This window comes from Schistocerca nitens, chromosome 5 (genome assembly GCF_023898315.1).
Source record: "Schistocerca nitens isolate TAMUIC-IGC-003100 chromosome 5, iqSchNite1.1, whole genome shotgun sequence".
NCBI lineage: Eukaryota > Metazoa > Arthropoda > Insecta > Orthoptera > Acrididae > Schistocerca > Schistocerca nitens.
The window spans coordinates 175,476,325-175,620,503 of NC_064618.1; positions in this window are offsets into that span (position 1 = coordinate 175,476,325).

Genomic DNA, 144,179 nt, shown 5'->3' on the forward strand with positions numbered 1-144,179 from the left:
CCGGGTTCCCGGGTTCGATTCCCGGCGGGGTCAGGGATTTTCTCTGCCTCGTGATGGCTGGGTGTTGTGTGCTGTCCTTAGGTTGGTTAGGTTTAAGTAGTTCTAAGTTCTAGGGGACTGATGACCATAGATGTTAAGTCCCATAGTGCTCAGAGCCATTTGAACCCTCTACAGCAGTGGTATGTAACTAGAATTTATATTATATGAGATATACTCAAAGGACGGAAATTAAGTAACTTAATTTTCCAGTAGTCTTAGGAACAGGGTGTACGAAAGATCGCTAGATTTACGCGTTCGACGTGATTGTACTGGTCGACTCAGATAGTCTCTGAACACGGGCGTATGCGAACGATAACAACCGTGACTGGAACGTCATTCTCCTGTGTCTGCATCCCGACATAAAACGCGCTTCATGTACATGTCTTATTTCTGTCTCGTATAACGGCTCTTCTTCTTGATGATTTGGTTTTATTTGTACTTGGCCTCGGCTAAAACTCGGCGACAGTCGGTAGAGTGTTGAGATCGTTCTCAAGCTACGAAGACGACTTTACACAAAATAACAGTGCTGAACCGAAATACCGACGTGCGTGAGATATTTACTTCACCAAGAATCGTAATTAATCGTTCGTAATCGATGTTTAACTGATTAATGATGAAATATTAATGATAAAACCAATACAGTCACATCCACAACAAATTCCCTACAAGCTGGTCCTAATTTCAAGTATCTAAGAAATCGTAACAGTGGGCTTGTTATTTGGGTCAAAAATTCTCCACAAGCGCCGAGCGCTACAGTCAAATATTAATGCTGCGCGTAATTATTACTCGGGAGTTCCATGTCAATCATTTGATAGAATTTTAAATCACAAATGCACGACTTGGCACGAGAGGGTGTTTTATTGCACAATATCAGTCACTTCCTAACCGAGCCTTGAGAAGAAAACTTTCCCAGGTGTTGGGGGGATTTAAATTATATGCTTCGGACCCATCACTGAAGTTCCATAAACCACTGGCTATTATGAATGAAAATTGTCTATCAGTGTTCGTTGCCTAAATCACTATCTAAGTAATGTTTAGTTCATCTATCTAGTTAAGAGTTCACTTTATTCTAGTAGGTAAAAGTCCTCCGTTTGAATTCTAATGCCTTGATATTTGAAGTCAGAAGATCGTATTACTGCGTCATAACAGATCGCAATTATTCAATCTCAAAAAAAAATCTAAGCGCACCAACATGTACGAGCATTCAAATATATGGCCTGCTTCGGCCAACTCTCGTAACCTAGTGACAATGCATTGAATTATACTTAGCCATTACTCACGATTCCCAAAGAGTACTCATACGGAGTATTGTTAGGGATCGTTGGTTCTACTTTGCGAATGTTAATTTATGCTAATTTTGCGATTTTTTATGATTTTGATTTTAATTTTACTGAAATTTAATCCTTGTTTCGTAGAAAACTAAATTGTCAAGACTTAGATTCCTGATTTACTTACTTGTTATTGTGCTAATAATAGTGATAAAAACTTCGTTCGCTTATTCACTTTTCTGGGAATTTGGGACTTGGGGGGGAGGGGGGGAATCTTTGGCGTATTGGGAGCTAATTTTTGATTTTTATTTATTGTCCGTGGAAGAGGCATTACACTCGGACTGGCAGGCACCAACGAAAGTCTTACTGTACTGCCCTGACGTCTCCCGCATCATCCGTTCGCCTCTGCTGGAAGAAAAAACGGCTGTTAGGAGTCGAGGCAACTGTGGCCTGCCCAGGAGAGGTGAAGACCGTCCAGCAGGTGGCGGCCGCAATATGAGGGCGACGTGCGCCGAATGGCTGGCAGCGCCGCGCCCCCTGACGGACACGTCGCAGCAGACCTGCACACCAATGCCCTCGGCTCAGGTCACACGCCGGTGCCCGGCACATCGCGAGGCGTCCTCTCTCTCTCTCTCTCCCCCTCTCCCTCTCCCTCTCTCCCTCTCTCTCTCTCTCTCTCTCCCTCCCTCCCTCCCTCCCACCCTCTCTGCCTGCCAGCGTATGTATCCACCCCCGTAACAAGTGATTAGCGTCCCGACGACGCAGGCCTTCTTTCACTGCGTGAAGTACTTCTGACACCATAATAATTTTCCCCTCTTCCCTGGCTCCTTGGTTCAAATGGCTCTGAGCACTATGGGACTTAACATCTGAAGTCATCACTCCCCTAGGACTTAGAACTACTTAAACCTAACTAACCTAAGGTATTACACACATCCATGCCCGAGGCAGGATTCGAACTTGAGACCGTAGCAGCCGCGTGGTTCCGGACTGAAGCGCGTAGAACCGCTCGGCCACCACAGCCAGCCGTGGCTCCTTCACGAATAATTAGTGGGAGGGGCAACTGTCGACAAGCCTCCAACGTGCTAATTTCTCAAATTTCCTCGTGGTGGTCATTTTACTTGGCGGATGTGCTGGGAAGTACCCTTGTCAGGGTACAGTGTGTTCTGACATGAAATCTTTTCGATTTTCAATGGGAGCCAATAAATACGGAAACGATTTTTCTTCCAACTGACGCGGCTTGAAAACAGAGAAGATTTTATTCACACATAGCGGCGCGAAATTTCACGAGGATATATATATCATACCATAATTGCATTCAACGTAATGTGTTTCTTGTTTTTCATTTCCTCCTCCGGATTTTGTGACGTAATTGGAACGAGTTAGAATGGATATACTGAAATACTATAAAAACAAAGTATTGTAAATAGATAAGAATTTATAAACGTGTAAGATTATAATTTTCATCTTTAAAATTTAACTGAGTGGGCACGGATTGCCGAAAGATGCAACTACTAGACGAGGGAGGTACGACATATAAGATTTCTGTGTTGAAACAGTGTAACATGCGTCTTATGAAATATTATGAAATTTGCTTTACCTCTCGTGTTGGCCTGAGACAGCGTAACGATACAGTGAAATCACAGACGCAGAATATGAGTCCTTGAAAATACTGAAATGACTCAGTGGTCACTAAAGAGTATTATAAAATTATTTACGGCCATTGTAAAGCCTCAATCATTTGTAGTTTTTCGAGTACAGTCGACTTAGGAAAAAGGTATCCGTACGGTTTACTGCAAAAATGTGGTTAAGTGTTTGAATAAGGAATCATGTACGCATCCGTGTTACATTCCTTTGAGTTCAGAAAACGTGAACAATTGAATGAATTCACTGTCATTGATGAAATTTCACAATAACTTGAAAAAATTAATCTGAGACGGCAGTGCCGACCGGTGTCGCCGAGCGGTTCTAGGCTCTTCGGTCCGGAACCGCGCTGCTGCTACGGTCGTAGGTACGAATCCTGCCTCGGGCATGGGTGTGTGTGATGTCCTTAGGTTGGTTAGGTTTAAGTAGTACTAAGTCTAGGGGACTGATGACCCCAGATGTTAAGTCCCATAGTGCTTAGAGCCATTTGAACCATTTTTTTGAGATGGCACTTACATGAGACGAGGCTCATATTATTTACCACGATCGGAGAATATGCTGCCTTATCCATGAATTTCAAAGATTTGTCTTTACTATGATCATTTTCTAATAAATTGAATTCCTAATTAGCCATGTGACATCCAGTAGGAAAAGCGAAAGTAACATTACATCTTCCGCAAGGAAGAATAGAACATCCGATTAAAACACCTTAGGCATTGTTATTGACGTCCAGCAAACAGCATCAGCTTGTAACATGCCCTTTTATTTATCCGCTCGTTCGGGATCTGAATAGCAGCCCAAAATTAGATAATTGATTAATGTGACCGTGTACCTAATGGGCTGGCAATCGGATTGGACTGCTCAGGGGATGTTACATTCCGTATTGTCCTTCGTCAATATTTTAATAAGTGCTGTTTAGTGGTAAGAAGGACACAACACAGTTTCACAAACAAGATCTGTATTCTTAGCAAAAGCACAGAATAAGGAGACAGCCACTGCCTTCGTCAATACACTGTAAATGACGGCTAATCTCAGCACAGGTTTCTCTAGTTATTCTTAATCGTCACACGCAACATCCAATCACTGTAATCCAAGTAATGCCGGCGCGGTAGACGCGGAAGTTCAATATCGGCACTTAATATCACTGAAATCACTCTATAATTAAACTTTCTCACCTTCCCGTATAATACTAACACAAAGGGGTTAAACCGCGGCGATGGCCACTCCCTTTGTCGATAATTTACATTAATTCAATTGCTGGCTTCTGCACAGCTCTGCCCGCCTCGCGGGAACCTACCACACTCTGACTTCAGCACATCTCAACTCTAACTGCTCTCCGCCCAGTTCTTCCCGCCTCGCGGGAATCTACCCAAGCAGGACTCGGCACTCCGGTGAACCCCCTCTAGCTCTCGCGACCTGCACACACTACTCGATAGTTGCCCTGTCGACCTGTGTGAGCGCAAACTTAGTAGTAAGGGCCTGCGGACCCCTTACATCCCCGCCCTCAAAAAAACTTCTTTTGAACCGCAGGTGAAAAAGAATCGGCAAGGGATTTAAAACATGGCTACATTTAAACAGTACATACAATACAAATCATTAATGAAATTACAATTTGTCAAAATAGTCCTGGAATCCGGTAGTGGGCTGCCTCCACAAAAATTTCTACAAAAGGTTATTACATCATATAAATGGCATTGTCCAATATTACAATTTTTCATTTCAACCAGCAGTAGTCCTATCTAATCCAACATCTAATGGAACCACACAACATATATATTCAAAAATTCATTACCTAAACACAGGACATATGAATTATTACTACAACATAGTTATTACAAGTTTTATATTCATCCTTAGCTAATTTTTGACATGAAATATGCAACTCTAATTGTAATACCTTACAAAACACAATGTAAATAAACCCTTCCCTCTTCCAAATGTCCATTTTACAGCTAAATGTCCTAACCATGTCTTAGCAGGTTTATTCGGGTCCTTATAGCCCTCACTCTTGACCGGACATCATTTGGAATGTCATTTGGTTTTTCGGTTCCTCCGCCTCTTCCTCGGAAATCAGACGAATGATTAATATGAATCCTTGGGTCATTACTCCCTTCTCTGTTTCGATCATTAGCTTGCTTGTATTTCTGTGATCTAATAGACTCCAATTGGTCCAGTATCTTCATTAAGGCCTCTCTACCTTTAATTAGGCTCCTGGATACGGTTCCTTGCCTTTTCTGATTCAATCTTCTTTTTATCGCAGATACCATTACGTTATCATTCAGGGGTTGTTCCAAAGTTTCGTTCAATTTCCACAAATGTTCAGCAAACTCTCTCAACGTTCCTCTCCATGTACTAAGTGACTTGCGATGGAGTAGGTCCTCAATTGCTGCACATTGATGGCTTTTGGACCAGTATTTCTTCAAGAATTCCTCTTCAAACTGGTCATAACTCGTAGTCCCTTCCTTCTTCCTGACTCCCCAAGTGAAGGCCTCACCTTCCATTCGATCTATTGCAAATTGAATCTTGTCTGAGTCCTTAAGATGTGCTGGGAAAACTCCTTTTAGCCATTTCATAAATATCATTGGGTGCAATCCTCCTTTCGGTCTAAATTTCTGCCCTGTATTACTTTGGATGTACCGATTATCACTGCTCATCAATGTAACGACCTTACCTCCCCCAACGGCTAAGGTGGCATTGCTAATTCGTCTATCAATTTCTTCTGTCTTGCTTTCCAATTGCTGCACTCCCTGGTGTAACTGCTTGACCTCCATTTCAACCCTCTTGTTATCCTCTTCTCGTTGCACGGCTATAGCATTTCTCAGATTGACAGCTAGTTGGTTTTGCCTATCTCCTATCCCCTTAACCGCCTCGTTGCATTTTTTCTGCATCTGCGTCACCTCGGCGATTCGATGATTGCAATTTGTTTCCAATTCGTTGATTCTTTCTCCCAATTCGGCTTTCGTTTCTTCAATATCGTTTTCTATCTCTTTTGTTAACTTTCCTTCCACCTTTTCCACGTCTCCCTGGAATTGGTCTATGCTCTTCTGTAGCTTCTTTTCTCTCTCGTCGACGTCCATCTTCAGTCGTTCTTGCAACTCCTGCATTTCCTTCTTCAAATTATATTCCATCTTCATTTGTGATGTTTTGATCTCTTGTAAATCTTCCTTTAGTGCTTCTCTCGTTTCTTGTGAACTCTTCTCTAACGATGCTTTAGTTTCTCGTGAATTCTTCTCTAATGATTCTCGTAAATCTTCCCTTAGTGATTTTCTGAGACTTTTCTCTAATGATTCTCAGGATATTTCTTCCCTTTCTCTAGCTTCTTGTGAACTCCTCTCTAATGATGCGTTAGTTTCTTGCGAACCCTTCTTTATCAAGTCTACCAACATCGACCACATATCGGCATCCTCTGAAACTGACCTAGCTCTCATCGCTTGTCCCGGTGTCTCAGGGTAACTAGTTGAATGTGCTGACGGGCTTCCTAATGACAGTCCACAATCACTGAATCCCGAATCATCTCTATCTTTCTGTCCTATTCCTTTTCTTTCAACTACTGCCTCACAGACCTGCTTATCTTCAGAAGACATTTTTGGTTTATATTTAATGCTGAGGCAAGTATTACAAAATAACCTCCAATAACCCAAAACACTCCTAATTACCATGAACTAATCAAACAGTACCTGCAATCCTTTCAGTTAATTCCCAAAATGATACAACATGCCTGAGTACTGAACATAACAGCTCCCAAAAACCAGAATTTCCAATAACAATTTCCACATACACAGTTTATGTAAAAATGTTTCACAACAAGATAATCACAACACTCAAAAATCTATAAATGCAAAATTACCCAAAACAATTACCATTTATACAGTGCAGTGTGCATAAGTAAGCATGCTAGACTTCCGAGTATGTTTCGCAACTTTTTTGAAATTACTGCAATTGAGCACTTTTCCTAATGTAAATATCAGTTAAAAATTGTTTATTTATCGCGAATACTGCACACTGCAATTTATTGTTATGATAACCCGTCGTCTTCACTCACCAACCGACATTACCGCGAGTCGCGATGTTTTGACGTTTGAGATGGGCGTGGCTGTGCCGCCGCTGGAGGTCGCGTGAAGTTGAAGATCAGCTGCAAGGCGACGTAGTTCCCCGTCGGCCGCTCCATGGCGCTGCAGGCGGCCGTAGTTCGTAGTTCGGCCGCTAGATGCCGGAACTGCGCTCGTTGTCTCGAAGTTGCGTCGCTCCGTGGCGCTGTAGGCGGGCGTAGTCTGTAGTTCGGCCACTAGATGCCGGAACTGCGCTCGGTATCTCGAAGTCGCGTCGCTCGCCGTGGTGTCGTGTGAGATCACCTCACGGATCGAAGCTCTTTGGTGCAACTGCTACGTGTCTCTGCGTGACGTCACTCACTAATTGCGTCGCCACAATACATTATCGTCAGCATACCAGTTTATGGGTCCACACGAAACCGTCCCATTTTCACTGTTCAAAAGGCAATTTCGGTCGACATATTACCACAAAACACCTTTCTGACGACTTGTATGACGAAATTTTGGCTCGTCTCACTATTTTACTGTTCACACGTGTCTTTCTTTAGCATCCACTTTTTCCAGTTTTTCGCGCGGATTTTCGCATTTGCACTTTACAACACAGTTTATTGACGCTATTTGGCTATTTAATATGGCAAGAAAAACAGTTTTGTCACAATCGTAAGATATTATTACTTCGCATTATTCAAAAATGCACTGTTCCTTGTCGCGATTTTAACGTTCATGCACTGTCCCGATTCCACATTGAAAAATTAGTACGACTCGTCCGAAAATTGCATTTGTCCTGTCACGGTCGCCAAGGGTGTAACATGCCCTTTTATTTATCCGCTCGTTCGGGATCTGAATAGCAGCCCAAAATTAGATAATTGATTAATGTGACCGTGTACCTAATGGGCTGGCAATCGGATTGGACTGCTCAGGGGATGTTACATTCCGTATTGTCCTTCGTCAATATTTTAATAAGTGCTGTTTAGTGGTAAGAAGGACACAACACAGTTTCACAAACAAGATCTGTATTCTTAGCAAAAGCACAGAATAAGGAGACAGCCACTGCCTTCGTCAATACACTGTAAATGACGGCTAATCTCAGCACAGGTTTCTCTAGTTATTCTTAATCGTCACACGCAACATCCAATCACTGTAATCCAAGTAATGCCGGCGCGGTAGACGCGGAAGTTCAATATCGGCACTTAATATCACTGAAATCACTCTATAATTAAACTTTCTCACCTTCCCGTATAATACTAACACAAAGGGGTTAAACCGCGGCGATGGCCACTCCCTTTGTCGATAATTTACATTAATTCAATTGCTGGCTTCTGCACAGCTCTGCCCGCCTCGCGGGAACCTACCACACTCTGACTTCAGCACATCTCAACTCTAACTGCTCTCCGCCCAGTTCTTCCCGCCTCGCGGGAATCTACCCAAGCAGGACTCGGCACTCCGGTGAACCCCCTCTAGCTCTCGCGACCTGCACACACTACTCGATAGTTGCCCTGTCGACCTGTGTGAGCGCAAACTTAGTAGTAAGGGCCTGCGGACCCCTTACAAGCTGAACCAGAGAGAATTAACCTTGGAAGTGGATTTTTCTATTGCACACAGAACAACGATGGACGCAAAGAATTTTTATAAAGGAGAGATGTTTCTTTGTTTTAGAAAAAAATATGTTCTTCAGGAATGGAAGCAGACTTTAAACATTTACGTTTATAGTAAGTCATAAATGTTAAATGATGAATATTAATTTTTCTTTTAATAGCCGTCAATCCACTGTACGCAACATGAGGTGGCTAGTCGCTATACAACCTCATGGCGGTAGGAGCAATGTTTCTGATCATTAGTACTCAGTATAGTTTTTAACATTACGTACCACAGCCGGACCATTTATTTCAAGACTTTAGCACAACATGGAAAACTGAAGATTATTTATGAAGGAAATCCGTCGGAATAGTACAGCTGAAGTGGAATATTACACCTGAAGTGGATTTCATTAACCATTAAAATTATTTCCATTGAGCTGTGGTCCTCAACGTGATCGATATTATGAAAATGAAGCAGCTCAGGAAAAGAATCAACTTTTTTCACCACCGGAGAGCCAGAGAGAATTAGTCTTTGTAGCGGATTTTTTGATTTTACGTTTGATGGCGATGGACTCAAGGAATATTTATAAAGTAGACATATTGGTGGGTTATGGGCATAGCAAGTGAACTTTAAAAACCAGCATTCCTGGTCCGTAATAAATATTTAATGATATGTATCAATATTTCTTTTAATACAAGTCCCTTTAGTCCTTAATGTATCAACTAAATAAAATTTTACAAATTTTTTCAGTACGTTCAGTACATTGAAAAAATTGTCGTACCAATGCATTTTACGTCCAATTAATACCCGTTAGCACGGATTAAGAGCAGCCATATTGAATCCGACGACTTCTTGATGGACTATCCAGAAAGTATGGCCACACTGCTCACTTGAGATCGGAAGCCGCGCGGACTTAGCCGAGCGATCTAGGGCGCTGCAGTCACGGACTTTGCGGCTGGTCCCGGCGGAGGTTCCAGTCCTTCCACGGTCATGGGTGAGTGTGTTTGTCCTTAGGATAATTTAGGTTAAGTAGTGTGTATGCTTAGGGACTGATGACCTTAGCAGTTAAGTCCCATAAGATTTCACATACACTGTGATCGGAAACTGCGTCTAACGCAGCCGTCCTTTCTTACATCACACAGTCCGCATTTCGTGGTCGTGCGGTAGCGTTCTCGCTTCCCACGCCCGGGTTCCCGGGTTCGATTCCCGGCGGGGTCAGGGATTTTCTCTGCCTCGTGATGACTGGGTGTTGTGTGCTGTCCTTAGGTTAGTTAGGTTTAAGTAGTTCTAAGTTCTAGGGGACTGATGACCATAGATGTTGAGTCCCATAGTGCTCAGAGCCATTTGAATAATTTTTTTCTTACATCACATCCGTGAATAGCGACAGTTTTGATTTGGTGTTTTTGTCGAACTGTGAGAGGCCAGTGTTAAGAGGAACACACGATTCTGACACATTTCTCCGTAGCTGTTATGGACCAGCGCAGGTTGTAACAGATAAAACTGTAACGAATTTATCACGCTTTCGGCGGAAGTCTATGAATATGCTGTTACAATTCGGACAGTGATCCTCTCCGTTATTGACAACGCTTCTGTCGTAGCGTCCGTCACTGAACAAAGCATCATCGTCCTACACTTACTAAGGGAGCATTTGGCGAGACGTGAATCTGTTCTTTAGATCTTCCTTATCCCGTTAATCCAACCGGCCAAGAATCCCAGACTGACTAACAGCTTTCAACTATCAGCCGAATGAGTGTTTTACGTGTCGCTTCTTTCGTGGATGTATTACATTTCCTTAAAATTCTCCCATACAATCTCGTTCTGCTGTCTGCTATTCCTACAGTTACTTTTATCAGGTCATTCCACTTGAAGTGTATGGTTAACATTAGATATTTCACGGTGGGTAAAGTTTTCAGTGACATTTCACGAACAGCATAATCGAACTGATCTATTAGTTTAGGCACAACGCCTTACATTGATTTGTGTTCAGGGTCAACAGGCAGTCCCTGTACGAGTCATCGGTCATCTGCAGTTCTCCGTGTATCTACTGCCATATTTCACACATACGTCTCTTTGAAAGTATCTGCAGATAGTTTCATCTCTAGATTACTGCATCAAGACATACCTTTTATCATCGTCATGACAACCTTTAAGAACCAATATCTGCCTTAATATCCTTTATTCATACTTTCTAAAACACAGTGTTGGGGTGGATAAATTATTAGTCCGTCCGCTAAAATGCTATTCTAGACGGTATATTTGTAATTACTTAACTCAGTTGACATTGCGTGTATATTGCGTGATGGCTGTGTCTGTTCTCCGTATCTCTTACCTTTTGATTATCTGAAAGTCTTCGGCTAAAAGATAATTTGACTGAAAAACGAGTGAGATATTTCTGAAATTATTATTCAGTTAATATGAGGAATATGAAATACTATAGTAAATTAAAAAAATAATGAAGGAATTATACTGCTGCTGAACAACGATCAACTGTCCTATTTATTACTGTTTTACAGAATCAGTGTCTTCATCAGCAGCACTGTATGAGACTTCAGTTGTGGACATGTATTCTTCCACACCGAATACATTCAGATACTAAGGCAACTTCAGGAGCAAGATGGAGATTTTGCCGTGTTAGTGAGCTTTTAGTGTAAATGATTTTCTTTTTCCTTCCCCTTACCTGTCAATGAAAGGCCATCTCACTGACAAATAAAATGCAAACTGTGAATTGCGGATCGTTTGCGTCCCATTTTGTAATCTCTTGGCAGTAATTAGACGAGTAGGTAGGTGGAAAAGCCCTAGGCAACTTCAATCCAATCGGAAGACAGTTGAGTAACCAACCCCGTCTCCCCGCTACTTCACAAAAATATTGAATGTGGAGAAAGATGACTGGCAAATGGAAACGAAGTTGATATCACACTAAAACGTGATGGGATTATCGAAGGTACAGATTAATGCACGTGCAGGTGCATCCAAAGTCATTTTTCCATCACTCATTGCCCTGTAGGTGCAGAACTTACATTCGCTAATACGTCTTTCACCAAATGGAATTATGTGGCTTGCCGAGACAAATGTAAATTTATACCCAGCTGAACGATCCCGAGCTTCAAAGTAGCTGTACCACACTAAACTTGAGGAATAGAAGGAGGAGAAGTTGAAAAAAGAAAAGGAAATGGTCGCTGAAGTCAGAGGCACAAAGACTTAAAACGCTCGTTTGTGTGATCCGGATCAGTATACGGCGATCGTAATTAACGCGTATATAGACCGACCACCATTGAGAAACCGGCAGGAGAGCCCGCCTGTCAGCGGCTCCCGCTGCTGGGCCCCAGTCTGACAGCAGCGATTACCCGGTTATGCACGTGTTGTTGAGCAGCGGGGAAACAATTACACTGTAGCCCGGCGCGCGGCCGCCTTAAAGCCGCACCGCCCCCGCACACGGGCCTCCGCCCCCGCCCTCGCTCTCTCCACCCCCGCCGCCCCCGGACGGCCCCCGCGCCGTATTGATTGCGGCGCTACTGGCCGCCCGGCCCGGGCAGTTTATTCTTCCACTTAACTCGGACGTGCCCTGCGTCCGGCTATTAGTCGCCGCTCTTCTTCAGACTCACCCTTAGGAGAACACCCCCCGCCTCTAGCCCCCACCCTCACCGCCCCCCCCCCCCCAAACCCAACGGCTGCTCCAGAACCGTGCTCTGCCTCAAGGAGCAAGTAAACGCCACTGTTTCGAAGTCCGGAGGAGCACCTACTCACCAGCGTCAAATATTTAAAGTTTCCGTGAAAGGGAGTCTCAACGTTTGGCAATGTAGAATAAACATGAAGTCTCAGACCCACACATAAAGTCTCAGGCATATTTTCCCTTTCTTAATTAGTGGACCGATATCCCTAAGTGCTCGGAATCTCACAAGAAAAAGCCAGCTACTGAGGTATTGCACCAGAAAAAAAAAATCTCGAAAGAAATAAAGAATGCATGATGATCAAACACGAGACATAAGTTATTAGTTAAAGAAACTTGGGTAAGAAAAGCTTTAATGTAATGGGCAGTCAAATGAGAACGAGACATATATAAATTCTGCGCGGAGTAGCCGCGGGGCTGAGGCGCCTTGTCACAGTTCTCGCGGCTCCCCTGTCGGAAGTTCAAGCCCTTCCTCGGGCATGTGTGTGTGTGTTGTCCTTAGAGTAAGTCAGTTTAAGTTAGATTAAGTAGTGCTTAAGCTTGGGGACCGATGACCTCAGCAGTTTGGTTCCCATAAAACCTAACCACAAATTTCCAGTATACAGATAAAAAAAGGAAGGAAAGCTTTTATTATTTCAAAAGTAATCGCCATAACTGTTAATATATTTATCGCACAGTGAGACAAGGCAGTTAGTGCCTTCATGTAAAAATGTTTGAGGTTGCCTGTGGAACCGTGATTGTACCTAGGCACGTACATCTTCGCCGAAGCAAATCCACATTGACGAATGTCTTTCATCAGTGCTCCAAAAGTATGCGAATCGCTTGGAGGACTGTTTGGAGAATCCGTTAAGACTTTCCAGCGAAACGTCTACAACATGCTCGAAACAACCTTGATAACATTTGGGTGGATATTATGTTGCAATAAAATCCGTCAACCCGCTACTTATCGTCTTTCTGAAACACGGCGTCACATTTAAGGTTCAAAAAAGGTTCAAGTGGCTCTGAGCACTATGCGACTTAACTTCTGAGGTCATCAGTCGCCTAGAACTTAGAACTAATTAAACCTAACTAACCTAAGAACATCACACACTTCCATGCCCGAGGTAGGATTCGAACCTGCGACCAGAGCGGTCGCTCGGCTCCAGACTGTAGCGCCTAGAACCGCACGGCCACTCCGGCCGGCCACATTTAAGGCAAAGAGGTACGTGACACTTTGCGAAAACTGAAGCGTACAATCAAGTCCAGAGGCCCAGGAATGTTGAGGGACCACATCATTCTGTTGCAGAATACCCGTCCATTGAAGACGAAGTTGAATTTGCTGAGTAATTTAGCTGGGAGTGTCTTACACATCCTCCATAACGTCTCGATCTCCCTCCATGCAGCCGGCCGCTGTGACCGAGCGGTTTTAGGCGCTTCAGTCCGGAACCGCGCTGCTGCTACGGTCGCAGGTTTGAATCCTACCTGTGCGATGTCCTTAGGTTAGTTAGGTTTAAGTAAATCTAAGTCTAGGGGACTGATGACCTCAGATGTTAAGTCCAATAGTGCTTAGAGACATTTGAAGGATTTGATCTCTCCATACATCACTGTGTTGAGGCAAAATGCCCGTCCACATGTTTCCCGGGGTCGTCACTAGAGCGATGAGGAAGTAAATCTGGGCAGTGCTTACGCATCCTCCATTCAGTCCCGACCTGCACCCGTGCGATTTCCATTCTTCTGGAACCCTGAAGAAAGATATTCGAGGCCGTCGAATTGCTTTGGACGAAAATGTGCACGTCTTGGTACAATATTGTTTCTGTAACCATGACCCTACTGTCTCACATTGGAGTAAAAGTATGTGACAATTACTTTTGAGATAATAAAAGGTTTACTTACTATCTTTGCATGTAGCTCGTTTACGTTTGACTGTCCGTTATACACTTTCTTATACCTACGTTATCTCCTGTACACAATATTTGTCACGCAACAAGATTTGGCTGCAAATATTCCGAATTAAAATTTCCAGCAGCGTGAGCACTCAAATAAAATGTGTGATGATTACATGCAACTTTTCATTCGATATGCGTAATCCCACCATAAAATCGTAAGATTGCTGAACGCAGCATACTTTAGTAACCATTTAGCATGCAACTTAATATCGTTTCTCCAATAGAAATGACGATTTTGAAGTCACCATCTTACGAGTCTGTGTTATCACGCCTCGTAAGAAAGCTTTTGTGGGATCACGACAATTCCATAAAAGATTGGTGTTTCCAAGCTATGCACGAAGCGTGCATCATGTAAGGCAGAAGGGGTGCAGAAGTTTCTTGAAGCAGCCGGTGATTCCAAAGCTTTCTGTTCGTGGCTAGTTGGTACCTGTGACTTGCTTGTAGAGCAAATTGTTCCCGTACTTCTCGACGAAACCACCTATTATTTGTGTATTTACGTAAACTCTAGCCATTCGATTGGAATGAGTATTATCGGCAACCGAATGACTAATTTCTCCATCGAAACTGGGCCCTTAACCACCGGCGTTTGAGTATGATCTGTGTAATTATGTTTATGACTTACCCAGTTACGAGTACCGTAGGCAGTTATTCTGAAAAAGATGTCAGTAGGAAAGAGGAAATAAAATCATCTAGCTATCTCGAAATTACCATGAGATAGAAAATAAATTTTCCATATATTCTAATATTCGTCTTGTAACTAATAAATGTTACTCAATGTCTACGTTGGTGTGTAAGGTTAATTTTGTTGGTTCGATATTATGTTACAATTTCTGATGGTTAATTCCACTTTTTCTTCTTTATCGGAATATTCTTGCATTGTTGAACACGCATTGTGTTCGTCCATAATATCACCCACTTCCTTGATATTTGCATACAAACTGTGACTCTAATGAAAAGCTTTAGATTTCATTGCTTCCTTGTAGGACAGGGGGCAGTCAAGAATTCGTCACGTGATCCGTGTCTTGGCTCATTCCGGATGTTCTAATTTTTGTTCCTGTATTTCTCTTTCCTTCATAAATTAAAGAATAGAGGATTTAAATAGTGAAAAAACAATCCAGGCGTGCTCCTTGACTTAACTAACGTTCTTTGTAATATGCAAGTTCACCATACTCCTCGTTCATTTCCATCGATAACTGTTTCAGCTGACAATGGAATATTGTCTGCGACCTAAAAATCATACCATTCTTCACATGCTCCAATCCAGCAAATTCAGTCGAAACTGCTTCTTAATATACAGAACAAGAAATCCTGTGTGTCGATCATTGTAATTTTTTCTCTGTCGTTGCCAATTAAATACTTCTTTCTGCTTGATACCGAGCGAGGTGGCGCAGTGGTTGGCACACTGGACTCGCGTTAGGGAGCACGACTGTTCAAACCCGCATCCGGCCATCCTGATTTAGGTTCTCCGTGATTTCCCTAAATCGCTTCGGGCAGATTCCGGGATGGTTTCTTTGAAAGAGCACTGCCAGCTTCCTTCCCTATCCTTTCCTAACCCTAGGGGACCGATGACCTCGCTGTTTGGTCCCCTCCCCGAAACCAACCAACCAACCAACGAACCAATCATGGCTTAGTAATGTTCCACGGCAACTTTCCAGTACCTGTCGATTACACTACTGCGGAATAGAGATTAAAAGTATCTCATTCATCTCTTCCGTCAGTCTCATTCATTTGTAAAAGCTTGCGGCGATACATCACTAGGTTTCCTCTTTTTGTGCAAACAGTCACTAGACCTATGAACGTCCTTCATTCCACACAGCTAAGGGTAAACAATGCTGACAGCACGATTCTGCCGGAGACACATGTGCCGGCTGAAAACTGCTACATCGCAGTAGTAAATGAAATGTGTACCGGGTACAAGCCAAGAAGCGTAGCCAAGAAAGGCCGAACCTCGGTCGACACGCGGCCCGCGTATCCGACTCGTAGGTGCCTTAGCAAATGGTTCAAATGGCTCTGAGCACTATGGGACTCAACATCTATGGTCATCAGTCCCCTAGAACTTAGAACTACTTAAACCTAACTAACCTAAGGACATCACACAACACCCAGTCATCACGAGGCAGAGAAAATCCCCGACCTCGCCGGGAATCGAACCCGGGAACCCGGGCGCGGGAAGCGAGAACGCTACCGCACGACCACGAGCTGCGGACGTGCCTCAGCATGCCGTGGTCGGAGCTGCTACAGTAGGTAGAAATTTGAAAATCTCAGGGACGAGCGTTGGTTTCGTACTGTATAAAAGTTGCATAAGAAGCTATTAATCTTCTCTTCCTGTACTGTACAGAAGCCAGCACTGTGTTGCAGTAACTTCATGTCACCTGATATTTTACTAACAAAGCCAAAAAGTCCCGCCGCACAGAGCGTGGAAGACGATCACCTCTACTGAAGAGATATGGTTCGTGTTTATCTACTACGCCAGACAGCTTATACAATTAACCTATCACAAAAGCGGAGTACAATTGCGGTTCGTTACAGAATTCTTTTATGGAGAAATGTGAAATCAAACAAGTATCTATTGATTTCATTGTAATCGGACAACAAACTGAAGAGAGTGCTACTTGCGTATCATGTGAACACATATCACGTGAGCCCGTTTGTTTGTACGTATTCTGGTAGCAGGACAGCGGTACAGAGGAGTAGCGCAGTGGTTAGCACACTAGACTCCCATTTGGGAGGACAACGGTTCAAACCCCGCGTCAGGTCATTCTGAATAAGATTTTATGTGATTTCCCTCAATCGCTTAAGGCAAATGCCGGAATCGCTACTTAGAAACGGCACGGCCGCTTTCCTTGTCCATCCTTCCCTAAGCGAAACTTGTGCTCCGTCTTAAATGACCTCGTTGTTGACGGGATGTTTAACACTGGCCGGCCGGTGTGGCCACGCGGTTAAAGGCGCTTCAGTCTGGAACCGCGCGACCGCTACGGTCGCAGGTTCGAATCCTGCCTCGGGCATGGATGTGTGTGATGTCCTTAGGTTAGTTAGGTTTAAGTAGTTCTAAGTTCTAGGGGACTGATGACCTAAGATGTTAAGTCCCATAGTGCTCAGAGCCATTTTTAACACTGATCTCCTCCTCAAATGTTTCAGAGGGCTCTGAGCACTATGGGTCTTTACATCTGAGGTCATCAGTCCCCTAGAACATCACACACATCCATGCCCGAGGCAGGATTCGAACCTGCGACCGTAGCAGTCGCGCGGCTCCGGACTGAAGCACCTAGAACCGCTCGGCCACAACGGCCGGCGATCTCCTGCTCTTCCTCCTCCACCTCCTCCTCTAACAGGACAGCAGTGAGGTTTCATTAGCAATTTTAAAAACATGAAATCATAGATATCGATAAAAACCTAAACATTACCACTTAGTCAACAAGGGACATTACTGGACACACTAGACGAGCTAGAAATTCATATACCAAACAGGAAGGTATGGGATAAATGAGTGATTCATCACCGACACGTACTTCGACACATACGATATAGGTAAGTAAAGTCGTGTGGCATGACTGCATGAGAGTTACCGAATAGCGTTGATCGGCAGCTTTCTTTAGCTTCTTTTAATTGGACGCCCCTTCCGTGTCATTATCGTCCTTCATCTACACCAGAAATCCTACTACGGTTTAACGCGCAATCCAGACCACGCTTCGTTCCAGGAATATCCTTAAATCAATGAGCGTGTAGGCTATCGTGACGACAGACAGAAGTATTCCAAGGCCTAAGCGGGACTCGATCCTGCGACTTTACGGTCTGCAGGCATATACTTTACCACTACCCCACCAGTGCCGGTAACATATGCGGTGACTTCCTCCTGTAGAAATCTGCCCAACAACAAACTCACGCCTACGGTTCCGATGCGTCCATCCTGCTGTTGAAACCTGCTCCAGTCGACTACGATCCAAACAAAACGATAGGACAAGACGAAGCATTCTATAGTCGACATTAGCGAAGTCGACGTCAAAATTTTTCGAACGTTTACGATATTTATATCGTAAAAAGAAATAAAAATCTTATCTATAACAACAAAGTAATTATATTGAGGTTGAAACGTATAAGCTCGCATCTTAATGTAAACAGTTTAAAACAAGTAATCTATTTTTATTGTCTTTTTAACGAACACGAAATGTAGGTAGTGGATGTGTTCATATTTTATATTTGGTTTACGATTCTGAATACATAAAATGCAGCAAAACATTATGTTAGTGACGATACGTGATCTTCCTGTCTTCTTTGCAGAAACTGGGTGAGATAATCTTAGCATCGCTTTCTTTCATAGCACTGAAAGTATTTTGCATTTGGCTTCTTAAATGATACTGAGTTTTTTATTTTTGATCTTAGATACGGAAATGGGCGTTTCAGACTATTGAAACAAGTAATCCGAAAGCACAATTTTGAATGTGAAAAAAAAGTTCGACTATTTCTGTGGTGTCACCGCCAGACACCACACTTCCTAGGTGGTAGCTTAAATCGGCCGCGGTCCATTAGTACATGTCGGACCCGCGTGTCGCCACTGTGTGATCGCAGACCGAGCGCCACCACACGGCAGGTCTCGAGAGACGTACGAGAACTCGCCCCAGTTGTACGACGACGTTGCTAGCGACTATACTGACGAAGCCTTTGCTCTCATTTGCCGAGAGACAGTTACAATAGCCTTCAGCTAAGTTAATGGCTACGACTTAGCAAGGCGCCAATTGTATCAGTGCATGTATCTTACGAGTCTCATTTGTACAGTCAAGAGAGATGTACCAAAGGAAGCATTAAAAGTTAAGTATATTCCAAAGCTACGTATTTTCTTTATAGCAGTCATAACTTATCCTGTTCCAGACTTGACGCCAGTCGGCGTGTGTGTACGCGTGCCTTTCGGCTTCCTTCTCAGTGTGGCGTAGCGAGCTTGTTACGCCACAACAATTTCACTATCTGAAAATAATGTCCTGGTTTCTAGATTATAATATATAATAATTCATGACACTTTTGATATTTAATTGTTAACCGTCAAGTTTAATTGCTGACAGTAGTTACAAAGCATGAAGCATTGCGATGCGCAGACTAAGGGTTACGGCGTTGTACAGATCATCATAACAAAACTAACAAAACTTTAGTTTGATTATCGGCGTGGCATAAAACTATCAAGGAAAGTTAGAATTCAGTAACTTGTCAACATTAGTGTCATTAGTGAAGGAAGATTAGTGCAGATCAATAAGAGCAGAAAATGGTTCAAATGGCTCAGAGCACTATGGTACTTAGCTTCTGAGGTCATCAGTCTCCTAGAACTTAGAAGTACTTAAACCTAACTAACTTAAGGACATCACACACATCTATGCCCGAGGCAAGTTTCGAACCTGCGACCGTAGCGGTCGCGCGGTTCCAGACTGTAGCGCCTAGAATCGCTCGGCCACCCCGGCCGGCAGGGGAAGGAAACCAAAGCTTTTAAGCCTCTTTCGAATAACGTCCTCCTCGTTCTTTAGAGGTACCTCAGGGAAACTACTGAAAACGACGGTAGATGAAACATTACACCATTTCTCTGAATAGCGTAAGTAGTGTGTAGAGCTCTGAGACATTTGAAATGAAAAACTGGAAAGGAAGATGAAGAGAAATGGCAATCATGAACCAATATCTGACGTAAATGCGTGGCATTTAATATACGGAGTTGTTTGACATTCTTCTGCTACTAAGAAATTCCCTGTAATTATGCCAGAGAGCTTAAGTATGAGTAAGTGACTTTCGCGTCGGCCTCACTTGGCCCTCTTTCCATTTGTCTGATCGCAGAACACGCGTACCGCAATTTTCTGAGACATTGCCAAAATAAATCCTCTCTCCCTGACAGAAACGGCCAATTTTAAAGTGAAATTTGAGACGCAGTAATGCTTGGATATAAAATGAAAGAGCAGAAGTGAATAACCTAATCCCTAGACATTAAAGACACTGCCGTGACGTTTCCAAGGGAACTTAATTTCTTTTTACACTGCGAGAGGGAAAGACCTGCTTCTAAAGTGGGGTCGGCCAACTTCTTTATACATTTTAAAAGTTGCGTCGCCGTGAATACGAATGTCGAGCTCAAAGACGGGGTTATTATCTCTTCCTCCCCTCATAATTAGATCAAGTGCGCCCGTGACGCTTGCTAACGCTGGCATGAGGGAGGCAGTCGGGAAGCTGTACCTGTTGTCTTGGTGCTGCTACTCGCCTGTTCTTTTGCTCGCCATTCAGCCGTACATCCACACAGCATCTCCTTTAGCGTTACTAGTCGATCAAAAGCGCTACGTATTCGTTTCGCTTCCTGAAAGTAACATGAGATGTTGTAACACAATTTAATAAAATTTATTGACCTTACCAGTTCTCTGTACTTAGTAATAGCGGTCTGTCAGTGAAAGAAGCAAGCGAGCGAAAGTAATTTTCAAAATGGCTTTAATGTGCGTAACTCGCACTATGAGTGTTTCCGAAGCTTTTAAAACAACTAAAGTTCTCTGTTTAGTTTGCATTTTATTTTTTGTTCTAAGCAACCTATTCCGGTTCACCTGGACCATGCTCCGATCTGATTGTACTCGTTATAACAGTAAGCTGTCTACCTTAGGACCAGTAATTTTGTCATTTTTCTCTCTTGACGTAGATATTGTTGACAAGTTACGCAAGATATACTTGTAATCGGTAATTTCAAATCTTCGGGTCTGTTAATTTTTCCGCAAATAATTACAAACAAATCTATTTAACTTAACCCTAATGTCTGCTTCTTATTCATATAAAATTTTACGTCCGAAATACTTAAAATATTTTACCCGTTCAAAGTTTTTCCGATGACTACTATTTTATTTCTCATCGGTTGTTTTCCATAAGATGTCACTGACTTATCTTTACTAGAAGATATTTTCGCATTATATTATGTACATATTTTATTTAGTTCATAAATTCCTATTTGTAAATAATCTTCTCTAGATAATATTACTACAAGATCATCACCATATAAGAGTCTTTATTGCTTTACCAATTTGCTGAATTGTATTCCAGGGTTTATCTAAGGGTTATATCAGCGAACTGCGTTGTCAATGTATATTACACACACACACACACACACACACACACATATATATATATATATATATATATATATATATATATATATATATATATATATATACGAGGGTCAGTCAAAAAGTAATGCCTCCTATTTTTTTTTCTACGTTTAATTGTCAGGAAATTTAAATGCAATTACATAGGTTGAAAACCACAACATTGAGGATCATTTTGTCATTTTTCAATGTAATCTCCGCCCATCTCTACAGTTTTGGTCCATCTTTGAACAAGGGCATGTATCCCAGCATGGTAAAAATCACAGCTCTGCTTCCTAAGCCATTGACGCACGGATGTTTTGACGGCCTCCTCATCTTCAAAATGAATCCCACGATGAGCTTCTTTTAGTGGCCCGAACAGATGGAAGTCTGATGGTGCCAGGTCAGGGCTGTATGGGGGATGAGGCAAAACTTCCCATCCAATTTTGACAATCTCGTCAGAGGTGTGACGACTGGTGTGTGGTCTTGCATTGTCATGCAAAAGAAGAACATCTGCCATTGATTTTGTTGGGCGAACTCGCTGAAGACGTGCTTTAAGTTTTCTGAGGGTTGTGACGTATTGAACAGAATTTATTGTGCATCCCTGCTCCAAAAAATCAACCAGAATCACACCCTCTGTATCCCAGAAAACTGTTGCCATAACTTTCCCTGCCGATCGCACAGTTTTGAATTTTTTCTTCCTCGGCGAGCTTGTGTGACGCCACTCCATTGACTGCCTCTTTGATTCGGGTTCAAAAAAATGCACCCATGTTTCGTCCCCGGTCACAATTTTTTTCAGAAACTCATCTCCCTCCAAACGGAAGCGCTGCAAGTGTTGGGAGGCTATTGTTTTCCTTGCCTCTTTATTCTGATCGGTTAACATTCTTGGAACCCACCGTGCACAAACTTTTGAGTACCCCAATTGTTTAATAATCGTGATCACACTGCCTTTACTAAGAGAAATAATGCGACACACTTCATCTGCAGTCACCCGAAGGTCACCACGAATGATGTCATCAACTTGCTGAATGTTGTGTGGAGTCACTGCACTCACCGGCCTGCCGCTCCGCTTTTCGTCAGTCAACGGTGTTTGCCCTTCAGCTTCCTTACAACGACGAACCCATCGTCTAACAGTGCTGACATCCACTGTCACAACACCATACACCTTCTTCAGTCTTTCATGAATGCGTATGGGCGTTTCACCTTCTGCATTCAAGAATTCAATCACACAACGCTGTCTCAAACGAACATCGATGTCGGCCATCTTACAAACTTCTGCTGTGCTGCCACCTGTTGACACAGAAAGTTACTACTGCAGTGGATTGCAGAAGAAGGTTTGAGGAATGGCGCCAAATTCAATTTTTTCACTTAACTTAATTTCTTTAAGTAGAAAAAAAATGGGAGGCATTACTTTTTGACCGACCCTCGTATATATATATATATATATATATATATATATATATATATATATATATATATATATATATATATATACTACTGGCCATTAAAATTGCTACACCACGAAAATGACGTGAACAGACGCTCTTTTCAGAGCATTCACACAAGTCTGGCGCTGGTGGCGACACCTACAACGTGCTGACATGAGGAAAGTTTCTTACCGATTTCTCATACACAAACAGCAGTTGACCGGCGTTGCCTGGTGAAATATTGTTGTGATGCCTCATGTAAGGAGAAGAAATGCGTACTGTCACGTTTCTGACTTGGATAAAGGTCGGATTGTAAAACATCGCGATTGCGGTTTATCGTATCGCGACATTGCTGCTCGCGTTGGTCGACATCCAATGACTGTTAGCAGAATATGGAATCGTCCGCATCTCGTGGTCGTGCGGTAGCGTTTTCGCTTACCACGCCCGGGTTCCCGGGTTCGATTCCCGGCGAGGTCAGGGATTTTCTCTGCCTCGTGATGACTGGGTGTTGTGTGATGTCCTTAGGTTAGTTAGGTTTAAGTAGTTCTAAGTTCTAGGGGACTGATGACCATAGATGTGAAGTCCCATAGTGCTCAGAGCCATTTTTTAAGAATATGGAATCGGTGGGTTCAGGAGGGTAATACGGAACGGCCTCGTATCACTAGCAGTCGAGATGACAGGCATCTTATCCGCATGGCTCTAGCGGATCGTGCAGCCACGTCTCTATCCCTGAGTCAACAGATGGGGACGTTTGCAAGAGAACAACCATCTGCACGAACAGTTCGACGACGTTTGCAGCAGCATGGACTATCAGCTCGGAGACCATGGCTCCGGTTACCCTTGACGCTGCATCACAGACAGGAGCGCCTGCGATGGTGCACTCAGCGACGAACCTGGTGCACAAATGGTCAAACGACATTTTCTCGGATGAGTCCAGGTTCTGTTTACAGCAGCATTATGGTCCCATGTGTTTCGTGACATCGCGATGCACGCACATTGGAAGCGTGTATTCGTCATCGCCATACTGGCGTATCACCAGGCGTGATGGTATGGGGTGCCATTGGTTACACGTCTCGGTCACGTCTTGTTCGCATTGACAGCACTTTGAACAATGGACGTTACATTTCAGATGTGTTACGACCCGTGGCTCTACCCTTCATTCGATCCCTGCGAAACCCTACATTTCAGCAGGATAATGCACGACCGCATGTTGCAGGTCCTGTACGGGCCTTTTGGACGTCATCGGCACTTTAAATGGTTTCGGAGACGAATGTTTTGTTGAAGGAAGCTGCAGACAAATGGCTCTGTGCACTATGCGACTTAACTTCTGAGGTCATCAGTCGCCTAGAACTTAGAACTAATTAAACCTAACTAACCTAAGGACATGACACACATCCATTCCCGAGGCAGGATTCGAACCTGCGACCGTAGCGGTCGCTCGGTTCCAGACAGTTGCGCCTAGAACCGCCCGGCCACTCCGGCCGGCTGCAGACACTCAACTGGTGAACATAAACAGTTTTTTATTACTCCATTGAACTTGAACAGTTATTCAGGTGAGACCTAGACTCTGGCAGGGTTTGGCACTGGTTCGTATTATTTTCATTGGTAATAGTAGACGAAACAGACCCATCGGTGTGACTGAGGCCCACACACGCTGCTGGGGAAGTGGTGCATTCCTAGCGTTGCTGGCCAGTTAGGTACCGAGTCCGTAGAGGTGGCCAGGACACTAGACACTGCCCTGCTGTGGCACATGGCCGCCAGTGGCGTCTTATAACTTTGCAGCCGATCGCGAAACCCAACGGTAAACTGTATTACGTATTTACACCTTTGCACGTAAATGCATGCAGTAATCCACAATGAATACGCGTAGATTTTAATATCCACAAATGTAGCCAGGTCAGTCACTGCTAAATGTGCTTGGAAGTATCGCTGGGTTAATTAAAATGTCGCCGGCTGCGGTGGCCGAGCGGTTCTAGGCGGTTCAGTCCGGAACCGAGCGACTGCTACGATCGCAGGTTCGAATTCTGCCTCGGGCATGGATGTATGTGTGTGTGTGTGTGTGTGTGTGATGTCCTTAGGTTAGTAAGGTTTAAGTAATTCTAAGTTCTAGGGACTGATGACCTCAGATGCTAAGTCCCATAGGGCTTAGAGACATTTTAATTAAAATGTCAAATCAATAACAAATCTTTTCTTTGGTTTTATGTACGGTGGTCCCTATTATACCTTTTCACATCGTATCATTTTAAACAGTCGGGAGAGCAAACGTCCACTCTCAAACTTCGATTCGATGACTGGAGATCAGCGGTGGCTGCCTGGAGGACTCTAGTGGTGCTGGGCGGTAACCTGTCGTACCTTAGACAAGGAGACCGCAGCAGATACGTGGGCGAACAGTCCCGTGGAGGAGACAGCATAGTGCTCCAGCCACGGTCTGGGCATTTAGGCAGTGGCCTTTGATTCGGAACCCACCTGCGGCACTGATGGCTGTGACGTGGTTCCCGTGTGGCTCCAGGGCTTTAATTGAAACCAGGCTGGGTACAGCAGTACTGCTCAACTTGTCGACCTCCACTGTGGGCTGGACAAGGGATTGAAACGCAGCGGCCGGCGCTGACTAATGGAAGGGGCGCCACTTCTGTATCCGTGGAAACAGGGTCGGTGACCGAGGCCTGTCTGTTGCCACGTGACAGTTGGTCGACAACAGACGGTTGCTTGACGTCGCAGCCGAATGATGCACGGAAATCTGACGACGCGGAAGCAAGTACACGGGGCGAAGTGCTTCTATAAGTCGGACACACAGTGACAGCTGACACTGTAGACATTGTACAAACACTGGCTGTGATTTATGCCGTTACAAATTCTTTACAACTACATGACATACCGCAGCGGTGGAGAGGAAGTTGAGAAGAACAATTTGATGTAGGAGATTTCTGTTCAAAAATGGCTCTGAGCACTATGGGACTTAACATCTGAGGTCATTAGTCCCCTAGAACTTAGAACTACTTAAACCTAACTAACCTAAGGACAACACACACATCCATGCCCGAGGCAGGATTTGAACCTGCGACCGTAGCAGTCGCGCGGTTCCGGACTGAAGCGCCTGAAACCGCTCGGCCACCGTGGCCAGCTGGTATCTGTTCTATTAAGGGATAAAACAGCATGAAACTGGCCTGCAAAAGCTACCTGGGCTACCGTGCACACATATTGTGCGACATTTTCAGTATCCTGCCAGTCTCTTACCCCTCTGACGTAGTAGTACTTCTCATTGACATTATTAATTTAAAGTCTTCCCATGAGGGCAACGAGAGAAAAAAGACGTTATTAACATTACGTGAAAACCATTACATTACGGTTAGATCTAAAGCTAATTCTTTCGAATATAGTTGATTCATAGTAAGAAGGCCAGACAAACAATACGATTTCATTGTTAATTTTATTTTGTTATAATTCACAAACATTTTGAAGTAAAATGAACCCAAATACCTATTTTAAATTTTGTTCATGGAAGAACAAACGGTTTTTCATACTCAAGGACGATTTTCTCAAAATCTCGCACTCCGCGCATGCCCTATGGTTTAGGTGACTTTGTAGAACAGTCTTAGGATGTTCCCCGGAATGACAGACCAGAAGAGTCCTATATGAATTTGTCTGGCGACTGTAACAAGTCCACTGTGGTAAATTTTAAACAGTTATCGTTTACACTCTGGATGGATTCGATCTTTGGTACTTTACCTTCGGATATTTGGCATCTATTCATTAATAAACATGGGGATTGGGAGGAATCAGCGATATAATTTTACCGCAACTTTGCCAAAGAACTTGCATGCTACTATAATATTAGTAATTTTCGCCTCACAAACAATAATATACGCTCAATAGTAAACGCCTGATGGCCTAAAGTTATCGAACAATTGTAAAGCAAAAGAAATGAACCATCGCATAACACCGACAGAATCTATTGTTCTTTATCTTTGCCGTTCTTGCGCAGTGCCTGTAAATCTCTATGTACATGTATCGATTAATGATATAAAATGAATTCTATTGTTTCAAAACAAATGGGGCATTGGGTGCCTCACCTTTTGCTGTTTGTATTCCGTGAAAGGCGGACGCGGACTTGCTGCGTTCCTCATCGGTATTTTATATTTTATGTGAAAATACTCAGTAAATATGCTAATTGTTATTTTTCCAATCAGAAAACATGTAGTTTCTTGTAATTGATTGCGAACAGACTGCATCAAGTGGACATTTTGACAGTTATGTATAAAGTATTTAACCACAATGGTCATCTAAAGATAAGTGTGCTTATTTTAGTAAATTAACCTTGATGATTTCCATCTCCTCGTTTACTTAATTGATAATTATTTTTGATAGTTCATCACCAGAAATTACGATGACGCTGATGGGCCGAACGCAGCATGAGGCAGAAGGAACATTATCGTTTTCCTTTTATTTCTGAATCAAATTTTTTTTTATTGCGCAGTGCTGCATTTCTTTTAAAGTCTATAAATCTTCTGGTCCCTTAGTGTTGTCCGGGGTATGACTACATCGCGACTATAAAAATGCACAGAAATGATAATGTTTCTTTCGAACGATCTCAAATAAATCAATATGCTGCTCTTATTCAGGTATTTAATGCTCAACGTATGTCATTATAATAGTGTAATCAATCCCTGATTCTTTTGCCAAGTGGCCCACCAAAATATTCACTTTTTCGGCATTTTTCAAAAAAAATATAAAATAACAAGTCTTTTATTTTCGCCCCGCAAGAGCAACGCTACACTACATAGTTGGTACCTTGCCAGTAAAAAAGTGTCTGCTACAGTATGGACCCTCACATTCCATTCTAATTTATCATCTAGCGTCTGCAGAAGCAGATAAGAGAGCTGAAAGAAAATCTGTAAAATTGATACACTGAGAGTGAGTGTTCCCATTTGCCAAAGATATTGGACGGTGCGGCGTAGGTGGCCAGCTTCCTGCAGGCCGACTGGTGTGGCGGGGGCTCGTTACTGGCGGTGATTAGCGCGCACCCGCCTCCTCGCCTGTGCCCAGACTCGCCGGCCAACCCGGCATGAATATTAATGCGGGCCCGTGTGAGACACATCGCGCCTCCCAGGCCCTGTTTACAGGAGCCTGTTGATTTACATCGCCTCCCCCACACAATGGCTTCCCCTGCCTGCAGACTTTGCCCGCATCATTGTCTGGGGCATTAAGACGTTGTATGTGTTGCTCCTGCCCGAAATTCTACCAGCATCAAAAATGCTTAACATATCCCTTATTATACTAGCCCTTCCTCTTGTCAGTGTTTTCCATTTGATCTTTTCTTCGCCGATGCTGCTGAGATACGAAAATGGCCGCTCCATTGTCGACCTGGAAAGCACTGGAGCAGCCAACTGTATTGCACTATCTTTAAAAATGAGGCTCTAAAATCTGTGGAAATGTATAGCACGATAAAAGCGCAGTATGGTAATTCGTGTTTGATACTGCAACATGTGTACGATCGCTGCAGAATGTTTAAAAGTGGGTTAACTTCAATGCCAGACAGGATGTATAGGGACCATCAGATGGTCCAAATGGCTCTGAGCACTAAGGGACTCAACTTCTAAGGTCAACAGTCCCCTAGAACTTAGAACTACTTAAACCTAACTAACCGAAAGACATCATACACATCCATACCCGAGGCAGGATTCGAACCTGCAACCGTAGCGTTCGCGCGCTTCCACACTGTTGCGCCTAGAACCGCACGGCCAACCCGGCCGGCGAACGGACGAAAAAAACCATTTCTGTAATGAAAGACTCTGGGAAGGGGAACAGGTGTATTTCTGTAAACTAGATAATCTCTATTTTGGTTGTTAGTGTTGATTCAGCACTCCGTATTTTCCATGGTGTGACCGAATAAATACGGAAGTGGCTGTCACGTCAGTTGACTGCTGTCGCGTCGGTGTGTGCGACGAAGTTCCGGGTTGTTTCCAAGTCAAAGAAGAACAAACCTAGATGCAAACTAAAAGATGGAGCAGGACACGACGTCACAGATTTTCGCCTAAGAATTTAAAATTCCACATTCAATCTTTTAGGATGGAAAATGGGTAATTTTGGAGCAGATCAGACTCAAATCTGCAACGAAATCACTTTCGCCTTATAATCAGCACTACTTTCTACACATATTTCTTAGCAACACGGAAAAGCCCGTTCCAGTACTACCCGTCCAACCATAGAACACTCATCTCACTCATCTGAGCACGCTTCGAGTGGTATTCATATCTTCAGACGCCTCAAAAAAGTGCTTGGAAGAATCAACAAATAGGTGAAAACCGCAGTGTACGAGTGGCTACGTTAACAACCGAAATAATTCTCGCGAGGTTTCCAGGCACTTCCTAACCAGTGGAATTAGTGGGTTACACTTCATGGTGACCTTCCGACCTAAAGTGTTTGGACACCCATACGTAATGCGGAATTGACACTACATATCACTAGGGGTCGACCCGGCAGTAATAAAAGATACGGTGTCAGTAGAGAAGCAGAATATTTCGGTCACGAGAGCTCGGTGACTTTGAAATGAGATTAGTGACTGGTTGTCAGCTGAGCAATAAATCCATCGTGGACATTTTGAGACGCCCTGCTAAACCCGCAGGACAGGACAGGTAGTTTAAGTTGTGGAAAGGGGCCAAAATAAGCAGCTGTCAGTTACTCTCAAACATGCAAACTTTTGAAACTTCCTGGAAGATTAAAACTGTGTGCCCGACCGAGACTCGAACTCGGGACCTTTGCCTTTCGCGGGCAAGTGCTCTACCAACTGAGCTACCGAAGCACGACTCACGCCCGGTACTCACAGCTTTACTTCTGCCAATACCTCGTCTCCTACCTTCCAAACTTTACAGAAGCTCTCCTGCGAACCTTGCAGAACTAGCACTCCTGAAAGAAAGGATAATGCGGAGACATGGCTTAGCCACAGTCTGGGGGATGTTTCCAGGATGAGATTTTCACTCTGCAGCGGAGTGTGCGCTGATATGAAACTTCCTGGCAGATTAAAACTGTGTGCCCGACCGAGACTCGAACTCGGGAACTTTGCCTTTCGCGGGCAAGTGCTCTACCAACTGAGCTACCGAAGCACGACTCACGCCCGGTACTCACAGCTTTACTTCTGCCAGTATCTCGTCTCCTACCTTCCAAACTTACCGAAGGTCTCCTGCGAACCTTGCAGAACTAGCACTAGCACTAGCGCTAGTTGGTAGAGCACTTGCCCGCGAAAGGCAAAGGTCCCGAGTTCGAGTCTCGGTCGGGCACACAGTTTTAATCTGCCAGGAAGTTTCATATCAGCGCACACTTCGCTGCAGAGTGAAAATCTCATTCTGGAAACATCCCCCAGGCTGTGGCTAAGCCATGTCTCCGCAATATCCTTTCTTTCAGGAGTGCTAGTTCTGCAAGGTTCGCAGGAGAGCTTCTGTAAAGTTTGGAAGGTAGGAGACGAGGTACTGGCAGAAGTAAAGCTGTGAGTACCGGGCGTGAGTCGTGCTTCGGTAGCTCAGTTAATAGGGTCTGTTAACATCAATAGCATTGGGACGCCGGTAAAAATCTAGATGCTCAGTGACATGATAAAGGCTGCGGATTTAGACATCGCACTATTACAAGAAGTTCGGGTACTTCCCCCCTCGGACTTTTACGGTTACGACGTTTACTGTTCCCCGTGTGACGAGAGAGGCGTTGGCACAGCTATATTATTAAAGGAAGGGATACGTGCAGACGAAGTAGAGTATTTGCCTTCTGCCCGTGGTACGGCTGTGACCATAGGAGGAATACGTTTGATCAACATATACGCACCGTCAGGCTCGGATAAGAGAAGGGCCCGAGCAGATTTTTACGCCCATGAGGTTGCACCGTTGTTCCAGGGACGATACGAAGGTTGCATACTCGGCGGAGATTTTAATTGTGTGCTTGACAGAAAGGACCAACAACCTAACTATACTACTAGCCTAGAACTTAGGGAGCTGGTCAACGGGATGGAATTAGTCGATACATGGGACCTGAAGTATCGCAACCAACCAGGATATACATTTTTTACTAGCCACTCCGCGGGCCGTTTGGACCGAATCTACGTTTCAAGGGCGTTAGCAGTGTCGACGGTGGACGCAGAAATATGGCCGACAGCGTTTACGGACCACGAGGCATATATTTGTACGGTTAACCTTGATAGACAGCAGGTATGGAGACGGATGGGTAATTGGAAGATGAACGTCTCCCACCTGCGAGATGCAGAATGCCGACGCATGGTGGAGGAGGCGTGGCATGGCTGTCTCCGTCGCCGAAATTCTTTCGGTTCTATCCTGCAGTGGTGGATCGAGTGCGCGAAGCCAGCTTTACGGAGGACGTTAATAGGTTACGGGAAGGAGGTTTCTCAATGGCAGCGCACGACCACTGAGTTTTACTTTACGGCTCTCCGGGAACTGTTAGCTCAACCGCCTACACCAGAACGCCAGACGGCCGTCCACCGAGTTAAGACGAAGCTGGTACACCTTGCGAAGCAGAGGATGGCAGGTACGATGATACGCGCGAGGTCGCAGGATTTCCTGCCCAACGAGGTTCCCTCGATGCATTACGTGATAAAGGAAAGACGAAGAAGACGCAGGAATTTAATACATGAGATCGATCTCGGCGATGGCCGTCGTTTTACAACACAAAGGGGCATAGCACAGGCGTTCACGGATCATTTTAGCAGATTCTATGCGAGCAACGGGGAGGGTCCGAGGGAGCTGGGGAACGTCCTGGAAGAGATCCCAGACGCGACGAGTGTGAACGGGGAAGCAGACGGGTTATCTGAAATTACGTGTGAAGAGCTGGAGGAAGCGATTACACGAGGTGCTTGCAACAAGTCCCCAGGTCCAGATGGATTCCCGTTGGAATTTTACCGTGCCTTCGTGACCATTATGACACCGATGTGGCTATGTATGTTTAATGAGCTTCTGCGGCAAGAAGTACCGGTTCACATTCAATTCGCGGAAGGGCTCATGATACCGATACCGAAGCCCCGTGGTGGCAAACGGCCTTGTGATTATCGCCCCTTGACCCTCCTTAATAGTGACTACAAGATCTTCATGCGCATCCTGGGAAGTCGTAAAAAAAGTCGCTGGAGAATCGAATACATGCCGATCAGACTTGTCTTGGCGGCATCAGTAATATCCACACAGCCTTGGGAGACTATCGTGACGTCGTCGCCCTCGCGGCTGCATGCCGCCTCCGGGGGGCGATGGTTGCTGTAGATTTCGATCATGCTTTTGATCGCGTGGATCATGTGTACCTCGCGGCGGTGATGAACAGGAGGGGTGTCTCGCCATTACTGACCAATGCTGTGATGCGGCTGTTGCACGGCGCCAGATCAGCGATGGTGGTCAACGGAGGGAGAACTGAGTATTTTAAGATCTTAAGATCAGTGAGACAGGGTTGCCCCTCGTCGATCCTCCTTTATGCGATCGCCTTAGAACCGTGCCTCGCAGGCCTTCGCCGCCGTCTTACCGGGATCTCCCTACGGCATTTATCGTTCAAATGCAGAGCATACGCGGATGATATTGTGTTCCTCGTGCGGAATGAGAGGGAGACTCAAACAGCACTGGATTGGCTACAGACGTATGGGATGGCAGCTGGAAGTGTGGTCAACTACCGAAAATCACAATTCATGCATGTGGGGCGTGGACTAGAACCGGGAACGGAAGGGCCCTTACCTGCGGTGGAAACCCTCCGCTGTTTGGGTATCACCTTTCATAAAGAGACAGCGGGAACGGCTGCGGACAACTACCGAAGACTGTTACTCAGAGTCCGCACGGCAGTACGACTAAACGCCCTACGGTCGATGGATATGCTGCAGCGAGTGTTACTCGTCAACCTTTATCTTGCGCCCATGATGTGCCACCTGACACACCTTCTCCCCTTGACGCGTACGATGGCTATGAGGATTCAGGCGGCTTTTGGGTACTATGTGTGCCTGGGACAACTCTTTAAGGTACAGTACAACACGCTTACCCTCCCAGCGCGAGAGGGGGGCGTTGGTTTAGTGAACGTGCACGAGAAGGCGCGTGCCATGTTTATTAATACTATGCTCAAACGGTGGCGCAACAGGAACCACTCGCTTACGGGGACGATCATCGAAGAACTCGTACCAACATCGCATCTTCCTCCAGTCAGTGTCGGCCATATATCGCCCTCTTTAACGTATGTGCGCACGTTCATCGTGGAACACAGTTACGTTGGAGAGCGTTTACCGACGACCCGACAGTCGACATCGAAGGACGTGTACCATCTGCTTCTTCGACAGATCGCTCGGAATAGGGTGGAACGCAAACATCCAGCTGTTAATTGGCACGTGGTGTGGCGCACGGTCCACCACTCCCACCTACCTACATCAGTCAGATCAACATGGTACATTGTCGTCAACCGAAAATACCCTACAAACGATAGAAAGTACGCAATACATTTGGCGGATTCGCCCTTGTGTCAGCAATGCGGCGTGCTGGATACGGACGACCATCGGCTGGTCTGCGGCGAGGCATTGGCTGTCTGGACTCTCGCAAGAAAGATAATAGCGTTCATGCGGCGCACTATCTATACAGCAGTCTCTTCTGACATAATATTTTTTCCAGAGGAAACGTATTTTCCGCGTCATAAGACGATCGCGGTGGCGTGGATCACAGGTATGACGGTCCATTACTTCTATAGAGACTCACGTACGAACTTACTCCAGGTCCTGGATTACTGGCAATACTTGCAAGATGGACACACAACACTATTACGGCTACAAAAGTACAAGGATTGGTATGCCAATTTCCTAGTAACGGTTTTTGCGGACCCGCCATATACCTGGGGTGTGCCGGGTGCGCAAAGATGAGCGGCGGTGCTGTCGTTGTGAAACCGACCAAGTTAAAGTGATCGACTAAGAACACTATGCGAGTATGCGACCTACGAAAAACTCACGCTTGAACAGTTATCAAATGGATGTATTTCAAATTTTGTTTTCATATCCAACATACTTTTCTTTAGGGTGCCGGAGGTGGCCCCATTTCGATTTTGTTGTTATTTCATGCTGCATGGTAGGACGGCAGCGAGGATCCTTCCAGAACAGTTATCATGTGGCAGGACGTACTCTGTTTATTTTGTGAATAATAAAGGTTTCTGTTTCTCCTACCTTCCTTCATATAAAATAAATAAATAAAACCCCTAAAAAAACCGATCAGATCGTCTACCTAGTAAGCAGGAGACGCAGGTTAAAAAAAAAAAAAAAAAAAAAAGTTGGTAGAGCACTTGCCCGTGAAAGGCAAAGGTCCCGAGTTCGAGTCTCGGTCGGGCACACAGTTTTAATCTGCCAGGAAGTTTCATATCAGCGCACACTCCGCTGCAGAGTGAAAATCTCATTCTGGATACAAACTTTTATTTCATCAAACATTACAAGAGCAAGTAAAAATAAAAAAAAAAACCACATCTTTAGTTTTAGAACTTAATGAGCGGCTGAGTGCCTCGTACAATCTACATCTACATCTACATCCATAATCCGCAAGCCACCTGACGGTGTGTGGCGGAGGGTACCCTGAGTACCTCTATCGGTTCTCCCTTCTATTCCAGTCTCGTATTGTTCGTGGAAAGAAGGATTGTCGGTAAGCTTCTGTGTGGGCTCTAATCTCTCTGATTTTATCCTCATGGTCTCTTCGCGAGATATACGTAGGAGGGAACAATATACTGCCTGAGTCTTCGGTGAAGGTATGTTCTCGAAACTTCAACAAAAGCCCGTACCGAGCTACTGAGCGTCTCTCCTGCAGAGTCTTCCACAGGAGTTTATCTATCATCTCCGTAACGCTTTCGCGATTACTAAGTGATCCTGTAACGAAGCGCGCTGCTCTCCGTTGGATCTTCTCTATCTCTTCTATCAACCCTATCTGGTACGGACCCCACACTGCTGAGCAGTATTCAAGCAGTGGGCGAACAAGCGTACTGTAACCTACTTCCTTTGTTTTCGGATTGCATTTCCTTAGGATTCTTCCAATGAATCTCAGTCTGGCATCTGCTTTACCGACGATCAACTTTATGTGATCATTCCATTTTAAATCACTCCTAATGAGTACTCCCAGATAATTTATGGAATTAAGTGCTTCCAGTTGCTGACCTCCTATTTTGTAGCTAAATGATAAAGGATCTATCTTTCTATGTATTCGCAGCACATTACACTTTTCTACATTGAGATTGAATTGCCATTCCCTGCACCATGCGTCAATTGGCTGCAGATCCTCCTGCATTTCAGTACAATTTTCCATTGTTAGAACCTCTCGATACACCACAGCATCATCTGCAAAAAGCCTCAGTGAACTTCCGATGTCATCCACAAGGTCATTTATATATATTGTGAATAGTAACGGTCCTATGACACTCCCCTGCGGCACACCTGAAATCACTCTTACTTCGGAAGACTTCTCTCCATTGAGAATGACATGCTGCGTTCTGTTATCTAGGAACTCTTCAATCCAATCACACAATTGGCCTGATAGACGATATGCTCTTACTTTGTTCATTAAACGACTGTGGGGAACTGTATCGAACGCCTTGCGGAAGTCAAGAAACACGGCATCTACCTGTGAACCCGTGTCTATGGCCTCTGAGTCTCGTGGACGAATAGGGCGAGCTGGGTTTCACACGACCGTCTTTTTCGAAACCCATGCTGATTCCTACAGAGTAGATTTCTAGTCTCCAGAAAAGTCATTATACGCGAACATAATACGTGTTCCAAGATTCTACAACTGATCGATGTTAGAGATATAGGTCTACATGCCTTAAGGTAAAGACCACCTTAATTTAAAATTGGCTGAAAGCCAATAACTTAAATCTCAAACAAAGTCAAAAATTTAAAAGCCAAAGCCTTACCTTAAAGCAGTTCTTTAATTAGGCTGAAGGCCCAAATAATCCGACACTTTAAGAGCAAACAACTTAAATTCAAAATCGGCTGAAGGCCTGACACTTAAGATTCAATAAAATAAATTAAAAAAAAACAAAGGCTTTATGTAAAAAAGTTCTTAAATTAGGCTGAAGGCCCAAACCATCTAACACCTTAAGAGCAAAACAACATAAATTCAAAATCGGCTGAAGGCTCAAAACTTAAGACTCAATAATATTAATTTTCAAAATGCCGAAGGCTTTACGTAAAACAGTTCTTAAATTAGGCTGAAGGCACAAACCATATGACGCCTTAAGGGCAAAACAAACTCAATCTAAAAATCGGCGAGAAGCCATACAATTACAAACAACACCAACAAACGAGAGAAGGCCCAAGGGCGCTCAGAAGTTCCGAGGGTCGGCTTAGAATCCAAACACTAACGCTCGCTTAGATGCGACAGGCAGTCGGCCCAACCACTGTCGATTCAACGACAACCAAAGCGACAGACATTAAACGGACCCACCATCAAGGTAACCTCCATTTCACGCGACCAGCACGCAACAGGGAGTTCAATGGAAAGACGTAGAAGGTATTGACGCCCACAACCAATTATACATTGAGCTGTCAAACTACACACTGTGCTGGACAGCGACAACACAATGAGGAAAATACACTGCCTGGCCAGGGCCAGGGCAAGGAACCGGAATGTTAACGGCCAAAATGCAGATGATTCCCCTGGTACACTTCAATTCAAATAACCAAGTACAGTTAAACTCCACCGGAGGGTGGCTAAAGTTTGCCAACTTGAAAACACACGTTGTTGCTCACGGGAATATCCCAACAGACAACAACGAACTCCAAGCAACACAGTGTGAACAGTCGTGACTTGCTGGTAGATTAAGTCAAAACTCAACTTCCATGTCCAGGATTGGCGAGCCACGAACCTCGTAGCAATGGGAACAGCACCACACACTCCGACACCGCATAGAGACCGCCAGCGGGCCCGCCCAAACCGCGCGCCGCGGAGATTTCCTCGCTGCTCCACGCTAACCGAACCACTGCCCAGGCCCGGAAATGCTTGAAGGACCAAGTATACGTCGGCCGAAGAGATGACCAACAGAAGAGCAACCAATGGTCGTCCCGCTCCAATCGCCTCCGTCAGACAGTTCATGTGTGTCGCCAGCGGTCGGAGAGCACTGGCTGTCGGCGCCTCATCGGCGCTCCGTCCCCCTGACTTCACCGTTGCTGCATCCCGACTGCACTGCTGGTCGTTCCCGAACTGACTGCCACACACACGACGACCTGGAAATACTATCGTCCCCTCCAGAGATAGTACGACAGTGCACTTATCGAGACGCGCTGCTGCTGCCGCTCACGGGCAATTAAGGCAGGAAGTTAGTGACGCCAGTAAACGAGGTAGTAGTACCGTAGTGGATGACAAACAATAAATGGGATAAATGCGAGCCATGCATGGCTCACATTTCAACCCTTATAGAGCCGCCCAGATTGACTGTGATAATGAAGTGTAAAAGTGAAGAAACAATACCAGTTAGTGGAGGACCAAGCAGACCTCATATACTTATGGACACGGATCATCGAGCTTTGCGAAGGTTGCTAGTAAACAATTACTTGAAATCAGCGAAAGGAATCACTTGATAGTGGCAGAGAGTTGTCAGCAGTAAGGTAGCACAATGGGGTACCATGGTGGCGAAATAGGGCACCACTGTCGAACAACTCCTCATAAGCGACACATTTTTGTAGTCAATGCTAAGCGACGGTTGAGATGGTGAAGATATGGGTATCGCTCGATGGTGGATCACTGGGAACAAGTTATTCGGAGGGATGAATCATGCTGTGCCCTGCGACAGTCTGATGGATCACCTGCCATAATTTAGCGTGGCAAAAGTGTGGAGTAGATGGTGCTACGGAGTGGGGGTGTTCTCGTGGTTAGGGTGTGGTTCCCAAACGAAGCATAAGACAACGCTACATACCGAAGGCTGTTAACACGTTTTACAACATTGTCTAATGATTTGTGGCCAATACCTTCCTGAAATGGACTGGCCAGCCCAAAACGACTTCACGCATTACCCTAGCCTCAATCATCATTACCATATTTGAGTATTGTTCTTGAAGATGAAAATTCCGCCACTCCTCCACAGTCATTCAGACATCTCAGTGAAAGTATCCCCATCAGAATTCAAACCGTCATAAGGGCTAAGAGTGGACACACCCCACACACATCCCTATTCGACTGATCAGATATTGTGCACCTGTAATAATAATAAAAATACACTCCTGGAAATGGAAAAAAGAACACATTGACACCGGTGTGTCAGACCCACCATACTTGCTCCGGACACTGCGAGAGGGCTGTACAAGCAATGATCACACGCACGGCACAGCGGACACACCAGGAACCGCGGTGTTGGCCGTCGAATGGCGCTAGCTGCGCAGCATTTGTGCACCGCCGCCGTCAGTGTCAGCCAGTTTGCCGTGGCATACGGAGCTCCATCGCAGTCTTTAACACTGGTAGCATGCCGCGACAGCGTGGACGTGAACCGTATGTGCAGTTGACGGACTTTGAGCGAGGGCGTATAGTGGGCATGCGGGAGGCCGGGTGGATGTACCGCCGAATTGCTCAACACGTGGGGCGTGAGGTCTCCACAGTACATCGATGTTGTCGCCAGTGGTCGGCGGAAGATGCACGTGCCCGTCGACCTGGGACCGGACCGCAGCGACGCACGGATGAACGCCAAGACCGTAGGATCCTACGCAGTGCCGTAGGGGACCGCACCGCCACTTCCCAGCAACTTAGGGACACTGTTGCTCCTGGGGTATCGGCGAGGACCATTCGCAACCGTCTCCATGAAGCTGGGCTACGGTCCCGCACACCGTTAGGCCGTCTTCCGCTCACGCCCCAACATCGTGCAGCCCGCCTCCAGTGGTGTCGCGACAGGCGTGAATGGAGGGACGAATGGAAACGTGTCGTCTTCAGCGATGAGAGTCGCTTCTGCCTTGGTGCCAATGATGGTCGTATGCGTGTTTGGCGCCGTGCAGGTGAGCGCCACAATCAGGACTGCATACGACCGAGGCACACAGGGCCAACACCCGGCATCATGGTGTGGGGAGCGATCTCCTACACTGGCCGTACACCACTGGTGATCGTCGAGGGGACACTGAATAGTGCACGGTACATCCAAACCGTCATCGAACCCATAGTTCTACCATTCCTAGACCGGCAAGGGAACGTGCTGTTCCAACAGGACAATGCACGTCCGCATGTATCCCGTGCCACCCAACGTGCTCTAGAAGGTGTAAGTCAACTACCCTGGCCAGCAAGATCTCCGGATCTGTCCCCCATTGAGCATGTTTGGGACTGGATGAAGCGTCGTCTCACGCGGTCTGCACGTCCAGCACGAACGCTGGTCCAACTGAGGCGCCAGGTGGAAATGGCATGGCAAGCCGTTCCACAGGACTACATCCAGCATCTCTACGATCGTCTGCATGGGAGAATAGCAGCCTGCATTGCTGCGAAAGGTGGATATACGCTGTACTAGTGCCGACATTGTGCATGCTCTGTTGCCTGTGTCTATGTGCCTGTGGTTCTGTCAGTGTGATCATGTGATGTATCTGACCCCAGGAATGTGTCAATAAAGTTTCCCCTTCCTGGGACAATGAATTCACGGTGTTCTTATTTCAATTTCCAGGAGTGTAAGTAATGAAGATTTACATTTGAATAACTCTCGTGTCAACAGTTGTAAAGCAGAAATCGTGTCACTAATTTTGTACACAGCACATTACAGTCCTAGTTCAGTCATCACTTTCGCAGCAGTGGACGAAATGACAGCTCGTGTCCGCGTGCCTTTGTGTCGCGCGAGGAGACGTCGGTGTGGCAACGCGTAACGGCGGGACGCCTGAACGCCCCAGCCGCGCCACACGCCGCCGGAATAAGAGCTGCGATAAATAAGCGCGGATTCTCAGGAACGACCCGCGGGACGGCTTCTAAATGGCACCCCACGTCGGCGGCGGCGTGATTTAGCGCAGGTAATTAGCGCGCAGTGTTTGTCATCTGTTTGTGAAAACTTGGGGGCTGCGCTGCGAATGCCAGGCACGCGACGGCGGGGGCGGCGCGTCGATGCCTGCCTCCAGGTGCCTCCGCCCCCACGCGCACAAACTGCCTCCCAACACGGAAAAAGAGCCATGCCATTCTGTGCTGTTCGTCCCAGGCTCGTCCCTTGTAAAAGTTAACGCTGCACAGAGTTGATGGTGTACCGAACGCATTAACTTATATTCATTAACTTATCTTTGTACAAGGTGTACAACTTTGCTTCCGCCGTTTGCCGATCGGTGGCGACAACGGTAAGCACCGGTCGAAGGAAGCAGATTTCAGACGTCAAGCAGTTAGCTTGGACCCTGGTCAATATAACCTTATTCAAACATTAGCCGATTTGTGTCTGCATCACAAAGTTGTTCTTGATTGAAAATGTCAGTTTACGAGCCTAATTCTCGTTACTTGCGGGAGGTGTTACTGGTTTCTTTCAGTGGTGGAAGAGAGAATGTTTTCGAAGATGGAGAATTGGAGACATTGCTGAATGAAAACTCTCGTCAAACTCAAGAATAATTGGCACGATTAGTGGGAGTGACGCAGCAGGCCATTTCAAAACGTCTCAAGGCTATGGCCATGAGTCAGAAAGAAGGAACTTGGGTCCCGTGTGAGCTGAAACCAAGAGATGTTGAACGGCGTTTGTGTGTTTGTGAATAGTTGCTTCAGAGGCAAAAACGGAAGGAATCCTGCATCGCATTACGACCGGGAATGAAAAATGGGTTCATTACAACAACAATAAACGCAAAAACCATAGGGATATCTCGGCCATGCTTCCACGTCGACGATCAAACCGAAATTCACGGCTCCAAGATCATGCTCTTCATTTGTTGGGACCAGCTCGGCGTCGTGTACTATGAGGTGTTAAAACCAAGTGAAACAATCACAGGTGCTCGTTATCGAACGCAATTAATGCGTTTGAGCAGAGCATTAAAAGACAAACGGCCGCAATACAGCGACAGGGAAAAAATAAAGTGATTTAGCAGAACGACAACGCTCGACCCCCCCCCCCCCCCCCCGGTTGCAAAAGAGGCCAAAACGTACTTGGAAACGTTAAAATGGGAAGCCTTATCCCACCCGCCATATTCTCCAGACATTGCTCCCTCTATCACCTGTTTAGATCAATGACGCATGGTCTGGCTGACCAACACTTCAGATCTCATGAAGAAATCACAAATGGGATCGATTCGTGGATCGCTTCAAAAGATTAACAAAGTTTTCGACGCGGGATTCGTACACTGCCCGAAATATGGGACAAAGTAGTGGTCAGCGATGGAAAATACTTTCAATGATACATATATAACCAATTTGTTTCGTTAAAGACTCAAATGTTGGGGAAAAAACGACAAAATCAAAGTTGTACACCTTGTAAATTCAAGACCATACTAAAAATTTGCACGTGGCTTTGGTTTCAGGTCCCTGGTTACAGTTTATGACAACATGTGAGCGACAATGAAGTGACTTAATTTTCTTATATAGCTGGGTCAGAGACACTGTAAAAAGATTTTAATGGGGTTGCAAAATATATTTTGCATAGAAATAATAGTTATGAAAAAATTTCGACGCATACCGCCGTTTCAAAGTTTTGAAGTTAACTAATCAGACCGTTGCCCACGCAAATTAAACCGGCCCGCTAAAGACGATGTCGCCAAACTTGTATTCGTTCGGTTCCCTAAAACCGAACGAGAGAGTGACATAAATATTAGACATGGGACGGTAGGAAGGATCAAACCTGGTCCAAAGACGGAGCAGTCACGTTCGCTATCATCCAAGCTATGATAAATAAAACTAAAATGAAGCTCTCGTCCGAACAAGTCTCTGAACGCCCTACAGTACCAACCGATTGCCATGTCGTCCTCAGCCTGTAGTTGTCACTGGGTTCGGATATGGAGGGACATGTGGTCCAGCAAACTGCACTCCTGGCCACTGTCATTATACGAGACCGGAACCGCTTCTTTCCGGTCAAGCAGGTCCTCAGTTTGCCTCACAACACTTGGAGGACAACAGACACTAATTTGGCGTGCCGCTTGATTCAGTGCTAATTAATTCGAAAACAACGGCGCGTATCGAATTTTTTTCTTAACAATTGTTTCTCAGCGCAAACTACCCTGCAGCACCCTGTCAAGTCTTTCAGACGGATTCTGACAACCTGTATTTACGAAGGCAAAATTCTTTTCAAATTTCGAACGGTCGCGAAATTAAAACCACATTGAAAATCATCTGGCGGTTTGCGCAGATGTTACGCACATTTTCTCTCGAGTGCCCGACTATCGCATTACGTAGCACTTTTCAGTTCTGTTCGCACACTGAACAGCTAAAGATGCCTAGAAAATAGTGTATCCCACAAAGTACAAAGTCCTGCTGAGGGATTTCATCTGATTCCGTGCAGCTCACATAAAATAACTGTCATGTGTTTCCGTTTTCGTAAAATATCTCAGTCGCATACTGCAGGTGCAACAAAGATGGAGGAGGGAGGAGATGAGTGTTTAACGTCCCGTCGACAACGAATGCATTAAAGACATAGTACAAGCTCGGATTGGCCAGGTATAGCGAAGAAAAATCGGCCATGTCCTTTCAAAGTAATCATCCTGCATTTGCCTGAGGCAATTTAGGGAAATCACAACAAACCTAAATCAGGATGACTGGACACGGTTTCGACCTGTCATCCTCCTGAATGCAAGTACAGTGTGCTACACACTGCGCCACCTCGCTCGGCAGGTCCAACAAAGACGCTCTTGGAACGTTTTCAGTGGGAAATGTTTAGGCGCCAATCATACAGTCTGAACTTGGCTCCCTCTGACTTTAATTTCTTAGGTCGCTAGAACATTTTGGCACAGAAAACGAGCTGAAGACCACGTGGGGAATTTGTGGATATCGTAGGTAGCTGCCATTTATGTGGAGGGTTTTGGGAATTTGGTGCAACGTTACAACAAATGTCTAAGTCGGAGTGACTATACAGAGCTGGAAGGTGTGGCTAAATGTTGCAAATAAAATATTCATTATTTTCACTGTGGTTTCCATATCGCGACCGATCACAGACTGAAAAAAGAAATGGCCCTCATGGAATAGTTGAAACGGTACTGCATTTTGCTTCGTTTCTTTGCTTAGTGTATGTTGTTCTGCACCATGTTTTCTAAATATGCATGTGTGTGTCAATCGAGAACACACCATTCGCGAATATCTTTGGAGTAACAAACGTCAACACTACGGAGATACGGTCAGACACGTGTTCGTTGGCGAAAGATCGATTCTCCTCATGAACCTTCATTGATGAAGTGACGCAGATATCGGTGGAGTCGCATGCTACTTAAATTGCCGAGACAGCGTGGTGCTTTTTCGTGAAGTGAACGCATTGCTATTTTAAATTTCCGAATTAATGTAATTCTACTTCCGATGTTTTTTTTGTCATACGGTAAGATCATTTTATTGACGAATCGCGTAAACCGGTACCCTGTGTTTCCCGAATAGGCTTGCACTTCGTATCCATATAGACGAGGATAACCACTCTTTCTGTTGTCATCCGTTCATGTATAATGCGCGTATCTACATAGTCGCTCAGCCAGGAGCAAATCGTCACATGTTTTCGTATCTTTATGTCGACTGTTAAAAAATGTGTATTAGATTGTTATCTTTCTTTTGTTTAACTGAGGCCTGTGTGTACGAAACAAGGGCTCAACTGTTTCCTTACCCTTCGCACTGTTTTATGAATAATGTTTTCTGTTACCTATTAATGTTCCTCATTGCTAGTGATGTTCGTACAATCTCTTGGCGGATTTTATACAAAGCTAATTTTTTAGCCCACCTTCATGTCAGAATAAATTTTAAAATAATACGAAGTATAATGAAAGTAAAATAGATATCGTCCACGTGAGATTAATGTTCCGAAGATTTAAATCTACTTTCCTCAGTACATTCTTCATTTTTGTAAGCCTGTAATGAACTGCGCTAAACATGTGATACTACTTTTAACTAAACTTTCTACCCCAGTGTCTCGTACTGGGCTATCTATGCATCACTATTATAAGCGCTTAATTTTCAGTCCTATTAGTTTAGTCTTGCAGTGGATCCAGTGGCTAAATGTGCTGTATCTCCTTAATTCAGAACCAAGCAGCCTCTTTTCACAAGCTGAACAACATTTATATAGCTTTCAGTCTATGGCAAATCTTTTCTTTTCTTTTCAATATACAAGGTCTATTCCTTTATTAAGTTCCGATCTGTCGCGACATGGAAACCAGAGTGAAAATACGATAAGCTCTGCTCAGAAGCGTTGAGCAGAGTCTCTGACCGAGGTTCTTTTCACGTCGCTCTTTCCAGTTCTGAGCGCGCAGTGAGCACCGAGATTCGTAGAAAACAATGTCTCCCACCAAGTCTGAGTAGCTGCCGAGAGATTTGACATCATTGGCTGGTTCAAATGGCTCTGAGCACTATGGGACTCAACTGCTGTGGTTATCAGTCCCCTAGAACTTAGAACTACTTAAACCTAACTAACCTAAGGACATCACACACATCCATGCCCTTGGCAGGATTCGAACCTGCGACCGTAGCAGTCGCACGGTTCCGGACTGCGCGCCTAGAACCGCGAGACCACCGCGGCCGGCTTTGACATCATTCCACGCACCCCACATAATATAACTGTCAATGTACTTTCTTCTTCATGACGAATTCTCGGCCGGGCGCTGCATCAGTGAAGACATTCCTGCAGCCTTTTCGATGGGAAGTGTTTATCACCTGCCATAGAGCCTGGACTTAGCTTTCTTTGAGATTCATCTCTGCTCACATGAACCGATAGCTACGAAGGCTAAATTTTGGCTCGGAAAACGAGCTGCAGACCAGTGTAAAGAATTGGTGGAAAGCACAGGTGGCTGCCTTCTATGACGAAAGTATTGGAATGTTAGTACAACGCTACGACAAAGGTCTAAGTGGGAGCGGCGACTGTGTAGAGAAGTGGCTGTAAGGTGCATCTATCTAGTGCACCGAGAGAAATGGCGCAGTTAACACACTGGCATTTGTGGAAACGACTTTTCAAACCCACGTCCTGCCACTCAGATTTAGGTTTTCTATAATTTTCGGAAATAGCTTCAAGAAAATGCTGGGATGGTTCTTTTGAAAGGACTCTGCCGACGTCCTTCCCCTTCCTCCCCTAGTCGGATGGAACAGCTGACCTCGCTTTTTAGTCCCCTCCCCCAAATCAACCTACAACCAACATGTCTGTTGCAAATAAAACAATGTTGATCTTCACTGTGGTTTCTGTTTCGTTAGTGATAAGACCTTAATAAATGAATGGCCCTGGTCCATTCCCAAAGGGATTACGTGTGTTACTGATTGCGCTCACATTTGCATTACGTGAATGGGTCCTGCAATGAGGAATTCAGTTATATTGAAAACCTCAGATGCAAGTTGTACATTCGAAAGGACATATGGCATTCGTTTCGCTTAACCTGCCAGGACATTTAAGATAGTTAATCAATTACCTGTCAATTAAAGAAAAACAAATTAAAGCAACATGTAGTAGATCAGGCTAAAGGTATACTCGTAAAATAATTTCTTCTAATCCTAAGATTCCTAACACCGTACAGATACCCCTGAAAATTTGTGCTTGTGTATTTCTAATACTTGTGCGACCTATAGTGAAAATCGTGAGGAACCTGCAATACATACCTGACGAATGGATAAATCATCTCCTATTGTCTGTTCCGTGTGCAAGGATTGTCATAGCTACGAAAAATTCATAAGGAATAATTTTGAGTCCCATGTGCATGGTGTGATGAATCTGTATGAGGCTGGGAGAAATTATGTTATACCTTTTAGTCCGATCTGAAGACTTATTATACAAGAAAATTTTATTTCTATTGAAACAATTATTTTCTGCATTTTAGTCTTGTTTTTAGAGGTATCTCAATGGATTTTAAATATTTTAATTAATTCATATTTTTATTTAAGTAATTATTTAGTTATATACTTGAATTTTGCCCATGGCTTAGTCCAAGAACACCTATTTCATGTATACTGCCCACATCTCCTCCTCCTCCTATCTGTCCATCTCCTCGAACCCTGTCCTCCTGCTGTGCCATGTTCATTCGCTTGCATACTGCCTGTAATGCGTTCTGATATTACCCCTGATATTACCCACACAACATGCCAGTCCTGCAGGACAGCCTAGACGAACAGACCGACAAGAAAGCGAGATGATTTTGCTTTGTCATCCAGCTCATCAGGAAGAAAGGAAACTGTGAAATTTCTACTGAACAGACAGATAGACATGGAAGCGACCTGCAAGTCGCCTGTACATTTGTGGTTATCTCAGATATGTCATGTGCTGCTGTTAATGAACTTCTGTTTAATCCCCCTGAACTACTGATAATTAAAATTGCAATACGAAGGTGGATAGTAAATACAGATATTTTAATAACTTTCCTTTTTATTTGTATGGAGTATATTACGAAGGATACATTAATTTTGTAGCTAATGTGGTGGTAAGCAAGGTGCTACATTCAGAATACAGGACTATGACCTCAGGCAGCAGCAAGGGGTCTACCTGGGCATGGATGATGCAGGTAGCTCTTTTCATGTTCCTTATATCGCAGATTTCGTCATTCATAAGAGCTAGCAAGTGGTTGCGTACCAGATTCTCAGCTCTCTATGAGAGGATTTTACAGTGGATAAGAGGTGAGGGGAACGTACTGGCCTGAGCTACAAACGAACACCATCCATGTCGAGGGACGACAGCATGGACAACGTACTGCACATTCTGCTATTATTTTGTTAGAAGTTAGAGTAAGGGAGACCTCGAACATTGTACGTTTTGAGAGACCTTAAAGTGTCAGAAATGTAATGCTTCCTGTCCAGATTACCGGCTGAGGTGCAGAGGTGAGGTTGTATACCCAGTGCCAACCCAGAACACCTCAGCAGGTGATGCTGGACGAAGAACAGCGCCTCTGCTGAAAAGACGACATGATGCTGCTCGTCTCACCAGTGTTGTGGTTGGACGCACCAGCGCCTATGCGCTTGTCTCTACATCTACATCTACATGATTACTCTGCAATTCACATTTAAGTGCTTGGCAGAGGGTTCATCGAACCACAATCATACTATCTCTCTACCATTCCACTCCCGAAGAGCGCGCAGGAAAACGAACACCTAAACCTTTCTGTTCGAGCTTTGATTTCTCTTATTTTATTTTGATGATCATTCCTACCTATGTAGGTTGGGCTCAACAAAATATTTTCACATTCGGAAGAGAAAGTTGGTGACTGAAATTTCGTAAATAGATCTCTCCGCTATGAGAAACGTCTTTGCTTTAATGACTTCCATCCCAACTCGCGTATCATATCTGCCACACTCTCTCCCCTATTACGTGATAATACAAAACGAACTGCCCTTTTTTGCACCCTTTCGATGTCCTCCGTCAATCCCAACTGGTAAGGATCCCACACCGCGCAGCAACATTCTAACAGAGGACGAACGAGTGTAGTGTTAGCTGTCTCTTTAGTGGACTTGTTGCATCTTCTAAGTGTCCTGCCAATGAAACGTTACCTTTGGCTTGCCTTCCCCACAATATTATCTATGTGGTCTTTCCAACAGAAGTTGTTCGTAATTTTAACACCCAGGCACTTAGTTGAATTGGTAGCCTTGAGAATTGTACTATTTATCGAGTAATCGAATTCCAACGGATTTCATTTGGAACTCATGTGCATCACCTCACACTTTTCGTTATTTAGCGTCAACTGCCACCTGCCACACCATACAGCAACCTGTTCCAAATCGCTTTGCAACTGATACTGGTCTTCGGATAACCTTACTAGACGGTAAATTACAGCATCATCTGCGAACAACCTAAGAGAACTGCCCAGATTGTCACCCAGGTCATTTATATAGATCAGGAACAGCTGAGGTCCCAGGACGCTTCCCAGGGGAACACCTGATATCACTTCAGTTTTACTCGATGATTTGACATGTATTACTACCAACTGCGACCTTCCTGACAGGAAATCACGAATCCAGTCGCATAACTGAGACGATACCCCATAGGCCCGCAGCTTGATTAGAAGTCGCACTCCCGATGCGTCAAGGGAAACCACAAGAATACTAGCCACTGACAACAATTCGTGGCGCTGCAGGCGTCGTTGCACACTGTTAGTGTGAATATTTGGAATATGTGATCCCTGATACGTGTAGATACGATTCTGACAGGTGACACGTACATAAGCGTCCTGTCTGATCACCTGCATTCATTCATGTCTATTGTGCTTTCCGACGGTCTTGCGCAGTTCCAGCAGGACAATGCGACAACGCACACGTCCAGAATTGCTACAGAGTGGCTCCAGAAACGCTCTTCTGAATTTAAACACATCCGTGTGCCACCAAACCCCCCAGACAGGAACGTTATTGAGGATTTGTTTCGTAAATAAAACTTGCCTTTCCCTGCTGCTAGTTACTTTATTTATCCCATACGCGTTTCGCCTTTTCCTTTTCTAAGGCATCATCAGTGGATTCTATAACGATACAGTTTTGTTGGTTATAGATTATGAAACAGTTCACTTCGCGATTTTTTGTAAAAAAAGTAAATATTTTCGATTTGCTGATCTGTGTTTCCTCACATCTGGTTTGGAGGTCGCACTACCACTTTCACCACTGCCATATAATCACATCGTTGTGTTCTCGCCTTCCACACACTGCTCAACATGTTTCTCACTCTTTTTTGTGGTGGACTATTGTTATTTTGTCACTCGATACAACTATTTCGTCGTACACTGCCTTTCACAGCGTAAATATTGCAACTCCATTACGTGTTTCATCGTCTTTGGTTTGTTTACCTATTTGTTGCAAACCTAACGAAGTATATGTTCGATACTAAGTTCTATTTATGATGTTTATACCGTGTGTGTGTGTGTATGAGAGAGAGAGGGGGAGATAGAGCATATTCTGCAAGGTTCGCAGGAGAGCTTCTGTAAAGTTTGGAAGGTGGGAGACGAGATACTGGCAGAAGTAAAGCTGTGAGGACCGGGCGTGAGTCGTGCTTCGGTGGCTCAGATGGTAGAGCGTTTGCCCGCGAAAGGCAAAGGTCCCGAGTTCGAGTCTCGGTCGGGCACACAGTTTTAATCTGCCAGGAAGTTTCATATCTGCGCACACTCCGCTGCAGAGTGAAAATCTCATTCTGGAAACATCCCCCAGGCTGTGGCTAAGCCATGTCTCCGCAGTATCCTTTCTTTCAGGAGTGCTAGTTCTGCAAGGTTCGCAGGAGAGCTTCTGTAAAGTTTGGAAGGTGGGAGACGAGATACTGGCAGAAGTAAAGCTGTGAGGACCGGGCGTGAGTCGTGCTTCGGTGGCTCAGATGGTAGAGCACTTGCCCGCGAAAGGCAAAGGTCCCGAGTTCGAGTCTCGGTCGGGCACACAGTTTTAATCTGCCAGGAAGTTTCAAACTTGTTATTATTGAGCATATCTGGGATGCTTTGCAACGTGCTGTTCAGAAGAGATCTCCACCCCGTCGTACTTTTACGGCTTTATGGACAGTCCAGCAGGATTCATGGTGTCACTTCCCTCCAGTACTACTTCAGACATTAGTCGAATCCATGTCACGTTGAGTTGCGGCACTTTTGTGTGCTCGCGGTGGTCCTACACGCTATTAATCAGATGTAACAGTTTCTTTGGCTCGTCAGTGTATGACGTATTATATCCACGCTGTCTTTGGTCAAGTATAACATGAGTGAACAGCATGGCTATCGTGAAGAGAAATATTTCATTGTTAGTAGAACTTTTATAGGGGCGGCAGCTATTACGGTGCAGCATTGAGAGAGTGTTGCCCACCGAAAGGCCTAAGGGGAGGTCATCAAATGGTTTAAAGATAAAGAATTTGAAAACACAGGCGACCTTGGTGTGGCACGTGAAAGAGTAAGGCGTTCTCTCTCGATGTAAATTATTGATGAGGTTGCTGTTGCTGTGACTGACAATGGAGGACAATACCCGGATAGTAATTGTGCTGGTGTGGAGCCACTAGAATTTTCCACCCCATGGCCAACAGTGTTGAAATATCCAGACGGTGCAGCAAATGAAACTTCATGATCCACAGCAACGTTCTGAATTTGCTCGTCGCGGTCTGGAACCGATCGAAGTTGATTACACGTGGCCGCATATATTCAGTGGCGTGATGAGGCGTATTATACGCTATACGGTGCAGTGAACGTACACAACTGCCGAATGTGGGGTACTGTTAAGGCACGTGTTTTGCATGAAGATCCATTACACTCACTGTATGTGGCTGTGTAGTGCGGATTCAAAAGCACATTTATTCCCGTCCGCTCTTCTTTGGAGAGGATCCACGTAGGGTCCTTGTCAGGCCTACAGTAAAGTCGCATGTTGTTTGGACTCTGCTACTCACTCCAACTGCCATCTAGTGGCAGCTTCAAACTGGACAGGTCACACTGCCCAGTATAGTCTGCTCCCTGTCGGAAGAATTTGCAACCTACGTGCGGAAGTGGATCTCCCAGGTCCTTTGTTCGCGCAGGTAGGATTAGCCGTTGTAACGGCCGAGCAGGTAGCTGCGAGACCACGTATCGGACGGGCGTGTATGTCTTCCAGCTAAGCCAGGAGCCGCAGATGGCGCGCTGCCTGTGCAAGTTGTAACGTTTAATGTAATAAACACTTATACCAGACAACTTGTTCCATCTAGATACTGTGAGTGGAAACAAGGGGAGGACAATAAGTCCTCTCGCACTATACATTCACACTCCAATGTGCCATCGCGGGAAGCGCGCACACATGTTATCAGGACTTTCTTGTACAGCATCTGATTTCTGCTATCGAAGAGCGCAACTGTGTGCAAACAACTCTTTTCACGCAAGATGGGGCCACACCTAACGTTGCTTGCCTAGTGAAATATCTACTGAATGCAATCTTCCACGAACGTGTTATCTTCAGAGGTTTTTCAGTTGCATGGCGTACAAATAGCCGATTTGAATCCATGTAATAATTGGCACTGGAAATATCTCAAAGAATGCGTTTACAGGGGACACGTACTTTGCCTACCTAATCTGCAGGTCATCGTCCAGGAACACGTTGCTCAGATTCCACTAGAACTGTTGCGAGCAACAGTTGATTACGTCGTTTTACGGATCTCGTCGACGTCTCCAGTGGTGAAACTGAAAAAATTGTGTTAAGTTGTGGTTGATAGTAAAATCTACCCTATGCCTCTCTCATTTATCATTTTCTGACCAAGCCCCGACCCTAGTCTATTACATACGGGAACATTTCTACACGTGTTTCTTGGATTCACAGGGCTAAATTTGCACATGGTGGCCAAAATTGGAACTAGCTTTTTGCAGCGTAAATCGGTTCCGCATTAATTCCTTAAAGTATCTACTCAATTTCGCTGCCATTCGATTTTTACCATCCACACTGAACCTCTGTTAGTAGGTGCACTATACTTATGACCACCCGTTACGTATGTTACATAGGAATAGAGACGTGTTTACACGCTCACGTTGAACCTCTACATATATCAAGCGTGGGAACACTACTAAACAGGCTTAAAAAATATATTACACATTTCATCGGTGAAACTGCATCTGAAAATGGTCACATGCCGATACTGGCTTATCTGTAGCAAAACATTTGTCAGGCTGCGGCGTACATTTGAAATGCTTTTAGCAACCAGAAATTACGTAGAGTCTGTGGGCACGCACTTGTAAGAAGTAATGAATGATAATGTTCTTTTGTATTTTTGTTGCAGCTGGGTGTTCAGTGGGGCGTAGACAAGAGCACAGCATGAGAGAACACAATGAGGTACTGGAATAGGAGCTGTTGCCGTGTTCACGTCTCTCTCTCTCTCTCTCTCTCTCTCTCTCTCTCTCTCTCTCTCTCTCACACACACACACACACACACACACACACGCAAGCACGCACGCACGCACGCACAGTCTTCTTTCTCTCTCTATCGAGCCGCCACGAAAACCAGTTGGCTTTGCAGCGCAGCACTGCTTTGACATAGAATAAAAACGCCGAAAGCCAGTATTCGTGTCTTTTCTAATCTCTGAATCAGGAAAGCAAGAAAACTGAGAGTCACTGAAATGGGGAGGAAAAGCTTCAAAGTGTTGTAGGACACAAGCGCGAAAAGAATTTTATAGTGAATCCTGGCAAAGGAACCCTGCGTGTTGTTTTCATGCTTAATCGGTCATCAAACCACATCCGGGCAGAATTGGCTGCCTGCTCGTGCTGTTTGTCACAAAATCGAATATTAAAGCCTCTAATCGCCGTGTTTACGCATCGGAGTGGCGAGTTTGCACGCAACGGCCGTTATTCTATAGATTTTATTTGCCATTCACTTAACCTTTCAGCGGTTTGCCTCCTAATGGAATTTCAAAAACTCGTTATCGTTACAAAAGGCGCCCGACGATAGGGTGGTTGGAGGGGTGCGTCTCTGGTGAGTAGGGGAGGGGGGAGAGTATTGGTGGCGGGGAGGGATGAGGAACGCGCTAAGTGGTGGGTCATTAGCAGCCGGCGTGCTCTCGTACCCAACTTACCTCGGGAGATGTCTTCTCGTACAGTCGCAAGTAGCAAACGTCGCCAACAACTCGCTGCCTGTCAGGGCAGTAAACACACGACGCCGCCCCGTGAAAACTGCGTCATGAAAGAAGCGTTTCCGTAATCGAGAACGAAAAAAAATATGTAGAAGACTGTAGTAAGATGATTAAGAATTCAACAAGTCTCTTGTGATGGCTATTTTCGCAACAGCTGTATAGAAATTACAGTGCTTCATAGGAAAACGCCTTTTGTATGTTGCACATTAAGTTTTTTTTATTTATCTGGTACATTCACACACTTTTCGTCTGGGTGTACTGAAAAATCACACCATTTTTTTCGTTTGCACATACAGGTTATAGTTTGCACTTATAGGTTATAGACTGAGCACAGTTCGTTTAGATTTTTACAGTAAAACGGAAAATTACCTACAGATCAGCGTCTAAGCCAAACAGCTTTCCCTCTGGTGTCAAACTGGTTGAAAGTTTGCACTTTTTGTCACTGTTTTCAACGTACACCAATTATTTGTCACTTCTGTGTGTATAGTGTCATTTTTTTCTGTACGTGTTGCCAACTTTCTCAGGTTTTACTTTCAACTGTTTTTTCTGTGACTATGTGTACTGATGTAAGATTTCATTTTTATTTCATTTTTTTTTTCATACTTCATTATTGGGAGAGAAACCGGATTTCGTAGTCAGCTACTGGTATTATTCTGTATCATATAATCAATCAGTGTGAACAATGAACAATTTTTAAAACTCACTTGATCATTTAGTACTATCTTCCTTTCAGCTTTTGTTTCGTATTTGTGGTAATTTTATTGTAAGGTTAGGAGGTGTCTTTCACTATTTATTCTATTTCCACGGTTTTCTGTCTTGCAATAGATTTAGGATTGTTTTCTCTTAGATGTTCTGCATAAGTTGAGTAGCTGGTCCCATATTTCCATGCGCTGATATGTAATTTGTACTAGTTTCGAACGTTCTAGTGGTTTGTCCTACATCTCTTCCATCACATGTGTCGCCTGCAGTAGGTATATTTTCCTGCTTTGTGGTAGATGTCTGTGTCATTTGGAATTTTTTTGGAATGTACTCTTTGTTTGAACTGTCTGTTTTGAATGCTATGTTTACGCCTTGTCTTTTGAAAAATGTTTGCTACTTTATGCGTGAGCCGGTGTTTGAAGGCAATTGTGTACCATCTTATTTCTTGTTTTCATGAATTCATTGTGACATTGTTGTTGTGTTGTGTGTGCATTGTAGTGTGGTGTTTTGTTGTGCTGTTGTTTTCGGCTGAGCCTGTGTCATGTTTATTGACTGCATTTGTTGTTTAATTTTTTTAACTTCGTGACTAGATTACTATTGTACCCATTGTTTGTTGCTATTTGTGTAACGTTGTCTAATTCTTTCTGGCATTTTTGTGTGCTGAGTGGTACTGTCTTGAGACCATGGAGCATGTATCTGAATGCTCATTGCTACTGTGAGTATGGATGATTTGAAGTCTGATGTATGATTGTTGTTGGTTTATGGTAAATTTCGAATTTATGCTAACTGTTTTCTTTTTTGGTGGTTATATCTAAGAAGTCCGGTTGTTATGATCTTTTTCCATAGTGAATCTCACCTTTTTGTGTATATACAGACATAAACACAATACAACTGGTGCCGAACTAGGATTCGAACCGGGGTCTCCTGCTTACTAGGTAGATGCTGTGACCAATAAGCCATTCGAACACGGTAGTCATTGCGACCGCACGGACTGCCCTGGCACATCTCCCGTGAGACCCAAATTCTCAACTTATCCAGACAATACGGATGTAGACCCTCTTGCCCATTAACCTCATTACTTCGAGGCATTTCTCCGTTTCCCGTAAGAGTTCTAGTCTGGTGTGCATCTACACCGAAGAGACCATGTTTACGAATAGATGATACTGCAATACAAAGACTGGCACAACGGTTCCTGTATGTAGATGACCTGAAGATGACATCTTGTATTGCCCAAATCCGCGCAAATCAAATTTCTGTACTAAATGTATTACATTTTTCCAATTCGGAGATTGGTCTCCCGTTGACAATGTCAGGCAACCACAAAATAAATTATTCGATAACAACTGCCTGATGACACAATTTTTGAACCATGCAGATTAATTTTTAGCAAATTCAGTTATAAATGGTATCCTGGTGATTATGTTACTCCGCCGTGCTTAGTGTGAGATGGTGCGTTGAGTTGTCCACTAGCACAATTATAGTTAATGGTAGATATAGAGCAACATCAGTTCTTTTGGACAAGGTATTACGTAGACAGAATAAAACGAAAGTTACCGTGTGGTTACGACTTAGCCCCTCATCCACTCAAACGCTAGGATGCTAGAGTGCTTCTCAACATCACCACGAATCATCTCGAATACGTACAATTACAACACTTTTATCTCTTTATTCTCATATCCTCGTAAAAACTTGTCTGACTTTTCTCACGATTGAGGAAAACGTTTACGGCATTCGCCACATTCTTATTCAGACAGATATTCTATAACTCATTCACCTGCATGCGGCATCTTTTTAACAGCAACAGGCCCAATGCAGGACTCGTCTCTAAGCACAAAGAGCGTCGTACCACACATCCTGCCCGAAACTGCTGAAGGACGTAGGATGCAGTGGGATCAAGATGTCGGGTTACATTACCAGGGGACCTCTGACGATGGCATCTGACGACCGATGCTGGTGCCACTGTACTTCAGCCGAAGACTGTCTTCTGATGCAGTGAAATTTCGGCTTGTAAGTTTCCTACACGGTCCACAACTCGATACACGCCTACAGTCTTTGGGGAAAAGTTAGTCGATTCCAGCAGTAGCCGAGTGGAGTATGAATATCTTCCCAAAACTATGTTTTATAGGATACAAACTGCCTATTGGCTTCTGTCTCGGGTTCTTCGGCCGACGTTCATCTAATGATTTTTCTGACGTTTCGCCAGCACGAGTGGCTGGCATTGTCAAAGCTTCACCCTCCATTGCCGGTGGTGAAGCTTTGACAATGCCAGCCACTCGTGCTGGCGAAACGTCAGAAAAATCATTAGATGAACGTCGGCCGAAGAACCCGAGACAGAAGCCAATAGGCAGTTTGTCAACAAGTGGCCACGAAAGCCTCAACAATTTTTATAGGATAGTTCAAACGCATTCTCAAATCTATAAATCTGAATCCGAATGTTTTGGGAAACAGTGGTGTCCCTAGACATCGTCCGCGGAAAGTTCAAAGGCCCCATGACTGGGCCAGTGGCGGCGCCAGCCCTGTATCACTAGAGCGCTGGCAGTGGGCCGAAGGGACACCAGCGCCCTCTGGACCTAAGGAGGGAGACGATGCGCCATACGGTGCATGGGCTCAGCGTACCTGTGTTGCTATCGACGCAGTAGGTTCACTGACGTTCCTGTACTCCTTATTGGTGCTATGGCTATTTTATTCAGCAAGCTGTATACATTTCGTGAACCACTGTGGAGTTGTATGATTATAATTGGAGCATGTTCTCAGTATGTCGACGAGAGTGATACGTAAAAAATTTTGAAATTTGTGGTAAGTTCATATGGGACCAAACTACTGAGGTCATTAGTGCCTAGGCTTACACGCTATTTAATCTAAGTTAAAATAACTTACGTTAAGGGCAACTCACACACTCATGCCCGTTGGGGGATTCGAACCTCCGACGGGGGGAGCCGCGCGAACCGTGGCAATGCGCCCTTAGACAGCGCGACTACTTCAACGTGGCACAGTAGATGGGTAGATAATTTAACTAATGAGGAGGTACTGAGTAGAACCGTGGAGAAGAGAAATTTTTGGCGTAACTTGAACCACAAGTAAGTATCGGTTGATACGACACATTCTGAGACGTCAAGGATACATCAGTTCAGAGCTGGAAGGAACTGTGGGGGCTAGATGTGTGGGGGGAAAACAAATAGACGAGTACAATAAAGTTTCAAATGTTTGTGAGTTGCAGTAGATATTCGGAGATGAAGAGGCTTGCACGGGATAGGGTAGTTAGGAGAGCTACATCACATCAGTCTTCAGACTGAAGGCCACAACAACACCAAAAACAACAACCCTTAACCTTGCAAGTCCTAAACTTTCAGTAAATCAATACACAATATTTTTTTCTTTCTTGATACCTGTTTGAAACTGAAGTATGTCGATTTAGTGTTTTTCGTTCAGAAGCGTAAACCTTAAACGCCACAGGCCTTTCCAAATAACAAAATTTCTACAGTTAGGAGCTCTCGCTGATGTTAGTGTGCTGTCTGTTCAGTCGTATGTTGTATGGTGACGATCTGGAAGCCGAAAACCAGGTCACAATGAAATATACATAAAATTAGTATTATTCTATAAAGTTAGAACTGTGTATTTCAGTCTTTAATATGTCTATGTTTCGTTGTGCACCAACGGAATATTCCGTGTGTGTGTGTATGTGTATGTGTGTGTGTGTGTGTGTGTGTGTGTGTGTGTGTGTGTGTGTACTTGGGATTACACAGAACCTACAATTACACTGAATCAAAAGTCAGAATTTGTGCAGCCAGCAAGACCCTTCCTGCGTGAAAGCGAAATTTAAGCAAATTTGAATTAATCATGAACCAGGTACACACTTGAGATTGAGAGCTGAATTTAATGTATGCAACGTATATACTAACGCCTTCATTATTTAGGCCCTAGCAGTGAATATGAAGATGGAATAATCACTGAAATAGACTGAATGTGACGATAAACTCAAAATTCAGGTACATTCTATGGACTATTACAAGAGACAATTGAACTGATGAAGAACTGAAAAGTAGTTGTGTGTATCAGTAATTTAAAACGATGTGTTTTCCAAAGAGAATTGCGAACTGCAACTCTACGGTGATAAGGTTACTAAATTAGGTAGAGTTGCCTAACAATCTGGCATCCGCCTCTATGAACTTACTTGCAACCTGACTATGACAAGCACAGTGAATGTTTGTCTGCAACAATAATTTAAGAAGCCCAGAGATTTGAAGAAGCACTGACGAATATAAGACAATGAAACCTGTCTTTTTTTTTTTTTTGGGTCATCAGACTTCTGGCTGGTTTGATGCGCCCTGCCACGAATTCATCTCCTGTGCCAACCTCTTCATTTCAGAGTAGCACTTGCAACCTATGTCCTAAGTTATTTGTTGGACGTATTCTACTCTCTGTCTTCCTCTATAGTTTTTGCCCTCTAGTACCGTGGAAGTCATTCCCTGATGTCTTAAGTCCTATCATCCTGTCCCTATAGACAGGGAAACCTACCTCGAATGTAAACTACAACGGTCTCACTTGTCACAGTATGCCAGAGCCGTAAGTGACAGTTACCATAACCTTCACTGTTATGTGAACTGAATGGAGACACCACGGATCGCTGGTCTGAAGTTCAGCTGAGGACTCCGACACGGAACCTCAGACGGTTGCGGCACTTGCCACCATCTCCTGTCCGGGACTTGTGTGCATGTGACATTTTTTAAGACTCTGAAAAGCAATGTTTTCTTCCTGCTAACAAAATATTTCGACGAATCAAAATTACTAGAGCCTACAAATGGCATAACTGATCCTTTGACATAATATCGTGACAGGAAGTACCGAAAACTCAACGAAGCTATGAACTGAATTTCCTCCCATATTCTCTGAAAAAAATCCCACTTATGTTACATCCTGTGGTCATCAGTTCTGACACACCAATTGGTGTTCACTGAGCCATAAGCTACATTTGCATTAATGTCCAAGACGCTAGTCGCCAACTTTTCTAATACCTTTGAACTTTAAGAAGTCCAGACCTATTTTTTCATGTTTCAGGGAAGCCAGTAGAATCTAATCTGCTCAAGTATTTCTTTCAAGAAGCTTCTAGTGCCTACCACATGCTCACAGTGTTCCATCTTGTCATGAAGGCTTTTTATCTCAGCTGCCTCAAAACCGTTTCTATAAATCACACAATGGTCTCTCTCTGCCTGCCCACAGTTCGGCAAGATGACTTTCAACTTCCAACATGGTGAGGATGCTATACTTGCGCTTTTTCTGCCTATGTCTCTGTCGAGGCTGTCGTGCCAAGGCTTCACACTGTCACTGCCGTCTCACATTCATAACACCCTAACTTGCAAACCAGGTACCATATTAAATTACGGTAGGTTAAAAGGAGGAAGTTTCATCTGCTCGTACAATCACTCTCATATCATGGTGCCTGATAGTTTCAGCTCTTCTCCAATTGCATAATTAAAGGTGAATAAGTGAAAAGAGGCGAGCCTTTCTTGTATCACATTAGACTGCATGTAAAATTTCGTAGAACCTCAATTTTAGCTAAATCACAAATTGTATTCTTATCTAAATTACGTTTATTCCAATACGCAAAGTTATGTACCCATGTAGTGCGTGAGTGGTGCAAAATATAAGCAGAGAACTACTACACCTCTTTGACCTTTCACTTTAAAAAATGGGAAAAGGAAAACCGGTAGCGCAGCACTCCATGTTCCGCCCACTGCGTAGTAACGAATTTCGGTACGAGCAAAATACATCATGTTTTAGTGTTATTGCGATGAAGCTTCGTTATCCTGTTAGGGAAAACTGAGAGCCAGGCCGCGCTCGGTACTGGGTAGAACGCTCCATGCGGGGTGCAATTAAACGTGTCATTTATGGCCGCCGGGCTCCTCACAGTTAAATCTTGCGTGCGCCCTCCCGCCCGCCTTCTAAACGAAAGCGCGGCCCCATAAAGCGGCCAGGTATCAGTGTCCGAGCGATTTACAAGGCGCGTCGTAAACGGCGACAGCAGGGAAGCGCTGCGCCACTGCCTCTGGCCACGCTCAGCCGCCAGCCCTGGCCGCTAGCCCTACAGAGCATTACAGCCACACAGAAGTCTCGCGTGGACGAATATCATTAACCCGTCCACTTCTGAACCCAGTCTACTGTAACAGGCACATTTCTTTGGAGTGTTTACAGAAAATATTTTCTTGTTTAGATGTTTTGTTTCGACCAGTTGTGGACCACGTAACTACTACTGTCACTATTGATCTTTTGTGGACGTGGAACAGCGGCAGGTCAAACATTTAGCGAAGAAATTCGCCAAACAGACGTGTAGATAAAGAAGTTAGTTTCTTTTATTTTCGCTACCAGTTTCGGCAATTGAATGTGCCATCTACAGGCCCCCGATTGCAGCTTGACTGCAACTCCAACCACAAATCAAGTCTTCGAAGGAAGCTCTTGAGAATTCATGACGTCCAGGAACAGATGACCCCACTGTGCTAATATGGATACTTTTTGGGAGGTTGTAATGGTACTTGAATTACGTAACCATTACGGCACCTCAACTCAACCTCTCGATACCAGCAATATTCTATTGTGTTTCTGTAGAGTAGTTGACATATTTCTGAGACAACATTCAGATTTGATTTCATTAATGTAGAGGTACTTTGATACAATGATATGTTTATGTTGCAATGATATTATTCTTATGTGTATTCTTTCTTTTGTCACTATGATCTTTGACGTACTTGTAACTCTTTATTTTTGGGCGCGTAAGCGATTAAGAGTTAGAGTGTCGGACCTTGGAAAAGTCAAGTTTTGGACGTCATGTTGGAAAGACGCATATTGCAGTCAGCTTATAAAATGTGAACTTTAACAGTGAGGAAGATATTTTCAAGTATGTTTTGTATTGTGAAGTGATGTTTTGTGCGTTATGCGGTATTGCAACAAAAGCAATAAAAAGGAAGTGTAACTTAAATTCGGAGTGCTGATTATGTTTTACATCACCATTGTGCTAACTTTCAAAGGTTTAATCTTCAAGAATGGTTTGTGAAACACATCTATAAAACTTATGAATATCGCAGAATAAAACCTCTTTGCATCCGAACTTGGAATCACCACCACCTAGATTTTCGACGATTGAGCCATGATTTTACAACGAGACCAGCGAGGGAAACACGAAAAGATGAGAGCCTAGTTTATTCATTATTACATGAAATGAATTTATTAACTGTGATCTAATGGCACCTGCCACATAATAACTCTGTTGTTGCCCGAAAATGCAGTATTTAGCACCGTGAGCAACACCACAATCATTATTAAATTTTGACCTTTGTTGTAGTAGGGTTGTTAGAAGGTGCACATGGGGCCCGAACTGCCGAAACTGGCAACGAAAATAAAATAAAACAACTTCTTAATTTGCATGGCTGTTTGGCGAATTTCTTTGTTAAATAACTCCAACTGGGTCTTCCCTTTACTTTTATTTTGGACAAAGTATTCACTCGTTTGTGAAAGCCTAAGGCGTAAATTTGTGAGCGGACGGGAAGAGAGGGTCCGAACAACACCCCCCCCCCCCTCCTCTCCTTAGAGACATGAAGTTTTACTATTTTTTTTACAATAAACATTATTTGCGAGAGACTGCTGCCACCTTTACTACAGTCACTGAACACATTGAAAGGGTCCTGTAGCCACCTTTCATTGCCAACTCTCGTAGTGGTCAAGTCGGCAAAGAGGTTTCCGCTACTTGGGAGAAATCCACCTGCGTTAGGTTGGTGGCGGAAATGGCATCCTGGGGTTTTCCGGTCCACGCGGAGCGTGGAAGAGGCTGGAGAAGCGGGAGGCAGTCTGCCGCCGGTACGGGAAGCGTACACAGCTGTGCTCCAGTCGAAGAAGGGTGAGTTGGACTGACCGCGTGGCGCGTTGTCGCATAGAGAGGGGAGCTTTTAGCTTTTGGTCTCGAATCTCGTCTTATAAAGATTTATTTGCTGGGTTGCAGCAGGGAATGCAAGGCTTTTGTAAACTTTCAGTTTGATTTCCAATGCAGTCTTGACTTTGATCCGTGAGAGGAACGCAGCACAAAGGAGTTGCATATGTTGAATTGCCCTCGGTTCAGTGTGAATGTTTATGTGCCTACAATTGTGTGTGTATGCTTCTAATCTTTTCCGGATCTTGGTAATTTTTGTGTATTTGTGAATTTTCTTTGTCTCATGTGATTAAAATTTGGCCACAGTCCATAGAAATTGTCTCCGCGGACCGAGTGGGCCCGCGAGTCTGTTATGAAACGTGTCGTATTTCACAAGCAATTGTACATAGTTAGCATGCAACAGCAGGCTATAGATGCACTACATCAATGTTTTAAGGAATAAATAATTTTGCCTTCAATCTTATCTTGTGTACCGATGTTACGTCGCCGTTACCTTCGCCATTTACCTTGTAGTTTTCCTTGTTGGCCCACCGATAGCGTTTCCATGTGCACAGGTGTAGTGATTAGTGTCCTTTTTTTATCTGAAGCAAATGCTCTGGAAGAGATTGTGTTTTCACGAATCTTGCTGCAGGCTGCACTTACGCATGGTGTTCACGTCCTATTTACTTTACTCAATATTTGATTCACGGGAAGAATGCCTGGATCATATTAATAACTTCATCCCATTCTTTATCAATGACTTTACAATGAATGTTCTTTTGTGAGTTTTTATTATTAATAAATTAAGTAATTTTCCGACTCAGTGCTACCTCTTTTTGTCGTGTGGCTAGAGTTGGTGGCGACCCTATCTTTTATATTGATTTCAGTGTCAAGTAGCATTTTCTTATTCAAAGTGCGCGTGGCTCTTTTAGCTATCAGGATACATTCAAAGGGCGCTTCATGCTTCTTGCACATAGCGTCCTTTTATTCACGCCACTTACAACATCTGCTTCCACACAAAAACAAACCTGATGAAACCAACACTTAATCAACCATAAAAGCAGGGAGGAACAAAAGTGAAATGCTAGGCATAAGATCAAGACACTTTAATCTAAAGAAAATACAAATAAAAGCTGACATACGACGCCCAAGAACTAACCTATTTTTGCTATTCAGCTAAAAGTAGCCAGAAACAGATTGTTTAAGCAACTCAGAAAAAAGTCTACCCGATAATGAAGAATGAAAAGCATTTGATGAGATGAGAAAAATTAATCAATTAAACATAACAATAACTTCAATATGTTCCAAAAGTGAAACGTATTTCAGCCAAGCAGATTAGGCCTTGCAGCACCCCTTAGTTAGGACAATAGTAAACAGGGAAATTTTGAAGCCCCAACTACTAGCAGAGCCAGAAAGCAAGAGACGGCACAACCAATATTTTGACTCAGCATGGTACGACGTTAGTCTTTTGGGCTATTGTTCAAGAACAGACACCATAGGTAGCATCCACTTGTGTTTCGACAGCAAGAGCATCCTTGGGGTGAACACATCGGGCACTGTCCGCCTATCCGGAACACGAACCATGTGTCTGCGTGTTGACAATAAATTGCTGCTAGTCTCTAAATGACGCTCAGGTCCTACCAAATGGCCCGAAGTCTACCCGTGTGGCCGAGCGGTTCTAGGCGCTTCAGTATGGAACCGCGCGACCGCTACGGTCGCAGGTTCGAATCCTGCCTCGGGCATGGATGTATGTGATGTCCTTAGTGTAGTTAGCTTTAAGTAGTTCTAAGATCTAGGGGACTGATGACCTCAGATGTTAAATCCCATAGTGCTCAGAACCAAATGAACCATTTAGCAAAGCGGCCCGACTGCTGGCAACGCAAACTTGCAGCTCTACCCATACCGCTCACAAACGTGTCTGATGTGACTGTTGCTCCCTCGTTGTCCTTCCTCGCTACCTTTTCACCGAATTATTCGCTAAGCATCCGGTCCCTCCCCAAGATAATAGCATCCGTTCTACCCTCCATGCCTACGGGCAGCTGTCAACTACAACTATTGCCAGCATCCAACGAACCGTCACTTACCCCCAAAAGCTTCCGCTCCGATAACCGCTTATTAGCCTACTACAGGAGCCAGCCACTCCAGGACATAAACAACTATAGTCAGTGTGCCGCTCCAGCCCCCCCCCCTCCTCACCCCCCCCCCCACCCCCCGGCGGTTTCATCAAGTTGTGGCCGCTTCACTGTTACACCCCAGACTCCATTAGGCTATCAGTCACAGCCACAAGTCACTTGCCAATGGTGCTGCACTCGGCTACTTTGACGTTTCGTGTGATCTCTGGTGCTATGGAAAAACATCATCAACCCTAGCAGCGCCGAGCTGGTTGCGACTTAACTGGAGAATCGTACAAACATACCGTCCTTTCGCCAATCCGCTGACTCCCATATCGTGACCTAGTAATAGGTATCCCCAGGGTAGAGAAACAACCGAAAGACTTGGAAACTAACAAGTTGTCAGGTCTGGATGGAATCCCAATTTGGTTTTGCAAAGAGTACTGTACGGTATTGGCGCCTTTACTTAACTTGCATTTATCACGAATCTCATGCCCAGCGTAAAGACCCACGCAACTGGGAAAAACAGCAGGTGACTCTTGTGTATAAGAAGGATGAACGGACGGACCCAAAAAATTCCAGACCAATATCTTTAACATCGGTTTCCTGCAGAATTCTCAGATCGAATTTAATAGATTTCCTTGAGACAGGAAAGCTTCTGAAAACAAACCAGAACCATTTTAGGAATCGTCGCTCATGCGAAACACAGACTTGCCTTTTCTCACATGGTATACTGTGGACTACGGATGAAGAGTAACATTCGAATCCATATTTCTGGATTTTCGAAAAACATTCGGCACCGTGTCCCAATGCAGACAGTAAAGGTACAAGCATACAGATTTGGTTACTAGACATATGAGTAGCGAGAAGACCTCTGAAGTAATAGAATCAAATACACTGTCCTCGCCAGAGAGTGTTCCTCATAGACAACGGTATCGTCAAGAGGGAAGTGTGACAGGACCGCTATTATTCTCTATATGCATAAATGAGCTGAGGGACAGCGTGAGCAGCAATCTAAAGCTGTTTACTGATGTTTCTGCGAAGAACGGGAAGATGTCGTTGTTGAGTGACTGTAGGAGGACAAAGGATGACTTAGACAAAATTTCTAGTGGGCGTGATGAATGACAGCCAGCTCTAAACGTTGAAAAATATAAGTTGATGCAGATGAATAGAAAAAATAATTCCGAAATGTTCGAATACATAATCAGTAGTGTGTTGCTTGACAAAGTCACATCGATTAATATCTAAATATAACGTTGCGAAGAGACATGAAATGGAGCTAGCACGTAAGTATTACGTTAGACAAGTCGAATGGAATACTTCAACATATCTGGAAAATTTTAGGAAAGTGTGGTTAATCTGTAAAGAGACTCATTCTTGGATACTGATCTGGTGTTTGGAATCCGTACCAGGTAGGATAGAAGGGAAACTTTGAAGGGATTCAGAGGCCAGCTGCTGATCTTGTTACCGGCTGGTTCGAGCAACACTCCAATATTCCAGAGATGGTTTAGGAGCTGAGTCGGAATCTCTAGAGTCAAGGTGACGTTCTTTCCGAGAAAGATTGCTGAGAAAATTCAGAGAACAGTCATTTGAAGCTGGCAGTATAACGATGTTATGTCGCAAACGTACATTTCGCGTATTATGATGATGATGTTTGGTTTGTGGGGTGCTCTACTGCGCGATTATCAGCGCCCGTAAAAATTCCGAACCTTCGCTCAGTCTAATCTCGCCACTTTCATGATGATGAGGACAACAAAAACACCCAGTCATCTCTTTTTTTCCCCACTTTTTTCCATATTTTTTTGTTTTTTTCTCTATCCACTTTTTTATCCATCCTTTTTTCCCAGCAATCCAATTTTTATTAACCACTTTTATTTTCTTTTTATTTTTTTAATTTAATTTTTTTTTTGTATTTTTAGGATGGTCAGGGCGTGGTACACGCCGCACTAGCAGTGGGGCCTGTTCACGGCACTGTCAGTGCGTCGAGGCCCAAGCCCCTCCCACCCCTTTTTCATGTTCCCTGTTGGGTCATAGCACTAAGTGTGCAGAAATCTTAACACAATATTTCCATTTTCCGATGTAAGAAAGACAAAGAAACCTCTTCTCTAAGTAGAAACTGAATTTAAAAAAAAAAAAAAAGTTTTCCGGAAGCAAGTTAATAGTAAATAATAATAAGAAACCAAGTGACTTTTCATTTTCTTCTGTTCGTTCTCGTTCAAGGTGTTGTAGTGGTTCCACATATTTAACCAACACCCATTCTTTCAAAAATGATCTTCAGCATGTTGCCGTAGTGCTTCTTGTGGTTGCGATACGTGCTGATTTTTGCATATTCACACTTCATGTAAACGCGGAATTTTATCTCGTTGTCCGACCCAAGTGTGTGGATGACATAACTAACATATTTTCCCAGTAACCAGCTAATGGCGTTGGTTTTTAATTTCGGAAAGTATGTCATGTCTGGTCTCAGGAGGAGCGATGGCGTTATATATTCCGTAGAGGATCTGGTGAGAAAAGCGATTTGTTGCCTGATCCAATTCCAGTTATGCACATTGCCACCACAGGTGAATCTGTGGCTGAGTGTATCCACCAGATTGCATTTTCCACAAAGGTGTGTCTGGTTTAAACCGATCCCATATAGTCTCTCGTTAGTGCTGATGACATTATTAACTGTTTTGTACCATGCGGAAATAGCGTCTGTAGATAGCCCGGCATAGTTGATGTTCCGCCATACAGCTTTCCAGTCACAATTTGGGAATTTCGTTTCAATTTTGTTTCTACCCTCATTTAACTTCCTTTCAAGTATGATGTCGCGCGCTGTGATACGTGTGTTGCTTCTGATTTCGTCACTAATATAACTTGCTTCGAGGAAAAAGTTCCTCACATACTGCAGACGGGCATTAATCCTTCCCACATCAATCGGTGCTTGCAGGCTATGGGGTGTCGCAGCCTCAAAGAGCTTTTCGGTTATACATTGTGTAAGTTCTCTGAGTATATGGAAAGTCCGTTTGAGGAACAGAGCAGACGCTTTATTGCGAATATCCACCAAACCGAGGCCCCCGTTTCTGACATCCAGTATAACGGTAGTCGCACCAACCCTGAATATGTCTCCTCTCCATAAATAATTGGTAACAGTGGACATGATCCCTTTCGCTACTAGTTTAGGCATTGGAAATACCTGCGCAGTGAAATACGCTTTAGACAATACACAGGAGTTGATGAATCTGACTTTTTGCACCAGGTCCATAGTTCGATGTATGTTCTCCATTACAGCACCATGAACTTTCCTCCTAGTTTCCGTCCAGTTAAAAGCAGCCATCCTCATCGGACATGCCATTAAGGTTATTCCCAAAGTTTTATGTTTGTTGTCTTGTTTTGCCCATGCCAGTCGAAGGTGATCTAGGCCCCGTAGATTCAATATTTGACTTTTGTTTTCATTTGCTGTCGCTCCCGACGCTAGACAATACCTTTGGATTTCTCTTTCCAGTGTAACTGTATCCTCCTTATTTCTTATTACAACGCCCACGTCATCAGCATAGGCTCGTATGACAGTTTTCTCTCCACTCAATGTTATGCCTGTTAATCTTGCGTGGACAGTGCGGAGGAAGGGCTCTAAAGATACAGAAAATAAAAACATAGATAAGGGACTGCCCTGTGGAACCCCTCGCCTTATCTGTATGGGTTTAGATGTTTGGCCATTGATTGCTATTTTCGCATTTATACCTGTTGCAATATTCCTTAGCATGTTCACAATCTGGGGGTGGAAAGCCATTCTTGACAGCGTCGCAAAGAGGTATCTATGACTAACGCGGTCAAAAGCTTTGTTGAAATCTATAAAGATTAACGCACATTTTATACTTGTCACTGAGGTAATTGCAATGACGTCTCTGTATGCAGATAGACTTTCGAATATCGTTCTGGTCGGAGAACAAGACTGATGATGACTCAATATTTTGTTGGAAAAGGCAGAGTGTCTTTTGTTGATAATACGCGAAATTATTTTGTAATCAGAATTTAGTAGCGAAAGAGGCCGAAAATTGTTTAAGTTGGTTTTGCCTTTACTCTTAGGAATCAGTACTATTTTACTTTCCTTAAACTCTGCAGGGACCGGTTTTCCGTTCAGGACCTCATTTGCCATGGAAGTGATCTTGTCCCCAATTATAGGCCAGTAGCGGGCATAAAACTCCACAGGGAGGCCATCAAGTCCCGGAGATTTTTTGAGAGGTGAGTTACGCACTGCCTCATGCACTTCATCTTTAGTAATAGGTGACAGGATGTCAGCGTTGTCTGTTCCCGACAATTGTGGATCTAAAATAGTGAGAAAGTCCTCGTAAGCTGCATCTTCCACTGTGGTAGGGGCATATAAGGTTTCATAGTACCTGTGGACTTCGTCCAGTATTTGTTTCTGGCATGTGAGCCTCGTACCAGTATGCGTCTGGACTTCATCAATTAAAGTTAGACGTTTGTTTTTAGCATGCCGCACCAAGTAATACAGAGAAGCTGTTTCATCTGCTACGACTGATGTGGCTTTCGATTTAATTTTGAGTCCCTCCATCTGTTGCCGTTTAATGCTTAATAACTTGGCTTTTATTTTTTTGATATCATTCAGACGAATTACGTCATCATGGGCCTGTTGATATAAGTCTCTTAAAACTTTATAGTAAAACTCCATTGTATTCCTCAACTCCCTGTGCCTCGCTGCACTATACTGCATGACAACTTTCCGCAGCCTTGGTTTAGCCCTCCTAGTCCACCAGTCAATGACTGTTGGGTGCTTGTCTACTGTGCGGAGGCACATAGTCCACGCTACTCTTATTTCCTGTTCTAGTTCTTCGTCAGTTAAAACAGAGATATTTAAATTCCATTGGCCTCTGAATCGACGGGTTGGCTGTACACTTAAATTAAAGCAAGTTAAAAGTGTACAGTGATCGCTAAAATACACGGGAATAGTTTCAACGTTTAATAAATAATTTTGCAAATTTGGTGACACGTAAATTCTATCTAGTCTGCTGCGGGAGTGGCTGGTTATATACGTGAACCCGACTGACGTCGGGTGCTGAAGTTCCCACACATCCTTAAGGTGTAGATCACTTACTACCTTTTTTAACTGTGGCGAGTAGTTGAAGTTGGGTTGTTGATCTTTCTGGTTTAAAACACAGTTAAAATCTCCACCTAGTATAAGAGAACACGGATTTTTCCTCAATAAATAAATCAGTTCATCTTGAAAAAGATTCGCACGATCCAATTTGTGGGAATTTCCTGATGGGGCGTAAAGGTTAAGCACTGTCACATCGAATATTTTTATGCCTATGGCTCTTCCTGATTCTAGTCGTTCGATTTCAGTCACCGGAATGCCTTCCCTTATAAGAATGGTTGTACCGATATTGGCTTCCGTAGAAACATTTACAATTTCAAAAAAGCCTGGGATCCGAAATTCCGTTATCGCAACTTCTTGTAGCAACGCGATATCTGTCCCGGACTGGTACAAGAATTCTTTTAGTGCTGCCATTTTCAAGGGTGACTGTATTTTATTAATGTTAATAGTAGTAATGCTATAAGCTTGCATCACAGACATACCATAAGAAGCTATTTGGGATGAGGATCGGTATGATTATAGCTGCAACGTGCTTCCCTACAAGGCACGATCTTTACAAGCTGTGTGCCCATTACATGTACTAACTTCCTAGAAAAATTTGCACTGCTTTTAAACAAAGTGCTTGAGAAGAAAAGTATCCTGAAATCCCGACAATGCATTGCTATAAGTCACTGTGGCCATTATCTTTCTCCTCGTCAGTGTTGGCCCTGATTACTTCATATTTAATATTCTTTTTCTTGATGTCTTTTTTCTCTGGTGTGGCTTTCGCTTGATGACGCGTGACAGCAAGACCCGGTGTCGGTCGCTGCCGCCGGCGGTGGCTGAATGGGGCAACGGCCGTGGCTTGCGAGTCGTCAATATTTGGTTCCGGCGTGGTGTCTGTTGTGCTGTCTTGCTGGCGAGGCGGTGATGCTTGTTTATTTCCTCCTTCGGCGCGGCGTTGCGCTTCGGAGTCAGCAGGTTGTTTACTTGTTACTTCCTCGTACTGTTCGCACTGTATGGGCTGTGCACTTGATGCGGTTATTTCAGTCGTGACCTCAGGCTCAGGGTCACATTTCCGTGAAAGGTCAGTACCAGCTGCGTCACTATTTGTTCGTGGCGGTATAAGTCCTTGTGCGGAAGTGGGAGCCACATCGACCTGCAGTCCATCTCCTTTTTCCACTTCCAACAGATCTTCAGGACTGGGCTTCGGTCTCCTGGCAAAGGGTGTTCCACAGGAAGAGTCCTCATCAACATTTTTTTCAGTGTCCTCTAGAGGACGCTTTTTAGTGGGAATCTCGCTGTCACGGGACGGAATTTCAGCAGTTAATGCAGGTTTTAAAGACGGAAAGTCATTAACATTAAGTGCAACATTTTCAGAGGTAGTAACAGGATCCACGACAGCCGCCGGCTCTGTTGTATTACTGGCTGGCAACAAATCGTTGAGTGTTAATTTCCGGCGTTGCGTAAGGTTATTTGTGAGCACAAAAACACGGCGAGGGCAGTCCTGACGGAGGTGACCAGACTCGTTACATACATGACATGTAGGGGTTTGCCCTGAGTACATAACATGCGCCTTGTGCCCGTCAACAAAGATGTGGGAGGGAATGTTTGCCTTCACTTCCATCTCCACGGAGCGAATGCCGTTAAAGCACTGCAGCTTGAAATGCTAAGCCCACCTTTCGTTGACTATTTGCCTGACAACCCCATATTTTGAAAGGACATCTTTAATTTTCGAGTTGTCTACTTATATGGGAATATTCAAAACCCTAACATTCCTAATTACAGACTCGGAATTCCGGAGTTTTACAGTACTTTTAGTACCATCACGGTGTATAAATTCCATTTCATAACCAAATTTTGCCAGAAAGCGGTCTACACTCACGGAATCGTTGAACTTTACATAAATGCAGTATTCATCAGAGTCTAGCTGCATGGTATGAACAGATTCAGAATGAAGGCCAATTACCTCGGTAATCCAGTCGTGTATTTCAAGTGCAGAGGGCTGTACTCGACGGGTGTACTTGTCGAAGGTGAAAATCACGGTGTTTTTTCTCACGGAGTTTGCCATGGTGTTCTGCAGCGAAGAAATCTCGGACAACGCCGAAATCCCAACAGCACTACGTACAAAGATGACACGACGAAGACAAAATGCTCAATTGATAACGCTTAATTCACGTGCAAAACGTCAATAAACGAGCACGAAACTCGAAAACACTGGCGTAAACACTGAACGTTCACGGAGCAAACTTGAGGAGCGTGCGACCGCTGCGACAGCTAAGGCCAGACTGTCTCGAGGCAGGTGAAAACCCCTGACCCCGCCGGGAATCGAACCCGGGACCCCGTGCTCGGGAAGCGAGAACGTGACCGCGAGACCAGGAGCTGCGGACATTTCGCGAAAGGACCAGACCACAAAGATAAAATAAGAGAAACAGGATGTTGTGTACATAGTTCCGCGTAGTCAGCGCGTACACAACTTTCCCAATAGAGCGCGTCCCGCTAAGCACAACAGCGCAGGCGCAGCGCTCGTCCTTCTCCGCACTACGAGATGGCGCTGTCATAGAGACGGACGAAATTCTGTTTCCGCCGATCCGCGCATTAATATGTAACGCAGCCAATGAAATTGCTGCTAACGTAGAACCTTTTCTCCTCGCGGATCACACTCGTGCAGTGATACCTGAACGCGCGAGGTATTATAGCGGGTGTACAGACCTCCAATTAGTCAGTCTGCACCAGTCTGTACCAGTCTACATTAGTCTGTACCAGTCTATAGTCAAGTTTCAGTCTGCGCCTAATAAGATTACCATATTCCTGTACATAGCCATGAATATTTATGAATAGACACTTTGTCAAGTATTAGAGATATGTGAGAATAAGATTAACGTACCAAGACCAAAGGAACTTCACAACGTCAGTTGTAAATAGCAGCCAGAAATCAATTTACGTAATGTCTATATTTTTTTTTATTTTAATAAATGTGTGTGAAAATTAATCAAGTTCTGCTTAAAGTTGGTCACCGTCAATCTGCTACTCTAAGCGTGCAAGTGGCATTTCTATTGTCTGACGTAACGGCAGAAGATAAACACGCCACGATAAGACCACGAGACATATTGCTGACACTCGCCTACTTCATTAGAGCGACAAGTCAACTAATCTGATGGTGTATGTACCCAAGGTCTTACAGTACGCACGCTACACAGGACTTGTGTGGAAGCATATAGACAGTCATTTTTCAATCACTATAAGCGAGCGGAACGGGAAAAGGAAATGAGTATTAGTAGTACAAGATAGCCTCCACCACACAGCACGGGACAGCTCTGCAGATTATGTATGGCGACGTAGATTTAGAACCGTACTGTACTCTGAGTCACGGGATATAGCGAAATGATTTCGAGCTTTCCTCTCTGGGAGTTTATGGGTAGCACTCGTGATGCGACGACATGTAGCATGAAGTTCTGATCATTTTTGTTGAAATTGCGCAATATTATTTTTTTTATGAAGGATTGCAAAATTTTTGAGAAACTTTTGGTGGTTCGTGGGTTGAAATCGACGGATAATTCGATTATTTTAGTGAGAACTGAGACATTTTACGAAGAGTATAAATTCCGCGTGTCGTGCTGTGCAGTGTTAAGCTTGAACTTCCAGAGTCCTAAAGCTGAATGATCTGTGCACTACTTGCTCTTTAAAGACTGTTTATTAACAGAGAAGCATTGCGATTCTTTGAATAACAGAGCGTGACTTTATATCTTAAGCTGGTTACGAGAGAGAGAGAGAGAGAGAGAGAGAGAGAGAGAGAGAGAGGTGTGGGGGAGGGAAAGGGAGGGAGGGAGGGAGGGAGGGAGGGAGGGAGGGAGGGAGGGAGAGAGGGGGAGGGAAAGGGAGGGAGGGAGGGAGGGAGGGAGGGAGGAAGGGAGGGAGGGAGAGAGAGGGAGAGTGCCGTAATTCTGAAAGTATTGGAGCAAACCATGATTATTTTCGTACTGTCTTTTTTGAACCCTCTTCGCCAGCTTTGTAAAGGCCTCGTTGCCACTGATGGGGAGGCCGAATTGCCACTGTTGTTACAGTAGGCCGAGTTTGTGAGTTCATGAAACGGCTTCTGTTGCAGTACACCGCTAAGACAATTTCTCCCTCCCACTAATACACAGATATCCCCCAGAGTCACGTAACAGGATAGGAGAACGAAGATTCTACAACACTGCAACAAATTAGTAACAAAGTCACACCAGGAAGTTAAAAGGTTTACTTATCTTTGTGACTTGTTGAGTAATTCAGTCTCCAACTCTGTATGTAATAAAAAATCAAATGGCTCCAAGCACTATGGGACTTCACATCTGAGGTCATCAGTCTCCTAGACTTAGAACTACTTAAACCTAACTAACCTAAGGACGTCACACACATCAATGCCCGAGGCAGGATTCGAACCTGCGACTGTAGCAGCAGCGCAATTTCGGACTGAAGTGCCTAGAACCGCTCGGCCACAGCAGCCGGCTGCATGTAATATAACACAAGAAAGGTCCTTAATGGCTAGGTACAAATAATCGTAGGTAAACTTTACGGTACATAGCAATGCAGTTCACAACGTCTGTTCACTTCTAAGAGTTCACAAAACGACGTTCCCTGTCTAAGTCAGCCCTGGGCGATGATCTATAACCATGTGACGAGAGCTGCTCTTCTGTCTTTCGAATAGACTTCTGTCTATTGGCCGGTTATTGGCGGATGGTACTTTGTCGGCAATTGGCTGAGGAGTAGTCTGTGTCTTCATCCACAGTGCCCCTCGTGACGCTTGTGGAACATGTGCAAGTGGCAGGTCTCTATGGCACTGACACCAGCTCGCATCTCTGCTCCTGTGTTGTTCTGACGTCACAGCTCTGACGTCTCTGGAACTATGTGCTACAGCCGACTTTGTGGCTAAATTTTTGTCCTCAAACAGCTATTTTTTTCAAAGGTTTTCTTCGTTTAGTTATTACAGCTAGCATCCACCTTGTCGACATGCTTATTGCAGCCAGTTTTTTTTACACATTTTCCCAACTGTGGAACATCAGGTGTCGCTCCATGGCAAGTCGTGCCGTAGAATAATTCATCAGTGTGAATAATTCGATATTACCAGAAAGACGAAAGAGACCACACATTTCGTTCTTATCTATGTCCTGTAAATTTTCATCTCTTGACGTTTCGGAAGTGAAAGTTTCTGGGAAACTACTGCCGGCGTGTTACGTATACATCCACATTTCTTATTCTGTACTGTTCTACCTGTTTCTCTAGTACTGAAAAGAATCCTAGACCCCGATTTCTATTAAAGGGAGAAGAGAACTGTTATAAACCATATCATGACAATTAATTTAGGTATGACCCCAACTCCAACAGCAAAGCACGTTCTAACTTGAACAGCTGCCTCTCGCTGTCTCTGCGGAACTACAGCATTCTACTCTTTTCTAATTGGCATATTACCAGATGAAACCGAAATATCTCTGAAAAATACCTTCTTCCTCTTCTTTACTTTTAGTTTGCTCTCGACTGCATTACTCAACCGTGTCTTTCTTTCAACTTTATCTTACACCCATTATTTTCTCGTTCGATCTCTGTGTGCTTCGTTTCCGTATGCAAACCGTACGTAATAAGTTTTCAGATCGGGCCTTCCCTCGAAAGACTGGTGTTTTTCGAGTTTCTTCCTTGATAGGTTTACCTCCAGGGATGCTCGCCTACACTTATGATACGCATTTCTTGAAGAAGACTTGAAGCTCCATGGACCAGGGCGTCCTCAATAAAGGTGAATAAAAACTCCTTCCTCATCTTCTTCTTCTTTCCACTATCCTGTGACACTACGGCGTCGGTGTCAGCATATTGTACCGGTTATTGGAATATTAGTATTATTCGATGGCCTGATGCCCTTTCTGATGCCACAGCGTGTCTTTTGGAACCTCATCTGTTAGCGTGTCTCACGAGCAATTGTGAGAAAGTTTTAGAAATGTTTGCGTAGCGTGCATTTTACTTGCGTCGGCCGCGGTGGTCTAGCGGTTCTAGGTGCTCAGTCTGGAACCGCGCGACCGCTACGGTCGCAGGTTCGAATCCTGCCTCGGGCATGGATGTGTGTGATGTCCTTAGGTTAGTTAGGTTTAAGTAGTTCTAAGTTCTAGGGGACTTATGAGCACAGATGTTGAGTCCCAAAGTGCTCAGAGTCATTTTACTTGCTTGGACAAAGTAAACCGCCTACAAACTACGTCCAGCCTGGTTGGCACACCCGCTCCTGTCGTTAATTCGCCGGGCGCATTCGACCTGGGTCCGGCGGGCCTTCCTGCGTTTCGGAAGCGGGTCTGTAAAGGGATCGGCTATCTGGGTGTGAAGGAAAATAAAGGCTGTTCTCTTACTATTTAGCATCCTCTCTGATGAGTTACAATTTGTTAAGTTCCAAGCAACTACAAAATTATTTATCCGTATCGCCACTTATTATTAAAGTAGGTGTGGTACCCGGCTTCGCTCACAGTTTCTCTGCTTCTCGCGGTGCTCATTCTCGTTCGTTGGAAACGTAAACGTGCTTCACGCTCTTCATCTCTCTCGTTTTTTCACTGATCTTTTTGTCTTCACCATTTTTCTCCCAACATCGCCTCCTCTTTTAAGTTTTCGCGTTGTCTAAAACATAAATCAAATTACTGTTTACTAAAAAGCACACGTATTACACTTTATACAATTTTCACTCTATTTTTATTTATACATTGACTACTCATACGAGCTGTTTGTTTTTATTCACTCACTGCACTACTTTTTCGGTTCCTCCCTTCGTCACTGAAAAGGAACTGTTGCCTTACTTAATATACCTCTACCGTAGGCCCACCAGTGACAAAATCCAGAACATACAAAATAGGCTTCGAATGTTCCTCAATGTTGCAGAACATTCCACAGCATTGGAGAGCCTTGTGATCTGGGATGTTCTCGAACCTTCTGCAATCTTCCCGATTGTTCCAGACTATTCGAGTACATTCCAGAACTTCCCGGATCATTGTGGAACATTCCGAAACATTCTGGGATGTTCGGAACGCTCTCGAATACTCTCGAATGTTCTAGAATAGAGGGCGAAACTTCCCAGTCTTTATATCTTCAAATGCACGCCCTTCATGTAAAAACGGGTACCTTGTTCATGGAGGGGGGATAGAGGACTACCAAACCACATAACTCCCTTGATCGTACTGGGACTCGTTTCTGAGTTTTAGAGGCACGCACATTGTACACTTACTGCTATAATATATATTTATTTAATTACTAGTGTGAATTGATAACATAAATATGTGTAAGTTCCCTATGAATATTTGTTAAACATTTGTTGTGGAAAGAAATTGGTGGTTGAGATTTAAAGTCTGTTAATATACATTTATGTATTTTCTTGATACAGGGTGACACAGAAAAACGGGAACATTTCCACAATCCAATAAAACTAGAGGCGATGAAGGAAAGAAATTGCATTCATAGTAATTGAAACCTTACAACTTTCCCATTTACAAAACATTGAAGGCACTTACCAATTTTTAAAAATTACGTCCTTTAAATGGCGTCCTCCTATACGAATACATTGGTGAAATCTGCTGTTGCAATTCCTCATTGACCGCTGAAACATCTCGGCTAACTGTGAATTTCATTCCGAAGTCTCTGTTTTAACTCATCTAGGGTTGTTGTTCGGGTCGGGTAGACTTTTCACTTGAGGTAACCCCACAAGAAAAAATCACAAAAGGATAAATCTGGCGAGCTAGGGGGCCAGGGAAGGTCACCAAATCGTGAGGTCACCCGGTTATCAAACAATCCTCGTACATAGGCCATTGATTTCCGTGCAGTGCGTGATGTCGTTCCGTCCTGTTGAACCAGGCTTCTTGAATGATTGGAAAGTTGTTCAAAGCAGGTGTAACGAAAATTCGAAACATCTCTCGTTCCGCTTATTCACATAACCTTTGAGATGAGAATGTGGCTCATCTGACATCCACAACTTGTTTAGAGGAAAAAAATTGGTTCAAATGGCTCTGAGCACTATGGGACTTAACTGCTGAGGTCGCCAGTCCCCTAGAACTTAGAACTACTTAAACCTAACCAACCTAAGGACATCACACACAGCCATGCCCAAGGCAGGATTCGAACCAGCGACCGTAGCGGTCGCGCGGTTCCGGACTGTAGCGCCTAGAACCGCTCGGCCAACGCGGCCGGCTTGTTTAGAAATTCATCATCATCGTTTATTTCTGTTATCATTTGCTGACCGAATCCTAATGGTAACATGTAATCGTTGTCCTTCAACTGTTGCTCCATCTGTAGTTTGTACAGCTGAAATATTACACCAAGATGAAGGATTCTGCGAACACTCTACCGGTACATTCTAACCACTGCTGCTTGCTTACGTACTGAGCTCCATAAGACAGACTCGCGTACAGCACCAATGTTCGATGGAGAAACCACACTTCTTGGTCATCCTGTTGGTTTCTTCTTGAGGGCAGATCCAGTATCTTCTAAGTTAGTAATCCAACAATTTATCTCGTGTTTCGACGGAATGACATGATGAAGTCATAAATTATAAAAACGTCGAAACTATCTCTGCGCCGCTACCAAACTATCATAGTTTTTTAGAAACCTTTTTATGGCTAACGCACGCTGTTGTCCATTCCACTGATCCTTGTTTACTGAAATGGCGGACTGTTTACTCGCTGTCACGAACTCGCAGTGCTGGAACCTGCCTATGGCTGCCACTACCCATTTCAAACATCCCCGTTATTCTGTGTCACCCTGTATATGTATGTACTATGCGTAAACACGTGTTCTCGATGGATGAACAGAGTATAAACTCTGGAGGCCAGATAAAATAAACTAACAAAGAAACGAACAACAGATCTCGGAAAGGTACAGATATAGATGCTGATTCAACGTATAAAATCACGCCCCTATCAATCTCTTTTAGACCGTAACGTGACGGGGGAACGCTTCTTCACACCAATATAGAAGCGTCTTAGTGCGTGCCTATTCGACGAGCGGCAGCTGGTCTGACGGTATCTTCAGACCGAGTAGCTGGCGGCTGCGGTTTGCAATGAAGCATGGAGGGAATTCGTCAACATAAGTTGTGGTGACTGAAGCAGAAAAGCGATAGCTAAGGGGGCCAGGAGGGGTGTAACACCATAGTGTAAGTGTACTCATACTGAAAAAGAAGTTTCTGTATTTGAGACGATTTTGTAATCACAGGAAATAACGTCAATACCCTTTGAACCCATGAAGTTTCTTTGGGTTTCCTACACCCCTTCTAGGTGCTAAGCACTTTCTGTCGGACATTGTACATATAATCTAGCAATTTTGCGTTAATAACTATTCGATTTTTGTTATCTGAACGGGGGCATCTTTGCCTACCGTGCGAAGAACCTGGGTCGATCTCAGATGCTACCAAGCGGCTTTCTTTGTAGGGAAGTAAGAAGGGAGGCCTTCCTGCCTTCCGAGAGAATCTTGCAGAAGTAGTGAGTCCAATTTCAATAGCTGACATCAACGACCCAGGAAGACAGATGCGGAGTGGCCGTGAGTTCCTTTGTGCACTGTAGTTGAGAAATGCGCTCTTTTCCCGCCTCAGAGATGATCAGCGCCTGAAAACTTTCAAGTGCGAAAGAGATGTAGAAAAGTTCGTTTATCCGTCGGCCAGCCATTGCTTGCTGCCTCGAAGGGCCAGGTGAATAAGAGAGATACGACATACGAGGGTGAAAAACTGATGTCATCGTTCTCGAAGGTTTTCATGGGACTTTACGTTTATGACAACCATATTCCTGGAGCCGGCCATAACCGCGCGAGCAATTTGAGGTCTGAGGTAGGGCGGCAGGGGAAAACCAAAAAGACGGAATTCGTGTGTGATCCGATGCATATGTGATCTCGCTGGCAGCCCCTCGGAGATAGAGTAACTGCTCACATCTGTGTTCCCGCATACGCTATTCGTGAATTACTATTCGTGTGGCGTTGTCTTGGGGTGGGTCGGTCCGCTCCCCACGACGTCTCCTGCCTCTCTGCCCATTTCAGGAAATCGCTGCTGTGCTTCAAAACGGCACGCGGGGAGCAGAACGGGCCGGGGTGGGTTCCGCAACAGCTGTCCATTCGGAAGAAGCGTTAGGATTTCATCTCTCCTTCGTCTTTACTCGTGTTGTTCTCGACAGCGTACATTGCAAAGTCGTATTGATAACAGGGTTGTGCCTTGCACGAATTTTAAGAATCCTTCAACCTACCGCCCTAGACGCGATCACTGGTGGCTGCTTTTACTATCTGACTTTTGCTGCGGCCAGAAAGGCATGCTTTTCTCATGTTATGTGCAAGAGTGCCGATCTAGCTGTCAGTATGGGCTGCCTGTAGCAGTTGTGGTGATTGGTTTCCAACACTGTACCGCAGAGTGTGAAGTCATGTGTTTAGATGTTGATATGACAGGCTTTCCATCGCGCCGTCATTAGCAATATGGCGGAGTGCTTATTGTTTAATATTCTCTCGAGTAACTGAAGTGCTTCAAGATTTTTTTCCATATGTTCTACCGTCTACCCGCCAGCTGTAACAGTTATTTCTTATAGTGACTGGAAAGCTGATGTCTTCGTGGCTTCGCGGTCAGTCTAGAGTGTTTTTGAGTTCCAAATCGTTCGTGAATCACGAGCTATGAAATAAGTTGACTCCATTTTGAGCGGTTATGCAGTCAACGCGTGGTTAGTGATTAGGAGTATGTGATGTGTTTGACTGATGTATGAACAGCATGTGGGAACAGTTATTAGTGTTTGTTGGTCGCATGTTTTGTACCATAGAATATGTGTGTTGCCGGCAGGTTTAGGCACCATGTCTAGAGATATCGTTTAGGATCGCTTTGCAAGTTTTCCAGCACGATCTGCTTTCCTAATTCGATAATTATGTTTGGTATGCATGCGAAACGTTTGGGCGTTAGATCCTCGAAATATCATTCGCTATGCTTCCTTTTAAAAAAATACTTTATAACAGTTACACCATACAGGTTGTTCTGTTTAAACGCAACTAAGCATATACACTCCTGGAAATGGAAAAAAGAACACATTGACACCGGTGTGTCAGACCCACCATACTTGCTCCGGACACTGCGAGAGGGCTGTACAAGCAATGATCACGCGCACGGCACAGCGGACACACCAGGAACCGCGGTGTTGGCCGTCGAATGGCGCTAGCTGCGCAGCATTTGTGCACCGCCGCCGTCAGTGTCAGCCAGTTTACCGTGGCATACGGAGCTCCATCGCAGTCTTTAACACTGGTAGCATGCCGCGACAGCGTGGACGTGAACCGTATGTGCAGTTGACGGACTTTGAGCGAGGGCGTATAGTGGGCATGCGGGAGGCCGGGTGGACGTACCGCCGAATTGCTCAACACGTGGGGCGTGAGGTCTCCACAGTAAATCGATGTTGTCGCCAGTGGTCGGCGGAAGGTGAACGTGCCCGTCGACCTGGGACCGGACCGCAGCGACGCACGGATGCACGCCAAGACCGTAGGATCCTACGCAGTGCCGTAGGGGACCGCACGCCACTTCCCAGCAAATTAGGGACACTGTTGCTCCTGGGGTATCGGCGAGGACCATTCGCAACCGTCTCCATGAAGCTGGGCTACGGTCCCGCACACCGTTAGGCCGTCTTCCGCTCACGCCCCAACATCGAGCAGCCCGCCTCCAGTGGTGTCGCGACAGGCGTGAATGGAGGGACGAATGGAGACGTGTCGTCTTCAGCGATGAGAGTCGCTTCTGCCCTGGTGCCAATGATGGTCGTATGCGTGTTTGGCGCCGTGCAGGTGAGCGCCACAATCAGGACTGCATACGACCGAGGCACACAGGGCCAACACCCGGCATCATGGTGTGGGGAGCGATCTCCTACACTGGCCGTACACCACTGGTGATCGTCGAGGGGACACTGAATAGTGCACGGTACATCCAAACCGTCGTCGAACCCATCGTTCTACCATTCCTAGACCGGCAAGAGAACTTGCTGTTCCAACAGGACAATGCACGTCCGCATGTATCCCGTGCCACCCAACGTGCTCTAGAAGGTGTAAGTCAACTACCCTGGCCAGCAAGATCTCCGGATCTGTCCCCCATTGAGCATGTTTGGGACTGGATGAAGCGTCGTCTCACGCGGTCTGCACGTCCAGCACGAACGCTGGTCCAACTGAGGCGCCAGGTGGAAATGGCATGGCAAGCCGTTCCACAGGACTACATCGAGCATCTCTACGATCGTCTCCATGGGAGAATAGCAGCCTGCATTGCTGCGAAAGGTGGATATACACTGTACTAGTGGCGACATTGTGCATGCTCTGTTGCCTGTGTCTATGTGCCTGTGGTTCTGTCAGTGTGATCATGTGATGTATCTGACCCCAGGAATGTGTCAATAAAGTTTCCCCTTCCTGGGACAATGAATTCACGGTGTTCTTATTTCAAATTCCAGGAGTGTATTATATAGTACCGCTTCTCTTACCTATGTCATACGGTCGAGCGTTTTTCATGCCACTAGCGCGCTGCAGGCGTGGTGTTTCTGAACGCTTAATATTATGTCCTTTCTTATAATAAGCTGTGCTTGTGGAGTAATTCTTCCTGTTTTCATGGAGGACTTAAACTATGCTTTGTGCTATTTGACTTTTACTTTGAAGCTCATTAAGTATGATCATATTTTTAACGTACTGTAAGCTACGTAAGTACCATTTTATTCCATGTACTTTAGTTCATTGTTGTAATGTACTGGTTATTCTACATGTTTACTTTGTAATATGTTTAAAACATTATAGTTGACTTTATTCTTTCTGAAGGAAATACCCTGGTCAAGGATTATTACAATAAATGTTTCGCAAACGATTGGCTGTATCCGTTCTTTATTGAAAACACTTATAGAACGACATTCACATGTTTCCGACGATGATGGCACATAAAGGTCTGAACAGTCAGAAAATCAGATGAGCTATCACACGCTCTGGAAAGGTAAGTTACCATAAAACACAGACATCAGCGCTCTGACATGGGTTCACTGTAACTCTTGTCTCTGCCGTTAAAGACATGAATGACATTTTTTGCATCGATGTAGTAAGTCAACTACTGAGGATAGATGGAGCCAAAGACTGCATACACAGTATCTCGTCTCCTACCTTCCAAACTTTACAGAAGCTCTCCTGCGAACCTTGCAGAACTAGCACTCCTGAAAGAAAGGCAGAAGTAAAGCTGTGAGGATCGGGCGTGAGTCGTGCTTCGGTAGCTCAGATGGTAGAGCACTTGCCCGCGAAAGGCAAAGGTCCCGAGTTCGAGTCTCGGTCGGGCACACAGTTTTAATCTGCCAGGAAGTTTCATATCAGCGCGTCAGTCGGCTCTCAGCCGTGATTCCGTGCGGACGGGCTCGGCGCGCCGGGCCGTGCTCCGCAGGTGTTGTTTCCCGCTAGCGCGCGGTCGCGTCGTTGTATTGCCTTATAGTACCTGTACCGACCCGCCATGGCGTTCTCATATCGAAAAGCTACAATCAAACTAACGTTCAACGCATCGTACACAAGACCGAAGGCCCATGAAATTGAACGGTTTCTACGAGACATCATGCACATAGAACCACAAGTACTGATAGGCATTCATCTGTCTATTGTAATCAGCACAGTGTACCTCAAACTGATTGACGAAGCGGCCTGCGACAGATTACTCCAACGATCTGCAAACGGCTTTCGCTTCTGTCACGCAGACGGTAACGTGAGCGTGGTAGGAGTTGACCATGCTGGTCTGAGGGTGCGTACCGTGCGCATCTTTGAACTACCGTTCGAAGTTCCTGCCAACCTAGTCGTTGATGCGCTACGGCCATACGGCACAGTTCTGAGCCACACAGAGGAGAAATGGAACACATTCGAAACATACCCTGTCCTTAACGGGGTACGACAAGTGCGCATAGAACTTAAGAAGCACGTTCCATCATATATTTTCGTTGGTGGCTGCCGCGCAATTGTTATATATGATGGACAACCGAGGACCTGCTCGGGCTGACGCCAAGAGGGCCACGTTAGAACTGAGTGTCTGCAGCGCCGCCTCGTTCAGGTGCCCCGCAATGAACTTCCCCAACGATCCACTATGACCTCTCTCCCGCTAACATTTGTGGAGGCGGCACGACATGATGTGATGGATGATCAAAACCTGCTACCTCCTCAAGCCGCTGCCAGCTCCGTTGGAGAGTCAGCGCCGTCGACGACGCCGCAGCCCAACGGTGCAGAGGTTCCTACAGCCTCTACCCACCGCAGGTGGGCACCCAGCCACCGTCACTGTCGGGATCGGACACAGGGATTCCTAGTGACCGAGACTGTGTCGAGCCCCGCCCTCCAGTGGATGTCGAATCTCGGACCCGAAAGCAAAAATCACCCAAGCGACACAAGAAGAGGCGATTGTCAGTTGAAGAACAGGACAGGGATGTGAAGCCGGTGGAAGACATAGACTTCGTTGACTCGTCCACAATTGCAACGGACTCCAGTGGTATCATTCACCAGAAGGTGCCTGAAGACAAGGAACACTCTCCTAAATTTGGTGGCCCGGAAAACGAGGCGCATGGTGTCGACTCCCAGAATGTGGGCTCCTGTGAAAGCGACCAGCCACCAATGGCATCACAATCGTCTCTTGGTGATTGGGCAGACGATATGGAGGCAGATGATTCACAGGAAACATCGATATCTCCACCAGAGCCCATGGCTGACATTGAGCCCCGAGGGGTCTGCCAGTCAGGGACTCATACGGCACAGTAAAGCACAGCACTGTGGGCTTGCACCGGCACAGTGCCTCCGCCACTTGATATGTCTCAGTCATACCGTGTGGGGACAGTCAATGTAAATGGTGTCCACTCCACTGTCAAGACCCGCATGTTACACGACATGATCAGAGCGGCAGACTTGGACATTGCCCTTCTCCAGGAGGTCCGTCCCGAGCTGCGTTTAGACCTATATGGCTACACCACCTACAGCCTACCCTTAGGTGGTGGTGCAGGAGGAACGGCCATCCTTCTCCGAGATGGCATAGACGCGACGGACGTGACGTACTTGCCGAACGGGCGAGGCATCGCACTCACACTTGGCGCAGTCCGCCTCATTAACGTCTACGCTCCCTCCGGTAATTCGCACCGTGGTGACAGGCATGTCTTCTATTCGGAGGAGGTAGCCCCACTTTTGCAAGGAAATATGGACCATTACATAGTGGGCGGCCCGAGGACCAGATACCGTATTACGTCCCATGCCCGGCTCTACAAGCATTGATACGTGACCTCGCGCTCCACGACACATGGCTCTTACATCATGGGAACCAGAGTGGATATACGCACTTTACTAGCCATTCTGCCAGTCGTCTGGACCGGATATACGTCTCGCGTGGCCTCCGCACAGCAACCTGTGATGCAGAACTCTGGCCGACGGTTTTCACGGACCATCTCGCGTACATCTGCACTGTTACCTTACCTCGACAACTCACAAGGCGCAGCAAGGGCCCGTGGACGCTGAAAGTCTCCCTCCTTCGCGAGGAAGCGTGTCGGCGAGCAGTCACTGACACGTGGCGTCGATGTATCAGGCGCCTGCCCATGTATGCTTCCACGTTGCTGTGGTGGCTGGAATGTGTCAAACCTGCACTCCGAAATACCTTGATGGCCTACGGGCGTGATAGATCGAACTGACAAAGGGCAACATCGGAATTTTACTATACAGCGTTACGCGAGCTGGCGACGCAACCGCCGTCTCCCGAACGTCAGATGTCCGTACAAAGCATCAAAGCTCGTCTACTCCGCATCAGGACAGATCAGCTAGAAGGTGTCCGCATCCGTGCGCGAGTGCAAGACTGTATCCCCAACGAAACGGCATCAGTGTATCACATTGTGCGCGAGAGGCGCCACCGCAAACGTCAGCTCATTACGGCGGTAAACACGGAGGAGGGCGGCCACGCAGTGACACAAACGGACATCGCGCACACGTTTGCCAGACACTATGGGACCTTGTACATGGAAGATCCGCGAAATGTACGTGATTATGACGAGCTGTTGCACGATTTTCTCGCCCCTCGGGACGTGGCACCCGATGATAGTCTGCTGTTGCCCATTAAACCCGAAGAGCTGACATCGGCCTTGGCACGTGGAACACCGAACAAGTCGCCTGGATCGGACGGTTTACCCCTGGAATTCTACCGCACTTTTTACGACCTTATGGGCGACAAGTGGCTCCAAATGTTTCAAAACCTGATCCGACCTGATTTCACTGTCCCCACAGAATTCACAGAAGGCATCTTGATCCCAAAGCCGAAACCGAATGGTGGTTGTAGGTGGCAGGACTTTCGCCCACTCACACTCCTCAACAACGACTACAAGATCTTCGTCCGTATCCTCCGCGCGCGTCTCCACACCGCTATCGGGAAAGCCATCCACACCGATCAGACATGTTTAGATGGTGTCAGCAACATTCATACGGCGTTAGGAGCATACCGCGACGTAATTGCTTTGACGGCGGCCTGCAAAATACGAGGCGCCCTTGTCGCCGTAGATTTTGACCACGCATTCGACCGCGTCGACCACGGCTTCTTACGAGCAGTTTTGCAACACATGGGCCTCTCTCCGGAGTCTGCACAGGTGGTCCTTCGACTGGTCCACGGAGCGCGCTCCCGCATGATGGTCAACGGTTATCAGTCTGTTCACATTGTTGTTTTACGGTCAGTGCGACAAGGGTGCCCCCTGTCGGGTATATTATTTGCTGCAGCTCTTGAACCAGCTTTACATGGTCTACGGCAGCGATTAACTGGTATCTCCTTGCGGGACGTGACCTTTCTTTGTGGTGCATTCGCCGATGACGTGGTGTTCCTGGCCAGATCAGAGGATGAAATGCATATGGCGCTTCAGTGGCTACGCCAGTACGGGGCGGTCGCTGGGAGCGTCATTAACGTGAAGAAGACAAAATACATGGATGTCGGAGGGGGGCTTTCCCACACAACGGCGGTGCCCTTTGACAAGGTGCCCGTACTCAAGTGTTTAGGAGTGCAATTCTATAGCAATGTCCGCCGCACGGCGGTGGCTACGTTCCGCCGGCTCCTACACCAGACACGTGCTCTGCTTCAGGACAACAAACTGCGTCGCTTGTATATGCTCCTCAGAACACGTTATGTCAACACATATCTTGTCTCAAAACTGAACTATTTTGCGCATATCCTTCCCTTGACGGCTACGATGGCCGACAGATTTCAAGCAGCATATGGACATTTCGTAAGCACCGGTCTGGTTTTTAAAGTCCGATACGCCACCCTGACACTGCCGCAGCGGGCGGGCGGTATCGGTTTAATTAATGTATATAACCGTGCGCGATCGCTTTATCTCAACACTATGCGCCGCAAACGGACCTCTGCCCACGCCACTCTGACGGCCACCCTGATAGCGGAAGTGGCACTACACTCTCTGCATCCCCCAGTTTCTGTAGGACACATTTCACCGGCACTCACCCACATCAGAGAGTTCTTGATTGACTTCAGCTACTTACAGTCAGAACTTCCGACGACACGGAAGCCCAGCACGAAAGACTATTATCGCCTCTATCAACAGCAGCAACCTGTAAATACGGGCGCCCACAGACATCCTGAGGTTGCCTGGAACACGGTGTGGCGAGCGGTACACACGCCTTTTCTACCTACGACGGTGCGTTCATTGTGGTACGCGGTTGTGAATGGGAAGTTCGCTACTCGTCAGAGGCTACATTCCATACATCTGACAGACGATCCCTTGTGCCCGACATGCTCAGTCGTTGACTCGGATGCACACCGACTGACTTGTGCCGCGACCAGCGAGTGCTGGCTACTGACGCAGCGCATGCTGGCGTTACTCTTGCGGCGATTGCCGGAGTCTATCTCCCCAGATGAGGTATTGCGCCCCGACGGCGTATACTTTCCATCAACCAGAACGAACGCCGTTAACTGGCTAAAAGGCATGGCCGTTTACTACATATTTTGCGATGCTCCCAAAGGCACACTCGATTTTTGGTCCCTATTGATGACGACATATGCAGCTTTCAGCCGCCACCCGAATTACAGAACTCGTTTCGCAAATTATTTAGGTTCATTATTTGCGGATCCTCCTGCTCACTGGGGCGTTCCGGGTATGAGACGCTGAAAATGAAGAAGAATCCTGGAGCATATTGATCCTCTACGGACGGAATAGGGGGGAAACCCTCCCAACAGACGAGAAGACGACACGGACGCTCGGCTACGGCAGTTGTAGGATCTTTCTTTGTAATGAAACACAAATAAATCTATAAATACAATACAAAATGAAAATTAAAAAAAATAAAAATTGTTGTAAAAATTAAAGAAATAAATAAATAAAACAACATCGACAAACCCACTACATCCCCTTCCTGATCCTTCGATCCTCGAACTCGAACACGTGGCTTGGGCGTGGCGGCGGGATGGTCAGGCTTCGGGTGTGGACCCCTGCCCTACCCGTCATCCTGCTCCTGCAGCGGTAGGCTAGGATTTAAGAAAAAAAAAGATGGTAGAGCACTTGCCCGCGAAAGGCAAAAGTCCCGAGTTCGAGTCTCGGTCGCGCACACAGTATTAATCTGCCAGGAAGTTTCATATCAGCGCACACTCCGCTGCAGAGTGAAAATCTCATTCCGCTTGTAAGTTGTCGAAATTTTAAATTTGTTAAGCAGATGATCGGTTTCGGTCGTGGTACGATCATCATCAGACCAGTTAAACTTCATAAAAACGTCTAGAGGAAGTGGCGAGGAGGAGTCTGATGATGATCGTACTACGATCGAAACCAGTCATCCGATTAATAGCCGCGCGGGATTAGCCGAGCGGTCTTAGGCGCTGCAGTCATGGACTGTGCGGCTGGTCCCGGCGGAGGTTCGAGTCCTCCTTCAGGCATGGATGTGTGTGTTTTTCCTTAGGATAATTTAGGTTAAGTAGTGTGTAAGCTTAGCGACTGATGACCTTAGCAGTTAAGTCCCATAAGATTTCACACACATTTGAACATCCGATTAATAAAGTATAAATTTTAGCAAGTTAAATGCTATCCTAGACGGTTTCTATTTTATAACTTTTATTCTACATTGGCTTATGGTGAAGGAGAGATGTATGGAATATGCATTGTATGGTGTTAGTCAAAATTTGAACATTTTATCATCAGAAAAGGGGTACACAGAGTCCTATTACATATATGGCAATTTTTGTCTGCTTTGAATATTACTCTTGTTAGAAAGAATACGCCACCAGCTCAGGGGTGAATAATCTACGGCAGGGACACTCTGCTTTCACAGCCGTCGTTCGTGGGTCACCATGAGGATCTGTGGAGCCGAGGGCACCTGGAAGTGGTCTCGGGGACGACGGGACGGGAGATAAGCCCCTAGCAGCCGCGTCGAGTTATTTGACGGCGGCTCAATCGAAAAGCAGGGGTGGCGTAGGCGGCTTGTGAGGGGGGGGGGGCAGAGGAGGCCCGGTAGATAAGCGTAGGTGACGCCGCGCAGAACAATAGCTCGCAACCAATAACCAGACAGCTCCGCCGCGCCGCGCCAGATAGTATGAAATTTTATGAACTCGCTCCGATCTTCCCGCCGGCAAAATTCGCCAACAGGCTATAAAACAAAATAGGAAGGGAGAAGGGGAGAGTCGACAGCGGAAGACGTTCCGGGCCGGGAGGTGGAATGGGGGGAGGGAACGGAGAACAAAAGCGGGAGAGGAGGACGGAGGGTGCGGTGGGATACAAGGAGATACAGACCGGCGCCAGGCATGCGCGACGTATGGCGTCGTCAAAGCGAAAGCTCCGACCGCTTCCCGCCGACCGTGAAGATTTCGGGCTGGCCCCCAGGCCGTGGCATTGATTTACGAATTCCGGAGAGAGAAAAATTCGGGCAGCCTTAAAAATCGTTTCCCAGTTGTCTAGGCATAACAGTTCCATCCAGACGAGCCATTCAAACAGCTAGAGATTTCGGGATAATTGTGCAGACAAAATCTAAGAAGAGTGAATTACTTCGTTCGAGTAAGTATTATTTAATATGTGCCAATATTTGTATAAGGGGCCATGTAAAAGTTTCCGTTCGACGGCCGTACAGTCAAGAATAGGTTTGCGAATCAGGCAAAATCACTGTCAGCATTGAGCCAATCGTGGCACCAGTGCACCAGGACGAAGATACTCATTTGGTAAAACATCGTGTCTTGCTGCGGGAATAAGTCTGCAACTTTCTGCTGTACATTCGCGTCTCATAGGAATCGTCAGTGCCTTCTTTAACGAGCTGAAGGTGAGATAATCGCATGGAAAGATCAGGACCATGGAGCAGGTGCACGAAAGTCTCCCAGTTCAGTAAGGCTCCCCTCCCAGATCGATTGGCGCCTTGTGTCGAATAATAACCGGCACAGAACTTGGAGCACAGAGTGGTGGGTTTTAACAGCCATGCACATTATTCATTTTGCGATGGACATGTTCAAGTGTTTGTCCATTGGCAGCCAAGAAAGGAATAACGTCACGTTAGTACTGTTTTGATGCATTTGGTAAAAACGTTGCCATACTTCATGTGGCGTCATCGCCAGACACCACACTTGCTAGGTGGTAGCCTTTAAATCGGCCGCGGTCCGTTAGTATACGTCGGACCCGCGTGTCGCCACTATCAGTGATTGCAGACCGAGCGCCGCCACACGGCAGGTCAAGAGAGACTCCCTAGCACTCGCCCAAGTTGTACAGCCGACTTTGCTAGCAATGGTTCACTGTCTACAGACGCTCTCAATTGCAGAGACGACACTTTAGCATAGCCTTCAGCTACGTCATTTGCTACGACCTAGCAAAGCGCCATATTCAGTTACTATTGATATTGTGAATCATGTACCGTCAAGAGCGACGTTCTTTATTAATGGATTAAATTTAAGTATCAAAGTAATTACGTCCGCTTTCTGAATTCTAATTCCTTGTCATGTTCCAGACCTCACGTCAGTATAGTTCTTGGCTCCTCACGCCAGCCTGCGTGAGCTAAAACGCGTGAATTTCGGCCTCCTCTCGTAACACGGTGATGTTACTTCTGCCAACTCAACACTTCATGTTGCCACATTTACTGATCACATGTTGCCACATTTACTGATCACACATTAGAAAGACACTAGTGCACATAATCCCTTGCCTACATGGCGGTGCAGATCTACCCGCACAAGAGTCACAAGACTCCGCATACACGCTACAGCAATGCCTTCAAATGTAAATATTTTGTTTGCCCCTTATATTATTAACTTCAATATGTTATCGGGCCTCAGCAATTGAGATGTAATCCAACGGGGCAGAAGTGGCAACTGTAAAAGCTTAGAATGAATGATGAACGCTTGTTGGTGTTGTACTTGCTGCATCCGTCTGCACAGTGGGTCCCATTTCCGTTGGGGCTGTAACTATGAAAACTATTTCTCGAACTATGTTCATAAGAGCAACTGTATTTATTGAAAACAGTTTTCCCCCAAATCAACATACAGCTAAATGTGTTTTGCAACAGTGTAGTCTTATTTTGGAATTCCATTTTGTACTCCAGTACATGTTTCTTGGATGTTCTCAATTGTATCGTAATGCATAATCATAAGATTATGTCTGTCAAAATTAAAACTATTAAGGCGAACGTAGACGAAGCCTTATTTCTGGCCGGCGTAGCTTCGTCTACGTTCGCCTTAATGGTTTTAATTTTGACAGACATAATTTTATGATTATGCGTCTTTATTGCTTTAATTTTTAATCTGTGACATGGGCAGTGTTTGGCTCTCAAAATAAGTTAATTTTTTGTTGTGAAGAAGATTCCATTACTGGAATCGAAACCTAGGTAAACGAGTAAAAATTACCTTGCAACTAAAAAGCTTTTTTCTGGCCGGCGTAGCTTCGTCTACGTTCGCCTTAATGGTTTTAATTTTGACAGACATAATTTTATGATTATGCGCCTAGAACCGCGACACAAAACAAACAGCCTCTGATTTAGCTGATTGATGGTCTACATCACCACGGAACGAGTGGAAACATAAAAAACGAAAACTTTTTCTTAATATAAGCGCTACAGTACAAGTGACAGCACAAGGCCTTATGTATCTGTTGGAATTTTGTGAGGAACTGCGATTTGTTATGACAATAAAAGTTCAACTAAATGAATTGCCTGTCTCAGTCACTTTTTTCGTTTCTTCCCACGACGCTCGTAAAGAATTTACACTCTTGTCTTACATATTTTCTAGCTCGCGACCGTGCGAAGTAGTGCAGTTTTTAATACAGTGGACTGGCGTTCGGGTTTCCCGTGATTTCTCTAAATCGCTTCAGGCAAATGCCGGGCTGGCTCCCTATTCCGAGCTGCTGCTCCGTCTCTAATGGCCTCCCTGTCGGAGGGACGTTAAATACTGATCTCCTCCTCCTTGCTAGCTCGATGCGGCTAAAAAAATCACAAAAACAACTGGCTGCATCCAGCTAACAAAAATGGTTCAATGGCTCTGAGCACTATGGGACTTAACATCTGTGGTTATCAATCGCCTAGAACTTAGAACTACTTAAACCTAACTAACCTAAGAATATCACACACATCCATGCCCGAGGCAGGATTCGAACCTGCGACCGTAGCGGTCGCGAGGTCCCACACTGAAGTGCCTAGAACCGCTCGGCCACACTGGCCGGCTCCAGCTAACAAATATGTAACATAATGTCATTGTTCTACCTGAATATTAGAGCGTAAACTATCGAAACGCGTCGTGGGAAGAAATAAAAAGACTGATTGATGCAAATAATGGTTTTATTTGACTTTTTATTGATACCACGTAGGCTACGAAGGATGTTTAACGTTACCCGGTATCATGCTAAACTTGTAGCCGAAGATGATTTTTGTATCAGGAGATATTACCGTCATATAAAAGCTACTTTCGATGAATATTTACGATCTGTGTGGCATAATTCGCACAAAACACATGCACCTAGTGTTTTAGAAAATATCATTTCTCTATGACAGTACAAAATATATAGCACACTCCTTTCTTGCTGTGATCAAGACAATAAATAGGTTCGAGCACGATCTCTCATTTACAGTTTTGTTAGTTGTCAGTACTCACCACAGTGCATCCTGTTACCCAAAGCCGTGTACTAAATGGCGTGCGCCGGCCGGTGTGGCCGTGCGGTTATAGGCGCTTCAGTCTGGAACCGCGTGACCGCTACGGTCGCAGGTTCGAATCCTGCCTCTGGCATGGATGTGTATGATGTCCTCAGGTTAGTTAGGTTTAAGTAGTTCTAAGTTCCAGGGGACTGATGACCTCAGATGTTAAGTCCCATAGTGCTCAGAGCCATTTGAACCATTTGAAGGGCGTGCTTGCACTCAAGAGAATTGTAAAAGGCTTTAATATACAGGGCGTGGCCAAAATTATAAGGAGACAGAAAACACGACACATTCGTATGCTTAATACGGTGTAGGAAATCCGTTGAAATTTAAAACAGCAGTCGTCTCGGAATGTGTGAATGAATATCATGAGTGGTCTTCACAGGAATGTTGTACCAGTCTTCCTGCTAAACTGTGGCAAGTTCATGTAATGAGACGAAGGTGGTTAGCAATTACACACCCTTCTCCCCAAAGCAGACCATAAAAGCTCAATAATATTGAGGTCTGACGGCTGTAGTGGCCAGCTGAGATGAGACAATTCATCCTCATTTTGAGAATGGCAGTTGTGGATAACGGCAGATCTTTGAACAGGGGCATGTCATCTTAGAACTCTGGATCACAACTGGGGAACAAACATAGCGTGTGGAACATAAGTGATTATACAAAAGAGCTACACATTTCTTGGCACTAATGGAGCCTTGGAAACTAACCTTGAGGCTAGTGGAATACCTCAATATGGCTGCCCAAATCATCGTCAATCTCCTGCCATGTTCCACTCTTGGCAGCAAGCAATTTCCATCGTAGTCTTGGGCCGGCGTAGGCCTGACGTAAATTCGACCAGAAGTTGAAACTGGTGTGAAAAAAGGTACATTCGACCACATGGCTTTCTTCCATTGCTCCTTTGTCCGTGTTGTACGGCCTTAGCACCAATTCTTTCCGTTACGGGAATTTTCATCACTCACTCATGTGTGCTTTTGGAATTCCAGCTCGCGCTGCAATTCCCAGTTTAAGGAACTCCCTTCGAATTGTTTTGGCGCTTCACAGACCGTCTGCCACGATCAATCAGCACACACGTCCTTCCACGTTGTGGGCGATGTCTCTCCGCTTTTCTTGTACTCAGTATTAATCTTCAATACGGTGTCTGTCGAAAATCCTAACTCCTAGGTTGTCTTGACTGCGGAAGCACACGCACTACGGGAACCAACATTTGGTACACGCTTCAATTGAATTAGCTCCGACGTAATGGACTCTCAGCGGCATAAAATACTGTCTGACCACGACTGACACTTCCAGCGTTTCAGAACGTTGTGTACAGGCCTTTCGTGGTCAAGTGCAACAGCAGGGCCGGCCCAAGTGGCCGAGCGGTTCTGGGCGCAGGTTCGAATCCTGCCGCGGGCATGGATGTGTGTGATGTCCTTAGGTTAGTTAGGTTTAAGTAGTTATAAGTTCTAGGGGACTGATGACCTCAGATGTTAAGTCCCATAGTGCTCAGAGCCATTTGCAACAGCAGGCAAGGCCAGCATCTGTAAAAACTAATGCTGCTGGAGAAAAACTAACGTTTCGGCCACAATTGCAGCGGCCTTTTTCTAGGTCTAATGGTGCGTTCTAGCTATGCAGTGTCCTTTATATTTTGTTGTTAATGTTCACTGCGCATGCCATTACGTCATGATTTTGGCTGGCTCTGAGCACTATGGGACTTAACATCTATGGTCATCAGTCCCCTAGAACTTAGAACTACTTAAACCTAACTAACCTAAGGACAGCACACAACACCCAGCCATCACGAGGCAGAGAAAATCCCTGACCCCACCGGGAATCGAACCCGGGAACCCGGGCGTGGGAAGCGAGAACGCTACCGCACGACCACGAGATGCGGGCTCATGATTTTAAAAAGGTAGATAGTTTCATTGGTCACTTACAGAATAAGGAGACGGAACTTAATTTTTAATGGGTTATTGCGGTGGAGGGAGAACGTGACCTCTGTTGTCTATTGGCTGTTGTGTTACGTACCATGATTGGTGGCCACCGTCGAATGAGAAGTTTGCTGCTGTTTACCAACTGCTGGACGTCGGCCGCGCGGCGGCAGTTACTCGCCGGTAGTGCTCGTGCCTCGTGTTGACAGTGTGGTCTGTTGGGCTCTGATTACTGTCAGCCAAGATGGAGCAAGCCTGAGTCCATCCTCCTTTTTCATGTTGTTAGGGTGTTTAAGTATTTAGATGGCCTTTTACATTTTATAGTTTACCTGATTTACAGCCAGTTGGCAGTCGCAAACCTCAAGATGTTACCGCCTGAATTCTTCATTCCAGGTACGACGCCATTACCTTCCTCTGTATCTTGTTATTGCTCTCATTTGTTTCCTGTGCTTATCTTAACCTCGGACCCTGTCTGAATTTCATTTTGTAACCTTTTCTAGACTTTTCATCTTGAAATTTAGAAAGCTGATAGAAAGGATTAGTGCACTCTTATGACTCTCAGATTGGGCCCTCACAAAGTACTCTTTCCCCATGGGCGTCTTCTTAGGGGTGCATTCAGCCCAGATTTAACATTTTATGCTAGACAATATGCTACTGCATCAAGAAACGCTGGCGTAGCAGCGAGAGGATATTCATGAATGGGCTGTACTGCAAGTTTCCCTGACTTAAAGCCCGTAGAGCACATTTGGAATGAGAGTGGGAGACGTTCAGGTGTATCAACGACCATCCAGCAATTGTCAACCGTCCCACCCCAAGAACTCGTTTCCAAACAAGTGGCCATCAGGGGATCAAGTTGCAGAGCATGCTTTAGTGATCACACATCCTAATATGAACCACATTCCGCGTTTTTAAAGTCACTGGACCATCATGAATGTAATTATTGCCTTGGAATAAAAGTGTCTTATCTGTTCCTCTCACGGCGCATTTCACTCAGTTCGGCACTATACTGTGTCAGTTATTTCTGTGCATGGTCCACTTTATATCGAGCTAGGTTACTTGGTAGGAACTCATCATTCGAAACTTACTTTCATCTTTACGTACAGCACAACAGTGTACGTGTTAACGGGATTGCGAAAATAAGGTTGCATGTAGTGATCTGTTTTTAATTAATAGCACTTGTATGAGGACTAAGTGAGTTCCCACGCAATAACTGAAAGCAATTGCCGGTGGATGGGCACAAAACAATTACCCACCAGGTAATAGCTTCCAGCGGTGTCCCGATTTCTTTTACGTGAGGAAGGATGGCGTTTATTGAATCGGGCTATTGGTATTTATGGGAACCGTTTGACACACCCGCGCAGGGGAAAAAGATTTATGTGGCACGCTGCGTTTAGACAACCTGGTCACGTTACCCATCTGTCCAAGCGATTCCGGCCCAAGGAGGCAGGTCTGGATGGTGGAAGTTTGAGACGTTGGCTTCCCGTTACCACAGAGCAAGACAGTATAGAGGAATTCTCTCCGTTTCTCATTTTGAAACACACGAAAAAAAAAACTGTGTCAAACTTTGGGGAATTGTTTTGATTAGTAAATGAACAAGCTCGGATTTTTTCCTGCTTTGACTATTTGCCAGTGAAAGAGCAAATGAAGAAACGATTACTTATTATAGTTTTGTTATTATTTGTAGTTTTTTTAATTCAGTACACATCTCCGCAGCCGTCGTTCATCCCTGTAAGTTGTAGCCTGTGGTGCACCACAGTTGCTTGGATGCTGGATTTGGGTAGTGTCTTTTGCTATGTACTGTGTACAAGGATGGTTTGAAACGTTCTCGGAACGAAATAGAAAATAAGTAATTACATCACTGAAACCTTTCTTATTTTTCAATGTAGTCTTCTTGTAGATTAATGCATTGGTCCAACAATGTTCCAGTGCCTTTATCCCATCTCGAAAGTGAGTTTCCTCCTGGCCTACAAGATAGTTGTCAACTCCGGCTATCAATTCTTCGTTTGAAGTGAATCCTCGTCCACCAAGAAAAATGTTCAGTTTTGAGAAGAGATGGAAGACTAACGGGGCCATATCAGGTGAATAAGGCGTGTTTCTGTAATTTTGTCATGGCGACGGCACATGTGTGCGGGCACAGCGTCAAGAGTCGCGGCACCCATCTTGCAGAATTTTTTTTTCCTTTCTAATACTTCACTTGATAAGTGATACACTCTTTCAGATGACATCTGGCAAGCGCTTTCAATCTGCGATCCTCCATGACCATTTTGTACACTTTTTCAATGATTTCTGGAGTAGTGAAACATCTTGGCCGATCACTGCGCGGATCGCCATCTAAACTCTCACGACCAAATTTAAATTTATTTGTCCACTTGGCAACAGTTGAATATGAAGGAGCAGTGTCCCCATGTGTATTCTGGAAATCGGCATGAATGTCCTTTGCTTTCATACTTTTCTCTACGAATTACTTAATCACTGCTCGAACCTCGACTTTTTTTTCATCTTCGCAGATATCTAAGTGGGAACAACAGCAGAATCACGTCACTGCGACAGCTCTCTTCCAACAGCAATGAAGTGGCACGTGTTATGAATATCACGTGAACAACTCGTGGCGCTAGCGCTGAGATCTTGTGGTGATTCCGAGAACTTTTCAAACCACACTAGTACTTTAACCAGGACGGAATGCGAAAATTTTACACACTTCACCGTTTAGAAAATGCTTCCACCGTTGGAACGAACGCTAGGGATAACGCCTCTTTGGACGTCAGGTAATCGCTCGTTTTCTACTCTACGACTGCAGTGTTTTCCGCATCCCCCCCATACGTTTTATGTACCCTCCACTGCCAGTGCTGGCACCTACCGCCTGTGAGTGGCTATTGCACGTTTATGTCGAACGGTGTTACTGTTTAGAAAACTTCAGCCGTGTTCCTTGCCGTGTTCTGCGGTTTGAAGTTCTATTAATTATTCCAGAGATGCTGCCAGATGTATTCTTACTAAAGAAATATTCATACTATTCTCTGTACATGTCTTATTTATTTCACACATTCGTTTTTATTAATTATCATCTGTTGAAACAATCATCAGATTTTAGGACTGATTGTAGATTTACAGAACTGCTTAGTTGTAATGCAGTTCTGGGGATAAACTACAGCCTTGACCAATATTTTTATTTATTGGTGTCAGTTCAGTATATACGACCTATGCATCTAACATAACTAATGTAGCATTAAATAGATTTTTGGCAGCCGATATAAGCTGTGAAAAATGACATCTGGTCTCCATTATTATTCATAAATTTTCCTTAATCACATTATTGGAAGCCTTCAAAAAATCTGTAAAAGCAATAATATGTGTCTTCTTGTTAAACTCTCTCTGCTTTTCAACCAGCTTTCGTAAAATAACAACTGCATCAACCTTTCATCGCAGCTTTCTAAATACGACCTATTCTTCCGTCGCTACATATTCTGATACGTTTATCTGTCTTGTGTTAAATTTCTTACTAGAGTGTATATGCTGTGTCAAGTAAGTCACCTCTACGTACTTTCCACTTACGTTTTTCTCCTCTCTTAAGCATCGATATTATTCGTACTCCTGCTTTCTTCCAGTTTCGTAGTATATCCTTTTGCTTCCAGTACACGTTAAACACACTGAAGAGCCAAAGAAACCCGCCTAATATCGTACAGCCCCCCTCCGCCCCCCCCCCCCCCCACTCTTCCGCCCTCCACGAGCACGCAGAAGTGCCGCAAAACGAATTCGCATCGACTCGACTAATGTCTGAAGTAGTGCTGGATGGAAATGGCAACATGAATCCTGCAGTACTGTCCATAAATCCGTAGGAGTACGACGGGGTGGAGAACTCTACTGAATGGAGAACTCTTCTGAACAGCACGTTGCAAGACATCTGAGATACCTTCAATAATGTTAATGTCTGGGAAGTTCTTTGGCCATCGGAAGTGTTTAAAATCAGGAGAATGCTCCTGGAGCCACTCTGTTGCAATTCTGGACGTGTGGGGTGCAGCGTTGTCCTGGAGTTGCTCAAGTACGTCGGAATGCACAATGGACATGAATGGATGCAGGTAATCAGACAGGATGCTTACACACGTGTCACCTGTCACAGTCATATCTAGACGTACCAGGGGTCCCATATGACTCCAACTGCACAAGTCCCAGACCATTACACCAATTTGAACAGTCCCCTGCTGATATGCAGGATGCATGGTTCAAATGGCTCTGAGCACTATGTGACTTAACATCTGAGGTCATCAGTCCCCTAAAACTTAGAACTACTTTAACTAACCTAAGGACATCACACACATCCATGCCCGAGACTGTAGCGCCTATAACCGCTCGGCCACTCCGGCCGAGGATGCATGGATTCATGAGGTTATCTCCATACCCTTACACGTCCATCCGATCCATACAATTTGAAACGAGACTCGTCCGATCAGGGAACATGTTTCCTGTCATCAGCAGTAGAGTGACAGTGTTGGCGGACCCAGGCGAGGCGTAAAGCTTTGAGTCGCGCAGTCATCAAGGGTACACAGGTGGGCCTTCGGTTCCCAAGGTCCATATCGATGACATTTGACATTTCGCTGAACTGTTCGCCTGCTGACACTTGTTGATGCGCCAGCATGAAATTTGCAGCAGTTTGCGGAATGGTTGCACTTCTGTTACGTTGAACGATTATCTTCAAGCGTCGGTGGTCCCGTTCTTGTAGGTTATTTTTCCGGCGCAACGATTCGGATATGTGATGTTTTACCGGATTCCTGATAATCACGTTACACTCGGAAAGTGGTCGTACGAGAAAATCCTCCCTTCATCGCTACCTCGGAGATGCTGTGTCCACTCTCTCGTGTGCCGACTATAGCACCACGTTCAAACTAACTTAAATCTTGAGAACCTTGCCATTGTAGCAGCAGTAACCGATCTAACCACTTCGCCAGACAATTGTAGTCTTATACAGGCGTTGCCCTTGGCACCGCCGTATTCTGCCTGTTTACATATCTCTGAATAGTAGTTTCTTTGGTGCTTCAATGTATAACAATATAAGACGAAATGAGAGTCCTCCACCTTTATTTAATTCTGTCCAGTTAAACGTGTTCTACTATAGCAATGTCATCAGCGTATGCACATATCTGGCTAGTTTTCATAAATATGGTGCCTTTTTCGTTGATTTTATTTACTGCACTATGCAGGGCAATGTTGAATAGGACAGTGGAGAGACTATCCCCTTGCTATCCCACACCTTTATTAAAGTCAAAGCTTTCACTTGTTCTGCTAAGGACCTTTACTTTTGCTCTTGTCTCTGTCATTGTCATTCTGATTAGTCTTATTAATTTAGCACATATACCAACTTCTTTCAGTAGTTTGTATAGTTCTTGCCGATTTATGCTGTCAAAGGCTTGTTTGAAATCGATGAATAAGAAATACAGATCTATATCATATTCATAGAACTTTTCCATCATTTGCCTTATCACAAATATTTGATCAGTTGTTCCTCTGCCCGGTCGAAAGCCACACTGATATTCCCCTAGTATGCCTTCTGCACACTTCCGTATCCTTTCATTTAATATACTTGTGAAGAACTTATAAGCTGTACTTAGGAGTGTTACACCTCTATAGTTTTCACATGCTGTTCTGTCCCCATTCTTATAAATGGGGACTATTATTCCAATTTTCCAATTATGTGGCATAGTTTCTGTTTCCCATATATCTGATATTAATGTGTGCAGTTCCTTTATTACAGCCTGACCACCAGTTTTTATTAATTCAGCAATTATGCTGTCTTCGCCAGGGGCTCGATTGTTTTTTGACTTGTGCACAGCCTGGGAGACCTCTTGTAGTGTTGGTTTTCTTGCCTCATTGGTTTCATTGTCTACTTCCAGCTCCACTCTTCCCGCCTGTGCAGCTGTCTCTTCATCTTCTAGGCTGGTGCTTAGTGTATCTTTGAAATATTCTGCCCATCTTCCCACTATCTGTTCTTCCTCCCTTATCATTTTCCCATCTATAGTAGGAAGAAATACCAATACACTCCTAGAAACATACCGGGCAATGGAAACAGAAGCCTTAAAAATTGGCCTCATAGTAAATGTAAACAAAACAAAATATATGGTAATGTCACAATCTGAGGCCAGAAGAACCCCTAAAAACCTAAACATCAATGGGAAATGCTTCAATGGGGTGTCCTCTTTTAACTACTTGGGATCCCTAATAACGTATGATAACAGTATTGGAAAGGCTATAAGGGAAAGAATACAAGCAGGAAACAGAGCTTACTTTGCAAATATGCAACTTTTTAAAAGTAGCCTTGTTACAAGGAAAACTAAATTGCTAATATATAATTCTCTAGTCCACCCAGTTATCACATACGGCTCAGAGGTATGGACGTTGACAGAACACGATAAAAATGCTCTAAGAAGCAGTGAGCGGAAAATACTACGCAAAATCTATGGGCCAATAAGGGAGGAAGAAGGCTGGAGAATACGCTACAATGCCGAATTACAGGAGTTAATACAAGGCAGGGACATAGTAAAATTTGTGAAATCACAGCGAATACGATGGCTAGGACACTTGGAGAGAATGGCAGAGGATAGAATTCCAAAGAAACTGATGAAAGGTATGATCCATTCAGTTAGGCGAAAAGGGAGACCTAGAAGAAGATGGATCGATGAGGTAATAATGGATATCAAAATGGCTCTGAGCACTATGGGACTCAACTGCTGGGGTCATTAGTCCCCTATAACGTAGAACTAGTTAAACCTAACTAGCCTAAGGACATCACAAACATCCATGCCCGAGGCAGGATTCGAACCTGCGACCGTAGCGGTCTTGCGGTTCCAGACTGCAGCGCCTTTAACCGCACGGCCACTTCGGCCGGCTAATAATGGATATCAGCAATATGGGAGTCCGGGGGTGGAAAAGAGCAGCAAATAACCGAGAAGTGTGGAGGAAGATTGTTGAAGAAGCCAAGGCTCACCAAGGGCTGTAGAGCTACTGAAGAAGAAGAAGAAGAAGAAGAAGAAGAAGAAGAAGAAGAAGAAGTTAAACTTGTTGCTTTTCGAATTTTTGTGGTGGATTTCATATAGACCTTTTAATTATTCTTACGTATGTTTCTCTCTTGGCACCATAAAATAGGTTTTTATGTTATATAATCCACTCTTCTTCAGCCGGTCCGCAGTCGATCCCAAAGATTTCCTTTTAACCACGTGGTTGCTTGATATTGCCGTTCGCTTGGACGTAGAGGATGGGCGAGTCGTGCCATCGTTACCGGCAGTTACAAGTTGGTGCGCAGGACCAGGGTGCGATTTGTGCTCTTACCAGTGGGGGGGATGTCTTAGGGGGTTACTGGAATTATATATGTTACTAGCTTGGACCGTGGTGTTACGCATGGTTAAACAGCTATTTATAAATAGATGTTAATGCCGAAACTCACTATTGACGCGTATGCACTATCAGAAAAGCCATCCCTTGTTATATCTTTAAAAGTACCTTATAGGTGAAGTATTGGCAGACGTGCCAACACCGTGTTGCTAAAGGAGGCCGAAATGCACGCTTTTAATTACACGCAGACTGGCGTGAGGTCTGGAACAATTAAAGGAGTTGAGTCTAATAAATAAAGAACGTAGTGGCTTGAATACTTAACTTTAATTCATAATTGCGGAACATCGCTCTTGATGATACATGCTTCACAATATAAATTGAATACGGCGCTTTGCTAGGTCGTAGCAAATGACGTAGCTGAAGGCTATGCTAACTATCGTCTCGGCAAATGAGAGCGTGATTGTCAGTGAACCATTCCTATGAACGTCGGCTGTACAACTGGGGCGAGTGCAAGGAAGTCTCTCTAGACCTGCCGTGTGGCGGCGCTCGGTCTGCGATCACTGACAGTGGCGACACGCGGGTCCGACGTATACTAATGGACCGCGGCCGATTTAAAGGCTACCACCTAGCAAGTGTGGTGTCTGGCGGTGACACCACAATAGGTAAAGCTTATTTACAAAACATCTACATACGGGTACAGATATACGAGGGGAATTCAAAAAGTAGAGGCACATTTGTGGAAAATTGTACTTATTCTGTTGATAGAAAACTGAAACATATTAATAGTAAGACTTATTAAAAACTTTCAGTGTTCGGCTCCACAAATTTAAATTATATGTAAAGTTTTACTCCAGTGCGTGGGAAATAAACATCCCATGTTGGGATGCATAAACTAAAACCAGAGGAGGGGATGGTCTGATGCAGAGGGGGGAAATCCCCCCCTGCAAATCGCACACTGCGCAGGACGGCTCGTGGACTGTCTGTCGACGTACTCTGCCTCGTGCGTTGGCTGACGCGTTATTCAATCTTGAATGCTTTCGTTTGGCCTGCTTTCGTAGCCCTTGCACTGGTGCATGGTGTACTGTGTATCCATTGCCAAACTGAATTTTAGATTTGGCCGAGTGGCATAGGCGCAGTATGTGGTGCCGTTCACGATTCGTAGTGAAATGTATTTAGTGGATGGAATTTGAATAAATGGAGGCGTCTGTTAAATCCTGTCTCCACGGTTACTCGTGCCCGGAACAGATTAGTGGCTGCTGACTGTACTTTCCTCTCTATTCTTGGGAATTTCAGTTTAAGACTTGTGTAGATAACTACTTGGATTATATAGTTGTATACAGGGAAACGCTTGAAGACCATGTGAATGTCTTTCTAATGTTTTTGCGAGGCCTAAAAAGGCCGTGTTGACTGGCAAACCCTCCAAACGTAAATATTGCAGCTCCATTACGTGACTTGCGGTGGCGTTCTCGCTTCCCGAGCACGGAGTCCCGGGTTCGATTCTCGGCGAGGTCAGGGATTTTTCCCTGCCTCCAGATGACTGGGTGTTTGTGCTGTCCTCATCATTTCATTATCATTCATCAAAGTGGCGAGATTGGACTGAGCAAAGGCCGGGAATTTGTACGGGCGCTGATAACCGCGCAGTTGAGCGCCCCGCAAACCAAACATCATCATCATAATCATCATCATCATCATCATCATCATCATCCATTACGTGATTCATTTACTTTGGCATGTTTACCTACTTTACGCTGTTAAAGTCAATGGCCGACGAAATAGTTATATCGAGTGGCAAAAGAACAATAGTACACCACAAAAAAAGAAGGAGAAATATGGTTAACAGTGTGAAGCAGGTCAGAACGAAAAGCTATGCTTATATGTCAATAGTAAAGTGGTAGGGCGACCTCCAGACCAGATGAGATGAAGCGCAGATCGTCGAATCGTAAGTAATTACTTTTTTACATTAAAAATTTTTGACGTGAACTGTTTAGTAATCTAAAACCAAAGAAGCTGTATCGTTATAGATTCCACTGATGATGCCTTACAACAAGAAAAACGCGAAACGCGGCGGGTGAAAGTAACTTAAGTGGCAGCAGGAAAAGGCGGTTTTATTTACGGAACAAGTATTTCAATGCTTGCTGTGTAGGATGGCCACGCAAACAAACTTGCCTCTTAACTAAATCTGGAACGTAACCAGAGCGCCTTCTTGGGACACATCGTGTTCAATGCTGGTGTTTTAGTCGATCAGCTCCAGACTCAGGCCATTTGTGATTCTGTTCCTAGGGTTAAGCAGCTGGTAGGTCGTACTATCGAAATGGTCAACTTTTTTATGGGTGTACATTCCCAAATATGCGCAGATGGCGGCCCCCCTCGCCCAACTCCGAGAGAGAGAGATGAGAATCTTACATGGACCATTACCCATCAGGAAGCGTCTGATTCTTTGAAGGAGGCACTTGTTAGCACACCAGATATGGGCATTGAGGATTGTAATAAAGATTTAGTGGTCCACACTGATACATCTAATACCAGAAATACTGCGTTTTTGCTCCAAGCAAAGTGAAAGTGATTGTAGACCCCTCACATGCTCATCACACAGTTTCTCCAAGGCTGAATGTGAGTACTCAGTGTGTCATTTTGAGGCACTGGCGGTACTCTTCGCTTTTGAAAAGTTCATCTGACCCATATACACTCCTGGAAATGGAAAAAAGAACACATTGACACCGGTGTGTCAGACCCACCATACTTGCTCCGGACACTGCGAGAGGGCTGTACAAGCAATGATCACACGCACGGCACAGCGGACACACCAGGAACCGCAGTGTTGGCCGTCGAATGGCGCTAGCTGCGCAGCATTTGTGCACCGCCGCCGTCAGTGTCAGCCAGTTTGCCGTGGCATACGGAGCTCCATCGCAGTCTTGAACACTGGTAGCATGCCGCGACAGCGTGGACGTGAACCGTATGTGCAGTTGACGGACTTTGAGCGAGGGCGTATAGTGGGCATGCGGGAGGCCGGGTGGACGTACCGCCGAATTGCTCAACACGTGGGGCGTGAGGTCTCCACAGTACATCGATGTTGTCGCCAGTGGTCGGCGGAAGGTGCACGTGCCCGTCGACCTGGGACCGGACCGCAGCGACGCACGGATGCACGCCAAGACCGTAGGATCCTACGCAGTGCCGTAGGGGACCGCACCGCCAATTCCCAGCAAATTAGGGACACTGTTGCTCCTGGGGTATCGGCGAGGACCATTCGCAACCGTCTCCATCAAGCTGGGCTACGGTCCCGCACACCGTTAGGCCGTCTTCCGCTCACGCCCCAACATCGTGCAGCCCGCCTCCAGTGGTGTCGCGACAGGCGTGAATGGAGGGACGAATGGAGACGTGTCGTCTTCAGCGATGAGAGTCGCTTCTGCCTTGGTGCCAATGATGGTCGTATGCGTGTTTGGCGCCGTGCAGGTGAGCGCCACAATCAGGACTGCATACGACCGAGGCACACAGGGCCAACACCCGGCATCATGGTGTGGGGAGCGATCTCCTACACTGGCTGTACACCACTGGTGATCGTCGAGGGGACACTGAATAGTGCACGGTACATCCAAACCGTCATCGAACCCATCGTTCTACCATTCCTAGACCGGCAAGGGAACTTGCTGTTCCAACAGGACAATGCACGTCCGCATGTCTCCCGTGCCACCCAACGTGCTCTAGAAGGTGTAAGTCAACTACCCTGGCCAGCAAGATCTCCGGATCTGTCCCCCATTGAGCATGTTTGGGACTGGATGAAGCGTCGTCTCACGCGGTCTGCACGTCCAGCACGAACGCTGGTCCAACTGAGGCGCCAGGTGGAAATGGCATGGCAAGCCGTTCCACAGGACTACATCCAGCATCTCTACGATCGTCTCCATGGGAGAATAGCAGCCTGCATTGCTGCGAAAGGTGGATATACACTGTACTAGTGGCGACATTGTGCATGCTCTGTTGCCTGTGTCTATGTGCCTGGGGTTCTGTCAGTGTGATCATGTGATGTATCTGACCCCAGGAATGTGTCAATAAAGTTTCCCCTTCCTGGGACAATGAATTCACGGTGTTCTTATTTCAATTTCCAGGAGTGTACCTTCTGACTTAGAGACAACTAACCGAGCTCTAAGCTGGGAACTTGTAAGACCCCTATGAATTGGCAGTATCGTAAGTGTACCTTCTGACTTAGAGACAACTAACCGAGCTCTAAGCTGGGAACTTGTAAGACCCCTATGAATTGGCAGTATCCTAAAATTGGCCTTATGGATTTCTGCGTGTAAGTTTCTTGTCAACGTTTTTTAATACATGCTTTCGGCGATATTACTTTTCTTTCCTAATGTCTGAGTGCCGGAAACCAGGTGGTGGTTGCTTTGAGTAGAATGTTCTAGGAGGAGGGGGACGAACCTGGTGTTGATCCTCATAGACCCGAGGTGATTGAGGAGGGATTTTTGGCGGTTTTAATGGAAGTCCCGTCGTCGTTTTGAAATTTAAACGAGAAACTGGAGCAAGACCCCGAGTTATCTCAGGTTCAGAAGAGAACTGACCATGAAGAGGTGGTCAACCGCTGTTCAATCTCTTGTGGTCGTCAGTGTTATCAAATCCGTTATGACGAGAGGTAACAATTCTGGTTTTCGAAGACTCTGATAACAACAGTATTTAATTACGGTGGTTTGGTCAAGACCCTTCAAAATGGTGAAAGAACAACTGACCAGGTCAAAGATATTAACAGAGGACGATAGCACAGTGAAAATTATGCAAAGCCTGGGAGCCCAGTCCGAACATCCACTGGGCACGTTGTGTTCATCTCTTGAAGATTCCTCTGATATTATAAATAAATGGAATGCCGCGCATTGGGCTATACGTCTTGCACATCAGAAGCAGGCAAGACGGTATAACCAGGGGCACAGAATTGTTCCATTCGCATCTGTGACACGGTATATGTTAAAACTTCAGCGCCCAGAGTAAAATATGTTGCCTCGCTTCATAGGAACAGTCAGCTTCTGGGTCCAAAACGTCAAAATCAGGAAACAGACTTCATTTAAGCCAGCTTAAGCTCCTTTGAAAGGGTAATGATAATCAGGATGTGACAACTGTCTCCCTCCCTGTGTAGGACTTTTCGTCCGGCAGATTGATGCGGTCTGCACTCCATCCCAAGTAATTGCTTACACCTTGTGGGATGCTTGGTATCACTAACCTCTAGGAGGTGGGTTAAGTCATGTCATCGGTAGTTGGTACCTGAGGCGGCTCGGATATTGTTTGACGGCTCGCTCTGCCGTGTGCCTTGGCTGAAGTGCTAGTCGATTTTGAATGCTTTCGTTTCGAGTGGATTATGTCTTAGCAGACCTGTTGTGGTGTGGGGTCTGTACTAGGGCACAGTGTACTGTGCATCTGTTGTCTAGATGAACTTTAGGTGAGATCGGGCAGCATTGACATGGTGTGTGGTTGTGTCCACGGTCCGAAGTGCATGGAGTTCGATGGACTGAATACGGATAAATAGAGGCGTATGCTAAATCATGTCTTCGCAGTTGTCGAGTACTCCCAGTGGATAGGTAACTGGCTCATGCAACCTATTTGTGGAGGCCCTAAAACAATGCATTTCGAAAATGGATTGAATCGACCAGTTTCCATGCAAATAATTTCTTACCTATGCCATAACTGCTTGAAAGTATTGTTCCCTCTTAACGTTGTCGGAGTTACGCTTTAATTGCAATGAGCTATGGTTCATTTATTTAAAGCTTTAGAATCACCAAACGTTGTGTTTTAAGTACATCACTGCACTCATGTTAATTTCTTACTTCAATTAATCACAAGGACACCAGAATTACTTAATGCAAAAAGCAAAGACATAAATAAAAACAGAAATTTAATGCAAAAATGATCACAGAAGCGCTGAAGCTCAGTAGTGTAAGGTGCTTTAACAGACCACCCAGAAGAATCGATCTTTGAATTCAAAAATTTGTTACAGAAAACATCTACAAAATTGTGATTCTTGAGTTTCTCCCGTCGTAATTAATTACGAAGAGATTATTCAAACTAATATAATCCGATTCTGTTTCATATAATGTTTTCAAAGCTGTACATGCAACCTGCTGATAACCATGATCATCATGTTCTCTGTTAATAATGTGTCTGTCACTGGCTTGCTGCTTTACTCTGTACACTATTCCGTTCGTTGTGTACTCTTTGTTCCTTTTATAGATGTGTTTATTTAACACAGTAGGCTTTGAAAGACGTTTTAATACGCTGTTTGTGTTTCTTGTATTGCTTTCGCAAATTGTGTTGACCCAATTTTTAATACACACTTTCGGCATTTTTATCTTTCTTTCCTAATGTCTGAGTTGCAGTAATTTTTACTAATCTTTTATCATTTGCCCATCTTCTTCAGTGATGTCGAAGGTAGCTAATTGTTCTAATCCATTTGTTAATCTATCCTGATACATAAAATATTTTCCACCCCATTGGCTGGCTGGTACAGCAACCGTTACGAAACAAGACTGTTTTCTTTTGGCAATATTTAAATATAAATAACTCACTTTTCTCTCTCATCCTCCTTGGGTGCGTGAACTAACACAGTTAGGTTTTCTCTTTCTCTTCTTATCATTGCAGTTAAAAGTCTTTCCCTTACATACTCATAATTTTTGTTACATGATTTATATATGTAATGCTACATCTTTGGTTGTTTTTTCTTTCTCTTGTACGCCATTATCCACATTATATGTTTTTGAACATATTCGCTACCCTTAACTACTTTTTAGTTTCTGAGATGGCTGCAAAGTCCGTCTGTTGTTGTGAGAATGTCTTTGCTATTCCTTCTTCTTCGTAAGCTATTTCACTAGTATTCCATGTAGCTAATCTCACTTTTCCAGATATCCATGTTCTTGCTCTATCCAGAGGCTCTTGCCTCTGGTTGGATTCACGACAGAAAATTCATCTTGTTCTTCAAGGAAAATCTGTGAACTGGAAGTATTCTGAAATATCGCTGGCTGGATTACTAACACAGAACAGTTAAAACTGGTGACTTGGCTGCTGTCTTCGAGCTTACTTGTCAAAACTCTACCTAGTCTTAAATGAGTGTTGTCTATTTTAGGTTGTATAACAACAAGTTATTTCATTTTTCTTATTTCTGCGGATCTGAAAAAGGTTCATTGGGACAAACACTGGTTGTTATGAGAGTAATTCAGGTTGGGAAAAGTACGAGGGCTATTATTTTTCTGTGTTCGATCGGCGGTGAAATTGAATCCTCAGTGAAAACACGATTAGGCTTCGTACAAGTATTTTACGCAGTGTCTCCCTTATGCCCGCATCACCTCACACTTTTCAGCTATGACTGCGCAGTGATCATATAAAGGCACCCAGAACAACAGTCTCAGACCAAGTGTGAAATGCGTTCTGTCACTTGAGTTCTTCAGCTGAGGTCTCCACCTGATTTCATGCAGCCCATATAACTGTCTAGCCTGACAAAGAAGTGTGACAGTGGTGCTGCAACTCTGAAGGAGATCATACTGCTGCAGGCAGTCAGCAAGGGAATCAAGTCCGAACATAATCTTGTTCAGCGAGAGGATCAGGTGATCTGATGAAATCGTATAGGAAGAGCAATTCAGGATAAGCGAAGAAGAATGTTGATATCAGACACGGTCTTTCGTATTAATGATCAACGACGCATTGCAGCTACAACCAACGCTCCACTGAAGCGTTATTTATGGGAAGTGTTTGATCACCCACCATACAGTTTGGAATTGGCTCCCTGCGAGTTTTGGCTGCCTGCTCACACGCGGACGCACCATGAGAACAACATTTTGGCACAGACATAGACCTAGAGACCAGGGTAGAGAACTCGCTGAAAGCCCATGCGGCTAGCATCTACGACAATGGAATTGGGAAGTTAGTACTGCGCTATGACAAATATGTAAGTGGGAGCAGCGACTATGTATAGGAGTTTCTGGATGTGTAGCTAAATATTGCAAATAAAAAATTGTTGGTATTCAGTGTGTTTTCCATTTCGCGGCCAATCGTAGCTTGAAAAAAAAAATGATAATCCTCATAAAACCGGTCAAGAAAATATTCCATACACCTTAACCCTTTAACTGCTCTGGACTTTTAACGCGCGCGTCTACGCATAGACAGGTTCAGAGTACCAGGTAGAAGGACTGGTGGCGTGCGTAAACACGTTCAGAGCACACAGGGACAGGTACAAAGGCGCACGTGTTTACACTTCCAGAGCAGTTAAAGGGTTAAGATCTGCAACCCAGCTTACAACATTCGCATCTGCGAAGGATGAGACGAGGTGGGTTGCCTGTCTTAAGGTGCATGTAATTTTTCATCTGCCATTAATGTTTTGCCGCTGGTACATGCAATCTACAAGGACTATAAAATTTTAAATATACATATTATAATTTATTTATCTATACATTTTTAAGTTATCAGTCATGTGATGCAACCAGCCACGAATTCCTCTCCTATGCCGACTTTTCGTGCCAGGTTAGTACTTGCATCCTACATCCTCAGTTATTTGTTGGATGTATTCCAGTCTCTCTCTTCATGTACGGGACCATTTACTATCATGTAAGTTACAGTATTCTTGAATGGCTTAATACATGTCCTATCATCTTGTCTTTTGATCATGTCAGTGTTTTCACTGATTCCGCGGAGAACCTTCTCCTCTTTGCGCTATTAGTGACCTCAAACAGCGATACGGGAAGTTCTGAAAAAGCTGAGCATTTATTGCGTTCTATTCTGTATCTCCAGTCTGTAGCAAAATGATCGTACCATCTCCTCCTATCACCAGCAGCACATGTGCCGCGTGGCCATATCCTCTTCTGCTACGACGACGTCCATCGGTTGATAAGGAGCGTTGAGCTGAGCCCCCAGAGCTGTAGCTCTTGACGGGGGACGGAGTGCAAGCAGGGCTGTGAGGGTTGCAGTCCCAGGGGAGCTGCAGGCGGCCGTCGCAGGCATCAGACTGTGGCCGATAGCGGCGAGGAGGCGTCCAGCTGCGGCAGAGGGGAGCTCGGCGCCAGCAGTGGAGGCCGCCTTATCCTTTATGTGGCACGATGCCCCAGGCATGGGTGCAGGCAGTCACTGCCGTTCGTGCAACACGGAGAATCCAACGGCCTCCCGTAGAGACTTATTATGTTATGGGAAATTACACTACTGGCCATTAAAATTGCTACACCACGAAGATGACATTCTACAGACGCGAAATTTAACCGACAGGAAGAAGATGCTTTGATACGCAAATGATTAGCTTTTAAGAGCATTCACACAAGGTGGGCACCGGTGGCGACACCTACAACGTGCTGACATGATGAAAGTTTCTAACCGATTTCTCATACACAAACAGCAGTTGACCGGCGTTGCCTGGTGAAACGTTGTTGGGATGCCTCATATAAGGAAGAGAAATGCGTTCCATCACGTTTCCGACTTTGATAAATGTCGGATTGTAGCCTATCGTGATTACGGTTTATCGTATCGTGACATTGCTGCTCGCTTAGGTCGAGATCCGATGACTGTCAGCAGAATATGGAATCGGTGGGTCCAGGAGGGTAATACGGAACACCGTGCTGGATCCCAACGGCGTTGTATCACTAGCACTCGAGATTACAGGCATCTTATCCGCATGGATGTAACGGATCGTGCAGCCACGTCTCGATCCCCGAGTGAACAGATGGGGACCTTTGCAAGACAATAACCATCTGCACGAACAGTTCGACGACGTTTCCAGCAGCATGGACTATCATCTCGGAGACCATGGCTGCGGTTACCCCTGACGCTGCATCACAGAGAGGAGCGTCTGCGATGGTGCACTCAGCGACGAACCTGGGTGCACGAATGGCAAAACGGCATTTTTTGGGATGAATCCAGGTTCCGTGTTTGGCCACATCGCGGTGAACGCACATTGCAAGCGTGTATTCGTCATCGCCATACTGGCGTATCACCCGGCCTGATGGTATGGGGTGCCATTGACTACACGTCTCGGTCACCCCTTGTTCGCATTGACGGCACTTTGAAGAGTGGACGTTACATTTCAGATGTGTTACGATCCGTGACTCTACCCTTCATTCGATCCCTGCTAAATCCTACATTTCAGAAGAATAATGCACGACCGCATGTTGCAGATCCTGTACCGGGCTTTCTGGATACAGAAAATGTTCGACTGCTGCGATGGCCAGCACATTCTCCAGATCTCTCACCAATTGAAAACGTCTGGTGGCCGATCAACTAGCTCATCACAATACGCCAGTCGCTACTCTTGATGAACTGTGGTATTGTGTTGAAGCTGCATGCTCAGCTGTACCTGTACACGCCATCCAAGCTCTGTTTGGTTCAATGCCCAGGCTTATCAAGGCCGTTATTACGTCCTTAGGTGGTTGTTCTGGGTACTGATTTCTGAGCATCTATGCACCCAAATTGGTGAAAATGTAATCACATGTCAGTTCTAGTATAATATGTTTGTGCAATGAATACCCGTTTATCATCTGCATTTCTTTTTGGTGTAGCAATTTTAAAGGCCGGTAGTGTATAATTCGATCGACCATCCCGTATCGCTGGCGCAAGTTGCAATCCTCTGTCGCTTGAGGACTCTGAATTGTAGCCTGTGACGTGGCGGTGTGTGACGCAGGTAAGTCGGAGTGTAAGAAGCAGCGTGCAGTAATTGAGTTTCTAACCGCAGAAAATGTGCCTCCAATAGAAATCCATAGAAGAATGAAAGCTGCGTATGGAGGTGATTCTATCGAAATCACTAATGTGCGACGTTGGTCTGTTCGTGCTCGTAATGAAGGAATCGGTGGTGCTTACGTTAACGCGTGTGGCTGTGCTCGAAGTGTACAACCGCGTGCGGCAACTGAGATGATTAATAGGAAACTGGTTGACGAACTAATCAGGGAAAATCGTCTGAGAAAACATACACAGCTCTCAGGTAAGTATGGTATACCACGAGAGCGTGTGCAGGGCACCATTGCAGAACTGCGGTATGTAAAATCGTCTGTACGGTGGGTCCCTGTAGTGCTGACTCCTGACGTAAAACTCAAGAGATTGAGCTACTGACAACTATTTCTTTTCTACTGTGAGCGTGTGGACGATGAGCTCTTTAACATTACTGTGACAGGTAATGAAAGCTGGATTCACCATTTTGACCCTGAGAACAAGAGAGCATCAGTGAAGTTCCTCCACAAAGGATCGCCGTTGCCAAAATAGTTCAAGGCCATGTCATCAGCTGCCAAAGTGTTTTGGGACGTTCAAGGTGTCGTGTATGTGCCATTCTTACCTAAAGCACCATCATTAACTCTGCAAGACATTGTGAGAACCCCAGAAAACTGAAAGCACGAACTGGACAAGTTCGTGCACACGAGGAGCGTCGTGTCCTTCAGTATTACAATGCCAGACCACACATTAGAGCTGTGACGTCTGCAGGAATCCGACGCATTGGGCTCACTGTCACCGATGGTCTCCATGCTGTCCAGACATGGTAACATCCGATTTTCATCTGTTTCTAAATATTAAAGAAAACCTTCGAGGCTTGCACTTGTGATGAATCGGTGCAAGCAAAGTTGCTCTGGCAACGAAGTCTAACATTCGACAGTGACGATATCAACACAGTGGTCTCTAATTGGAAGAAATGTGTTCGTCGACAGGGTGTCTTTGTTAAGAAATACTCGTAAATATGTAGACATGCTAATAACATTTGTTTTATATAAAATGCTTTGAAAGTTTTCCCATTAAATGTCGGTTGCATTACTTGTCAGTACGCCTTCGTAATAATACAGGTATGAATAATGTTAGATTTATTATTTTGTAAGTAACGTGATTATTTTTCATTCATTATATTTATTTCCTAATTTAAGTATGCAGTTTTGTTTCCATTTCAGTCATCGAACTTTTGTTGAAAAACAGAAAGAAGAAAAGGAAACGAAACTCCGCGTTCAGGCCCTGAAGACTACGCGATGTCGTACTCTCCCGTGTGGCATCATGCAGATGCGGTATGGAGGGGCATTGAATCAGCACAACGCTCATCCGGCCACTGCCAACGTTTAGGCCGGACAGCCTCTTCTACTCAGTCAAATACCCCCTAAATTGGCATCACAAACCGAAGTTCACACCGGTCAAATCGTCCCACCAAGAAAAAGTCTTAGACAGTACCGGCAGTCAAAAAATAGTTCAAATGGCTCTAAGCACTATGGGACATCTGAGGTCACCAGTCCCCTAAACTTAGAACTTAAACCTAACCAACCTAAGGACATCACAAACATCCATGTCCGATGCGGGATTCGAACCTGCGACCGTAGCAGCACTGCGGTTCCGGACTGAAGCGTCTAGAACCACTCGGTGTCAGCGGCCGGCCCACCGGCAATCGAATCCGAGTCCTCCACGTGGAGCAGTCTACACTGACAACTGAGATATGGAGGTGGAAGTCATCGACATTAAAATTGTTTATGATGAACTTTCAAATCAGCTGCAAAGAAAATATGATAAATAAGTAAATCATTTGATACGTAAAGGAATCACTTTGATATATAAGCAAGGTGTACCATAACTAATGGTGTAAATGCTACTGTTAAACACATTTCATCTACTGAACAAGTGGTCGTAGCTCTTAAGGTTTGCATTTTAGAGCCCATGTTAGTGGAACTTTTTTTTGTTTTGCCCCTAGTACCTCTTCCCAGAACATGGAAAGCAACGAGAATGGAGTACAAGAGATTTGTTTCAGACAATCGAAGATGAATAAGTGCTCATCGCTCTTTAAGGTATGGATTTTGGAGTTCATTGTTACTGGGACTTTTTACTTCCAGTGTCGTACACTTTCAACTGTATGCGTTTACGCCATTTATTGTGATACACCCTGTACAATCTATGTTGTCAGTAAGTTGTATGAGGTTGCCATTGTATGTGGGTGGTAGGGGAAGTATTATGTGGAACTAGGCTTTTGTATCACACACATGCTTTGTTGTACCTGAACTGTTTTACTTGAAGGATAACAACGTGGAAGTGTGGAATAAATGTGAAGTGTGGAATACCTGCGACATTTACTATTGATATTTAGAAACACTATAATTAAGGAAGCGAACATCTTTATGAATCCATGAGGAACCTTCACTACCTGAAGGCTACTGTGCCGACAATGAGAATAAAATGTAGTTATCGTCCAGAAAGCAGCACTCATCTTGGCAGTATTGCATACTTCCTAATGTATCGTTTCTGTTCCTATATTGTGTAAAAAACGGAGAAGTATTTCTTTGTAAATGACGGCAATGGGAAACATTTTGAATTTGTGATGATTTTTCGAGTTATGAGAGGCGGCGCAGACTTACAATGAGGGAAGTGGGGGGGGGGGGGGGAGACTAAAGGGGGCCATGACCAATGTCACCTCCAAGAAGATGCAGATTTCTCACTTCAGTTTCGGAGAATAAAATAAAAAGTAAACCATGAGTCTCGGGGATGCCAAGCAGTTGTAGTAAATGGCTAAATATTTTTAACACAGGAAGCTGAATAAGCGGAGATAGAGAAAGTGCATCTTTGCTCTATAAAAATATTAGAGAGCTACTGAATACTGGACATTGACGAAAATGACTGAAAGAGACACCACTCTCTCCTCTGCATGCAACAGATCAACTGTGCACAGACCTGCGTTTACAATCGTTGTGACAACTGAAATTCTGACCTTGCTGGATGCACACTGCAATTTTATATCGTGTAAGCTACGACGATCACAAAAACTGAGAGAGTTTTATGCTATCTAGATCTCAAATCAGATGTAAAATATACGTAACTTCTTAAGTTTTCGGAGGAACGCTTTCCAAAAGGAACACAGCACAACAATTGGGGACTAAACTTCGCACAATAGGATTGACCGGATCAGCGAAATTGTCACATAAGCGCTGGCAGTAATGTGAGCTTCGAGAGTAACCATGGGGCGCGTGAAACACCACGATATGGTTGCCTAAGTCATCGCCAAATGCCCGCCATGTTAGACAACTGGGATGTAAACTCGGCCAGAATTTGGGAACAGTGTACTATAAGACTTGTCCGACGAAATAACATTCTACCATTGCTCTATGATGCAGGTTTTATGGTTTCGGCTCCACGTTTTCCTGTTACGAGCTTTTACATCACTGAGAAGTGATTTTTGAATTCCAGCTCGTCCATCAGTTCACAGCCTATGGAGCTTCATTTGTGTCGTTTTGCAGCTGACAGGATTCGTGCGTGAGACAGCATTTTACAGTTGACGTTTTATTTTTCGTCAGTTTTTTTTTTCCAATGACCGTCTGTCACGTTCACTCTACGCACACTCCGGCCCTCATCGTGACTTAGCTGATGACGTTTTCCCGAATTTTCTGTATGCGGTATAAAGGCTTGATACGGTTCCTCTTGAAACACCAAACGCTTCATCTACCTTGCTACGGAAGCACCCAGCATAAGAGCACAGACAATTTGCATATGTTCGAATTCATGACGCATTCACACCGATACATAACACTGTGCTGACCACAACTGATAGTTGAAACCCACACAGCGCATTGCATAGTTGCCGTTCGTGGACAAATATAACAACGTCTCCTGCGGCCTAGGCCTGCATATGCCTTTACCAGCATATGCATTTATGTTCAAGCATGCATTTCTCGTGGTGTTTTCATATTTCTGTCTTACTCCAGTACATATTTTGGTACCGTTTTATTTCACCGTATATGTTAGAGTGATAAAAGTTTATTGTTGTGCATGCTCATAGCTTTCAATATAAGACAATGAATTATAAGACAAAATCTTCTTTTTAAGTACTGAGAACGTTCCACACCCATTGTCGGAAATGAATCACATATATACCATAAAATGTTTCGGGACTTATTTATTTCATTATTATGTACTTAAAGTCACGACGGGATAATACAGTCCTGGAAAATAAAGTGGAAAATACACTGAAGCGCCAAAGAAACTGGTATAGGCATGTGTATTCAAATACAGAGGTATGTGAACAGGCATAATATGGTGCTTCGGTCGGCAACGCCTATATAAGACAACATGTGTCTGGCGGAGTTGTTGGATCGCTTACTGCTGCTACAATGGCAGCTTATCAAGAGTTAAGTGAGTTTGAACGTAGTATTATAGTCAGCGCACGAGCGATGGGACACAATATCTCCGAAATAGCGGTGAAGCGGGGTTTTTCACGTACGACCATTTCGCGAATGTACCGTGAATATCAGAATCCAGTAAAACATCAAATCTCCGACGTCGCTGTCGCTGTAAGAGATCCTACAAGAAGGGGATCAACGGCAACTGAAGAGAATCGTTCAACGTGACAGAAGTGGAACCCTTCGCATGCTGTAGATTTCAGTGCTAGGTCATCAACATATATCAGCATACAAACCAATCATTGAAACATCATCGCTATGGGCTTTCGGAGCAGAAGGCCCACCTGTGTACCCTTAATGACTGCACAGCCTAGAGCTTTACGCCTCGCCTAGGCCTATCAACAACGACATTGGACTGTTGATGACTGGAAACGTGTTGCCCAGTCAGACAGTCTCGTTTCAAATTATATCGAGCGGATGGACGTGTACGAGTATGGACAAAACCTCATGAATCCATGGACCCTGCACTTAGCAGGGGACTGTTAAAGCTGATGGAGGCCCTGGAATGGTGTGGGCCGTGTGCAATTGGAGTGATATGGGATCCCTGATACGTCTAGATACGGCTCTGACAGGTGACACGTACGTAAGCATCCTGTCTGATTAGCTCCATCCATTTATGTCCATTGTGCATTCCGACGGACTTGAGCAATTCTAGCAGGACAATGCGACACCCCACAACTCCAGCATTGTTACAGAGTGTCTCCAGGAATACTCTTCTGAATTTAAACACTTCCGCTGGCCACCAAACTCTCCAGACATGAAAATTGCTGAGCACATCTGGGATGCCTTGCAACGTGCTGTTCAGAAGAGATCTCCACCCCTTCGTACTCTTACGGCTTTATGGACAGCCCTGCAGGATTCATCGACCAGTTCCCTCCAGCACTATTTCAGACATTATCCGAGTCCGTGCCACGTCGTGTTGCGGCACTTCTGCGTGCTCTCGGGGGCCCTACACGATATGAAGCCGGTGTACCAGTTTCTTTGGCTCTTCAGTGTGTGTCACACATTCTCGACAACTGATGCGGAACAATCTCACTGCTCATTTATGTCACACTTTTACGTTGGCTTCTCAACAAGTAGGAAAAATCTGCTTTTAATGGTTATCTGAACCAACACAAAACCACAAGGTCCTGAAAGAGGTCCCAGGAGAGATGTCGAAATGTCTGTTGTATAGCAGCAACATGATGCCGCCTAAAAATACAGAAGCATTCATTTTCATTGTCAGCGGCCAATAAAACCTGAGGAGTTTCTTTTTTTTCCTTTTTTTAATTTTATAAGGTCCTTCAGACATTACCCACTCATCCACCCACCAATACACGAAATGTTGCAGTTTGTAAGTTACGTTCATCACACGCATGCCGGCAACACTCACCTAGAATATTTATGTCGCGCTGCAGTCATGGACTGTGCGGTTGGTCCCGTCGGAGGGTCGAGTCCTCCCTCGGGCATGGGTGTGTGTGTGTTTGTCCTTAGGATAATTTAGGTTAAGTAGTGTGTAAGATTAGGGACTGATAACCTTAGCAGTTAAGTCCCATAAAATTTCACACACATTTGTACATTTATTTATGTTGATTTATACGTAACAGTTAAATCATATGCATTCAGCTGCCGAAAAGTATTGTGTATGTCTATAGAATGATACGCTATGCGCTGCGAGTAGTGTGACTTCTAACTAGTAGGAAGCTGTTATCTACTAAGCACCAAGCACTGCAGCAATTCAGTTGTCTCGTGGTTTCGAAGTGGGCAGTGGAAAATGGTGCGTTCATAATGTCCTCCGCAGCACATTCACATAGGTGCGAAGCGATGAAATGTACCAAGACTGGGGGGTTGCCAGCCGTTGTGGCGGAGCGGACCCCGGCGCTTCAGTCTGGAATCGCGCGACCGCTACGGTCGCTGGTTCGAATCCTGCCTCGGGCATGGACGTGTGTGATGTCATTAGGTTAGTTAAGTGTAAGTAGTTCTAGGGGACTGATGACTTCAGATGTTAAGTCGCATAGAGCTCAGAACCATTTGAACCATTTGACTGAATTAGTATGCCCCGTCATGTCTTTCTCTCCTTTGTCAATCGCACTTCGTTAATCGCACTTATACCAATTGCCTTCAATTGTATATGTTTCAGTTTCTCCTCCGTAATTTTTATACTTTACCATTTCCTTCAGTACCGTGGAGATAATTACCTGATGCCATTTACAACCATATCTACCGTTCGCTCGATGAAACAACCGCACTCGAAGACTGGAAAGTTGCACAGGTCACATCAATATTCAAGAAAGGTGGTAGGTGTAATCCTCTAAACCATTTTGAACTGGGGAGTTACAAAAGTAATATACTACATTCGCTTTTGGGAATCTGTCTGACAGTTTACAGGACCCTGACGCCACTTTTGCTAGGCTTTGATACACATTTAGGGTTCTCATTTGCCTCACCCCCGGTAGAAGCGGGTGGTGTTAGTTCTTCCTCAGGGTGGAGAAGCGCCTGCCTGCGGAACAACACGGCCTCGCGCTGCTCCGCCAGTTAGCGGTCGCCTTAAAAGCCCTCAGCCGCTGGTGCTCTCCAGCGAAGCGCCTCTCCCCTGCCTCAGCCGAGCTTCCTCAACCCCACTGCCTTTCCCTCTGCCCCCCCCCCCCCCCTTCCGCACCGACAGATTCCCGGACGTAGGGGCCTTAACAAAACCGCGCCGCGATAAAGACGCTCAAACAGATAACGTGATTAATTGCTTGATCAGTCAAAGAGGCGTCGCGTCAGAAACTGGCGGGGTCGCCGGGACTAATTTTCGGTAGGCTGCCGGGCCACACCCCCGCCTCACTGCTGCCACCACCGCCGCGCCAGCCAGCGTTCCGTGCTGCCTCGGCAGCGGCGTTGCGCGGCGGAGCAGATTAATCACAGTAATTATCCGACTCGGCTACGCGGCCGGGGACAAAAGTGAGCGGGAGGCCGCTGCCCTCGCCAGAGTTGTGCCGCGGCGAGTTTTGTTTAGAGCTGCCGCCGCTGCTGCTGCTGCCACTAGCGGCGTGACAGCGTGTTGCGAAACACCGGCCGCCGCGGCCAACACGCGGATGGATTAATGGCTGGCCCACCCTCCGTTTTGACGTCGCCGGACGGTCCAAGTTTAAGCGAAATGCAGCTCTCCCCAATTCGTGAAATGATTATTTATTTTACGTACTATCACAAGATATCACCACAGGTATACAGGGAGCGTTTGGAAAGCCCATACAAAATTAAAAATTACCTATGTATTTGGGTAAACCTTTTTTAATTTTTCGACATAGACTCCTTTTTGACTTATACACTTCGTGCAACGCTGTTCTAATTTGTTGATCCCTTCCGAATAGTAGTAATTGTCCAACTCTGCAACATAGCTATTAGTTGCTGCAATCACCTCCTCGGTTGAATAAAATCTTTGTCCCGCCAGCCATTTCTTCAAATTGGGGAACAAATAGTAATCCGAGGGAGCCAAGTATGGAGAACAGGGGAATGTGAAACGAGTTGGAATCCTATTTCCATTAATTTTGCGACCACAACTGCTGAGGTGTGTGCTGGTGCATTGTCGTGATGGAAAAGTACTTTTTTTCTGTCCAATCGCTGGAGTTTTTCTTGCAGCTCGGTTTTCAAACGGTCCAATAACGATGAATAATATGCAGCTGTAATAGTTTTACCCTTTTCCAGATAGTCGATGAAGACTATTCCTTGCGAATCCCAAAATACAGTCGCCATATCCTTTCCGGACGAAGGAATGGTCTTCGCCCTTCTTGGTGCAGATTCTCCCTTGGTAGCCCATTGTTTAGATTGTTGTCTGGTCTCAGGAGTACAGTACTGTATCCATGTTTCATCCACAGTGATAAAACGACGCTTACAGTCCTGTGGATTCTTCCTGAACAGCTGCGAACCATCCTTGCAACACATCACACGATTCCGCTTTTGCTCAAGCATGAGCAATCGCGGAATCCATCTTGTTGCTAGCTTTCTCATGTCCAAATGTTTATGCAAAATATTATGTACCCGTTCATTCGAGATGAGTACAGCACTAGCAATCTCATGCACCTTAACTCTTCTGTCATCCATCACCATATCATGGATTTTATCAATGATTTTTAGAGTCATAACCTCCACAGGGTGTCCAAAACGTTCAGCATCAATTGTGCCCACATAGCCACTCCGAAAATTTTGAAATCACTTATAAAGTGTTCTAATCGAAGGTACAGAGTAACTGTAATGTTTATCAAGCTTCTCTTTAGGCTCCTGAGGCGTTTTGCCTTTCATAAAGTAATGTTTAATCACCACACGAAATTCTTTTTTGTCCGTTTTCTGACAATCACTTGACTTCCTTTATTCACACGAATGTCAATAAGGCTGAAACTTTGTGTGCGGTATTTCCAAAGATGCTACCAACCAAACATGACCTCGATATGCGCCGGTGGTGCCATCTCTCGGACTCTGCACAGGTTTTTCAAACGCGCCTCGTAATAAGGTCTGTAACAGACATCAACATAAATATACAATGTGGAAACAGTGCTTCACAGTTTAGAAATCTACATTGACGGAAAAAAATCAGAACACCGAGAAGGAGCCGTACTACTTAAATAAAAGTTGGTAGACGTGTTTCTACGTCTGAAAAATGATGTCTATTCAAATATCGCGCTAGTTGCGTAAGAGTGGTGCTAGTAGCGCCACTATGAGCAGAGTAATTTCAACAGTTGGCATCATGGTGATACAAAGAACTGTTAAAAATCGGTTACTTCAAGTACAGCTCTGAATCAGACACCCTGCAACGTGGATTCCACTGACCCCAAACCACCACCGTAACCAACGTCGGTGGTGTCAAGCAAGAGCTCATTGGTGGGCAGGGCGGAGGTCTGTTGTGTTTGCTGATGAAAGCTGGTTCTGCCTCTGTGCCAGTGATGGCCGTGTCTTGGTCGGCACGAGGCTAGTTGCAGACCTGCAACCAACCTGTTTGCTTGCTAGCGTATTGGACCTTCACCTGGAGTTACTGTGTGGGCTGCGATTTCATATGACAGCAGGAGCACTCATATGGCTATCCCACGCACCTAGTCTGCCATCTACAACCTTGCTTGCCCGCATCTCGTGGTCGTGCGGTAGCGTTCTCGCTTCCCACGCCCGGGTTCCCGGGTTCGATTCCCGGCGGGGTCAGGGATTTTCTCTGCCTCGTGATGGCTGGGTGTTGTGTGCTGTCCTTAGGTTAGTTAGGTTGAAGTAGTTCTAAGTTCTAGGGGACTGATGACCATAGATGTTAAGTCCCATAGTGCTCAGAGCCATTTGAACCATTTGAACAACCTTGCTTCTTGAAGATCGCAGATTTTCTAATTATTTTGATGAGGATGCAACTTTTTGCCTCATAAAACCTTAATGGGCACTTTAAGTCATTGATAATTAATTAATGAAATGCAAATATTTAATTTCAGATAATCTACATGGTGTATATCTGTAGAACTTTCGTTTGATATGTTAGTGTTTATGTATCGGATGTCGTACGATTCATCAAATTGTGATGTGAATGAAGTGGGTACGGTAGTTCAAGCAATTTAAGTGTTTCATAACTTAATGCTTATTTACGATGAAGTGTACTCGACGTCCTCTGTGCAGCGCAATGTAATCCACCCTAGTGAGACCTCACATCAAAACTCAGTAAGTCAACGGAGACCTGCAAACAATGCTATTGAGTTGATCAATGGACTTCACAGTTTCTTTATTACGCCAGGTGGAGAATTTTCTTGACTGAAGGTCGTATCCACACTCGTGTCGAGAAAAAACAAAACACCTTGAACGACTAGAGATAGGACGTTCATATTCACAGGACATGTACATTATTGTATTCTGCAGAAATGATTAACGTGTCAATCACCCCTCAGTTCAGCATGTGTCCTGTTGCATAGTAGGAGCAGGCCATCGGCCTTGATAACTTACTCTATGCGTGATGTCAACGACGCGTATGAGGCGCGAATGGCGTCCTGTGATTCAGCTATCCATGCTGCACTCACCTAGTTTCAAAGTAAATCTGTGGTGGTTGGCATTGGGTCACAGCGCTGCACCCACCGTTTCACTATATTCCACATAATTTAGATTGGTGGAAAGTCTGGTCTGGTGATCTGGCGGGCCAGGGCAAAAGGTTGACATCCCGTGACACCAAGAAATCACGTGTTCGTGCAGAAACATGTGGTAGTGAATTGCCTTACTGAAAAATGGCGTTTGGGGTATTGTGGAGAAAGATCGCATGATGTCATTCACACAGATCACACTGGTGACAGTGCCCTGGACACTATCTCTGATTTGTGGTTGTACCCAATAGCACCCCATACCATAAGGCCTCCAGTTGGTCCTTCATGTCTTGTGTGAATGCAGTCATTGTGACGCCACTCACCCTGTCTGCGGCAAACCAAAATGCGGCCATAATTTTCACTCAAACTAAACCTGGATTGGTCCGAGAACACTGTCTGATGCCATTCCTGTTCAGAGTGACGTCATCTCACACTCCATTGCCACTAGCATGTTTCTACATATTCACCAAACGTAGACGGAGAAGTGGACGACGCTCACATTGTATATGCCGTAATAAGCGGCGACGGACTGTCACCCCTGACAGTGTACAACGTGTTACACTTTTGCACTGTTCCGCCAGATCCGAGGAGGGCGCAGGTGAGTCCTGCAATGGCATTCGGATGAGGTGTCGATCTTTTCGGCAAAGGAGGGGGGCCGGCCAGAGTGGCTGAGCGGTTAAAGGCGCTACAGTCTGGAGCCGCACGACCGCTACGGTCGCAGGTTCGAATCCTGCCTCGGGCATGGATGTGTGTGATGTCCTTAGGTTAGTTAGGTTTAAGTAGTTCTAAGTTCTAGGGGACTTATGACCACAGCAGTTGAGTCCCATAGTGCTCAGAGCCAAAGGAGGGGGGGGGGGGGGCAGAGAGGTCCGGGTGATGTGGCCTGCGCGGTGGTCTCGCGGTTCTAGGAGCGCATTCCGGAACCGTGCGACTGCTACGGTCGCAGGTTCGAATCCTGCCTCGGGCTTGGATGTGTGTCATGTCCTTAGTTAGGTTTAGGTAGTTCCAAGTTCTAGGGGACTGATGACCACAGCAGTTTAGTCCCATAGTGCTCAGAGCCATTTGATGTGGCCTGACCCATCTCGTCGTGTTCTACGGCGTCCCGTGAGCCATTCTTCACACACCAGTTGCACTGTCGAAACACTTCGTCCCACAGGAGCAGCAATTTCACGGACAGATCATTACATTTCTCATGCAAATAATGCGCTCTCTTCCAAACTCATTGAACTGACGGTGTGGTACTCGCGTACGTCTGCGAGGCATCCTACACGTCTGCTCAAGTCACACTTCGGTTTATAGGGACAACGAGAGACGCAGCTACCTTTTACCGGTAGATGGTTTTGAGCAGCAATATCTATGTTGGTCTTGTACCCGCGGGCCGACATAGTTCAAATGCTAGTCATTCCTACAGAACAGACTAATGTACGTATCCTGTAAATATGAACGTCCTACATCTAGTGGTTCAAAGTTTTTTCTGAACATGAATGTGTTTTTCTACACACCGAAAGGATATGACAATTGCTTCCAGTAAGTCGGTAAAAAGATTGGCAAAGATATTTTATAGCAAACCATGTCACGTAGTTCTGATTCTTTCTGTAACCCTTTTCTCCCTCTAATTCCACCTCCGATAAGCGCTACGCAAACATTCAGAACAATTTCTCACCGTTGCGTTTTACTCTAATCGCAGACAGACTGGTTACACTGCTTCTGTCGTGTGGGGTGAAAAGAATGACATCAGTTATTCGGTCTCCTTAAGCACTTACTCATAATCACCAATTTCTTGGCATTCTGTTTGATTTGTTCCTTTACTTCCCGAATCCGCGGAGAACCTCCGCATTCCATAGCTGTTAACTTAACTTTCAACGTCCCTCTGCAGCACCGTACCTCAAACGCTTATATTACGTTCTTTTCGATTATCCCACAGTCCACGTTTCACCACCATACAATACTGCACAATGCTTCAAACTTACGTTCTCACCCATTTCTTCGCAAAATTGAGACCGATGTTTGATACTAGCGTACAAGACTTGTTCAGAAATGCCTTTTCCTGCGATAAGCTGCCAACTACGTCCTCTTGCTTCGTCTGTGATGTGTTACTTTGCTTACAAAGTAGCAGAAATCGTTAACTTCATCTGCTTCGTGTTCCTCAGTTTTGATGTTAAGTTTATCCCAATTCTTTTTTCTGCTACTTCTCGTTGACATTTCTTTTGCTTACTGTCAAAGTACAGGATGGCCAGAAGCAGAATGAAAAGCTTGCAATTGAGTTTCAGGATGGGATGCGCTGAGAAATAATAGTTAATAATTCGATACCTTGAACCGTTTCCAAACTAATTAGCAATGAAGTTAGTCCACCAGGCCGTTGCTCGTGCAGTTTTCAGCTGCCCGTCCGATACTATTAGCGTCAGCTGTTTTATAGCGCAGCCGATAGCTCACGACACTCTTCACCCTTGGATCGGGTCCGATCCTTATTATTGTCCCAATTTTTGTACCGCTGTCTTGTTTGGTTTTAGGAAATAAAACAAATAACACGTTTGAAACTTCCTGGCAGATTAAAACTGTGTGCCCGACCGAGACTCGAACTCGGGACCTTTGCCTTTCGCGGGCAAGTGCTCTACCATCTGAGCTACCGAAGCACGACTCACTCCCGGTCCTCACAGCTTTACTTCTGCCAGTATCTCGTCTCCTACCTTCCAAACTTTACAGAAGCTCTCCCGCGAACCTTGCAGAACTAGCACTCCTGAAAGAAAGGATATTGCGGAGACATGGCTTAGCCACAGCCTGGGGGATGTTTCCAGAATGAGATTTTCACTCTGCAGCGGAGTGTGCGCTGATATGAAACTTCCTGGCAGATTAAAACTGTGTGCCCGACCGAGACTCGAACTCGGGACCTCTGCCTTTCGCGGGCAAGTGCTCTACTATCTGAGCTACCGAAGCACGACTCACGCCCGGTCCTCACAGCTTTACTTCTGCCAGTATCTCGTCTCCTACCTTCCAAACTTTACAGAAGCTCTCTGGCGAGCCCCTTAGATTCAAGCGTGCAGCGGCCTAGTTGGCTAAGGTCGATGCTAATTAACTTGTAAACGATGCAACGTGTCGAAACATTTTCTAACAATTATTTCACAGCTCATTCTACATTCCAATACCTTTATACGCTTTTCAGGCTCTTTCCTGTATATTAAACACTCGTTAGATCGTTCATGTCGTTCAACATGTCCTGTAACTCCTCTTCAGTTTTACTGAGGGCACAAAAGAAATACTTCACCGCACGGTTAGCGCTAGGCATCTTGCAGTTATTAATTTTTACAGCAATATTGAAATGATCGACTGTAGTCAAGAAATGAATTTAAAACTGCTGGTGATATTAGCCTAGTTTGCGGTAGTTTGTTTGCGAATCGCGTTTGGATACGAGGCGAACGCGGTGAACCGCAGAGTGGACCCGCAGTGTTCCCGGATGAGTCTTGAGGAGCGGAGGGCGGCGCGCCGCCCCACGGCCGTATCCCGCCAGTTTTATGCGTCCCCAGGGCGGCGGCCCTGCGCGCCGCCCCGTCGGTCTGCATTTTCATATCTCCTCTCCTCTCTCCGGAGTGGCTCGGCCCGGTCACCAGTCCTGCCTACTCTGGAGCCGCCGTAGCTCACACACACAGTCGGCCAGCAGCGCCACCCAGCAGCAAACACGGCTCTGTACAGGACGCCTGAGAGGCTGAGTCGCGACGCGAAGCTCTCCAGGGCCGCGATGGGACTGTGCCACACTTGCTTCTCGGTAAAGGCCTCCAGTTGTACTCAGGCGTTGCCAGTCCAGCACGTATTGTGAAAGCTGAAGTCCTGATATTTTTTGTTTGTGTCATGTAATTGCGGGGTATATCGGCTACCCTGCGAATCTATACTGCCTTTTAAAAATAATGAAGATGGTGTAGCTCCCAGCAAATAATCAACGGCAGTCTCGGAACAGTTTATTTACACACAAGGGATAACAAGCGCGACGCCCAAGCACGTTTCTGGGGATGAGGGCGGCAGAGTTGGTTACTCTCTATACCTCCTCCCCTACCAGTTTCATCGAATTACAACTGCCCTCAATTTCACTTTCAGTGCGCCACAAATACCTAATATTTGAATACTATTTTGGAACATTGTTCCAGAAAAACATATCTACACTACTGGACATTAAAATTGCTACACCAAGAAGAAATGCAGATGATAAACAGGTATTCATTAGACAAATATATTATACTAGAACTGACATGTGATTACATTTTCAGGCAATTTGGGTGCATAGATCCTGAGAAATCAGTACCCAGAACAACCAACTCTGGTCGTAATAACGGCCTTGATATGCCATGGCATTGAGTCAAACAGAGCTTGGGTGCCGTGTACAGGTACAGCCGCCCATGCAGCTTCAACACGATACCACAGTTCATCAAGAGTAGTGACTGGCGTGTTGTGACGAGCCAGTTGCTCGGCCACCATTGACCAGACGTTTCCAATTGCTGAAAGATCTGGAGAATGTGCTGGCCAGGGCAGCAGTCGAACATTTTCTGTATCCAGAAAGACCCGTACAGGACCTGCAACATGCGGTCGCGCATTATCCTGCTAAAATATATGGTTTCGGAGGGATAGAATGAAAGGTAGAGCCACGGGTTGAAACACATCTGAAATGTAACGTCCACTGTTCAAAGTGCCTTCAATGCGAACAAGAGGTGTCCGAGACGTGTAACCAATGGCGCCCCATACCATCACGCCCGGTGCTACGCCAGTATGGCGATGACTAATACAAGCTTCCAATGTGCGTTCATCGCGATGTCGCCAAACACGGATGCGACCATCATGATGCTGTAAACAGAACCTGGATTCATCCGAAAAAATGACGTTTTGCCATTCGTGCACCCAGGTTCGTCGATGAGTACACCATCGCAGGCGCTCCTGTCTGTGATGCAGCGTCAAGGGTAACCACAGCCGTGGTCTCCGAGCTGATAATCCATGCAGCTGCAAACGTCGTCGAACTGTTCGCGCAGACGGTTGTTGTCTTGCAAACGTCCCCATCCGTTGAATCAGGGATCGAGACGTGGCTGCACGATCCGTTACAGCCATGCGGATAAGATGCCTGTCATCTCGACTGCTAGTGATACGAGGCCGTTGGGATCCAGCACGGCGTTCCGTATTACCCTCCTGAACCCACCGATTCCATAATCTCCGAACAGTCATTGGATCTCGACCAACGCGAGCAGCAATGTCGCGATACGATAAACTGCAATCGCGATAGGCTACAATCCGACCATTATCAAAGTCGTAAACGTGATGGTACGCATTTCTCCTCGTTACACGAGGCATCACAACAATGTTTCACGAGGCAACGCCGGTCAACTGCTGTTTGTGTATGAGAAATCGGTTAGAAACTTTCCTCATGTCAGCACGTTATAGGTGTCGCCACCGGCGCGAACCTTGTGTGAATGCCCTGAAAATTTAATCATTTGCATATTGCAGAATGTTCTTCCTGTCGGTGAAATTTCGCGTCTGTCGCATGTCATTTTCGCGGTGTAGCAATTTTAATGGCCAGTAGTATATTAACAATGCAACTTATTTGGTAAACACGGTCGTGTTTGCACTTAAGTTGTTAACTTTTTAGTATTAGATGACCGGTTTCGATATTTTAAACAGATCATCATCAGATTTACATTCCTTGATGACACTAGGAAACGCTGACGTCCGTGTTGGAGTCCTGCAGCAGAATAAATTCTAAGAATACTCCCAAGGGAGGGTGCAACCTTATATGCATATGGAGACGATATTGTAATACTCGCAAATTACATTGCAAAGTTACGAGAATCGATAAACGATAGGGAAGACTGGTGCGTCGAATACGGTGAAAGGTCTCTGTTGGATTCCTTTCATGTTTAATTTCTCAAATTTGTTGTCTTTTACGACATAAATTCCTCTTCTAAATTTACTGTGGCGTTTCTGACTATCTGGGAGGGGACTGAGTAGTGGAACGTGTTACTTTTACACGTAAACAAGAACGATCTGTCACACTACTACACTTTAAAGCACAGTTTATACGTAATTCTTATATGTAATTCATGTCACACAGTCTCATACGGAACCTACATCCGCTTTCTTTTATATACTGTATATGATAAGATACTGTCATCCCCCTTCCCTTCTGTGTGAGAGGATGAATGATCAAATGTGTTTGTAGTTGCATGCTTGAGGGTAGCAGACAAGACTGTCTGCTAGAGAACAGTAGGACCAACGTTGGAACAGGTAGCTACGGTTCCTAAAAGCAAAGAGGTTTCTATTCTTAGTATGGTCCGGTCCGTCCCTTGTCATGTTGGTATAGGAAGCTGCCCCTCTGGCCTCTTCCGTTTGTCTTGGTGAGCGTCTCTGAGGGAGCACGCTGGGCAGTGGTAGGCAGTTGCAGAGTTGCAGTCTGGTAGTAGGCAGTTGCAGTCTGGCGGTGGCGAGCGTCTGAAATGGTAAGAGCTCCGGCTAAGCGCGTGTCTGCTAAGTCCGTAGGACAATGGATTTGTTAAGTTCAGCCTAACTGAAAATTTAATCACCGTGATTTCAGGTTTAGCTCTAAGATATCTAAGGTTATCTTAAATTGCAGTGTAGTGTAATTCTCGTGTGAGGTTCATATTATTTTCCGGGAGTTGCTTTGTTACTACTTTGTGAGTAAAGTGGAACCACATGTTGATCAGTAACTCTAAGTAAGATCAATCTTAAATGCAAATGCTTGTGTGATTATAACGTCTCGTCTTGACAATATTTGAATATAGCAACATTTCTTTATGTTCAACCCACGTGGGGTGTACTTTGCGAGACCAGTACCACGTGCTTATATAACTGTTTGACCCGTCAGGTTAACAGTAAGACGTTAGTAACCAGTTCGAGGTTTTTCTTTTGTAATTTGCTTTTCGATCTAATTTATTTTAATTATCAAAATTATTGTGGAGTTATACGCTTTGTGTAAACCAAGTTGACCACGTGAACCATGTGGTGTAATCATCAAAGTAGCCCTCAGCTATTCTTCTTGGGAAGATTTCACAAAGAGTTAATATGAATTTAGTATACCAGTGTGTGGTAGTTACATGACGGACAGGATTGTGCTACGAACGTAATTTCTTTGACTGAGAATTTGAATCTGTTGGTTGTGGTTAACTTTCTCTTGCATGTGTTTCAATGTTCTTTGTGTGTTGTTTTACGAATGCAGTGTTGTATGCAGACTCCCAATCTTGGCTCCATATTTTATGTGTTCCGTAAGATTCCAATCTCACATTTTCACAATCGTAAATAAGGCACCAGCTCAGTTATAACTCACATACAGTTGCCCAGTAAATGCAAGATTAAATCGCCCCAGACAGCTCACGGTTTTAACCCGCTTTTATTCTACTATTAGCACCCGATTTCAGCATAGCAAAATTCATGTAGCAATATTACAACGGCTTTGAAATAAATATGACGAAAACAGAAATGATGGTATTCAGAAATTGAGGAAGAGCACCTGCATCAGCTGAGGTCTTCATATGGAAGAGAAAACTGAAGATTGTGCCAGAGTAGAAGTACCTAGGGCTCCCAATACAAACAACAGCACTGCGTTTCACAAAACATGTAGCAGAGAAAGCAATGCAAGCAATAATGGCATTCCATGAAGTACATCAGATCCCTCAGCCTTCCCAATACGGACGTACGGCATAGAAATTATCGGACCACACCTTACAGTGAAAAACCTAACAACACTAGAAAGAGTGAAGTCGACGGTACACAAGATGTGTAAACTGAAATAACTAGAAGAAAAAGTAACACGAGGAAACAGTAGCAAAGAGGGAATAATGTAGTGGATATAGGAGATGAGTTCAGCCTTCTGTGTGACCGGAGATACACACATGAGGAAGACGCAAATATCGGAGACATAAAAGTAACGGTGAGTAATGCGATACTGGGTCGGTAAAACTAGGAAAATATGGTGCAAAATGGTTCAAATGGCTCTGAGCAGTATGCGACTTAACTTATGAGGTCATCAGTCGCGTAGAACGTAGAACTAATTAAACCTAACTAACCTAAGGACATCACACACATCCATGCCCGAGGCAGGATTCGAACCTGCGACCGTAGCGGTCACGCGGTTCCAGAATGTAGCGCTTAGAACCGCACGGCCACAAAGGCCGGCGATATGGTGCAGACTAACTAAAAAAAAAAAATTAAAATACTAAGCAAAATACTGGGCACTAACTAGGTGGTGGCCGGCCGGAGTGGCCGTGCGGTTCTAGGCGCTACAGTGTGGAGCAGAGCGACCGCTGCGGTCGAAGGTTCGAATGCTACCTCGGGCATGGATGTGTGTGATGTCCTTAGGTTAGTTAGGTTTAATTAGTTCTAAGTTCTAGGCGACTGATGACCTCAGAAGTTAAGTCCCATAGTGCTCAGAGCCTTTTGAACCAATTAGGTGGTGAGAGTTGAATGCAGAGACATAGGGAGGAACTGAATATGAGGAGAAAAACTGAAATGAGAAAGAATTGTGGGATAAGTGATCATTGTGAATATGTACAGATCAGCAAAATAGAATGCGAAATAACGGGTAGGTCAAAAGGAAAGACAGGAATCAAACGATTGTTGAAAGCAGGAAGAACTGACTAGAATTGTGTACCCACATGGGATGGAAAGAAAATTGGAGAAGTAAGTACACACCCATCAATATGCCAGGGATCAACGACAGAGAAAGATACAGGAAAAGGATTGTGTCCGCAGTGGAGACCATAAGGGAAGAGGATACTGAGATTATCGGGAAAAGAGCGGGAATGCAGAAGGGAAAGAATGTAGAGGTTCTGAGAGGAGGATAAATATCTTGCAGTCCATGAAAGATACGACCACTCTACGTAAGGGAACAATGTGAAGAGTATTTGGTAAGATTAGCACAAGATAGTGAAAGGAAGAAAGTAGCATCGAAAGTTATATAGATTGGTGACGCTAACGGCGCTGCGAAGAGGAGAGAGTGATGTGTGGACCAGCGACAGGAAGAGCGCAGCTGCGTTTCCTGCTAAGCCCCCAGCAGAGCAGCAGCAGTAACTCGCCTGTCTACCTGCCACTGACTCTGCCGCTGCTGCCAGTTGTAAACCGGCCCGCAGTACCATCTCCGACAGCCGAGTAACTCTCGAGTGACAGCAGGATAGAGAAAGAGAGAGTGAGAGAGGGTTGTGCACCGACAATGAAGCGTGAAGTGGCGCTAATATCGGACAGACGGCTGCCGCTGAAGTATGTACGCAGCCAGCCCAGCCAGACGCCACAATACCTGCAATTAAACGGGGAAATATTTGCAGGCGCGGCGGCGGCAGAGGTTGAGGCGCCACACGGCAGGTGGAGCGACGCCGTCAAGCTCGGTTGACTGTCAGCTTTCCCCCCACCCCATCAACCCCCCGTCCCCTTCACCCCAACCCACCCCTTGCCTTTCCCGGCAACCAAGGACCCAGCTGCTATTCTGTGCTGGAGAGTTTCAGACAGCCCGCCGGCAGCCGTGTGACGCCACTTCATTGGGAGCTGCGAGTAGCGGCTAAACCCAACCACTGGCTGCGGCCTGAAGAGCTCTAAGTAGAGAGCGCCTTTGGCTCACACGCGAATAATTTTGCATGACTTCTCTCTGTAGCAGGTTAGCACTCAATTCATACGACTTCAAATACTTCCGCATTACGTTACCCCTAACGTTGTTAGTATCAACTGAAATACATTAGTAATATTTTTTGGACTTTTGGCGAATGGACCAAAATTTAAGTCAATAATGTAGGTTTTTAACAGTAGTTTTTTTCAATCCTTTTTAGGTAAATATGGGTCCGATGCTGCTTAATTTTACACAAACCCATAAATGATCAATACGACCGATTTATTATAATTTTTTCGGTATTTAGGGTTCCGTTAGCTCGCCTTGTACTGGTACTCCTGGTGAGTAGAATTTAGTAGTATTTTATCTACCACATCGATTTTCAGTATTTTGGATTTTCTTTTTTCCTAGGGCTCACAGGCGCGTTCTTTGTTGTTTTATGCTACTTTATAATTGAAATCCGCTACATAGCGAAAAATTGCTGCCTATGAACGATGGATCAACCTATTCTCTTTTCAGATTGGAATATAACTTGATTTTGTGAGTATGCTCATGCTGTACATCTTTTCATTTTAGCTGCGTTTTCTTGCATTACGTGGAGTTTTGACCACTATTTTGTACAGATTGCACATGATGATGCAGCTAAAATGCTGCGAAACCTGTCGTGCTTATGAATAAAGTACTTACATGTGAAGAGGTTTCATGGACTGTGCGGCTGTTCCCGGCGGAGGTTCGAGTCCTCCCTCGGGCATGGATGTGTGTGTTTGTCCTTAGGATAATTTAGGTTAAGTAGTGTGTAAGCTTAGGGACTGATAACCTTAGCAGTTAAGTCCCATAGGATTTCACATACTTTTTTTTGTTTTGTTTTGTTTTGAGAGGTTTAATCTTCAAAATGATATATCCAGGCTGTGGCTGCCCTGACTACAAAGTCTTCTGTCCATTTGTAATAACTGTAGCGAGTCACGTTTATTGATTATTTTTTGTTTAATTGCATCCTGTGATACTACTTTTCCTTACGCGGCAAATACAGTAGCGGCAAGGAGAAATTCAATTCGCACCAAAACAAGCAGTACTTATTAAGGAACAAGTTATCTGATAATTTTATCTGCAGAGTGAACGAAAGTAAATTTAGGTTAGCTCCAAAATATTATCCAAAGCGGCCACGAAATATAGCCATTCGCTGAGCGAAGTTGATGTTACGTTACGTAAGAAATATAAAGTAGTCACAATTGAGAAATAGAGCTCACGGAATAGTAATCGAGCATTATATTTGTGAATACATCAGTAACACGTAGTGGGTTCAATTAAAAGTTTTAAATTAGTGTCAACGTAGTGAATTATAAGTGACGATTTGTTCGCAAACATAAAACAAACTCTTAACTAAATTACAGCGACGGCTAAGCTAAACCTGTTGTCCAATGAAAATATTCGGAGAAATGAATTTTACAGACTGTGCTGTCTTGCAATACATTCACTAGTGGTTTCGATTACGGACCATCTTTACCGTGAAAAATTATCCATGGCGAGAAGTTCATATGGCATAAATACTATTTAACCTAGAAAGTATACGCCGTTGTTGACTTGAAAACTTAAGAGAGTTGATACGTAACGCCATAATACGGGCCTAACGAAGCAGAAAACAACAAGCAGAGAAATGGTGCCGCGCACTTACTATTCTTACATGTTTTCGTGTTTCAACGTTGTTTGTTGCTTGGTTAACTCTGTATTATGGCGTCAAGTAGCAATTTTCTTACCTTTTTAAGTCAGTAATGCTGCATACATTCGTGGTTAAATAGCATGTATGCCGTTTGAAGTCGTCTGTGAAGCTGGTTCATGAACAAAGCTGGTAGTGAATAAATGTATTGTAAGACAGTGCAGCTTGTATCATGGAGTTCTCAAAGTACATTGATGCTGTTGAGAGCCGCTTGAAAAAATAAATAAATAAATAAATAAAATAATAAAAAAATTGAAAATTCTTAGTCCAACTGACACAGTTCACTACAGCGTACAGGCTACATATTACTGACAGTCCTTGAAACTAAAATATTGATTATTATTTCAGAACAAGTATAAGAAAATCTTACAATAGCTGCTCTGTTCGAATCTTGCATGACGAAAAGTATAACAGGAAGGCAATAGTAATTCGTAAGTTTTAGAGCAAATGTTAGGCGCCCAACCCACCTCGGAGATGATAACGAATGTGACATCCGTGTACTCCTTGTCAAGGTGAAATAGTTTTGTTAACATTCATTTTTGAAAACTTCTAGAACGAGTAAAATACTCTTCCACAAGGAATTGCTACACACTGCAATTCTACAGCATTTCAAATATTACAAATGCTCTAGATTTACTCATTCATTTCACAACAGTGATGTTAGTATTATGCCAGTTTCAATTGATATTTCAATATAAAACGTGTCGCTGCACACACTTTTCTGTTAAGAGAACATTGTTCTTTTTACATTTTTCACACATAAAACCATAATGTAAAATATGTATATCTGGGAACGTGTACGACGTCCTCTGAAATAAAGAGTATGTAGTGATACACTAGTTGTTCCCCCACAGAAATCTCCTCCCCCCCCGCCCCCCCTCTCTCTCTCAACACACACACACACACACACACACACACACACACACACACACACACACACACACACACACACACACACACACACAGATATCGCGATTGTGCAATGCATACATTTAGTAAGAGACGTAACATACTTTCCTGTTAAAAATATCTTTGCTGACCTGCCCACTATACGCCCTGAAGAACTAAACTTGCAGCATCGGATGGATTAATTCAAATTAATAACGTGTACAAGACTTGCGCATACGTTTCTGGACAGTATGATTTTATAGCCCGCTTTTCGATGCATTGTTGTTGAAATCTGGAAGCAGAAAGTTAAGGAAGGAGGAATAAAGTTTTCCGATGACAGTGTCATTCCTTCAGAGACAGCAAAGGATGTGCAAGAGGAATTCAAGGGAATAAATAGTGTCTTCAAAAAAGAAGCTATAAGATGAATAAGAATCAAAATGGAACAAAGGTATTGGAATTAAATTAGGTTATTATATGTCGATATGAGACACTAAAAGTAGAGTTTTGCTATTCGGGCAGCTAAGTAACTGACGAGCTCCGAAGCACACAGCATATACCATGCAGACCGGCAATAGAAATACAAACGTTTCTGGTAAAGCGACTTTTACAAGACTGCATATAACCGTAGCAATATGAAATCTTTTCTGAAAGTATTTGTCTGGATGATAAGCCTTGTGCGAAAATGAGATATGGACAGTTTAAAATTATTTTTTATCATTTAATCATTTTTTTCACCTTTTTCATATTCCTAAGCTTTGGTTTCAAGAAAATATTGCAAGGCTAGGGGCCCTCTCTCTGCACACATGCGGTGAAAGGGATGATGTAACGACAGCGAAAGAAGAGCTGCAGCAATGTGGACGGCAGGCTGTACTGACAACAGAAAAACGTCGCAAATCATAGGCGACAGACGGTACATTTGTAAGGTAGATTGCGCAGTGCTGGTAATAATGTAGCTCCATTCCTATGTTTTTCTGCTTTGTCATTAGTATTTCTAATGGTTTGATGGTGTCCGTGTTTTATTAAAGTGTACTACTCTCCTCCCATGTACGTAATTGCTATGGCCAACACCCACTATAAACTTTTGTACGTATTGTACCCGTTGGTTCCCTCTACTATTTGTCTCCTCTACTACTCCTTCCAGCGTCAATGTAGCTACCCCAGGATTCCACAGCATATGTGTCGCATGTTATTACCTTCTTCTGATAACGCTCTTCCATAGACTTCTTTCCTCCCTTATTGTTTCCAGTGTTTATCTCGTGCTTTCCATGTTACTTACTCTTTACCGATCTTGCCTTGGCAGAACATTTCAGAGATTCCAGCTTACACTTCTCCGGAAATGGAATGGTCTACATTTCACTTCGATAGGAAGCTAATCTTCAGAAGTGCACTTTGAGGAAGTTCCACATCTACATTTGATAACAGTTAACCTTTTGCTAATCTATGGTAGACATCTTCGTTGCTTCGGCCATTATATATGTGATCTTACTGGTTAAATATGAAAATTCTTTCACTTCTCTCTCTAGTGTTTCGAACGCAGTCATAATTTTAAGGAAGTTTTTGTTCCCGTTTCCACTGCCCTTTGTCGTCTTCTTACTTTTCTTTGTCACTAGAATGGATCTGTCGTCCGAGTATAATAATGTTGGTAACTGTTTCTCTTTTATTTATCTTACGAAATTTTGTTTCTATTTCTCTAACACTCCACCACGCACAGCTATGTACGTGCGTCGTTCAGTACGTCAGTAGGGAATCCAAGAAAGAGTGCTCGCAGTACCGAAAAAGTGTGAGGTAGTAATCATCTGTTCTTACAGGACAGGCAAAGTAGCAGACGTATCCATCAAGTTGTTTTAATGTCCCACCCAACTGAATCAACAAGCTCTTGTATACTTCGCAACACGGAAAAAAGTGACCTTCGAGCGTTCATTAAAGTCTACTGTTTAAAAGGCTTAACACCGAAACACATCAAAGCTGAGTTAAATGAAGTTTACAGCACATATGCTCATCTATTTGGTTAAAATTCAGTAAATGAGTTCAAACGCGGCGTTAAACTGACGATAGTTGATAAGCGTCCGGGACGTCCAGGGTAAGTGATTACTCCAGAAATAAGTGACAAAATCAACGATAAGGTTTGGAGTGAATGACGAACCAAAGTGCCACAGACGTGTCAGAGTTACAGTATTTTCAATTTTGCACAAAAATTTAATGTAGCAAAATTTCGGTTCAAAAAATGGTTCAAATGGCTCTGAGCACTATGGGACTCAACTGCTGAGGTCATTAGTCCCCTAGAACTTAGAACTAGTTAAACCTAACTAACCTAAGGACATCACACACATCCATGCCCGAAGCAGGATTCGAACCTGCGACCGTAGCGGTCTCGCGGTTCCAGACCAAAATTTCGGAAGGTGGGTGCCGCGTTTGTTCTCAGTTGAGAATAAACGGAACGTTGTGAGTACTGAGGCACTTTTTGACACTTTTTCATCGAAATCCTGCCATGTTTCAGCGTCGATACGTAAGAGTAAATGAAACATGGATACACTACTATACCTCAGAGGCTAAGGGACAAATTCGAACAGTTTTCGTTAGGATTTACCGTGACTGTTATTGATATCGAACGAAACAGCAGGTTTCTGTTACCAGTCAGAATTTATTTATCTTCACGCCGCTTTTCGAAGGTTTAAACCTCCGTCATCAGGCGGATTTGTATTTGTTAGTATGACATACGTGTGTTCTGTGTTACGAGTTTTGCAGGAACTTGTGGCACTGTCTCCAGGATTCTTTCACTGTCGTAGGTTTTTGAAAGTTAACAGGCGCCTAAGAAGGTGAAGACTGTGTAATCGCCCGGCTAGGTGATGACCACGGTTTTTATAATTTAAGCGAAATCCTGTATATCGATTACTCGAAAAATGGAGAAAAAATATCTGGAGAGTATTACGTGTCAAAATTCCACCCCCTGAGCGACGGTGTCAACCAAGAAGTCCTCATTTGAAAACCAGATTGGGATCCTCTTCCAACACGACAGTGCATTGGTGCACGCGTGCACAGTTTCAGTAACCAAAATTACGGAATTCAAATCCGAGTTATTGTAATATCCAATGTATTCGCAGGATTATTCCCACAGTGATATTTTTATTTCCTAACTGTGAACGGGTACCTTCCCCGTTGTTACCTTTCCTCTCTCTCTCTCTCTCTCTCTCTCTTTCTCTCTCTCTCCCTCCCTCCGTCCCTCCCAATCTATGTTAGAGCGTACCGACTGCGTGTGTGCCAAGGCAACTCATATACATGCTGCTTAACCACTTGGTTCAATGCGCGCAAGAATTCAATGGCAGGGGACCGGCTCATTTTCTCTGCCTCGTGATGACTGGGTGTTGTGTGATGTCCTTAGGTTAGTTGGGTTTAAGTAGTTCTAAGTTCTAGGGGACTGATGACCATAGATGCTAAGTCCCATAGTGCTCAGAGCCATTTGAACCATTTTTGGGACCGGCTCGAAGTTAGTACCTGATTGATGAGGTGATTATCATATTAAAATTTCGCAACTGATAACGAGGGGGAGTGAATCAAGTGGGGAAGTAGCTAATATCTACGCTATGACATGATTCTCTATTCTTGTTAATTTTCATTCCCGCCAGATTATCTTGACTTCAATTTAGTACTGACATTGTTCTCTACATACGATGGGGGTGTTATGATCAGTCACTGAATCCATGAAGTTAAATACATTTAAAATTTTTATTATTTACCGTTTACAACTGTTATAACCATTTTAAGCGGTTTCATAAATTCAATTAACAAAGCGAAGACGAGTAAATTCTGTCTTATCTAGCACTGAAGGTGCCCATATTAGCAGAAATCTATTCAACACTCTCCCGCACTGAAGGTGCTTATATTATCAGGAATCTGGTCTCCTTTATAATATTGTGCACTGGAAAAGGGGGAGGGATCTACGTTGCTGCATCTGTAGTCCGTCTGCTTGGACAGTGATTGAAATTCACACCACATGTTGCTACTTGGACCGAATCGTTATGAATTAATGAACCGCGCTTCGGTTCCTCAATTACTTCTCAGCATCGTATAAAATTTTGCACACGCAATTTAACAATTTACGACATACTTAAGCATCCTCACCTTAACTATTTTGAAGAGCGACCTGGTGCTAGCTCGCTGGCGGTGCAACTCACGTGGGTGATCGATATCAACGGCAAATTTTTTGTACTCACCCCACTGCTCATTCTTGTTTTCAGTCTATACAATTATTCACACGCACAATCTATTATACCAATTAGTTAGGACGTGAAGCCTCCGTTCACAAAATTTATGAATTTGCCAAAAAATTACGACACGCGTAAAGCCATAAGTAGCTCACACAAAAAACACGCATTTCCTAACAGGTTCCACACAGAATCATCGTCTAAATTTCTCATAAGCAGTTACAACGATGTGTTAAGCTAACTAGGTGGGGTGAAGTCCAAATGTTCCTTTAGCAAGACCAGTAAGAAAATTAAAACTGCAGAACGCTACTGCTAAATGTGGAAATATATGATTTTTGATACTTTTGCTGCTCTCGTGTCCTGAAAGTACTAAATTATTGCATTACTACAAAAAAATAGCGTGAGCGCCCTGCTCACACCTGGAGAAGAAACCCTAACAAAAATTTTAATTTTACAGGCAAAATTTCTCAAAAAAGTGAATGGTCGTCACGACATGCTAACTACTTCCATCCTGAAAAAGAGTGGATTTATAACAATATAATAAATTATACCTCATCCTACAAATAAATTGGCGGCAAAGACGAAGATTGCCATCGATTCCGTCCGTTTAGTTCAACAGCTTTAGCCTTAGCGCCCCTGTTATGGCATCTCTCACCGGTTCCCGCCCTGGACGGGAGGGGAACCTGTTACCAACCCCGAACTATCCCTGGCAATTCTGGGCGGGAAGGAGCGCCTGGGGACCGGCACGAATCCGCCCGGCCGACTTGTGTCGAGGTCCGGTGAGCTGGACGGTCTGTGGATGGTTTTTAGGCGGTTTTCCGTCTGCCTCGGTGAATGTGGGCTGGTTCCCTTTAGCCCCCTTAGCTACACTACGAGGTGCGGCTAGAAAAAAACCGGACTGATGCTGGAAAAAACATTTATTTACAATTATTTACAATTTCATGTTATCTCCTTCAATGTACTCTCCTCCTCGGTCTCTAAACCGCTCCATACGAATTTTCCACTGTTCATAGCAATGCTGCAGATCATTTTCGGTAAGTCCATACATTACTTCCGTCGCTTTTTCTTTTACTGCTTCAACAGTCTCAAATCTAGTTCCTTTCAAAGCTGACTTGACTTTAGGGAAAAGAAAGAAGTCACAGGGGGCCAAATCAGGTGAGTAGGGTGGATGATCTAAGATGGGAATGTTGTGTTTTGCCAAAAACGTCTTCACTGACAACGCACTGTGAGCTGGGGCATTGTCTTGGTGAAGGATTCATGACTTTTTTCTCCACAAATCGTTCCGTTTTCTCCGTACTCGCTCACGTAGGGTAGCCAGGACGCTAATGTAGTAATGCTGATTCACTGTTTGTCCCTCTGGTACCCAATGAATGTGCACAATCCCTTTGATGTCAAAAAAAAACAATCATCATTGCCTTGAATTTCGATTTTGACATTCGTGCTTTTTTTTGTCGTGGAGAACCAGGAGTTTTCCAATGCATCGATTGGCGTTTAGTTTCGGGATCGTAAGTAAAAAACCACGATTCATCGCAAGTAATAACATTTTGTAAGAAGGTGGGATCACTTTCAATGTTTTCCAGGATGTCAGAACAAATCATTCTTCGGCGTTCCTTCTGTTCAATTGTGAGACACTTTGGAACCATTTTTGAACACACTTTGTTCATGTCGAAACTTTCATGAAGAATCTGCCTAACACTTTCCTTGTCAACTCCTGTTAACTCAGACACTGTTCTGATTGTTAAACGGCGATCTTGTCGAACAAGTTTACCGATTTTTTCAATGTTTGCATCAGTTTTTGCTGACAATGGTCTGCCAGTGCGAGTGTCATCACTGGTGTCTTCGCGGCCATCTTTAAATCGTTTAAACCACTCAAACACTTGTGTTCGCGATAAACAATCATCGCCGTACACTTGTTGTAACATTACAAACGTTTCACTTGCAGATTTTCCTAGTTTGAAACAAAATTTGATGTTAACACGCTGTTCTTTCTGTACACTCAACATTTTCCGACGCACAGACAAAACGTCAACTACTTAAAACAGACGCCACGGGCAGACTGAGTGCAGGAGGCAGATGAAACTCGAGCAGTAGGCGGAGCGAGAGTCACGTGACAGGCCACGCGACTTTCAGCCTTATTGCATTCGTTTTATTGTTTCACCAGTACTAGTCCGGTTTTTTTCTAGCCACACCTCGTACGTCGGCGATAGCTGCGCAAAAAGTTCTCCACGTACGCTACACCACCATTACTTTACCAAGCAAACACGTCTGGTGTGAGACGCCCCTGGGGGGTTCACCGGGGCTGAACCGCACAATAAACCTGAAAGTGTGGTTTGGTGTGGAGCGGCGGAGGGGTGAAGTGGACTGCGGTAGTCGTCGTGGGGCTGTGGACCACTGCGGCTGCTGCGGGAACGGAGCCTCTCCGTCGTTTCTCGGCCCCCGGTTAACATACAGTACAATACAATACAATCCCTGGAAAACAGGTTTATCATCGGTGCCTTTACCCCAAATTTAGGTTGGGAGTAACCAACCTACAGAGTGATCACATCCCTGCCATGCCACTACCAGTAGGGGGACTTTTCATACAAACTCAAAGTTAATTAACCCAAGGCAACGTAGATGTATTAAGGAAAGGAAGTGGATTTATATAATTATAAATTAAATAAACAGGCAGTCCATTTCTTCAGTAGAATTATAACATTTCTTAAATTTGTAATAATGATGAAAGTATCTGAAACATATATAGCATTCAGTATAATGCGACGGGAAAATCTAATTACAATGAGATGGGACAAGCTTTTCTCTCTCAACTTAAAGGAATTGTTCGGTTCATATCAAACAAGGAGGTAATCACCAAAACAGTTTCTATTTTATAAACCTTCCGAATTCCTACTTTAGGATGGCTTTATGGAGCAACGTCTGGAAAACTGTACTGAGTTAATAGACGGTGATGCTCAAAAACTGGAAAAATATTCCGACATAATTTGTTTTTCTGTTTTCAAAGAACTTACTGTACCAAACTCGTATTCTTACTTTTTCACATTATACTCATCATCAACGTCATAATCTTTATCGTCATCATTATGATCATTATCATCAACATCTGCTAGGCTATCTCAGTTCATAGGCTCACCAGTAGGCAGCCGGACGCCTCGGGGCACAGGTGGGCAGGTGTATGCTAGAGGCTCACATTCGGACACTCAGGCGGTCAAGGTGGAGACTACAGACGTCCCTCGCGGGACCTAGAATTACACGTGGATGAGGAGACGGTGACGTTACAGCGTGAAATCCCACATTCCACTACATTCCGAAGTGTGAAATGAAGAATCAGACACGTTGAAATTTTGCCTTGTGGTGAGGACAGTGATCACAGATAGCATTTACGTCACAATTTGTTAACAACTTGTTATGTCGAAGTAAATGTCCTAAAAGGTCTGGATAGTTGCTATAAGTTTTCTCGTCAAATACTTTCATTTCATTTTATCTCTGTCTGTGTCACCTTCATTCATAACCAGATTTCAATTGTTTCTACGTGCTATTTGTATGTTTTCAAAAAAATGTTTAAATGTGTGTGAAATCTTATGGGACTTAACTGCTAAGGTCATCAGTCCCTAAGCTTACTCACTACTTAACCTAAATTATCCTAAGGACAAATACACACACCCATGCCCGAGGGAGGATTCGAACCTCCGCCGGGACCAGCCGCACAGTTCATGACTGCAGCGCCTAGACCGCGCCGCTCACCCAGTGCGGCTGTATGTTTTCAACAGTGACCGCTGTCGTAGTCATACAATCCATGAACGTCTCGATGGAGTGGTTTTTCATTTCTGTTATAACGTCCTGTTTGGTGGCTATCTTCGTTCATTGACAGCAGTTTTACTGTTTCAACTACTTGTACCCCGCATCTCCTGTCTTCCATAATGAAATTGCCTGAATAAGAAGATCTATCAACTTTTCTACTTTAATTTTTTCAGTTTTGATGACAGCGTACCTTTTAATTTTTAATTTGCTCACTACCCTAATTTTATTTGCTTCTTTTTGATAACGTTTTGTTTTCATAATTTCTGAAAAAACAGAAGACTAGTGGAAACCAACAATGCTTCGCAATTGTTAAATATGTAGTGGACTGTTAAGGCAGCCAGTCCACAGTGAGGTAGCCGAAAGGGCACGCGTCAACTCACGCCGTCTGGCGTTAAGTCTGGAACAGGATTCGTAATGAATGTGATAAAGAAAAGAACGTAGCTACTAGAACACTTAACTTTTATATTGTCCTTTGGTATACAGCATTCTGGATGATACAAGTGAGACTCTATCTTGAGGTACATGCAACGTTACAAATGGTTAATGGCGCCTTGCTAGGTCGTAGCCATTAACTTAGCTGAAGGCTATTCTAACTGTCTCTCGGCAAATGAGAGAAAGGCTTCGTCAGTGTAGTCGCTAGCAACGTCGTCGTACAACTGGGGCGAGTGCTAGTCCGTCTCTCGAGACCTGCCTTGTGGTGGCGCTCGGTCTGCGATCCTGACAGTGGCGACACGCGGGTCCGACATGTACTAGTGGACCGCGACCGATTTAAGCTACCACCTAGCAAGTGTGGTGTCTAGCGGTGACACCACAGTTTTAATCTGTGAATCAGCAGGATTACAAGATTTCGAATGATTCATATCCCGTCGCAGTATTTTAATCTCAAGATGGTCAGCCGTAAATACACGTTTCCCGTTTTCTGCAGAACCAATGGCGTGTAATAAAACAAAACAACAGATTTTATTTCACATTTCATCTTTATTATACATTTCATTTTGTGTGTGGGTAGAAAGAATACACATTGACAAACAATTTGTCTAATGGTTTTTATGCCTTCCAGTCGCAACTGTAACTGAATGCAAGAAAGAAAAGAAAACAGAACATTTCCCCAGGGCAGCACAGCGTTCTCTTTCTTACTGTCAGTTTTAACTGAAAACTTTTACCTCATCGTTTGCAAAAATGTATGGCGTATGTTCGTCAGAATGTTTGTTAATGCATCGTATAAAAGTTTGAAGAAAATCAGTCAAGAACTTTCCGAGATTTTTGCTAACATCTTTTCTCTTTCTGTATTAGATATATATTAACGTATTATGTGCATTAGAAACATAGAGACTGTGTCTATCTGGAACTTCATTACATATTTTCAGAATTTGAAGTATATCGGTCAAGAACTTTTCGAGATTTCTTGGTAACAACATTTTCCTGTTATGTATCAAATACGTATATATATATATATATAATATGTGTATTAAAAGAGATATAGCCGATATGAGACTGAATTTTTATTAATGTAAGACGAGAAACTTGGAATTAATCTAAGAAAATTTCAAGAATTTTGGTAGCACCATTTCCCCTTTAGCAGTAGTAGTAGTAGTAATAGTAGCTTTATTCATCCGTAGATCTCTTTTCACAAGGATATAGGACTTGTCAAAGTATTTACAAGTTTACATCAATTTAAAATAAGCTAATTCGTATACACATATATTTACTGACTTCTAGGTAGAGACAATCATTAGATTTACGCCTGGCATACAATAATTTTTTTTCAAATAACTTATTAAATAATGAAATGCCCCACTGTTCACTCATATTTCACTCTCAGTCACTGCACACACTATACATACATTGTTTCTAACACTTCACTCATTACGCACCCACCGAGCGGTCTAGGGCGCTGCAGTCATGGACTACGCGGCTGATACCGACGGAGGTTCGAGTCGTCCCTCGGGCATGGGTGTGTGTGTGTTTGTCCTTAGAATAATTTAGGTTAAGTAGTGTGTAAGCTTAGGGTCTGATGACCTTAGCAGTTAAGTCCCATAAGATTTCACACACACATCTGAACATCATTATGCACACAAACACACACACACACACACACACACACACACTGGTGATCTCTGGTCCATTTTCTGTACCGGAGCTTCCCATTTGCCATCCTGAAAAACTGAGTCAGCATCCCTCCATAATCAGTGAGATGTTGAGCTCGGAAAGAGGAAGAGGTGTTAGTATTGTGCTATGAATATCGTGGGGGTAAGTATTTATAGAAAGGAAAAAAAACATAAAGAGAAGGTGTTATGTGGAATGCTGGGTGTTTTATAATCATTATTATAATTATTTAGTTGTATAACAAGTTTATCAAACTCCTGTTCTGTTTTAGCTGAGAGAGAGAGAGAGGGTGTCACAAAAAGGTACTGCCAAACTTTCAGGAAACATTCCTCACACACAAATAAAGAAAAGATGTTTTGTGGACAT